The sequence below is a fragment of the Cherax quadricarinatus genome, chromosome 80 (genome assembly GCF_038502225.1).
Source record: "Cherax quadricarinatus isolate ZL_2023a chromosome 80, ASM3850222v1, whole genome shotgun sequence".
Classification (NCBI taxonomy): Eukaryota; Metazoa; Arthropoda; class Malacostraca; order Decapoda; family Parastacidae; genus Cherax; species Cherax quadricarinatus.
In genome coordinates this window covers 61,319-205,497 of record NC_091371.1, presented here as the reverse complement: position 1 = coordinate 205,497, position 144,179 = coordinate 61,319, and the positions used below count along the sequence as shown (strand labels likewise).

The 144,179-nt window shown below is 41.4% G+C and overlaps 1 protein-coding gene across 3 annotated transcripts; it reads left to right on the top strand.

The window, feature by feature from the left end:
- The first annotated feature begins 63,482 nt into the window (after positions 1-63,482).
- LOC128702406 (zinc finger protein 300-like) lies at positions 63,483-131,463 on the top strand. 3 transcript variants are annotated; one of them, XM_070102062.1, is made up of 4 exons: positions 63,483-63,568; positions 113,384-113,479; positions 127,599-127,772; positions 127,949-131,463. In XM_070102062.1, the coding sequence occupies exon 4, from the start codon at positions 129,592-129,594 to the stop codon at positions 130,510-130,512; it is 921 nt and encodes a 306-aa protein (XP_069958163.1). In that variant the 5' UTR covers positions 63,483-63,568; positions 113,384-113,479; positions 127,599-127,772; positions 127,949-129,591; the 3' UTR covers positions 130,513-131,463. The 3 variants fall into 3 exon arrangements, with proteins under 3 accessions (XP_069958163.1, XP_069958165.1, XP_069958164.1); XM_070102064.1 differs by having other exon boundaries at positions 127,599-127,813; XM_070102063.1 differs by lacking the exon at positions 113,384-113,479.
- The last annotated feature ends 12,716 nt before the right edge of the window (positions 131,464-144,179 follow it).

The following is a 144,179-nucleotide window of genomic DNA, read 5'->3' as shown; positions in this document are numbered from 1 at the left end:
CCCTCCTCAAGAACACCAAATGCAATGCTTACATTATTAAGGCAATAGCTTGCTTCATCAATATTGAAAAACCCATATCAATAGAGAATCATCATGCGAGGAGCTTCATGGCTCTCCTACCACACCTCAGACCATCGAAGGTACACATTCATATTTCAGGTGAGCCTGCTGATGCCGCTGGCCTGCTTGACCTTCTGGCTGCCCTCCCTCACTATCACCACCGCTGCACTCTCCTCGACCTGTCCTACACCACTACCATAAAAGAGTAACAGCCACTTCGGATGACATCCTACGATCTGTAGAACCTCGGTGAGTTGTTATGGATGTAAATGCTAATGATATTTTTACTACTGGTGATAGTATTACTAATAAAAATATATATTTCTGTAAGTACATGTACAAGGTATACAGGCCTAGCTGACATCAATGGCATACTACTATATAGAAAGCTTGTTATGCTGAGCATTTCAGGCAAATTAGATCAGTTTTGTCCCAGGATGCGACCCACACTAATCGACTAACACCCAGGTACCCATTTTATACTGATGGGTGAACACAGACAGCAGGTATCTTACGGAAACGTCTCCTAATGTTTTCCAGCCGTACCGGGGATTCGATCTCCGGACCCCAGTGTGTGAACTGAGTGCACTGTTATTACTCTAGGTATTGAAGTTATTGTTATTGATACTGTTGATAATGACGTTGTTGTTGCCGTTGATGGTTTTGACGTTGTTGTTTATGTTGATGTTGCTGGTGTTGACAGTGTTGGCGGGTTCAGTGTTGACATTGTTGGCGGGTTCAGTGTTGACAGTGTTGGCGGGTTCAGTGTTGACATTGTTGGCGGGTTCAGTGTTGACATTGTTGGTGTTGATATTGTTGGTGATGACGTTGTTGTCGATAATGTTGTTAGCGTTATTGGTGTTGCTGCTGAATAATTAGAAGGCACAATACCATGGCTGGAACAGCAAACAAATAACCCTCATATAGGGGACTGGGGTCTGGCTTCGTGGTAAAGTACTGTGTACTCTGAAGTAGAGTTTGCAGGTTGGAGTCCTGTTGTGGACGTAGAGATAATGTTCGTAAATAATTTCGCCTGTTTGCGAATTGTTAAGCATTTAAAATCTCTTTCGTTGTCCACTGAATTTGGCAGGATTTGATGAAATAACTTTCAAAACAAGCCTGGCGCCCCAGCGTATCGGGTAACATCGTCTAGCTCCGGTTAGGTACCCATATTTATCTGGTATCTGGCTCCGTGATAAAGTACTGTGCACTCTGATGCAGAGAATCGTAATAACACGATTGCAAACAAACCATACCACGTGGCGAGTGAATCGCAAAGCTCCAGGCCGGTGCGTAAGCCACTGGGCCAGCTGGCTACAATAAGATTCATCCAACTACGTATATTTGTACACCATAGAGAGGTTAGCACAGGTCCCACTATGACCACAGATGCAAGATTTTACAGAGGAATTTCCCACTAGCGTGGCAGTGACGAACTCCAGCTCTAGTCCTCTAGTTGGATGAATCTTATTGTAGCCAGCTGACCCAGTGGCTTACGCACTGGCCTGGAGTTTTACGACACACCACGACTTCAGTTCCCGCTCGTAGTATGTTTTTTTTATATTGGTTATGCTTCCTCTACTTATCTGTACAGACCAAAAGATCCTTAATTACGGTGACATTAAGAGTACTAGTCACTAGTTCATTGTCAGTGCAATATTATCTATTTTTTTTTATCTTTCATTCAATCCTTTTTTCCTGGAAACATTTGTCTTTCACTTAACTATTATGGGAACTGGTTCACATTAATATTAGTAAATCAGAATTAGATATTCACGTAAGGGACCATTGTAAAGGGGGTTTATAAACTGTACTATTATCCTGTATTATACAAAAGGCAATTTACCTGCTGAGCCTTAAACCTCGTTTATTACAGAACAACACTGAATGATTCCTTGGGTTTAGCGCAAGTTTATAGGAAAAGAATAATGCAATAAAAATCTTGATTGTTAAGTTGGTGCTACAGGTCAGTTCGTGACTCGTTCCATCTTCTCCCTATCAAAACTTTAATGAGTCCATGGACTGGGCCCCCAAAGTTTTGATAGCTGAGCAAATTACAAAGGTAATGAACTCCAGGTAGATCTGGTCACAATCATGACAAGTTACAAAGGTATTTACAGTAATGGGTCCAGGGACTGGGCCCCCACTGTAAATACCTTTGTAACTTGTCATGATTGTGACCAGATCTACCTGCAGTTCATTACCTTTGTAATTTGCTCAGCTATCAAAACTTTGGGGCCCAGTCCCTGGACCCATTATGTACCTCTGTAATCTTTTCTCTACCGCCCACAGAATAATAAACACATTAAACTAACTCCCTCAAACCAAGACTCTGCCATCTTATAGGCTCTGGGCACTGAGGCCTACCTAGACGATTTACTTGTGGTTTCTGATACCTAGGATGAACAGATTTCCCGACTAAATATTTTCGAAAGGTTTAGAAAATAAAAGTTAATGGTAAACCTACTCAAGTCGTCTCTTGCCAGTCTACGAAAACACTTATAGGTCATAAAGTCGGGAAGCACAAGATAGCACTTAATTCAGTCAATATTTTGGTCATACAAAACTATCCAGTTTCTCAAAATGGAAAATCCCTTCAAATGTTTCTTGGGATGACAGGATTTTATCATAGGTGTTGTTCCATTTTTTTTTTTTTTTTTTTTTATATTGTGACCCCCTTACCTGGAGTATACCTGGAGTGGGTTTCAGGGTCAATGCTCCCACGGCCCGGTCTGAGACCAGGTCTCGTGGTGGATAAGGGTCTGCTCAACCAGGCCATTACTGCTCGCCACACGCAAACTGACGTACGAACCACAGCCCGGCTGGTCAGGTACTGACTTTAGGTGCCTGTCCAGTTCCTTCTTGAAGACAGCCAGGAGTCTATTGGTAATCCCTCTTACTATGCTGGGAGGCAGTTTAACAGTCTTGGGCCCTTGACACTTGCGTTGTCTCTCAGTGTACTCGTGGTGGCCCTGCTTTTCATTAGGGGGGATGTTGCATCTCCTTCCAAGTATTTTGCTTTCACAGGGAGTGATTTTCGTATGCAAGTTTGGTACTAATCCCTCTAGGATTTTCCAAGTGTACATTATCATGTATCTCTCTCGCCTGCGTTCTCACGTTGAAATCTCCCTGTAACAAGATGTTTGGGAGATTTTCCAGACAGTGGTCAATTTTTAAAAGCTGTTCCTTGAATTGCTGGGAAATTGCATCCGGAAGCTGATATACAGTTACAATGACAAGGTTTTGGCTTTCAATCTATACTGCCAAAACTTCAACTACATCATTGGCGGTGTTTAGTAGTACTGAACAAATGAGCGACTCTGACGTACAGTACTTGCCACACATAGTCATAGATAGGGGTAGCATTGTTACGTTATACGTATGTTGGCCATTACATGTGGAACTACATATGTCAGCCTACACATGTAAATTCTACAATTTGCATAGAGCAGTACACAAATTAATGCAACCAGGGAAGTAAGTGGTTATAAAGGAAAGGGCAATACTGCGCCTGGCCGAGATTCGAACTCAAATTGTGGCCAGAGCTAGAGGAAGCTTGTCTAATATTCTAGACCGCTGCAGCGGTCTAGACTGTCGAGAGTTTAGATGCTTCCTGAATGCCTAACTGTCTCGAGTACAGAGCTCGGCCAGTATCAGTATTGTTCTTTGCTTTAAAACCACTTGTTTCCGTAGTTGCATTGATGTGGTGCAACATACAGCATCATTTTGTGGTTCCTCATCATCACTTGGTGTAATAAACGATATTACAGTGTAATTGGTCACCATTACTTAGTTTAGTGTTATAGTGTAAATGTTGAATGTGTTAAATCAAGAAGTCAGGTGTTCACAAGTTCTCTATTTCTGTACAGGAGTGACCTGTTGAGGTTCCAAGGTCGCCTGACTGCTCAAGGTGTGTCACTGCTGCCTCCCAGCCACAAGGAACTCTTCCTGACTCTGATGAGCGTTGATCATGCTCGCCACCTACTGCCACAAATACATGCTGGTGTAACCTCCACACTACCTCATCTTGTGCAACTCATTGAGTGTTCCATAGTATCACGTGTCTTATTGCGTATGATAGTGTTACTGGTGCATGTGGTGATGCCAGAGGTAGTATTAGTGGTGGACAGTGATATTTTACTGTTTGTGATTGTGTTACCAATGGTCTTAGTGGTGATATTACTGGCAGACAAAGTTCAGTGTTGTAACACCTGTGATTGTGATAATCTAATTGTGGTTCTACTGGTGATGGTAGTTGTTCCAGTCATGAATTGTTTCCTGTGTGTGATGGTCCGGCAGGTGGTAATAGTTGTACCAGTCATGATCTGATTTCTGTGTGTGATGGTCCTGGAGGTAGTGGCAGTTGTACCAGTCATGAACTGTTTCCTGTGTGTGATGGTCCTGCAGGTGGTGATAGTTGTCTACAATAAATATTACGAACACAGGTGGTAATGGCCTGTTGACCTGGTCATAATGGGTCTGGAGCGAAATAAACGCAGCAGTATATTCTTTAACTTGTATATTTTCCTGCACCAAATGTTTATATACAGATATGAACACTTATGTACACTATGTACAAGAATGGAATATAAGTGTACCACATGGTGGAAAAAGGCAAAGACAGAAGCCTGAGAGAGTGAGCACCATGCTTCAACCAGTTAGAGGCAAGTCTGGCTAATGAACCAAGGTACTGATTTAACAATGGGTACCCTTACCGTTAAACCCTTAGCACCTGGTTCGCTGGTTGGGAGGCAGCCTATGTGGGAGTGTGTACATACATCGAAGTGTAACATACTCTTTGCATACCACAACCTCACCCCAAAAGGGCTCTAATAGCCAGGACTAGGCTTCCACCTCCATGGGTAGTGTGCCACCATGGCACTGAACAATAATGAAACTGTTTTTCCTCTCAACCATCCAACTCATTAGATAGAGCTCAACTTTTCTCGAGACAAAGTCAAACTCTAAACTAGATCGAGACAGTGGTTCCCAGACTTGGACTTAGGTAATGGGCCTACACAATCAATGATTAACTTTGCAAAAAGTTCTCCATCTGCAGGTATGGGATGGAGTGGTGCAGGTTTAATGGGGAGTCCAGGTTTTCCTACTTGCTGACATTCCCTACAACAGCGTATGTATTTTTTCACATTTTGCCTTATCTTTGGCCAGTAAAACTCATTTAGTATTTTATACAAGGTTTAGGTAATTCCTAAGTGTCCTCCTAACGAAGAATTATGAACTATATTTAATATTTGTGATCTAAACTTTTTAAGAACTATCAATCTGTCTTTTGCCGTCCCACTACCTCCTTACCAGTCTCTGTGCAGATTAAGAAGCCATTTTTAATTTTATATTTGCCTGGGTGATCTGAGTAAGAGTTATCCCTGGATATTTGAAAAGCAAAGTTTAAAGAAGGATCTTTTCACTGTTCCTCCTGAAAGGAGTCTCTCAGGCAAGGAAACAGAGATATTTGGTAATCCTGTAGCCCTGGAATAGGAAGGCTTGATCTGGGTCTGTTCACTAAATTTATGAGGCCCTGGTCAGTTTTCCTCATAAAGCAAATTGTCTAGTCCTGAATCAGAGTCGTCCAAGGATGGGTCAACATTCTCAACAGACATCCCTTGGGATTTTGCCCGAGTTATGGCCAACATCAGAGAAGGATTAAACATTATAGGTTCTGGACACTTTATGGAATTAAGAATGTTGTTACCTAGTAATAACATGGCATCGTTCACAGGAAATCCGTCAGAAATGCTCAGTCAAATATCCAGTGTAATATTTACTCTGCATGTACATTCTATGTAAAGGGACAGAAAAAAACTGCTCCTGGAAATGCTTCTAAAGGAACTGATGAGTGCAATGAAGTTTGTTCAGAGAGGGGAAGTACTCCTTCTTTTATAAGAGAACAATAAGCCCCAGTATCCCTAAATGTTCTTACTTAAGTTTTCTTTGAATTCTCTTGAAGGGAGATATGGCAAGTACTGTAGTATGGGGCCATACCACACTCTACTTCTTTCTGATTCATCTCAATGGGGAGATTAGTAATTCTCCATAATGGCTAGGGTTTAATAGGGCAGCTGGATCTAAAATGGCTGGGTTTATGAAAAGAAAAAACGAGGTAACATGTTTATGAAACATGTTACCTCGTTTTTTTCCTTTAGCTCCCTGCTGATTTTGTGGTTGGTGCCAGTCTGTGTACTGACACTGTTTTTCACAGTGTTGAGCATGAGTTTGATGTCGCTCACCAGGTTGACCGTGAGTTTGATACTGTGGCTCACCAGGTGACTTGGTTGGCATCGTCATTCACCTTTATCCTGCCACTCCGTCCTCCAGTCAGGAACTCTTCTCTGACAATCTCTGTTCATGCCAGGCTGTTGGGAAGAAAGATAAAACCGCTCAGACAAGGAGCAGTTAGTCTCAAAAGTATCAGCCAACCTGGCTGCTTCCAAAGCAGTGGTCAATGAATGATCTTCAAGAAAGACTCTAACCTCTGGTCCAACAGATTCCACCAGGTTATCCACCAAAAATAACTGGACTAAGTCGGAAAAATTAGTGACACCATTTCCTTTATATCATTTGGTGAAAGCTTTTGACTGCTGCCTTACAAAGTCTACATAAGACTGACCCAGCTTTAAATTCCCTCCAGTATTTGGCAGGAATACAATGATAAGCCTCATGAACTGTGGTTTTTAACCACCCAATAGTTGACAAATTCCTCATTATTCAACCGTATAATGCAGTATGCACCAATGCTACTCAATGCTGGAGTTTGATTTTCAAATGCTTCAAAAAACTGTTCAGGCTTGGCTTCATCAAAATGAGGAACTAGCTGCACTGCCTTTTGCATGCTAAAGTAGTCATCCACAGGCTGCTTAAATTGCCTCTTCTCCTTCTGTCCTATCATACTCCTCTCTAGCAAATGCTCGCTGCTACCTAGTTATTTCAGGATTGAGTTTGGCTAAGTCAAACCCCAATGAAGCAGACTCACCCTGATACAAACTCGATGCACCTGCTTCACGAAACTGCTGGTGTGGTTGCTCTGGTGTTGTCCCTTCCACATTACAAAGGAATGTAAGTGGAGATCTGCGATTAACAGCTCTTGTAGCGGGAGATCCCTCAGTTTGGTGCATCATAGTTGCTTCAGCTCTCAACTTTGTGTGAATGATGTCACGAAGCTGCACAGCAGTGACAGTCCGTTGATACTCTATACCAATAGAACAAGCAATTCGCCATCAATGCTGTAAAGATAGTTTGGGCAGATTTACTAAACTCAGACACCAACTGCCTGACTCATGAAGGTGGCATTAACCCCAACATAACACGCTGCAATACATGCAACAAGCGCAATAGCATATTATTACTGTGGGATACACACACACGATAGCAATGTTGACAGACAATAAAGCGATGGCAAGGCTGACACGCAACGCCGAGCAATAGCAAAGCTATCTGAATGATACAAAAACCAGCTTCAGCTCCAGCTCCCAGACAGGCCCCCATATTACGAACACAGGTAGTAATGGCCTGTTGACCTAGTTGTAATGGGTTTGGAGTGAAATAAACACAGCAGTATATTCTCTAACTTGTATATTTTCCTTATGTACACTTATGTACACTATGTATAAGAATGGAATATAAGTATGTCACATGGTGGAAAAAGGCAGACAGATGCCTGAGAGCACTGTGATTCAACCAGCTAGAGGAAAGTCTGGCAAGTGCTGACCACGAGTGATACCACATCATCATTACTACCTGCATTCGTAATAATAAAGATACTCAGATGTTGCACATATGTCTAATTTTCAAGTTCTAAATTTTAGGTTCCTTTATATGTATGGAGTTCCTAGAAAGACTGAGGAGTACTCAAAGAGGTATTTGTTTCTCATACTGGGTTTGTGTTCAGGTACAGCTTTCCAGGTAGCTTTGAAGTATTTTGTTGATATTCCTACTAAGTGTCCTCTCTCTCTCTCTCTCTCTCTCTCTCTCACACACACACACACACACACACACACACACACACACACACACACACACACACACACACACACACACACACATACACACACACAAGACAAGGTTGTAGTCAAACTTGACTTTAGAAATGCCTTTAATATGGTGAAAAGAAATGTGATCCTGCCAGCCATTTGAGATCGGCTCCCACAGCCTTGCTCCCTTCATTTCAGCTGGCTACAGCAAACCCTCAATTCTTGTGTTCAGTGCACATGAAATTCCTCCATCAGAGGGTGTTCAGCAGGGTGATCCACTCACCCCACTTCTCTTCTGTTATGCAGTAAGAGCAATAGCAGCCAGCTCAACATATGGTACCTGGATGATGGCACTCTGGCAGGGACTGAAGAGTCCCTGCTAGAGGACCTACAACTGGTGAAGACACAGGGACTCATTCTCAATCCCTCCAAGTGTGAAATCATCACAGTGAACCAGGATATAATCAGAGCTGTGCGAACAATCCTCCCAGAAGTCTCTACTATTACTCCATCCAACAGCACCCTCTTGGGAGCACTGCTGGGTCATCAGGCCATCGACATGGTCCTCAAGGACAAACGGAATGATCTGAAAAGAATGGAGGGGAGAAAAAGCAATCTTGATGCCCATGATGCCCTGTATCTCCTTACAAGGTGTTTTACTCTGCCAAGACTCACTGCCTGAGGTGCGCACCCTCTTTCGACAACCCAAGACTTAGCGAATATGACTTACTCTTGAGATCTATCTTTTAAAAAGCACTGAATTTGTCACTGGAAGATCAGCAATAGGATCAACTCTCCCAGTGTGACTGGGAGGTACAGTGGTGCACAAAGCACCACAGGTAGCTTTACCTGCATTTCTGTCCTTGTGCATGCCTTCCAGTGGACTAGTCAAGGCGAACACTTGTGAGGTGCAGTAGGAGCTCAAGACCTCAGGTTCATTGAAGCAGCCTTGCTGTGGGACACCCTTGCAAACTCCTCTGGCAGACCAGCTCTGCCTAAAGAGCATGAACAGTCCCACTGGGACAAACCAATCATGGGAAAAATTGCCAACACAATGCTAAACAACTCTACAGGAAAGGACAAAGCTTATCTCCTAGCGGTGAAGGCACCACATTCAGGAGATCTCCATTTAGTCGTTCCCAACCCCTTACTGGGCACCCGACTCGGCCCACAGGCCATTCGGATTGGTGTTGCTCTTTGCCTAGCCACCCCCATACTCACTGAACATAGGTGTATTTGCAGCAGGGCGTTAGCTGATCAATTTGGACTGCATGATCTCATGTGTCATATATCAGAAGGGAGGTATGCTAGACATGAGGAGGTCAATGATATCATTAAGAGATAAACGGATCGCCTATCACAAAGCTCACAGATGGAAAATTCTTAGGAATCCACCTTGATAATAGACTCAAATTTCAAACACATATACAACAAATTTCCAAGAAAATTTCCAAGACCGTAGGTATACTATCGAAGATACGGTACTATGTTCCACAGTCAGCCTTCCTGGTCCTATATCACTCACTTATTTACCCCTATCTCATCTATGGAATTTGTGCATGGGGCTCAACAATAAACCATCTGAGACCACTAATTACCCAACAAAAGGCTGCAGTCAGAATGATAAATTCCCACTACAGGCAGCACACTCCACCAATATTCAAAACTCTAAACCTACTCACCATACAAAACATCCATACTTATTACTGCACCTATTACATACATAGAACACTTAATTCTGATATTAACCCTCCCCTCAAACATCTTGCCAACCTCAACAGAACACATGACCATAACACAAGGCACAGATCACTCTTTGATGTTCCTTGTGTCCATCTCACGCTATGCAAAAACTCAATGCACATAAAAGGCCCTAAAATCTGGAATTCATTACCTGTAAATATAAAAGAAACACTATCTGTTTATAAATTCAAGTCTCTTATCAAAAATCACTTACCCACAACCAAATAAATACTGAATAATTGTATCTTATAAATTGTATATCTTAAATATTTCTCATAATTGTATCACATAAATGTTAAACATGAGACCCAATCAAACTTTGTAATCTTTTAATTACACTACCTAACAGAATACTCCAACCTACTGAATGTACATCAATGCATGCTAAGCGTTCTAGTGGTACACTCTGTAATCTCAATTTTACTACATGTTAAACCAAACAATAACCAAATTTCTGTAAACTCAGCATTGTAATCCTTATAGAGAATAAACTTTGAATTTGAATTTGAATTTGAATATGACCTGTCTTTGTAATACTCATTTGTGCTTTATTGTTATCTGTTTACAATAATGTTTTATCACTGATTACATCATTGCTTAGTTAATCTTAAGTTAATTTTAAGCCTGCCCGTAATGCTATGCATACAAGTGGCTTTGGCATGCTGCACTTAATTGAAGTCTCGCCACAGCCCATTGCCCGGCTCAATGGGAACCTCAGGTATAGAGGTCCAACGGAAGTCAAAAGCATCCAGATGGAGCCACTATGCTACCCTGGAAGTATTGTAAGCAGATTGCCTAGGACTACACCTATGCTGCCATGTTGACAGATACCTACTTGCCATACTCTGAAGTTCAAGGGGTAGAGCCGCCAGTTACTGGGATTCCCAGATTCGCAAATTTTATCCCAGGATGCGACCGACACCAGTTGACTAACACACAGGTACCCATTTTTACTGATTACCTGGAGAGGGTTTCGGAGGTCAATGCCCCTGTGGTCCAGTCTGAGACCAGGCCTCATGGTGGATCAGGGTCTGATCAACCAGGCTGTTACTGCTGGCCACACACAAGCTGACGTACGGACCACAGCCTAGTTGGTTAGGTACTGATGGGTGAACATGGACAACCGGTGTAAGGAAACACATCCAATGTTTCAACACTTGCCAGGAATCGAACCTGGATCCTCAGCACATGAAGCAAGAGCTTTAGCCACCAGGCCATGGGCCACCATGGGGGCAAATGAACTTCCATAGCTGCAACTAAAACATTAGAAGGTAACCTGGAGTTTACCTGGAGAGAGTTCCAGGGTTCAACGCCCCCGTGACACGGTCTGTGACCAGGCCTCATGGTGGATCAGAGCCTGATCAACCAGGCTGTTACTGCTGGCTGCACGCAATCCAACGTACGAGCCACAGCACAACTGGTCAGGTACCAACTTTAGGTGTTTGTCCAGTGCCTGCTTGAAGACAGCCACGGGTCTATTGGTAATCCCCCTTATGTATGCTGGGAGGCAGTTGAACAGTCTCGGGCCCCTGACACTTATTGTATTGTCTATTAACGTGCTAGTGACACCCCTGCTTTTCATTGGGGGGATGTTGCATCGTCTGCCGAGACTTTTGCTTTTGTTGTGAGTGATTTTCGTGTGCAAGTTCGGTATTAGTTCCTCTAGGATTTTCCAGGTGTATATAATCATGTATCTCTCCCATCTGCATTCCAGGGAGTACAGGTTCAGGAACTTCAACCGTTCCCAGTAATTGAGGTGTTTTATCTCCGTTATGCGCGCCGTGAAGGTTCTCTGTACATTTTCTAGGTCAGCAATTTCACCTGCCTTGAAAGGTGCTGTTAGTGTTCAGCAATATTCCAGCCTAGATAGAACAAACTACCTGAAGAGTGTCATCATGGGCTTGGCATCCCTAGTTTTGAAGGTTATTATCCATCCTGTCATTTTTCTAGCACATGCGATTGATACAATGTTATGGTTCTTGAAGGTGAGATCCTCTGACATGATCACTCCCAGGTCTTTGACGTTGGTTTTTTGCTCTATTTTGTGGAAGGACTTTGTTTTGTACTCTGATGAAGTTTTAATTTCCTCATGTTTACCATATCGGAGTAATTGAAATTTCTCATCGTTGAACTTCATATTGTTTTCTGCAGCCCACTAAAAGATTTGGTTGATGTCCGCCTGGAGCCTTGCAGTGTCTGCAATGGAAGACACTGTCATGCAGATTCGGGTGCCATCTGCAAAGGAAGACACGGTGCTGTGGCTGACATCCTTGTCTATGTCAGATATGAGGATGAGAAACAAGATGGGAGCGAGTACTGTGCCTTGTGGAACAGAGCCGCCTTAGACTTTACTCTGTTGACTACTACTCTTTGTGTTCTGTTTGTGAGGAAATTATAGATCTATCTACCAACTTTTCCTGTTATTCCTTTATCATGCATTTTGTGCGCTATTATGCCATGGTCACACTTGTCAAAGGCTTTTGCAAAGTCTGTATATATTACATCTGCATTCATTCTTTTTGTCTTCTAGTGTATCTAGTACCTTGTTGTAGTGATCCAGTAGCTGAGACAGACAGGACGACCTGCCCTAAACCCATGTTGCCCTGGGTTGTGTAATTGATGGGTATCTAAATGGGTGGGGATCTTGCTTCTTAGGACTCTTTCAAAGACTTTTATGATATGGGATGTTAGTGCTATCGGTCTGTAGTTCTTTGCTGTTGCTTTACTGCCACCTTTGTGGAGTGGGGCTATGTCTGTTGTTTTAAGTAACTGTGGGACGACCCCTATGTCCATGCTCTCTCTCCATAGGATGGCAAAAGCTCGTGATAGGGGCTTCTTGCAGTTCTTGATGAACACGGAGTTCCATGAGTCTAGCCTTGGGGCAGAGTGCATGGGCATGTCATTTATAGCCTGTTCGAAGTCATTTGGTGTCAGGATAATATCAGATAGGCTTGTGTTAACCAAATTCTGTGGCTCTCTCATAAAAAATTCATTTTGATCTTCGACTCTCAGTCTGGTTAGTGGCTTGCTAAAAACTGAGTCATATTGGGACTTGAGTAGCTCCCTCATTTCCTTGCTGACAACAACAACCAAATTCTGTAAATTCAACATTGTAATCTTTATAGAGAATAAACTTTGAATTTGAATTTGAATCTGTGTAGGACCCATCTTGTTTAAGTAGGGGCCCAATACTGGATGTTGTTCTCGACTTTGATTTGGCATAAGAAAAGAAATACTTTGGGTTTCGATTTCATTTATGGCTTTTAGTTCTTCCCGCGATTCCTGACTCCTATAAGATTCCTTTAGCTTAAGTTCGATGTCTGCTACTTCTCTGACCAGTGACTCCCTACGCATTTCAGATATATTGGCCTCTTTTAGCCGCTCTGTTATTCTTTTCCGTCGCCTGTAAAGGGAGCACCTCTCTCTTTCTAGGACCCCAATGGAAATAAGTCACTCTGTCTGACTTTTTTGGGTTATCCTAGGTTCTCTACACATATGCTGCTATGTATGATAATTCTATGTAACTGTATTTGTGTATACCTGAATAAACTTACTTACTTACTTACTTACTTACTTACATCTACTCTTCCTTTTTCTTAAAGGATTAAGCCTTGAGCATACATCGAGTGCCACCGAGTCAATCTGTTCTAGGCATAAGTTAGGGTCTGTGCTGCTTAGTCTATCTTCCCAGCTTATATCGTTTAGGGCTTGATTTACTTGGTCCTACTTTATGTTCTTGTTATTGAAGTTGAATTTGGCGAAGGCTTCCTCGTGACTAATCTCATTATGTCGGTCTGGGGCTCCGCGCATACATGTCTGAACCTCAATTATGTTGTGATATGAGTATATTGTTTTTGATATGGTGACATTTCGTATCAGATCATCAGTGTTAGTGAAGATGAGGTCTATTGTATTCTCCAGTTTAGTAGGCTCTATTATTTGCTGGTTTAAGTTGAATTTTGTGCAGAGATTTACAAGCTCGTGTGTGTGTGAGTTCTCGTCTGAGCTGCCTCCTGGTGTTATCACTGCAACAACATTATTTGCTATATTCCCCCATTTTAGGTGCCTCAAGTTGAAATCCCCCAGGAGCAAGAAGTTTGTGGCAGGAGATGGCAGATTTTCCAGACAGTGGTCAATTTTTGACAGCTGTTCCTAGAATTGCTGGGATGTTGCATTTGGAGGCTTTTAGACTACCACAATGACTAGGTTTTGGTTCTCGATCTTTACTGCTAAAACTTCCACTACATCATTTGAGGCATTAAGCAGTTCTGTGCAAACAAATGCCTCTGCGATATACAGGCCAACCCCCCCCCCCTTTTGCCTGTTCACTCTGTCACTTCTGTATAGGTTGTAACCTGGAATCCATATTTTGTCGTCCAAGTGATCCTTTATATGAGTCTCAGTGAAAGCCGCAAATATTGCATTTGCCTCTGCAAACAGCCCACGGATGTAAGATATTTTGTTGTTCATTGCTGGCTTTAGACCCTGTATATTTGCAAAGAACAATGTCATCGGCCTGGTGGTATTGGTGGTACTGGGAGGGGACTTTTTTTCCGGAACTAGTATCTGTATCTGTTGGTTTGGAGTGGAGGCCATCGACTGTGGTTCCACTCCAGAAGTGATTGGATTTGGCGTACGATTTCCGCCATTTCCTGCCATTTTTTTTTCCTTCCTGGCACTAAAAAACCTCTCCCTCTTGAGTGGCTGTGGCTACCCAGGTTTTCCCATGGCCTGGATGTTTCGTATCTTTTTGTCCCCTTTAGATGGTGTGCCTGGCAATTTAAGTTATAGCACAGTCTTTCCTGTACTGAAGAGGGACACATTTCAGGGTGAAAAAGCTTACAGGAAGGGAGTTTGCATTTTCCTGTTGTCATAAGGGCATGGCATTTTCTAGGGTGGTCATAGTTGCACGTCCCGTCTGTTTTTCCAGATTTCCCATGTCTGCAGATACCAAGTGCATAGTATGTGCACAGGCTTGGTTTCCATTTGCCTTGGGTTTCTGTGACTGTATTCCCTGTTGGTGCATGTTTCCCTGTCTTATTCCTATCCTCCCTAGCACCAACAATGGAGCTCCCACCAGTTGTTTTTGGTAATATATCCTCACTATTGCTAGTGGAGTCCTCTTGTTTGCTATTTCCTGTGGTATTTCTAGTTTGCAATATTGGTTTTATCTTATCTTTGACTACACTTGTTTCCCCACTACGGCTCCTGTCCCCTATGAGGTCATTTATATGTATTCCTTCCTGCATATAATTCCCGACTACCTGGACAAAATCTCCAGCTTCACCATTACTGTCTCCCAGGACAGCACCTCCAGCTTCACCATTACAGTCTCCCAGGACAGCACCTCCAGCTTCACCATTACTGTCTCCCAGGACAGTACCTCCAGCTTCACCATTACTGTCTCCCAGGGCAGCACTATCAGCCCCACATTTACTGACTACCAGGACATCACCTCCAGCCTTACAGTTTCTGACTACATGGCCAGTATCAAGGGCAGTACCATTCAGCCCAGACTTTTTATGTTCCCATCTGTTGTAGAAAGCTTCCAGGTTGTCTATGAAAGCAGCTTTGATGTTATCCTCTTTTAATACCCTTGTGATTTTAGTCTACAGATTTATCTCATTTGGGCATACCCAAAAACACTTCCCTGTTTTAATACTGCTTGTAGCTAGTTCTTGGATATCTGCACAAGGGGAGTGACACCAATTTCCACAAAAATGACAATTTATCCATGTGGAAGCCCGTTTGTTCGATTGACTGCAGACTACACTGGGCTTCATAATGATTTGAATGGTTGATTTACTGTAATTCTACTAGCAACCTTTTGAATATTCTATTAATAACCTCCTTAAGTGAAGCTCTAGCTCTTTGTATTTCTATTTCTAACTTTACTTGTATATTGGACAGCTTACCGTGTACATTCCTGATTTATATTTATTGTTTGTGTTTGACAAGGGCGCCTACAACCCCATCTGTTTACAGTCTGCTTTATTGTCCAACGAATCCGTTTGAAACCAGTCAAGGGTTCGGACCAGTCGAGGGTTCGGACCAGTCGATCTGATTTGATCAGTGGGTCACTTATTTAAAACATACTGGTCGGTGATTTGGGCTAACACATGAAGGATCTACTTGAAATTATCTACCTGAGTAATATGTGATTTGATTGAAACAAAAGTATAACTTGCGTGTTGAAGAACCGGTGATTTCTGGCAGCTCCTACAATGATGAACGGTCGAGCCTCAACCTTTGTTTATCAATCGCTGTATCTAGCTTTTCTAGCTTTTTTTTTCGTCTCCACCACAGTAAATGCTATATTATCACTATAGTTGACTGGTGGAAATTTTGGAGGAAGGACGCTTTTTCTGTAGTAATAATTGCTTCTCGTTGTGTATATTGCGACCGCTGGTAACTACAGGTTATATGAAAATCACAGTATACGTCTGGTATTTCAAGAAAAAAGAAACTAATGAAAGTCACTCCACTCCACTAAGTACCATTATAATACTGGTTAGTTGCTACTACAACACTGTATTCTGCTATTCACTGGTATCACTAGATTATATGCGAGTACACTAGCAGGCCAGGAAGATTATTAAAACACTGACCACTGTGGTAAGTTTCTGGCGACTTCTGGCACCTGCCTCTATAGGCAGGTGCCAGAAGTGTTTTCAAATTTTCAAAAGTGTTTTCAAATGACACTTTAGCCTTTATCATCTATATACTAGGGAACCACTGTAGTATACACTATACACAATGTTATCAGGGAGACTTTCTTTCCTCTGACAAAGAAAAGTTCTATTATTATTATTTTGCACACGGAACACAGGCCTATGATTCCCCTCTGGCAGTAAACTCTGTTAGGTAGTGCACACTAATTCTCCTTTTTTGACTCAGGATATAATGTTTTCCGCCCAAGATTGGTTCCAGGCGCTAGAGGGATGTATCGTATAGGATTGATGGCACAAATTAAAGTTCTAGCACGTAAGAGCGACCGTGAAAACACGAGAAAACACGGAGCACAACGAGGCACGCTGACACGCTGACACGCTGAGACATCAGTGACATACTACTACACAGAAAGCCCCTTGGAAATATAAACACATATGCAGTATTGACAACGTTTCGCCCACACGGTGGGCTTTTCAAGTCACAAACAGATCTACCTGGGGTGTATGTAGAATGTATAATGTTCACCAAGACCGTAGTCCTGGCACGGGTCTCAATCTCGTGATGACCCATAATATACCTGGGATGTTGTTGTTGTTAAAGATTCGCCGGTATTCTCCCGGCCCGGGCCCTTCCAAGTGGTGGCCCGGCACTGGCTCCCTGTCTTGGGAGTGTCTGAGACCTAAGTCTCCCATGGGAGGAGGCACAAGTACCCCCCTTCATCTTGTGAGCTACAAACTCGGGCTCTGGCACCAACCATGCCCTAGAAGGGCAATGCATGGTGTCGATCATGCTAGCGCTGTGCTCTCCTGTGTGGAGTGTCGTGTGTTGGTGTTCATTTTCATTCATGTTGATTCACAGGTCCTTCTGGCCCAGGTCTTCTCCAGATGGTGACCCGGCAGTGGCCCCCCAGGTGGGGGGTGATGATAATCATCTTTCTTCTTTCTTGGCCCTCCGGTTGGAGGATGTCGTCTTCTTCTATCTTGCGCTGACTTCCCCAAAGAGAAGCACAGTCGGGCAGAGGCAGCAGTTACAGGGTTGATTGGAGCCACACCCCAGCTTTAGCGGACAGCAAAGTGCTGGGTGAATGGTCATGGATAGTCGTGCTAGACGAGGGTACCGTCTTCAAGGTCCCCATTCTGAAGCATCCTGAATTTCCTTTTTGAGGTGTACTCGACTTCCACAAGGTGTTGGGTGTTGGCAGTGAGTAGTCTGGTCATGTCTGCAGTGGTGTATGTAGCAGTTTGGTCGTAGGTATACTTGACTGTTCCGTCCTGGAGGTGATGATGGATTTCTGAAGACAGCATTGTGTTCTTATACTGCTTGGTTGTGTAGAAGTATACACCCTTCAGATATCGGACTTGTTGTGGTGCAGCAGTGTCAGTGGCAGTGGCACCGTGGGGTGCATCCGCAGTGTCTTGTGTTTTTGCTTTCTTGGCTGGTGGCTGAACTGGTGAAGGCGAGATTTCCGACTGGTCAGTTGCTCTAGCAGTGGATGAAAGCGGTAGTGGACTCTCATTGGTGGGGTTTGCCGACGTCTCAGTGGTCTCTGATTGGTCCATCTCTGTGTTTAGTGGAGGTTGTGACAGTGGTGGAGCAGCGGTGATGCTGGTAATATTTGCAGTAGATTTTAGGATCTCAGTGGAAGGTGGTGATGCAGGGAATGTGAGGCCAGGCATATTATTTAGTTTGAAAAGTTCATTGATGGTGGTGTTGAAGGAACCAGGCTCAGCTGCATTCTGTACATGAGCATACATAATGCAACAAAGAATCTTGGTGGAGTCGGCAGTAGGTGCTGGCAGGGAAGTGGTGGGAGCAGCTTGCGTGGCATGTAGTATCTTGGTAGTGTCTGCTTGAAGCTTGGCGATAGCAGAATATGTGGTTGCTTGTGGGTTGGGTTTCTTATGTTGTTGTTGTTGTTTCTTGAGTATGTCTCTTCTGGTAGGGCACCTGGCAGCAAGAGTATGGTGGTCATTCTTGCAGTTCAAGCATTTAGGTGGTGAAGCAGTAGTGCAATTCTTGAAGTCATGACCCTCACGGCCACAGGTGGAGCAGAACTTCTTGTCCTTGGTAGGACAATCATTTGTGGTGTGTAAGTATGAGTAACAATTATAGCACTGTGAGATATGTTGGAATTTCACTGCTTCGATGAAGGCTGGGTTGATGTGGAAGTAGTGAATAGCCAGGCCCTCAGCGAGAGCTCTGGCTGCCATGTTGACGTCACTGAAGGTGACCTTCAGCATGGATGAAGCATTGGGTATTTTAGTAATGAAGTCCACCTTGGCCCAAGGGTTCTTTGCTTCGATAGATGACTTGATTTCTTCAGTGGCCTGTACAGTGATAAGGTTGTCGAGTCGCTTGAGGAACACAGTTCTCCTGGCCCTCAGTGCTGGGGAAGTCAAGACAAGAAATCCCTGGTCTCGTAGAGTGGTAGTAGCAGTGGTGGTAAGTAGTTTCTCAGCCTCTGTGTCGTCTGTACAGACGACAACAAAGGCCTCTTTGAGCGATAAAATCGCATTACATTTGACTTGCAGCCTGCCACTAACGACAGCTGCAAGTGCTAGTTTGGACGACTCATTGGTTATACCACTCGCTGGTTTGATCTTTACTCTGTTAGAGTAATGCATCGTGAGTAAGCAGTGCTCTGGTGGAAGGTACACGAGTATTTATAGTCAGGTTCAGAATGTTGAGGTCAGGTGGAGAATGCTGCATCTGATGATGTACCGAGTGAAGTTATAGAGTCTAAAATCTTGGGTAGCTTGGAAGGGAGATTGGATAAGTTTGTGAGCAGACCTTCTGCAGTGTTCTTCCATTCCTATGGTCTTATGTGGGATAGCGATGAAGAAGTTTCTTGGCAAGTGGTTCAGCTATGTTGTAGAAGCCATTATTCTGGTTGAAGTTGCCAGATATAGAGATAAGCAATGATTCCAGGATTCTTCGGTATTGAGTGTTGTCTTCTGTGGTGATAAGTCTTGAGTTTCTGTAGTTTATCAAGTGGTTGTGTGAATTACGGTGTTGTACACAGGCATTCCTTGTATCGTCAGACCTGCTTGCGTATTGGTGTTCTGAAATACGTGTTTGGAGGTCCCTTGATGTTTCGCCCACGTATAATTTGCTGCAGTCATTACAAGTGATTATGTATACCCCTGCAGAAGACGGAATCTTGTCCTGTCTATTACTGGTAATGTCCTAGATGGTCATGGTTGTGGAGGTAGATACTTGGAATGAGGTATTGGAAAAGATGTTGGAAACATGTTTGGCAATGGAGTTGGTAGGGAGGACTATGTATCTCTTCTCGGCAGCGTCTTCTCTGGGTGTGTTGAAGATGTTTAATGCTTGTCGTCAGCAGTATCTGATGAAGTGACGAGGATAGTGGAGTTTAGAAAATACTTGTTCAATTATAGTGCATTCTTCCTCAAGAAACTCATTGCTGCAGATTCTGAGTGTGCGCAGGAAGAAGCTTATAATTACACCACGTTTAGTTTTAGTGTCATAGTGAGAGTAGAAGTGGAGAAGATCGTTTTGGTTGGTGGGTTGTCGATAGACTTTAAAACGAAGTTCATGGTCAGCTTTGCAGAGAAGAACATCAAGGAAAGGAAGAGTGTTGTCGACTTCTTCTTCCAGTGTGAACTGGATTGAGGGCTCGACCTGGTTGAGCTTGTCTTGGAGAGCTTGAACGTTGAAGCGTCTGGGAGTTATGAGGAGAATGTCGTCAACATAACGGAGCCAGGTGACAGACGAAGGAATAATGGTGGAGTAACGCTCGGCTTCTAGATGTTCCGTGTATAGGTTCGCCAGGACCGCACTGAGTGGCAAACCCATGGGTAGTCCAAAAGTCTGCTGAAAGAGGTGATTTTCGAAAGAGAAACACATAAAGCTAACACATAGTTCAACAAGGTCGATGAAATCGCTGGCTGGAATAGGAAGATCAAGTGAATCGTCAATTTTCCTGCATAAGAGGTCGATGGCTTGTGTAGTAGGTACTTTGGTGAATAGGGAAGTTACGTCAAGGCTGGAAAGTTTCTTGTTCCTGATGTTGATGTTGCAAATGCGATTGAGAAGATCACCGGAGTGTTTGAGATGTGCTGGACTGACAGTGCCCAAGCCTAGTGCTCTGGCTTGGAGAAAAGCTTCCTTTGTACCATTGTTTAAGTCATCTGCACACTCTTCACGGTAGGTCCGAGCTGTAGTGGAGAAAGGAAGTTTGATGTTGGCAATCTGAGGAGGAGAAGATCTTGGTAAGACCATTTCTTGGATGCAATCACGAAGAAAATTGCATCTGTTGCGAAGTGAGTAAGCCCACTGTGTGGGCGAAACGTTGTCAATAAAGGATCACGTTATAAGAACATAAGAACATAAGAACGAAGGAACACTGCAGAAGGCCTACTGGCCCATGCGAGGCAGGTCCAAGTCTCCTACCGGCTTAAGCCAATGCACCCAACCTAGTCAGGTCAGGTCACATTGACTTAAGGGAGGAACACGGCAACCGACCTGGTAGCACAAGCTATCAGGTCTAACTCACACCCACCCACATCCACTCATGAATTTATCCAACCTATTTTTAAAGCTACACAACGTTCTGGCCTCTATAACGGTACTTGGGAGTTTGTTCCACTCATCCACAACTCTATTACCAAACCAGTACTTTCCTATATCCTTCCTGAATCTGAATTTTTCCAACTTAAAACCATTGCTGCGAGTCCTGTCTAGGTTAGATATTTTCAGCACACTATTTACATCCCCTTTATTTATTCCTGTCTTCCATTTATACACCTCAATCATATCCCCCCTAATTCTACGTCTTTCTAGAGAGTGCAGATTCAGGGCCCTTAGTCTATCCTCATAGGGAAGGTTTCTGATACATGGGATCAACTTTGTCATCCTCCTTTGTACATTTTCCAGAGAATTTATATCCATTCTGTAATAAGGTGACCAAAACTGTGCAGCATAATCTAAATGAGGCCTAACCAAGGATGTATAGAGTTGAAGAACAACCTGAGGACTCCTATTATTTATGCTTCTTGATATGAAGCCAAGGATTCTATTAGCTTTATTGCGAACACTTATGCACTGTTGTCTTGGTTTCAGATTACTGCTAACCAGAACTCCTAAATCTTTTTCGCAATCCGTAATATTAAGATCTACATTATTTAGTTTATATGTGGCATGGTTATTGTCCTGTCCAACATTTAGAACTTTGCATTTGTCTATATTAAACTGCATCTGCCACTTCTCCGACCACTGCATCAGTCTATTCAAATCTTCCTGGAGTGCTCGAATGTCCTCGTCAGAATGAATTCGACGGCCTATTTTGGTGTCATCGGCAAACTTGCCGATGTCGCTCTTTATGCCCTCATCTATGTCGTTTATGTAGATTGTGAACAGCAGGGGGCCCAACACTGACCCCTGTGGAACACCGCTCGTGACACTTCCCCACTCTGATTTCTCCCCATTTATGCAAACTCTCTGCTGCCTATTTGTCAACCATGCCTCTATCCAGGAAAAAATTTCTCCTCCTATTCCATGTGCTTTAATTTTCCTCAATAGTCTCTGATGTGGGACCCTGTCAAAAGCCTTACTGAAGTCCATATACACAATATCATATTCATTACCATGATCTACCTCCTCAAATACCTTAGTGAAAAAAGTTAATAAATTCGTAAGGCAGGAACGCCCCTTTGTAAAACCATGCTGAGATTCGTTGATTAATTTATGCTTTTCAAGGTGGCTACGAACTGCCTCGGCAATTATTGATTCCATAAATTTTCCCACTATGGAGGTTAGGCTTATTGGTCTATAGTTCGAAGCTAAGGACCTGTCACCTGTTTTGAAAATAGGTATCACATTTGCCATTTTCCACTTATCTGGCACCATGCCAGTTTGTAGTGATATGTTGAAAAGATTAGCCAAAGGTGTGCTAAGCTCCTCTTTACATTCCTTTAGAACCCTTGCATACAGTTCATCAGGGCCTGGGGATTTGTTAGGTTTTAATTTATCTATTTGCCTAAGGACCATGTCACTTGTGACCCTAATAGTACACAGTTTATTATCGTCCTGTTCTACATAATTTATCATTACTGGAATATCGCTGGTATCCTCCTGTGTAAAAACTGAGAGGAAGTATGTGTTAAAAATTCTACACATTTCCTTATCACTGTCAGTGAGCTGACCCGAGGAACTTTTGAGTGGGCCTATCTTGTCCCTGATCTTACTTCTGTATACCTGAAAGAATCCTTTTGGGTTAGTCTTCGATTCTCTTGCAACTTTAACCTCATAATCTCTTTTTGCTTTTCTAATTCCCTTTTTTATTTCTCTCTTTAACTGAATATATCGATTTCTCAATTGCCCCTCTCCTCTTTTGATTTGCCTATATATGCCTCTCTTTTGACCAATCAGATATTTTAATCTATTGTTCATCCATTTAGGATCATTTTTGTTTGATCTGATTTCCCTATTTGGAACATAATTTGACTGAGCAGCTAGAACTATGCCCTGGAAAGCATCATATCGGCAACCATCACCACCTACCTGACCCTTAGTCAGGTCATTCCAGTTCAGCCCACCTAAGTAATTTTTCAGTCCTATGAAATCAGCCAAGCGAAAGTCAGGGACGGAGACTTGATTGCCATTATTAGGGGAATTCCATGATATATTAAAACTGAGTGATTTGTGATCACTTTCCCCAAGCTCATCGTTAACCTCAAGATTATTAATTAGTGTTTCCCTACTGGCAAGAACCAAGTCAAGGAGGTTATTTCCCCTAGTTGGCTCTGTCACAAACTGTTTTAAAAAACAATCCTGGATCGTATCAAGAAAGTCACCTGACTCTAAATTTCCTGTCAAATTGCTCCAGTCAATCTGTCTATAGTTGAAATCTCCCATTAGCACAACATTTTCGTATGTAGATGCCTTACGAATTTCGTCCCATAGAAGTTTACTGCACTCCCTATCAAGATTTGGGGCCCTGTAAATCACACCCAAAATTAGTTTTTCTCGGCCCTCGAGAAGCTGTAACCAAACAGATTCAGTGGCTGACGCTTCTAATTTAATATCTTGTCTAACACAACAATTTAAATTGTCTCTGACATACATCGCTACTCCACCACCTTTCCTGTTGACCCTGTCAGTGTGGAATAATTTATAGCCTTGTATGTGACATTCAGAGGGCATCTCTCTATCTTTCAGATTGAGCCAGGTCTCTGTTATAGCAATAATATCTATGTCTCCTGCACTTGCAATTAATCTTAGCTCATCTATCTTATTTCTTACACTCCTGCTATTAGTATAGTAAACCTTAAGGGAGCTAGTCCCTTGCTGCCCTCTGCTGTCCCCCTTTGTTTGCTGACCTGATCTATTGTCTTTATTTATAACTTCATGCTGAATGCCTTTTATACATTTACTGTTTCCAACCCAAGTGTTGCAACCTGCTTGTTTCCCACACACACCCATACCTCTATCTTCCATCAGTTTAAAATCATAGGCATTTCACCAATGGCCTTCTCAATCGAGTCTGCAAGTGCTACCACCCCAGCCCCAGAGAGATGTACCCCATCCCTTGCATACATATCATGTTTGCCATAAAAGTTGTTCCAGTTGTCAATGAATGGGATTGCAAGTTCCTTGCAGTATCTGTCTAGCCAGCAATTTACACCAATTGCCCTAGACAACCATTCATTTCCTACTCCCCTTCTAGGCAAGATGCTACATATGATTGGGATCCCTCCCTTAGACTTAATGAAATCTATAGCTGACCTGTACTTATCTAGCAGCTCTTCTCTCCTACCCTTCCCAATATCATTTCCACCAGCACTGAGACAGATAATGGGCTTGCTCCCATTACCTGACATGATATTATCCAGCCTGTTGACAATGTCCCCAACACCAGCTCCAGGGAAGCACACTCTATCTCTCATCTTCTTATTCCTATTACAAAAAGCACGGTCAATGTATCTTACCTGAGAGTCACCAACCACAAGAATGCGCTTACCTCCATTAGCAGGGGCAGTAGTACCCTTACCTTCACTGGCCACTGAAGTACATTCATCCTGAAGAACAGAGAAGCGATTTCCTACCTTCAGATCTTCACTCTTAACTTTCCTTACTCTGATGCGCCTTCCATTACTGTGAACTACTCGCCACTTGTAGCAGGTGCTGGGCTGCACCTCACTGCTGGTAGCCGTAGCTGCCTCCCCAACTACAGCCTCCTCACAGCGAGAGACAGACTGCACCTCGCTGCTAGAAGCCTCATTCCCCACAACTCCAGCCACCTCACACTCTCTCCCAGACCCATTGAGGTGGACCTTCAGCCTCCTAATCTCCTCCTGGAGAAGCAAGACCTCCTCCTTCAACTCTCCAACCTCAATTTTTAAAACACTGCAGAAGCAAGCCATGCTTTGTAACCGTCCACACTAATCCCCAAGGCAGCTCAGGGTCTGTGACCTCACGTGACGACTGACCACTGAGTACTGACGACTTATACTGCATATGTGTTTATACTGCATATGTGTTTATATTTCCATTGTGTCGATATTTTATACCATTTATTTCCATCGTGTCAAACCCTCAGTAGAAATGGATCCTTCACACAGAGAATACCTGGACCTTCTTCTAAAAGCTTACTCACTTCGCAACAGATACAATTTTGAAGATGTCTTGAAACAATATTGTTTCAGACTATGGAACAATACTCTTTTAATAAAGTTGGTAGAATTACCGACAATATGTAAAGTAAAAGGACACAAGTGCAACTTAATGTGACATTTTATTGTGGCAACGTTTCGCTCTCCAGGAGCTTTATCAAGCCATTACAAACAATACATGGACACAGAGGGTATATATAGGCTCAGAGTGAGGTGCAATACTAGTGAGGTACCATTTCGATGTTCACTAGTGGTGGTAGTAGTAGTAGTAGTAGTAGTAGTGACAAAAGTAATACAATATGAAAGTTAAGACACATGTGCAACATCTGGATATCTTTATTGTAGACGTTTCGCCATCCAGTGGCTTTATCAATACAGATTCTAGGACATAATAGGAAGACAGTAGAACTATATACAAAAGATGAGGTAATCAGTCCTTCGGCCTTGGAGTAGTGTTCACAGCATCGTGGTGGAGGAGACTGGCGGTTATATAGGCGTCAGTGGATAGGGATGGGCAGCAGACGAGGGCAAAGTCACTGGTAGGCGGGATTCCCCAGTGGAAGTAGGTCCTTCCCAATATGGTAGAGCAATTAATTCGTACATGAGAAAAAGGATATAAAAGCTATTACTTGGGTAACATAAAAATAGGTTGGACAAATATAGACTGGAAAGAGGCAGCTTGTTTCAGTGTTCACTCCTTGTATGTGCTTGTGTAGTATAACAGGAGAGACTATGTGATGGCAGGGTTTACTGTTTTGAGGAGGATTCTTGCTAAGACTTCGGAGATGGTGAAACTGCCGTTGTTTTGTTTAATTGTATTCGAAACAGCGATCAGTGCTGATTCGAGGCACTTGCGTCTACGGAAATTAGTTTCTTTGATCACTAATTGGGCGTCTCTGAATTTCATGAGATGATTGGTGGAATTTCGGTGTTGTACACAGGCGTTGTTCAAGTTATCGTTCCTACATGCGTAAATGTGTTCATTGAGGCGGGTGTCGAGGTTTCTTGCTGTTTCACCTACGTAAATCTTGTCACAGACTCCACAGGGTATAGTGTAAACTCCTGCATTGACTGGTTCGTGATGCTTGGATTTTGTCCTGGTTAGATCCTCTACTGAAGTGCTAGAAGCGATGGCGACTCTGGTGTTAGCTTGTGAAAGTACTTTTGAGACGTTCAGTGCAACCTGGCTGTTGGGAAGAATTATAACTTTGTTGGGAGTGGTGTTGGTGCGTGGAGAATTAATGATCTGAAGAGCTCTTTTCTTGCAGTCTTTGATGAAAAAAGAAGGAAAATGTAACTCAGTGAATGTTTGGTGAATCTATGTACATTCCTCGCCCCAAACGTTTTGATGTACGGGATCTTCAGGCAAGGCTCAACGCAGTTGAACCGGCGATCCAGTTTACACTAGAAGAAGAGTCCAATGACAAGCTACCTTTCCTCGACGTCCTCATTCACAAAGTAGACAACAACCTAAGATTTCAAGTTTATCGGAAACCTACCAATAAAAATGATCTCACACACTTCTATTCCAGTCAAGATACCAAGACCAAAAGAGGCATCATCATCGGGTTTTTCCTAAGAGCATACCGAATTTGTAGTCCTGAGTTTCTTGACGAGGAATGTACATACATTCACCAAACATTCACTGAGTTACATTTTCCTTCTTTTTTCATCAAAGACTGCAAGAAAAGAGCTCTTCAGATCATTAATTCTCCACGCACCAACACCACTCCCAACAAAGTTATAATTCTTCCCAACAGCCAGGTTGCACTGAACGTCTCAAAAGTACTTTCACAAGCTAACACCAGAGTCGCCATCGCTTCTAGCACTTCAATAGAGGATCTAACCAGGACAAAATCCAAGCATCACGAACCAGTCAATGCAGGAGTTTACACTATACCCTGTGGAGGCTGTGACAAGATTTACGTAGGTGAAACAGCAAGAAACCTCGACAGCCGCCTCAATGAACACATTTACGCATGTAGGAACGATAACTTGAACAACGCCTGTGTACAACACCGAAATTCCACCAATCATCTCATGAAATTCAGAGACGCCCAATTAGTGATCAAAGAAACTAATTTCCGTAGACGCAAGTGCCTCGAATCAGCACTGATCGCTGTTTCGAATACAATTAAACAAAACAACGGCAGTTTCACCATCTCCGAAGTCTTAGCAAGAATCCTCCTCAAAACAGTAAACCCTGCCATCACATAGTCTCTCCTGTTATACTACACAAGCACATACAAGGAGTGAACATTGAAACAAGCTGCCTCTTTCCAGTCTATATTTGTCCAACCTATTTTTATGTTACCCAAGTAATAGCTTTTATATCCTTTTTCTCATGTACGAATTAATTGCTCTACCATATTGTATTACTTTTGTCACTACTACTACTACTACTACTACTACTACCACCACTAGTGAACATCGAAATGGTACCTCACTAGTATTGCACCTCACTCTGAGCCTATATATACCCTCTGTGTCCATGTATTGTTTGTAATGGCTTGATAAAGCTCCTGGAGAGCGAAACGTTGCCACAATAAAATGTCACATTAAGTTGCACTTGTGTCCTTTTACTTTAAAAATACTCTTCTCCAGACTGAGGGACTGACCACCTCAAAACTTTAAGGGTGATGGACTGATTACATCGTCTTCAAGGATCTTCTGCTTCTATCAACTTTTCTGTACTCGACTGAAGAAGCCTACTGTGCAGGCGAAACGTTTCGAAACAAAGATACCTAACTGTTGCATATGTGTCTTGCCGGGTACAGAATAGTTGATAGAAGCAGAAGATACTTGAAGACGATGTAATCAGTCCATCACCCTTGAAGTTTTGAGGTGGTCAGTCCCTCAGTCTGACCACCTCAAAACTTCAAGGGTGATGGGCTGATTACATAGTCTTCAAGTATCTTCTGCTTCTATCAACTTTTCTGTACTCGACTGAAGAAGCCTACTGTGTAGGCGAAACGTTTCGAAATAAAGATACCTAACTGTTGCATATGTGTCTTACCTAACAACCTTTCGGCATTTTACACCATTTTAATGTTCATCCTTTGTATGGACTGATGAAGCCAATGTGTGTGGCGAAACGTTTCCTCAATAAAGATACCCAAGAGTTGCACATGTGTCTAATTTAACATGTCGGTTCTTTGAACCATTCATCTACAATGTTGCATATGTGTCTTACCTAACAACCTGTCGGTATTTTATACAATTTGAATGTTCACTCTGTCAGACACTGCAACATAAGGGTATCTTGGTACAGACCTGCAATCAACTTTGTCAACTTCTACTAGTGAGAATGGCTGGATTTGAGAGGGACCTGACCTTCCAACGACAACATTCTTACCTCTACTAGTGGCCTACATCTCACCTCCTGGCGGTATATAGGCTCCATCCTGTCACTTCAACTCCATATTGTTTCAGACTATGGAACAATGCTCTTCTCCAGACTGAGGGACTGACCACCTCAAAACTTCAAGGGTGATGGACTGATTACATCGTCTTCAAGTATCTTCTGCTTCTATCAATTTTTCTGTACTCGACTGAAGAAGCCTACTGTGTAGGCGAAACGTTTCGAAATAAAGATACCTAACTGTTGCATATGTGTCTTACCTAACAACCTGTCGGTATTTTATACCATTTTAATGTTAACTCCACCCGGTAGATCATCAGATGCAGCATTCTCCACCTGACCTCAACATTCTGAACCTGTGTGATGAATGGTTTTGAAAACCGACAAGTTGAAGAATTGAGACACTTATGCAACATATGGGAATCTTTGAACATTAAAATGGTATGAAATACCGACAGATTGTTAGGTAAGACACATATGCAACAGTAACTAACAATCTGTCGGTATTTCATACCATTTTAATGTTCATTCTGTCAGACACTGCAACACAAGGGTATCTTGGTACAGACCACTTCGACAACCTCTACTAGTGAGAACGGCTGGGTTTGAGAAGGACCTGCCCTCCCAAAGCAACCTACGTCTCACCTCCTGGCACTATATAAAGGCCCCATTCTGTCACTTCAACTTCATATTGTTTCAGACAACGGAACAATGCTCTTCTCCAGACTGAGGGACTGACCACCTCAAAACTTTAAGGGTGATGGACTGATTACATCGTCTTCAAGTATCTTCTGCTTCTATCAACCTTTCTGTACTCGACTGAAGAAGCCTACTGTGTAGGCGAAACATGGGAATCTTTATTGAAGAAACGTTTCGCCACACAGTGGCTTCATCAATCCAATACCCAATTCTACTTTGTATTGGACTGATGAAGCCACTGTGTGGCGAAACGTTTCTTCAATAAAAATTCCCATACGTTGCATAAGTGTCTCAATTCTTCATTCTGAACCTGACTATAAATACTCCCGTACCTTCCACCCCAGGTAGAGCTGTTTGTGACTTGAAAAAGCCCAGTGTGTGCGAAACGTTGTCAAGAAAGGATCACATTAAGCTGTATATGTGTTTATGTTTCCATTGTGTCGGTATTTTATACCATTTATTTTCACCTTGACTTCGGTTAGTAGCTGTAATGTCAACTCTAAAAACCCTCTATGTTATCCGATTACTTTCCACTGTTGTTAAATATTATCATTTACCTCTGTTGACGCTACTACGCTGCTGACGCTACTATGTTCTTGCTGCTTCCTAAATGTCAGCATCAGTTCCAGACTAATTTTCCACTTTTACATCCAGGATAATGAGGAGCCACGTCACTCACAACCACCACTAGTACATTCTACAAGATTGATGGACTGAACACATCGACTCCAGGCTGAGGGACTGATTACCTCAAACTCCTCCTCTCCTTACACCTGCTTTGTACTGGACTCATGAAGCCACTGTGTGGCGACACGTTTCCTGAATAAAGATTCCCATATGTTGCATAAGTGTCTCAATCTTCAACTTGTCGGTTTTTCAAACCATTCATCACCACTTGTTGACTCTGATGCTTCCAAGGATGAAGTATAATGTGCCAGTGTCACTCATGTCCAATATTAACCTAGTGTTGTGTTGTTGCTGTAGCGATCAGGACGCCATCAAGTATTCTCTGGTAATGTTAAGTATCCAACGTTTGTGTAAGTTAATGTCATGCTTGGAAAATATCTTATTATGTGTGACCACTAGTAATGGCACCATATTTTGTTCACTCTGGGCTAACATCCAGAAAAACATGAAACATAATATTAATAATAATAAATAATGCTGCTGCTGCTGCTGCTGCTGCTGCTGCTGCTGCTGCTGCTAAAGTAGCTAAGATTAAGATTACATACCAACTTTGGATTGTAAAGGACCTGCCTAGTATGGGCCAACAGGCCTGCTGCTGTGTTCCTCCTTTCATATGTTCTTTCTTATGTTCTTATCTATTTCTTTACATTATTAGTGAACAAATTGAATTTCCCCTTTTCTCAGTGCACACACTTCCACAAGTTTGGCAACATTTCATGATCTTCAGTCTGCATTTCACATTGCAAACGGACTGTTTTAATACACGAACGACCTAAAATAAATATTGGTGGTGACCTACATAGTTGGATAATAAGTTATCAGTCAAATGCTCTACCTTCCTCACCTAAACATATAACTATAAGCTATGATGACGACATCCTGATGTACACAACAGGACACAAGATGAGTACCATTCTTAACGAGGTTCATGTAATTGATAATCGACCAGGCCTCGTCATATCTTCGTCTATAATATACGCAAGCACATCCCCCACCCATCTGCTTGCAGACTGAGAACATCAGTTACGTTAAATCTTACAGATATCCTGGTGCTGACGTACCTGGAGTTTACCTGGAGAGAGTTCCAGGGGTTAACGCCCCCGCGGCCCGGTCTGTGACCAGGCCTCATGGTGGATCAGGGTCTGATCAACCAGGCTGTTACTGCTGGCCACACACAACCCAACATACGAACCACAGCCAGGCTGGTCAGGTACCCTTCAATAAAACCACAACTGAATATAAAATGCATCTAAAGATATGCTAAATACCTTCAAAGTTATTGCTGACTACAACCCCAACTCTGGTGCTCAAGTGAGAATAATATACAAAGCCTGCATTAAATCCTTAGTTGATTATGCTGCGCCATTGTTCACAGGCGATAAATGACATGCCCATGCACTCTGCCCCAGGGCCAGACTCATGGAACTCTGTGTTCATCAAGAACTGCAAGAAGCCCCTATCACGAGCCTTTTCCATCCTATGGAGAGGGAGCATGGACACGGGGGTCGTCCCACAGTTACTAAAAACAACAGACATAGCCCCACTCCACAAAGGGGGCAGTAAAGCAACAGCGAAGAACTACAGACCAATAGCACTAACATCCCATATCATAAAAATCTTTGAAAGGGTCCTAAGAAGCAAGATCACCACCCATCTAGAAACCCATCAGTTACACAACCCAGGGCAACATGGGTTTAGAACAGGTCGCTCTTGTCTGTCTCAACTATTGGATCACTACGACAAGGTCCTAAATGCACTAGAAGACAAAAAGAATGCAGATGTAATATATACAGACTTTGCAAAAGCCTTCGACAAGTGTGACCATGGCGTAATAGCGCACAAAATGCGTGCTAAAGGAATAACAGGAAAAGTCGGTCGATGGATCTATAATTTCCTCACTAACAGAACACAGAGAGTAGTCGTCAACAGAGTAAAGTCCGAGGCAGCTACGGTGAAAAGCTCTGTTCCACAAGGCACAGTACTCGCTCCCATCTTGTTCCTCATCCTCATATCCGACATAGACAAGGATGTCAGCCACAGCACCGTGTCTTCCTTTGCAGATGACACCCGAATCTGCATGACAGTGTCTTCCATTGCAGACACTGCAAAGCTCCAGGCGGACATCAACCAAATCTTTCAGTGGGCTGCAGAAAACAATATGAAGTTCAACGATGAGAAATTTCAATTACTCAGATATGGTAAACATGAGGAAATTAAATCTTCATCAGAGTACAAAACAAATTCTGGCCACAAAATAGAGCGAAACACCAACGTCAAAGACCTGGGAGTGATCATGTCGGAGGATCTCACCTTCAAGGACCATAACATTGTATCAATCGCATCTGCTAGAAAAATGACAGGATGGATAATGAGAACCTTCAAAACTAGGGAGGCCAAGCCAATGATGACACTCTTCAGGTCACTTGTTCTATCTAGGCTGGAATATTGCTGCACACTAACAGCACCTTTCAAGGCAGGTGAAATTGCCGACCTAGAAAATGTACAGAGAACTTTCACGGCGCGCATAACGGAGATAAAACACCTCAATTATTGGGAGCGCTTGAGGTTCCTAAACCTGTATTCCCTGGAACGCAGGAGGGAGAGATACATGATTATATACACCTGGAAAATCCTAGAGGGACTAGTACCGAACTTGCACACGAGAATCACTCACTACGAAAGCAAAAGACTTGGCAGACGATGCACCATCCCCCCAATGAAAAGCAGGGGTGTCACTAGCACGTTAAGAGACCATACAATAAGTGTCAGGGGCCCGAGACTGTTCAACTGCCTCCCAGCACACATAAGGGGGATTACCAACAGACCCCTGGCAGTCTTCAAGCTGGCACTGGACAAGCACCTAAAGTCAGTTCCGGATCAGCCGGGCTGTGGCTCGTACGTTGGTTTGCGTGCAGCCAGCAGCAACAGCCTGGTTGATCAGGCTCTGATCCACCAGGAGGCCTGGTCACAGACCGGGCCGCGGGGGCGTTGACCCCCGGAACTCTCTCCAGGTAAACTCCAGGTAAACATTAGTGAGGAAAATTCTCTCCGGCCCTTGGAGCTAATGCAAAATGAAGCCGTCAGTATTATTCTCGACTTTCCAAAATCTACCAAGGTTATTAAAGTAAGGAAGTAGCTTGGTGCCTCTAGTATCAGTGATAGGATTATAGAGATTAACTCTATAATTCGCCTGCTCATGGCAGCAAGCAGTCGAACTGTGCTGTGCAGTCAGCTGTACATCACCTTCACGTTTTATTTTGGGGTATTCCATTCTTAAATTATTTTGCTGCAAACAAACCATACCACGGGCGGGGACAGAACCCGCGATCAGAGAGTCTCAAAACTCCAGACTGTCGCGTTAGCCACTGGACCAGCTAGCCAAAATAAAATTCGTCCAACTAGGTATATTTCTACACCATAGGAAGGTTAGCATAGGCACCACTGTGACCAGTGGCTAGCTGGTCCAGTGGCTAACGCGACGGTCTGGAGTTTTGAGACTCTCTGATCGCGGGTTCTATCCCCGCCCGTGGTATGGTTTGTTTGCAATCGTGTCATTACGATTTCGTAAGTCATATCATCAACGTCGTGGTTGGGAGACTACGGTCTCTTGTCTTCGCATCAGCCACAAGTCTCACTCATGGACATCTCATGGAGAGGCACCCAGGCGAGTTCCAATTTCAATTTGCCGTATTATATTAGACTATCCTGTATGTCAGCATGCATACACAATTTACCTCCAACGTTGTCACCACTGTAATGTCCTTACTTTACCCCCCTTCCTCGCTGACACTCCCATCTTTGACACAGACTCGCTCTTTGACTTCCTGTCAGCAACATATTTATTACACAAACTTTGATGATACTTTCTTTAGCACTCCTCACTGCCCTTAGTAACTCTACCTCTGTTTTACTCTTTACCCTCGCTATGTGCTCTATGACACATTTTGCTTCACCACTGAATTATAATAATAATAATAATAATAATAATAATAATAATAATAATAATAATAATAACATTCACGTGCCTTAATAATAAGGGGCAGAGTGTAGGGCATGTCATTTATTGTTTTTTTTCAAAGTCCTTTGGTATTAGGATTATATCAGAAAATCTGGAATTTTGAGTCTTGGTCATAAAAGGTTCATTCAGATTGTCGACCCTTAGTCTGATTAATGGCTCATTCAATGCTAAGTCACAGTGGGGCTTCAAAATCTCTCTTTGCTATCATCTGTGTATGTCCCATCTCGTTTAAGTAAGGACCCTTTAAGCAGCTCTGTGATTCTTTGCCTGTTTACCTGGAGTTTACCTGGAGAGAGTTCCGGGGGTCAACGCCCCCGCGGCCCGGTCTGTGACCAGGCCTCCTGGTGGATCAGAGCCTGATCAACCAGGCTGTTGCTGCTGGCTGCACGCAAACCAACGTACGAGCCACAGCCAGGCTGGTCAGGAACCGACTTTAGGTGCTTGTCCAGTGCCAGCTTGAAGACTGCCAGGGATCTGTTGGTAATCCCCCTTATGTATGCTGGGAGGCAGTTGAACAGTCCCGGGCCCTTGACACTTACTGTATGGTCTCTTAACGTGCTAGTGACACCCCTGCTTTTCATTGGGGGGATGTTGCATCGTCTGCCAAGTCTTTTGCTTTCGTAGTGAGTGATTTTCGTGTGCAAGTTCGGTACTAATCCCTCTAGGATTTTCCAGGTGTATATAATCATGTATCTCTCCCGCATGCATTCCAGGGAATACAGTTTTAGGAACCTCAAGCGCTCCCAGTAATTGAGGTGTTTTATCTCCATTATGCGCGCCGTGAAGGTTCTCTGTACATTTTCTAGGTCAGCAATTTCACCTGCCTTAAAAGGTGCTGTTAGTGTGCAGCAATATTCCAGCCTAGATAGAACAAGTGACCTGAAGAGTGTCATCATGGGCTTGGCCTCCCTAGTTTTGAAGGTTCTCATTATCCATCCTGTCATTTTTCTAGCATATGCGATTGATACAATGTTATGGTCCTTGAAGGTGAGATCCTCCGACATGATCACTCCCAGGTCTTTGACGTTGGTGTTTCGCTCTATTTTGTGGCCAGAATTTGTTTTGTACTCTGATGAAGATTTAATTTTCTCGTGTTTACCATATCTGAGTAATTGAAATTTCTCATCGTTGAACTTCATATTGTTTTCTGCAGCCCACTGAAAGATTCGGTTGATGTCAGCCTGGAGCCTTGCAGTGTCTACAATGGAAGACACTGTCATGCAGATTCGGGTGTCATCTGCAAAGGAAGACACGGTGCTGTGGCTGACATCCTTGTCTATGTCGGATATGAGGATGAGGAACAAGATGGGAGCGAGTACTGTGCCTTGTGGAACAGAGCTTTTCACCGTAGTTGCCTCGGACTTTACTCTGTTGACGACTACTCTCTGTGTTCTGTTAGTGAGGAAATTATAGATCCATCGACCGACCTTTCCTGTTATTACTTTAGCACGCATTTTGTGCGCTATTACGCCATGGTCACACTTGTCGAAGGCTTTTGCAAAGTCTGTATATATTACATCTGCATTCTTTTTATCTTCTAGTGCATTTAGGACCTTGTCGTAGTGATCCAATAGTTGAGACAGACAGGAGCGACCTGTTCTAAACCCATGTTGCCCTGGGTTGTGTAACTGATGGGTTTCTAGATGGGTGGTGATCTTGCTTCTTAGGACCCTTTCAAAGATTTTTATGATATAAGATGTTAGTGCTATCGGTCTGTAGTTCTCTGCTGTTGCTTTACTGCCCCCTTTGTGGAGTGGGGCTATGTCTGTTGTTTTTAGTAACTGTGGGACGACCCCCGTGTCCATGCTCCCTCTCCATAGGATGGAAAAGGCTCGTGATAGGGGCTTCTTGCAGTTCTTGATGAACACGGAGTTCCATGAGTCTGGCCCTGGGGCAGAGTGCATGGGCATGTCATTTATCGCCTGTTCGAAGTCATTTGGCGTCAGGATAACATCGGATAGGCTTGTGTTAACCAAATTTTGTGGCTCTCTCATAAAAAATTCATTTTGATCTTCGACTCTCAGTCTGGTTAGCGGCTTGCTAAAAACTGAGTCATATTGGGACTTGAGTAGCTCACTCATTTCCTTGCTGTCATCTGTGTATGACCCATCTTGTTTAAGTAGGGGCCCAATACTGGACGTTGTTCTCGACTTTTATTTGGCATAGGAGAAGAAATACTTTGGGTTTCTTTCGATTTCATTTATGGCTTTTAGTTCTTCCCGCGATTCCTGACTCCTATAAGATTCCTTTAGCTTGAGTTCGATGCTTGCTATTTCTCTGACCAGTGTCTCCCTACGCATTTCAGATATATTGACCTCTTTTAGCCGCTGTTATTCTTTTCCGTCGCCTGTAAAGGGAGCGCCTGTCTCTTTCTATTTTACATCTACTCCTCCTTTTTCTTAGAGGAATAAGCCTTGTGCATACATCGAGTGCCACCAAGTTAATCTGTTCTAGGCATACGTTGGGGTCTGTGTTGCTTAGTATATCTTCCCAGCTTATATCGGTTAGGACTTGGTTTACTTGGTCCAACTTTATGTTTTTGTTATTGAAGTTGAATTTGGAGAATGCTCCCTCATGACTAATCTCATTATGTGGGTCTGGGGCTCCGCGCATACATGTCTGAACCTCAATTATGTTGTGATCTGAGTATATTGTTTTTGATATGGTGATACTTCTTATCAGATCATCATTGTTAGTGAAGATGAGGTCTAGTGTATTCTCCAGTCTAGTAGGCTCTATTATTTGCTGGTTTAAATTGAATTTTGTGCAGAGATTTGAAAGCTCGTGTGAGTGTGAGTTTTCATCAGAGCTGCCTCCTGGTGTTATTACTGCAACAATATTATTTGCTATATTCCTCCATTTTAGGTGCCTTAAGTTGAAATCCCCCAGTAGCAAGATGTTGGATGCAGGAGCTGGAAGATTTTCCAGACAGTGGTCAATTTTTAACAGCTGTTCCTGGAATTGCTGGGATGTTGCATCCGGAGGCTTGTAGACTCGACCTTTACTGCTAAAACTTCCACTACATCATTTGAGGCATTTAGCAGTTCTCAGCAAACAAGTGACTCTGCAATGTACAGGCCAACCCCCCCCCCCTTTTGCCTGTTCACTCTGTCACATCTGTATAGGTTGTAACCTGGGATCCATATTTCGTTGTCCAAGTGATCCTTTATGTGGGTCTCAGTGAAAGCTGCGAACATTGCCTTTGCCTCTGCAAGCAGTCCACGGATGAAAGGTATTTTGTTGTTTGTTGCTGGCTTTAGACCCTGTATATTTGCAAAGAAGAATGTCATCGGACTGGTGGTATTGTTGGTACTGGGGGATATTTTTTTTCCGGCATTAGTATCTGTATCTGTTGGTTTGGAGTGGAGGCCATCGACTGTGGTTCCACTCCAGGAATGACTGGATTTGGTGTACGATTTCTGCCATTTCCTGCCAGTTTTTTTTCCTTCCTGGCACTAAAAAACCTCTCCCTCTTGAGTGGCTGTGGCTACCCAGGTTTTCCCATGGCCTGGATGTTTTGTATCTTTTTGTCCCCTTTAGATGGTGTGCCTGGCAATTTAAGTTATAGCACAGTCTTTCCTGTACTGAAGAGGTACACATTTCAGGGTGAAAAAGCTTACAGGAAGGGAGTTTGCATATTCCTGTTGTCATATGGGCATGGCATTTTCTAGGGTGGTCATAGTTGCACGTCCCGTCCGTTTTTCCAGATTTCCCATGTCTGCAGATACCAAGTGCATAGTATGTGCACAGGCATGGTTTCCGTTTGCCTTGGGTTTCTGTGACTGTATTCCCTGTTGGTGCATGTTTCCCTGTCTTATTCCTATCCTCCCTAGCACCAACAATGGAGCTCCCACCAGTTGTTTTTGGTAATATATCCTCACTATTGCTAGTGGAGTCCTCTTGTTTGCTATTTCCTGTGGTATTTCAAGTTTGCAATATTGGTTTTATCTTATCTTTGACTACACTTGTTTCCCCACTACGGTTCCTGTCCCCTATGAGGTCATTTATATGTATTCCTTCCTGCATATAATTCTCGACTACCTGGACAAAATCTCCAGCTTCACCATTACTGTCTCCCAGGACAGCACCTCCAGCTTCACCATTACTGTCTCCCAGGACAGCACCTCCAGCTTCACCATTACTGTCTCCCAGGACAGCACCTCCAGCTTCACCATTACTGTCTCCCAGGACAGCACCTCCAGCTTCACCATTACTGTCTCCCAGGACAGCACCTCCAGCTTCACCATTACTGTCTCCCAGGACAGCACCTCCAGCTTCACCATTACTATCTCCCAGGACAGCACTATCAGCCCCACATTTACTGACTACCAGGACATCACCTCCAGCCTTACAGTTTCTGACTACATGGCCAGTATCAAGGGCAGTGCCATTCAGCCCAGACTTTTTATGTTCCCATCTGTTGTAGAAAGCTTCCAGGTTGTCTATGAAAGCAGCTTTGATGTTATCCTCTTTTAATACCCTTGTGATTTTAGTCCACAGATTTTCCTCATTTGGGCATACCCAAAAACACTTGCCTGTTTTAATACTGCTTGTAGCTAGTTCTTGGATATCTGCACAAGGGGCATGACACCAATTTCCACAAAAATGACAATTTATCCATGTGGAAGCCCGTTTGTTTGACTGCAGACTATACAGAGCATCATAATGATTTGAATGGTTGATTTACTGTAATTCTACTAGCAACCTCTTGAATACTCTATTAATAACCTCCTTAAATGAAGCTCTAGGTATTTGTATTTCTATTTCTAACTGTACTTGTATATTGGACAGCTTACCGTGTACGTTCCTGATTTATATTTGTTGTTTGTGTTTGATAAGGGCGCCTACAACCCCATCCGTTTACAGTCTGCTTTATTGTCCAACGAATCCGTTTGAAACCAGTCAAGGGTTCGGACCATCAATGGTTCGGACCAGTCGAGGGTTCGGAAAAGTCGATCTGATCTGATCAGTGGGTCTCTTATTTAAAACATACTAGTCGGTGATTTGGGCTAACACATGAAGGATCTACTTGAAATTATCTACCAGAGTAATATGTGATTTGATTGATACAAAAGCATAACTTGTGTGTTGAAGAGCCGGTGATTTCTATGGAAAATTTTCTAGGGTGCTTACCTGTATGTACCTCAACATTATATACATACCAGTAATCTCATTGGGAGACAATCATATTGTTTACCGTAGTCACCCCGTGTAGACATGTGAGAAAACTTACCCACCCCTGGTCACGCCAAGTGGTCCCCTCGACCTCACAATCTTATCCATATCTATCCGAGACTAGTATGGATTGGATAGCACCCACAAGTACGGTGCTACTAATTAATTGTGGACTGTATAGATTATATTAATTTAGCTGAATGAAGGGAAGGGGGGTAGGATACACCTGGATACATCCATCAAGGAAAACATTTGTACATAATCCCACCACTTACCAGATGTTCTCTGGTGGTCCCTTGATGTAGCTGGATCACTCATAACCTATCTAATCACAACATAACACAACTGGCCAGCCTAAGTTTGTTATAATTAGAAGGGTTACTTAACTGTGGGTGATTGATACTCCTTATTTCTTCCATTCACCATCTCAGTTTCGATGTCCTGCTACACCGACACGGTTCTCATTCCAGCAAGACGAGGTATCCGCTGGTTTGTCCCGCTTTAAACGTCGTGACTCAAGGAGCTTCGCTTTCCTCGTCTCGGGAGCAACGAGGTCTAACGTGTTCACTCGGAGCAAGACGACTTATTTCACTTCACGCATTCTCTTAACTTAGCGTTATTATCATTAATTACATTACAATTCACAAGACGATTTAATGGCTCATAATTATTATACACATTAGAGATCACTCCATTAAGATCTGAGACCGATGAGTGATGATTAAACCAAGGGTAATTTTCCTCGGGACACAGTGAATAGCAGAATACAGTGTTGTAGTAGCAACTAACCAGTATTATAATGGTACTTAGTGGAGTGGAGTGACTTTCATTTGTTTCTTTTCTTGAAATACGAGACGTTACTGTGAATTTCATATAACCTGTAGTTACCAGCGGTCGCAATATACACAACGAGAAGCAATTATTACTACAGAAAAAGCGTCCTTCCTCCAAAATTTGCACCAGTCAACTATAGTGATAATATAGCATTTATTGCGGTGGAGACGAAAAAAAAAAAAAAAAATAGAAAAGCCAGATACAGCGATTGATAAACAAGGAGGTGACCGTTCGTCATTGTAGGAGCTGCCAGATATCACCGGCTCTTCAACACGCAAGTTATACTTTTGTATCAGTCAAATCACATATTACTCGGGTAGATAATTTCCAGTAGATCCTTCATGTGTTAGCTCAAATCACCGACCAGTATGTTTTAAATAAGTGACCCACTGATCAGAGCAGATCGACTGGTCCAAACCCTTGACTGGTCCGAACCCTTGACTGGTCCGAACCCTTGACTGGTCCGAACCCTTGACTGGTCCGAACCCGGGACTGGTTTCAAACAGTTTCGTTGGACAATAAAGCAGACTGTAAACGGATGGGGTTGTAGGCGCCCTTATAAACACAAACATTAAAAATCAGGAACGTGACGGTAAGCTGTCCAATATACAAAAAGAGTTAGAAACAGAAATACAAATAGCTAGAGCTTCATTTAAGGTTATTAATATAATATTCAAGAGGTTGCTAGTAGAATTGCAGTAAATCAACCATTCAAATCATTATGAAGCTGTGTGTAGTCTGTGGTCAGTCAAACAAACGGGCCTCCACATGGATAAATTGTCATTTTTGTGGAAATTGGTGTCACGCCCCTTGTGCAGATATCCCAGAACTAGCTACAAGCAGTATTAAAACAGAGAAGTGTTTCTGGGTATGCCCAAATGAGGAAAATCTGTGGACTAAAATCACAAGGGTATTAAAAGAGGACAACATCAAAGCTGCTTTCATAGAAAACCTGGAAGCTTTCTACAACAGATGGGAACATAAAAAGTCTGGGCTGAATGGTACTGCCCTTGATACTGGCCATGTAGTCACAAACTGTAAGGCTGGAGGTGATGTCCTGGGAGACAGTAATAGTAAAGCTGGAGGTGCTGTCCTGGGAGACAGTAATGGTGAAGCTGGAGGTGCTGTCCTGGGAGACAGTAATGGTGAAGCTGGAGGTGCTGTCCTGGGAGACAGAAATGGTGAAGCTGAAGATACTGTCCTGGGAGACAGTAATGGTGAAGCTGGAGATTTTGTCCAGGTAGTCGGGAATTATACGCAGGAAGGAATACATATAAATGACCTCATAGGGGATAGGAGCCATAGTAGGGAAACAAGTGTAGTCAAAGATAAGATAAAACCAATATTGCAAACTAGAAATACCGCAGGAAATAGCAAACAAGAGGACTCCAATAGCAATAGTGAGGATAAATTACCAAAAACAACTGGTGGGAGCTCCATTGTTGGTGCTAGGGAGGATAGAAGTAAGACAGGGAAACATGCACCAACAGGGAATACAGTCACAGAAACCCAAGGCAAGCGGAAACAAAGCCTGTGCACATACTATGCACTTGGTATCTGCTGGCATGGGAAATCTGGAAAAACAGATGGGACGTGCAACTATGACCACCCTAGAAAATGCCATGCCCATATGACAACAGGAAAATGCAAACTCCCTTCCTGTAAGCTTTTTCACCCTGAAATGTGTACCTCTTCAGTACAGGAAAGACTGTGCTATAACTTAAATTGCCAGGCATACCATCTAAAGGGGACAAAAAGATACAAAACATCCAGGCCATGGGAAAACCTGGGTAGCCACAGCCACTCAAGAGGGAGAGGTTTTTAGTGCCAGGAAGGAAAAAAAACTGGCAGGAAATGGCAGAAATCGTACACCAAATCCAGTCATTCCTGGAGTGGAACCACAGTCGATGGCCTCCACTCCAAACCAACAGATACAGATACTAATGCCGGAAAAAAAATCCCCCCCCAGTACCAACAATACCACCAATCCGATAACATTCTTCTTTGCAAATATACAGGGTCTAAAGCCAGCAACAAACAACAAAATACCTTTCATCCGTGGACTGCTTGCAGAGGCAAAGGCAATGTTCGCGGCTTTCACTGAGACCCACATAAAGGATCACTTGGACAATGAAATATGGATCCCAGGTTACAACCTATACAGATGTGACAGAGTGAACAGGCAAAAGGGGGGGGTTGGCCTGTACATTGCAGAGTCACTTGTTTGCACAGAACTGCTTAATGCCTCAAATGACGTAGTGGAAGTTTTAGCAGTAAAGGTCGAGAACCAAAACCTAGTCATTGTGGTAGTCTACAAGCCTCCGGATGCAACATCCCAGCAATTCCAGGAACAGCTGTTAAAAATTGACCACTGTCTGGAAAATCTTCCAGCTCCTGCACCCAACATCTTGCTCCTGGGGGATTTCAACTTAAGGCACCTAAAATGGAGGAATATAGCAAATAATATTGTTGCAGTAATAACACCAGGAGGCAGCTCTGATGAAAACTCACACTCACACGAGCTTTTAAATCTCTGCACAAAATTCAATTTAAACCAGCAAATAATAGAGCCTACTAGACTGGAGAATACACTAGACCTCATATTCACTAACAATGATGATCTGATAAGAAATGTCACCATATCAAAAACAATATACTCAGATCACAACATAATTGAGGTTCAGACATGTATGCGAGGAGCCCCAGGCCGACAAAATGAGACTAGTCACGAGGGAGCATTCACCAAATTCAACTTCAATAACAAAAACATAAAGTGGGACCAAGTAAACCAAGTCCTAACCGATATAAGCTGGGAAGATATACTAAGCAACACAGACCCAAACTTATGCCTAGAACAGATTAACTCGGTGGCACTCGATGTATGCACAAGGCTTATTCCTCTAAGAAAAAGGAGGAGTAGATGTAAAATAGAAAGAGACAGGCGCTCCCTTTACAGGCAACGGAAAAGAATAACAGAGCTGCTAAAAGAGGTCAATATATCTGAAATGCGCAGGGAGACACTGGTCAGAGAAATAGCAAGCATCGAACTTAAGCTAAAAGAATCCTTTAGGAGTCAGGAATCGCGGGAAGAACTAAAAGCTATAAATGAAATCGAAAGAAACCCAAAGTATTTCTTCTCCTATGCCAAATCAAAATCGAGAACAACGCCCAGTATTGGGCCCCTACTTAAACAAGATGGGTCCTACACTGATGACAGCAAGGAAATGAGTGAGCTACTCAAGTCCCAATATGACTCAGTTTTTAGCAAGCCGCTAACCAGACTGAGAGTCGAAGATCAAAATGAATTTTTTATGAGAGAGCCACAAAATTTGATTAACACAAGCCTATCCGATGTTATCCTGACGCCAAATGACTTCGAACAGGCGATAAATGACATGCCCATGCACTCTGCCCCAGGGCCAGACTCATGGAACTCTGTGTTCATCAAGAACTGCAAGAAGCCCCTATCACGAGCCTTTTCCATCCTATGGAGAGGGAGCATGGACACGGGGGTCGTCCCTCAGTTACTAAAAACAACAGACATAGCCCCACTCCACAAAGGGGGCAGTAAAGCAACAGCAAAGAACTACAGACCAATAGCACTAACATCCCATATCATAAAAATCTTTGAAAGGGTCCTAAGAAGCAAGATCACCACCCATCTAGAAACCCATCAGTTACACAACCCAGGGCAACATGGGTTTAGAACAGGTCGCTCCTGTCTGTCTCAGCTACTGGATCACTACGACAAGGTCCTAAATGCACTAGAAGACAAAAAGAATGCAGATGTAATATATACAGACTTTGCAAAAGCCTTCGACAAGTGTGACCATGGCGTAATAGCGCACAAAATGCGCGCTAAAGGAATAACAGGAAAAGTCGGTCGATGGATCTATAATTTCCTCACTAACAGAACACAGAGAGTAGTCGTCAACAGAGTAAAGTCCGAGGCAGCTACGGTGAAAAGCTCTGTTCCACAAGGCACAGTACTAGCTCCCATCTTGTTCCTCATCCTCATATCCGACATAGACAAGGATGTCAGCCACAGCACCGTGTCTTCCTTTGCAGATGACACCCGAATCTGCATGACAGTGTCTTCCATTGCAGACACTGCAAGGCTCCAGGCGGACATCAACCAAATCTTTCAGTGGGCTTCAGAAAACAATATGAAGTTCAACGATGAGAAATTTCAATTACTCAGATATGGTAAACATGAGGAAATTAAATCTTCATCAGAGTACAAAACAAATTCTGGCCACGAAATAGAGCGAAACACCAACGTCAAAGACCTGGGAGTGATTATGTCGGAGGATCTCACCTTCAAGGACCATAACATTGTATCAATCGCATCTGCTAGAAAAATAACAGGATGGATAATGAGAACCTTCAAAACTAGGGAGGCCAAGCCCATGATGACACTCTTCAGGTCACTTGTTCTATCTAGGCTGGAATATTGCTGCACTCTAACAGCACCTTTCAAGGCAGGTGAAATTGCCGACCTAGAAAATGTACAGAGAACTTTCACGGCGCGCAAAACGGAGATAAAACACCTCAATTACTGGGAGCGCTTGAGGTTTCTAAACCTGTATTCCCTGGAACGCAGGAGGGAGAGATACATGATTATATACACCTGGAAAATCCTAGAGGGACTAGTACCAAACTTGCACACGAAAATCACTCACTACGAAAGCAAAAGACTTGGCAGACGATGCACCATCCCCCCAATGAAAACCAGGGGTGTCACTAGCACGTTAAGAGACCATACAATAAGTGTCAGGGGCCCGAGACTGTTCAACTGCCTCCCAGCACACATAAGGGGGATTACCAACAGACCCCTGGCAGTCTTCAAGCTGGCACTGGACAAGCACCTAAAGTCAGTTCCTGATCAGCCGGGCTGTGGCTCGTACGTTGGTTTGCGTGCAGCCAGCAGCAACAGCCTGGTTGATCAGGCGCTGATCCACCAGGAGGCCTGGTCACAGACCGGGCCGCGGGGGCGTTGACCCCCGAAACTCTCTCCAGGTAAACTCCAGGTAAACAGTCCAGGACGACGTGTCAGTCACCCATGGTCCTACCCTTATTCACTCAATTACCACTCTATTACCGTGGTCCCGTAAATCACTTTCCCTCACTCTCCACCAGGAACAGTTACGACACTTCCTATTACGAAATGAGGCCTATATTAATCCTTAGGCCGCCGTGAATGCCAATTTCGTGGTTCCATGCTTTTTCCCCGCTTCCTCTCCACCTTCAAAACAAACCCGCCACTGTCCCCCGCACATCCGCGCATGCGCCAAGGGAACTCTTGGTTCTACCCTATTTTCAAATACATTTTTGACTCATATCGGCACATAAAACACCTATTAGGCACTATAGTTTCGGAAAATTAAAAATTTTCCACACTGCGGCCGGGCGGAAGTCGTTGTTAGACGACTTAAATTGCGTCTTCCTCCAGGAGACGATTCCAGCCCTCTCTAGATTGCGCTGCTGTTTTCCTAGTGGGTCTTACTACAGTTTCTTCTTGCATTACCCGGTCAGTGTCTTCAATATCACTCGTGTCACTTTCCCTTAGGTTTCCATCTGCACTGGATTGAACACCATTTAATTCTAAGGGAATTAATTTATTAATGGTACGCAAACTTTCCTGACCACGACACAACACTTTGACGTTTCTGACAACACCTTGTGCATCTGGGTATAATGTAACTACCTTGCCCAGAGGCCACAATGTTCGATGTTGTTCAGTATCAATTAACACAATGTCACCTGGTTGAATGTTCTGTCGGTTTACTGCCTCTGGCGCACCATAAAAGTGTTCACGTAGTGTAAGAAGATATTCTTTACGCCACACATCAGACCAATGAATAATTACCTTATTTAACATCTTGAACTTGTCACTCAACACAGTCACGTTATTGTAATCCTCATCACTTCCCTCGGGATTATCTCTATAGATAGGTGCAGCTTCTAACCTTTGTCCACATATTAGGTGAGAGGGAGTCAGTATCTCCGCGTCAGGAGTGTCGCTCATGTATGACAGAGGGCGATTGTTCACTCGATTCTCTGCCTCCACCAACACTGCCCGGAACTCCTCCAAATCAATTCTCTTCCTGTGTAGCACCTTACGAAGACATCTTTTCACTGTACCTATCATTCTTTCGTACAGTCCTCCCTGCCAAGGGGCTCTGGGAGTAATAAATTTCCAGACACACCCTCGCTGGGTCAACAAAGACTGTACATCATCACTCTTATTTAATTTCATCAAGTGTTGAGCACCCACTACAAAATTGGTGGCATTATCTGAGATCATCAATCTTGGACAGGATCGTCTAGCTGCAAATTTCCGGAACAGCTGTATGAACTGTTCTGCAGACAAGTCCTGAGCCACTTCTAGATGAACAGCCCTAGTAGCTGTACAAGTAAATAGACATACATACACCTTCAAGGGGACACCATCTGAAGTACCTGTCAAAATGATTGGCCCACTACAGTCCACTCCGGTCACATCAAATGGTTTTACCAACTGCACGCGTTCCTTGGGCAATGGTGGAGGACCTGGGTACATGTAGGTTCTGGCATCCACCCGGCGACATATTACACACGACTTGATAACCCCTTTTACACTTTGCCGTCCTTGTGGAATCCAGAAGGTTTCCCGAATACAGTTTAAGGTATCCTGTACCCCACCGTGCATCACGTTATTATGGGCATTAAAGACAATCAAGGTTGTCAGGTGATGAGTTTTGGGCAGCAAGATAGGGTGCTTAGCATATTCCCCCAATTCAGCATTTTGTAACCTGCCTCTGCACCTAATTACATCATCCTCTAAATACAGCCCCAGCTTTTCTACTATTGAGCCTTTCACAATTTTTCCGTCCATCATGAATTTAATCTCATCCCTGTAGGTTTCTTCTTGTACCCTCTGTAGCCAGTATTTCAGGGGATGGGGAAAATTATGTGAGATATTCATCTTACTTATAAATTTAAACACTAACCTGGTCACACTAATCAGCTTAGGTAAGGAAGAATACCTGTTCATATCAATGGCTAAGGAGGGACTACTGACCGGAGCGGTGCTCACTGTAATTTCGACAGGAGCAATATGTGCCTTTTGCACCGGCCAGTTAATTTTGTCCACCAGCCAACTTGGCCCTTTAAACCACGATAAAGCCCTCACAAATTTTTCATAAGTCAAGCCTCGAGACAAGAAGTCAGCTGGGTTCTCGTCACCAGGAATGTGATTAAAGGTTAACATATGCTGACCCAAACTGTTATATTTCTCCTGCATTTGATTGATTTCAGCGACTCTGTTTTGTACATACACAATCTTACTGTTACCATTACGAATCCATTGTAAGGATACCTCGTTATCAGACCAAATTACGGTGTCGCTGATATTTATCTCTCGCAATTTATTTCTTATATAATTGGCTAATTTGACACCTACATAAATGGCCGTTAATTCCAACTGAGGTAAGGTGCGTGATTTGATTGGAGCCACCTTAGCCTTAGACATAACAAGAGAAATGGCACTATTACATTGAAGGTAAGCGACTGCTCCATATGCTAATTTCGAAGCATCGCAAAAAATGTGGAGTACATTTTCTCCATCTTGACTGGCCACATTACGGGGGAACTTCAACATTGGTAATTTTACATATTCCCCTATTAGTTCTTCCCACCTTTCAACAAATTCCTCAGGTAGGGTTTCATCCCAAGCACACTTAAGCTTCCATGCTTCTTGTATCAACAATTTTCCTCTTATGGTAAGTGGGGACACTAAGCCTAGTGGATCGAAGCATTTTGAAACTTCTGCAAGCAAGACTCTCTTGGTTAATTTATTGGGCATGCTGTAGTCATTAGACTTTAACGATAACAAGTCTCCCTCTGTGTCCCAAGTCAGTCCCAGCACATTACTATATTTGGACACTTCAACTCCAGGGTTGTCTTTATTTATTTGAACTCTTAAACTGGACGAATTACTGTTCCATTCCCTCAGGGGCATATTTGCACCTTGCATTATTTCATTAGCCCCTGCGTATATGCTCATTAGTTCCTCTTCAGTAGACGTCACCCCCAGGAAATTGTCCACATAAAATTGTTTACCCATTACTCCACTCAGTGGACCACCCGTACGCTTAAGGTGTGCATTTATCGTTGCCTGGAGTAGGAACGGACTGGAGGTAGCACCAAACAATACACTCCTGAAGCGAAAAGTCTTCAGGGGACTAAGTGGGTCACTAGGATTCTCGGGCCATAAGAACCTAGTGCAATCCCGGTCAGCCTCCTGCAGACCCACTCTCAGGAAAGCTTTACTTATGTCTGCCGTAAAGGCATAATTCTTAACCCTGAAGTTTAATAGTATGTCTCCCAGTTTTTCCGTCAACGACGGACCTGTCATCAAACAGTCATTCAAACTAGGTACACTTTTATTACTCCTGGCACTACAATTAAACACAATCCTCAGAGGAGTGGTCTTAGAATCCTTCTTCACTCCGTGGTGTGGCAAATAGTGACCATAAATCTGGGTTTGCTCGGGAGGTACCTCCTCTATGAATTTATTATTTAACTGCTCATTAATTATATCATCGTAAGCAGTCAACAGTTCTGGTGTCTTGCTCAATTCGTGGAGCTGAGCCTTTAATTGTCCATACGCCATCCGGTAATTAGTTGGTAGGTCTGGATGGTTCAGCTTCCACGGAAGTCTCACCCAGTATTGTCCAGATTCAAATTTAACATCCTTCTGGTATTGTTCTTGAGTAAAGGAATCATCTGGACTTTCTTCATTTACATTGATCCCTATGCTGTCCAATTCCCATAATTTATACACAGGTTCAACTTCATCCTCTATTGAAGTATATTTATACTGGGGTGATACTTCATGAGTAAGACACACCGTAACTGTATTTATGGATTCCTCCAGTCATTCATTATCGGTACGAGGAAGCCTGCCGTACATCACGTGACCTCCTGCGGTCCTTAGAAGGGTGACTCCGCATTTCTTTGTCATACCCTTTACAAAGGTGGCATAATGGTCACTACCTATCAAAATATCTATTGGCCCCACCGAATCATTATTTATACCAGAAGGTGCCAAATCTACCTTACTCGAAAGCCTTTCAGTAGCGTTACCAAGCCCTATTGTAGATATTTTCTCTGGGAGCCTATCCACAATTACGGCATTAATACGTTTTCTCTCATTGCCCAGCCGGACAGTTACATAAACAGTGTCGTATGACTGGGCCTTCTTATTCGAGAGAAAGCCAGATAGCTTGAGTATAGCAGGATCTCCCATTTGTACCTTCATCCCATTAAGGCAGTTACGTTTTATGAAGGTACGTTGTGATCCCTGATCCAGTAATGCTGTTACAGTTTTGGATTTACGCCGTTTATCATTAATCACCACATCCAACACAGGCAAAGCTACCTCAGCTAGGCCATCATTACCGACGTTAGCTGCAATCTTTACGTGGGCTACTGTTGTGTCCGGGTTATTATCACTATCAGTACTATTGTTACCATCATTACGATTAGGTCTGCCCTTACACATAGCTATGTGGTGTCTTCCCTTGTTACACTGATAACAATAGTGCAAGTTAGCACGGCAATCCCTTACATTATGATTTCCTAGACACCTGATACATCTAGCAAGCTCTTCCAATCTTTCCACTTTAACATCCCATGAATTATAGGCATTACAGTTCTTAGAGAAATGAGTACCGTTGCAGAAGATACAATCTCTCCTTTCTTTGCCTGACCTCTTATCAACTGGGCTACCCTTATTGTGGTACTTCCTCCTCTTGCTTGGAGGTGGAGAACCACTATAACTGGCACCTGTCACTTGATACGTGCCTACGTAACCCCGTGTAGTAGGTGGCTTAGGATTATTGATATTAGGATAAGGTTTCCCTTTGTGAAACTTGGCAGGTGCACTGGGGTCTGTAGACGTGGTATTCCTAGAGGTAATGGGTTGGCTGGTCTGCAGTTGGACAATTAGCTCTTGCAGTCCCACTCTTATTTCTTCCAACCTGAAGTAACCCTTGTGATATCTGTTAGATAACCACTCTATGGTCTTGTGGTTCAATTTATTCTGAATCAAGGCACTCAACAACCACTCTGCTCCCTCCAGATCATATTTATTACTCAAGGTCTTAAGAGTGCTTTCTAGTTTGACCCTAAACTGCTGTAAGCTGTTGCGGTTGTGATCTGGAGTCTTCAAATTAGTCAAATTAGCTACTAGGTCCAGCCTACTTTGCTCCAAGTTACCGTAAGTGACCTCCAACAAGTCAACTGCCTCACTATAGGAGTCATCTACATTTGGGAATGCTTGTATGAGAACATGCGCATCTCCCCTTACTTGTCCCTTTAAATAGCATAATTTGGTAACACTTGCAAGATCACTCCTATCATGTACGACTGCTTTAAAGATAGACCAAAACTCCTCCCAGTGTTCTCCCGGATTAAACACAGGCATACATAATTCTGGGAGTTTTGGTAGACGCCTCTGACTTTCCTTACTAGGTTGACCAACAACATTGTTTACACTCTTTACCTTCTCCAAAGCCTTAGTTTTGCAGGACACAATGTTGTCCTCCACTTCATAATGTTCATCCAGCAGTCGCTCCCTTTCAGCATCATCTGCACAATTCTCTAGCAGCTCTTTTTCATAGTCTTTAAACCACAATCTATATGACTCATGTCTATTTCCTAAGGCATCTAGGTGTAGCTTTAATTCATCAGGGTTTACCGTTTCTTGTTTCATTAACTCCATACACTTCTTGTATGATTTAGTAACATGACCCTTCCGAGCTTGTAGTGACGCTTTCTTTGCTTTGGCATCCATGGACTTGCCAGTCGCACTAACTTCCTCAGACCCAGCCATGGTTAGGGAATTAATAATCACCCATTATACTACTTAAGTAGACGCCTTATAAGAGTAATTCTTGCACTTTACTCTTGTATAAACCCTAGCCACCCATGTGCTAGCAATTTATTGGGCTAATTATCATCCATCACACGATCGATTAAACTCGTCCACCCTACACCCACTTCCTTCAATCAGTCACTTAATTATTAAGTAATTAATTCAATTAATTTTTTCACTGATTGCATCCAGTTCACGAAGGACCAACGGGCAGATATGGAAAATTTTCTAGGGTGCTTACCTGTATGTACCTCATCATTATATACATACCAGTAATCTCATTGGGAGACAATCATATTGTTTACCGTAGTCACCCCGTGTAGACATGTGAGAAAACTTAACCACCCCTGGTCACGCCAAGTGGTCCCCTCGACCTCACAATCTTATCCATATCTATCCGAGACCAGTATGGATTGGATAGCACCCACAAGTACGGTGCTACTAATTAATTGTGGACTGTATAGATTATATTAATTTAGCTGAATGAAGGGAAGGGGGGTAGGATACACCTGGATACATCCATCAAGGAAAACATTTGTACATAATCCCACCACTTACCAGATGTTCTCTGGTGGTCCCTTGATGTAGCTGGATCACTCATAACCTATCTAATCACAACATAACACAACTGGCCAGCCTAAGTTTGTTATAATTAGAAGGGTTACTTAACTGTGGGTGATTGATACTCCTTATTTCTTCCATTCACCATCTCAGTTTCGATGTCCTGCTACACAGACACGGTTCTCATTCCAGCAAGACGAGGTATCCGCTGGTTTGTCCCGCTTTAAACGTCGTGACTCAAGGAGCTTCGCTTTCCTCGTCTCGGGAGCAACGAGGTCTAACGTGTTCACTCGGAGCAAGACGACTGATTTCACTTCACGCATTCTCTTAACTTAGCGTTATTATCATTAATTACATTACAATTCACAAGACGATTTAATGGCTCATAATTATTATACACATTAGAGATCACTCCATTAAGATCTGAGACCGATGAGTGATGATTAAACCAAGGGTAATTTTCCTCGGGACACAGTCCAGGACGACGCGTCAGTCACCCACGGTCCTACCCTTATTCACTCAATTACCACTCTATTACCGTGGTCCCGTAAATCACGTTCCCTCACTCTCCACCAGGAACAGTTACGACACTTCCTATTACGAAATGAGGCCTATATTAATCCTTAGGCCGCCGTGAATGCCAATTTCGTGGTTCCATGCTTTTTCCCCGCTTCCTCTCCACCTTCAAAACAAACCCGCCACTGTCCCCCGCACATCCGCGCATGCGCCAAGGGAACTCTTGGTTCTACCCTATTTTCAAATACATTTTTGACTCATATCGGCACATAAAACACCTATTAGGCGCTATAGTTTCGGAAAATTAAAAATTTTCCACAATTTCTGGCAGCTCCTACAATGACGAACGGTCGAGCCTCAACCCTTGTTTATCAATCGCTGTATCTAGCTTTTCTAGTTTTTTTTCGTCTCCACCACAATAAATGCTATATTATCACTATAGTTGACTGGTGGAAATTTTGGAGGAAGGACGCTTTTTCTGTAGTAATAATTGCTTCTCGTTGTGTATATTGCGACCGCTGGTAACTACAGGTTATATGAAATTCACAGTATACGTCTGGTATTTCAAGAAAAAAGAAACTAATGAAAGTCACTCCACTCCACTAAGTACCATTATAATACTGGTTAGTTGCTACTACAACACTGTATTCTGCTATTCACTGGTATCACTAGATTATATGCGAGTACACTAGCAGGCCAGGAAGATTATTAAAACACTGACCACTGTGGTAAGTTTCTGTGGAAAATTTTCTAGGGTGCTTACCTGTATGTACCTCAACATTATATACATACCAGTAATCTCATTGGGAGACAATCATATTGTTTACCGTAGTCACCCCGTGTAGACATGTGAGAAAACTTAACCACCCCTGGTCGCGCCAAGTGGTCCCCTCGACCTCACAATCTTATCCATATCTATCCGAGACCAGTATGGATTGGATAGCACCCACAAGTACGGTGCTACTAATTAATTGTGGACTGTATAGATTATATTAGTTTAGCTGAATGAAGGGGAGGGGGGTAGGATACACCTGGATACATCCATCAAGGAAAACATTTGTACATAATCCCACCACTTACCAGGTGTTCTCTGGTGGTCACTTGATGTAGCTGGATCACTCATAACCTATCTAATTACAACATAACACAACTGGCCAGCATAAGTTTGTTATAACTAGAAGGGTTACTTAACTGTGGGTGATTGATACTCCTTATTTCTTCCATTCACCATCTCAGTTTCGATGTCCTGCTACACCGACACGGTTCTCATTCCAGCAGGACGAGGTATCCGCTGGTTTGTCCCGCTTTAAACGTCGTGACTCAAGGAGCTTCACTTTCCTCGTCTCGGGAACAACGAGGTCTAACGTGTTCACTCGGAGCAAAACGACTTATTTCACTTCACGCATTCTCTTAACTTAGCGTTATTATCATTAATTACATTACAATTCACAAGACGATTTAATGGCTCATAATTATTATACACATTAGAGATCACTCCATTAAGATCTGAGACCGATGAGTGATGATTAAACCAAGGGTAATTTTCCCCGGGACACAGTCCAGGACGACGCGCTAGTCACCCGGTCCTACCCTTACTCACTCATTTTTCCACTTTATTACGGTGGTCCCGTAAATCACGTTCCCTCACTCTTCACTAGGGACAGTCACGACACTTCCTATTATGAATTGAGGCCTATATCGATCCTTAGGCCCCCGTGAACGCCAGTTTCCTCCTTCCCGGTTTCCTCCGCCTCCTCACCACATTCAAAACAATCCGCCTCTCCCCCCCGCACATCCGCGCATGCGCAAAGGGAACTCTTGGTTCTACTCTATTTTCAAATACATTTTTGACTCATATCGGCACATTAAACACCTATTAGGCGCTATAGTTTCGGAAAATTAAAAATTTTCCACACTGCGGCCGGGCGGAGGTCGTTGCTAGACGACTTACATAATGTGGAGTACAATTTTCCCATCTTCACTGGCCACCTGGCTTGGGAACTCCAACATTGGTATTTACATAATCACCCATTAATTCCTTCCACCTGTTAACTCCTCAGGTAGGGCTCCATCCAAAGCACACTCAAGCCTCCATGCTTCTGGTATTAACAATTTCCCTCTTATTGTAAGGTATGACACTAAGTCTATGCTCTTGGGGCTAATTTGTTGGGCATACTGGAATTATGAGACTTTACAATAACAAGTCTCTCAGTATCCCAAGTCAGCCCCAGCACATTACTGCATATAGGCACCAACTCCATGGCCATCCATATTTATTGAACCCTCAAAATGGACTAATTAGTGTTCCATTCTCTCAGGGGCATAAGCCTATGCTCCCTGGATTAATTTATTGGGCATACTGGAATTATGAGACTTTAACAATAACAAGTCTCTCTCAGTATCCCAAGTCAGCCCCAGCACATTACTGCATATAGGTACCAACTCCATGGCCATCCATATTTATTGAATCCACAAAATGGACTAATTAGTGTTCCATTCTCTCAGGGGCATAAGCCTATGCTCCCTGGATTAATTTATTGGGCATACTGGAATTATGAGACTTTAACAATAACAAGTCTCTCTCAGTATCCCAAGTCAGCCCCAGCACATTACTGCATATAGGCACCAACTCCATGGCCATCTATATTTATTGATCCCTCAAAATGGACTAATTAGTGTTCCATTCTCTCAGGGGCATAAGCCTATGCTCCCTGGATTAATTTATTGGGCATACTGGAATTATGAGACTTTAACAATAACAAGTCTCTCTCAGTATCCCAAGTCAGCCCCAGCACATTACTGCATATAGGTACCAACTCCATGGCCATCCATATTTATTGAACCCACAAAATGGACTAATTAGTGTTCCATTCTCTCAGGGGCATAAGCCTATGCTCCCTGGATTAATTTATTGGGCATACTGGAATTATGAGACTTTAACAATAACAAGTCTCTCTCAGTATCCCAAGTCAGCCCCAGCACATTACTGCATATAGGCACCAACTCCATGGCCATCTATATTTATTGATCCCTCAAAATGGACTAATTAGTGTTCCATTCTCTCAGGGGCATAAGCCTATGCTCCCTGGATTAAGTTATTGGGCATACTGGAATTTTGAGACTTTAACAATAACAAGTCTCTCTCAGTATCCCAAGTCAGTCCCAGCACCTTACTGCATTATTTCGTTAACCCCTTCACATATCCTCATTAGTTCCTCTTCAGTTGACGTCACACCCGGAAATTGTCCACATAAGATTATTTACCCAATTACTTCGCTCAGTGGACCACCTGTGCACTTAAGGTGTGCATTTATCGTCGCCTGAAGTAAGAACAATTTATTATTTAACTGTTTATTAATTATATCATTATAAGCAGTCAACAATTTTGGTGTCTTGCTCAGTTCGCAGAGCTGGGCCCTTTAACTGTCCATACGCCATCCTATAATTAGTAGGTAATTCTGGACGGTCAAGCTTCCACGGAAGTCGCACCCAGTAATGTCCAGATTCACATTTAACATCCTTCAGGTATTGTTCCTGAGTAAAGGAATCATTTGGACTTTCCTCATTTATATTAATCCCTATGCTGTCCAGCTCCCACAAATTAGACTGGTTCAACATCATTCTCGATAGAAGAATACTTGTACTGGGTTGACCTTTTATGAGTAAGACACCATGACTGTATTCACTACTTCCTCTAGTCATTATTACTAGGCGGTAGTTTGCCATATATTACATGGCCCTTACCAGTGTTGAGGAGAGTGACGCCGCATGGTTTTGGATTTATGCCCTTTATCCTGAATTTTTACATCCAACGCCGGCAAGGCTACCTCAGCTAGGCCATCATTATTGCCATTAGCTGCAACCTTTACATCAGTCACTGTAGTGTCAGGGTTATTAACATTATCATTATTGTCACCATTATTATAAGAATCACATACAACCCTGCACATAACTGTATGGTGCTTTCCCTTGTTGCATTGATAGCAACTGTTCAATTTGGTATGACAATCCTTTACATTATGATTGTCTAGACATCTGATAAATCTGTCAAGTTCTTTCATTCTTTCCACTTTAATATCCCATGAATTACAGGCATTACAATTTTTAGTGAAATGAGTACCCTGGCAGAAGAGACAGTCTCTCTTTTCCTTGCCTGACCTCTTATTAACTGGGTTACCTTTACTGAGGTACTTATTCCTCTTACCTTGATGTGAGGAACCACTATTACTGATTCCTGTCACTTGATATGTGCCTATTTAACTCTTAACTATGATTATTACCACTGGGATTATTTTTCCCTTTTGAGACTTGACAGATACTTCAGAGTCATTATGTGTTATATCCTTAGAACTGTTTGGCTGACTGGTCTGCAATTGAACAATTAATTCCTGCTGACCTAGTCTGATTTCCTCCAGACCGTACTATGGAGGTTTTGGCAAACCCACCCTTTGCATTAATAGGTTGATCAACTGCCTGGCTTACACCCTTTAATTTATTCAAAGCCTTACTTTTACAAGACAGTTTTTCTTCCAATTCGTAATGTTGATTAATTAAAACATTCATTTCCATTCCATCTGCACAATTCTCTAGCAGATCTCTTTCACAGTCTTTAAACCACAATTTGTACAATCAAATCTACTCTCTAAAGCATCTAAATATAACTTTAATTCATTAGGGTTCACGGTTCTTTGATTCACTAAATCAAATGCCTTCGTCACATGGCTTTTAATAGCCTGTAATGATGCTTTCATTACTCTAAAATTCACGGACTTGTCAGCCACATTAACTCCATTAGATCCAGTCATGGTTAGAGAATTATTAATCACTGATTATACAACTTAAGTAGGCGCCTTATAAGAGTAATTCTTGCACTTTACTCTTGTATAAATCCTAGCCACCCATGTGCTAGCAATTAATTGGGCTAATTGTCATCCATCACACGATCGATTAAACTTGTGCACCCTACACCCACTTCCTTCAATCAGTCACTTAATTATTAAGTAATTAATTCAATTAATTTTTTCACTGATTGCATCCGGTTCTCGAAGGACCAACGGGCAGATATGGAAAATTTTCTAGGGTGCTTACCTGTATGTACCTCAACATTATATACATACCAGTAATCTCATTGGGAGACAATCATATTGTTTACCGTAGTCACCCCGTGTAGACATGTGAGAAAACTTAACCACCCCTGGTCGCGCCAAGTGGTCCCCTCGACCTCACAATCTTATCCATATCTATCCGAGACCAGTATGGATTGGATAGCACCCACAAGTACGGTGCTACTAATTAATTGTGGACTGTATAGATTATATTAGTTTAGCTGAATGAAGGGGAGGGGGGTAGGATACACCTGGATACATCCATCAAGGAAAACATTTGTACATAATCCCACCACTTACCAGATGTTCTCTGGTGGTCACTTGATGTAGCTGGATCACTCATAACCTATCTAATTACAACATAACACAACTGGCCAGCATAAGTTTGTTATAACTAGAAGGGTTACTTAACTGTGGGTGATTGATACTCCTTATTTCTTCCATTCACCATCTCAGTTTCGATGTCCTGCTACACCGACACGGTTCTCATTCCAGCAGGACGAGGTATCCGCTGGTTTGTCCCGCTGTAAACGTCGTGACTCAAGGAGCTTCACTTTCCTCGTCTCGGGAGCAACGAGGTCTAACGTGTTCACTCGGAGCAAAACGACTTATTTCACTTCACACATTCTCTTAACTTAGCGTTATTATCATTAATTACATTACAATTCACAAGACGATTTAATGGCTCATAATTATTATACACATTAGAGATCACTCCATTAAGATCCGAGACCGATGAGTGATGATTAAACCAAGGGTAATTTTCCCCGGGACACAGCCCAGGACGACGCGCTAGTCACCCGGTCCTACCCTTACTCACTCATTTTTCCACTTTATTACGGTGGTCCCGTAAATCACGTTCCCTCACTCTTCACTAGGGACAGTCACGACACTTCCTATTATGAATTGAGGCCTGTATCGATCCTTAGGCCCCCATGAACGCCAGTTTCCTCCTTCCCGGTTTCCTCCGCCTCCTCACCACATTCAAAACAATCCGCCTCTCCCCCCGCACATCCGCGCATGCGCAAAGGGAACTCTTGGTTCTACTCTATTTTCAAATACATTTTTGACTCATATCGGCACATTAAACACCTATTAGGCGCTATAGTTTCGGAAAATTAAAAATTTTCCACAATACACTATGTATACACAATGTTATCAGGGAGACTTTCTTTCCTCTGACAAAGAAAAGTTCTATTATTATTATTTTGCACACGGAACACAGGCCTATGATTCCCCTCTGGCAGTAAACTCAGCTAGGTAGTGCACACTAATTCTCCTTTTTTGACTCAGTATATAATGTTTTCCGCCCAAGATTGGTTCCAGGCGCTAGAGGGATGTATCGTATAGGATTGATGGCACAAATTAAAGTTCTAGCACGTAAGAGCGACCGTGTAAACACGAGAAAACCCGGAGCACAACGAGGCACGCTGACACGCTGAACGACATGGTTAGTAGAAGGAGCGTCACTCTCTTGTTTACATCATCTCTTCTTTGTCTTAGGGTAATGTGCCTTGAGTATATCTCACTGTTTCTAAGCAAAGCTTCGGATCCGTGTTGTTTAGGTTATCTTCTCAGTTTGTTTCCTTTAGCACAGGATTAACTTGATCCCACTGGATGTTTCTGTTACTGAAGTTCAATTTGGTGTAGCACCCTCATTAGTAGTAGTATTATTAGTAGAGGCAGTAGTAGTAGTAGCAATAGTAGTAACAGTAATGCTAGTAAGTATAGTAGTAATAGTAATAGCAGTAGTTGAAAAGCAGTTCAAGCATTTGTCATTGTAGATGAATTGTTCAGAGAACCGACAAGTTGATAAATTAGACACATGTGCAACACTTGGGTATCTTTAATGAGGAAACGTTTCGCCACACAGTGGCTTGATCAGTCCATACAAAGGAGAATGGTGAAGAACATGAGGAGTTTGAGGTAATCAGTACCTCAGCTGTATTCTTTTCAAGATTGATGGACTGACCACATCGTCTCAAAGCTGAGGGACTGATTACCTCAAACTCCTGTTCTTCACCATTCTCCTTTGTATGGACTGATGAATCCACTGTGTGGCGAAACGTTTCCTCATTAAAGATACCCAAGTGTTGCACATGTGTCTAATTTATCGATTTGTCATTGTATTATTAGTAGCAAATGGTAATAGTAATAATAGTAGTTGTGGTGATAGTAGTAGTTATTGTAGTAGCAGTGGTAAGTAGTAGTAGTTGTGGTCGTGGTATTATTAGTTGAAACTGGTAGTAGCAGTTGTTGTTATTGTAATAGAACTAACAGTAGTATTAGTAGTACTAGTTATTGAAGGACACTAGAAGCAGAGAAGGGTTTATCTTATGCTGTGTCAAGCGGAAGATGGTTTCAGACGTGGCAATTAGTGAGGCTTCAAGTCATCTTCGCCATTTGGTTCCTTGTAGAGCAGCTTGGCTTCTTAACAGCACATTAGATGGGTGCTTCTGTGAAGGACACAAACGTTGTTAGTGTCTTCAGTGATGCAGGCGCTTTTATGTTCGTCCCATGTAAACCTTGTCGCACTACCCACAGGGAATGGTATATACTTCCATTACCATAGAGAAAAAATTTAAATGGAGACTTTCACGGTAAGGTCAGTAATTGTTGCAGTGATAATATTGGCAACTTATATTTTAGTTTTGGCAAGAGCTCGTGTGGAATGTAACTACATCACAATGAGGTATTACCAGACATTTTTGCTTTGGCGGTAGGCGAATTAATTTGAATGGTTTGAGCATTCGGTCTACAGTATTGGATACAGTGAAAGTGGAGACAAATGACTTTAAATGTAGGTGCATTCGTCCTCCAGGTCTCAAGGTTATACCTGGAGGAAAGGGGGGGAGGGAGTTAGAGATACACAGAGTCCTCAGGGAGATTCCTAATTTAGATATTCATGAGGTAACTTGAGAAAGCCTTTTTTCATCAGCTTGAAGAATTTAACATCAGTTCACTAGTGTATCTTACAAGATGGTTCTAACTCTTATTGCCGGGAGTAGTTGCCAATTTTCCTATTGTTTAACGATATGGTATTTTTCCTATAAAATAGCTTAATATGATCTGTTTAAATTTTCAAGGCTAATGCTAGTAGGAAATCCCCCAGAGGAAGGAGTGAGGAAAGTTTACCCAGAGCTGCGCATTTTTTCATAGAGATGTTTACCAGAGCTGCGCATTTTTTCATAGAGATGTTTTCCAGAGCTGCGCATTTTTTCATAGAGATGTTTTCCAGAGCTGCACATCTTTTCATAGAGATGTTTTCCAGAGCTGCGCATTTTTTCATAGAGATGTTTTCCAGAGCTGCGCATTTTTTCATAGAGATGTTTTCCAGAGCTGCACATCTTTTCATAGAGATGTTTTCCAGAGCTGCGCATTTTTTCATAGAGATGTTTTCCAGAGCTGCACATCTTTTCATAGAGATGTTTTCCAGAGCTGCGCATTTTTTCATAGAGATGTTTTCCAGAGCTGCGCATTTTTTCATAGAGATGTTTTCCAGAGCTGCGCATTTTTTCATAGAGATGTTTTCCAGAGCTGCACATCTTTTCATAGAGATGTTTTCCAGAGCTGCGCATTTTTTCATAGAGATGTTTTCCAGAGCTGCGCATTTTTTCATAGAGATGTTTTCCAGAGCTGCGGATTTTTTCATAGAGATGTTTTCCAGAGCTGTGCATTTTTTCATAGAGATGTTTTCCAGAGCTGTGCATTTTTTCATAGAGATGTTTTCCAGAGCTGCGGGTTTTTTCATAGGGATGTTTTCCAGAGCTGCGCATTTTGTCTGGAGGCATTTACTGGTTATGGTGTTTGGTGTTTTCCCTGCTCCAACTCCTCGGATCGAGAGTACCCATGGTCTGCCTCCTGGGTCTTATTCACCCATGCTCCAATTCCTTGGATCAAGATCCCCACACTTCCCTACCACCTAAGACCATCCACAACCTCACTCACTGTGTCATATACCACCCCACACTAACCATTCACCTCCTTCCTTTCCCCGTCTTCCATTACTGCTCCAACTCCTTGGATCAACAATACTGTCATCTCCATATAACGTCTAATCAACACTTATACCCACACCCCAAACTAACCATATACCCTATCTATCCCTTGTACTCTCACGCCATGCCCCTACCCATGCTTCATTTCCTAGGATCAGGAGCATCTTCGTCTGTATCCCCTGCTCCAGCACACTGGATCAAGATCACTCTCTCCCCCACCTACTCCATCTAATATTACCAACACAGGTGATCTCTGACGGGTCTGTACTACCTGTACCACCTGTAGCAACTGTACCACCTGTACCACCTGTAGCAACTGTACCACCTGTACCACCTGTACCACCTGTACCACCTGTACCACCTGTAGCAACTGTACCACCTGTAGCAACTGTACCACCTGTAGCAACTGTACCACCTGTAGCAACTGTACCACCTACAGCAGCTGTACCACCTGTAGCAACTGTACCACCTGTAGCAACTGTACCACCTGTAGCAACTGTACCACCTGTACCACCTGTAGCAACTGTACCACTTGTAGCAACTGTACCACCTGTACCACCTGTACTACCTGTAGCAACTGTACCACCTGCAGCAACTGTACCACCTGTAGCAACTGTACCACCTGTAGCAACTGTACCACCTGTAGCAACTGTACCACCTGTACTACCTGTAGCAACTGTACCACTTGTAGCAACTGTACCACCTGTAGCAACTGTACCACCTGTAGCAACTGTACCACCTGTAGCAACTGTACCACCTGTACTACCTGTAGCAACTGTACCACTTGTAGCAACTGTATCACCTGTAGCAACTGTACCACCTGTACCACCTGTACTACCTGTAGCAACTGTACCACCTGTAGCAACTGTACCACCTGTAGCAACTCTACCACTTGTAGCAACTGTACCACCTGTAGCAACTGTACCACCTGTACCACCTGTACCACTTGTAGCAACTGTACCACCTGTAGCAACTGTACCACCTGTAGCAACTGTACCACCTGTAGCAACTGTACCACCTGTAGCAACTGTACCACCTGTAGCAACTGTACCACCTGTAGCAACTGTACCACCTGTACCACTTGTAGCAACTGTACCACTTGTAGGAACTGTACCACCTGTAACAACTGTACCACCTGTACCACCTGTACCACTTGTAGCAACTGTACCACCTGTAGCAACTGTACCACTTGTAGCAACTGTACCACCTGTAGCAACTGTACCACCTGTAGCAACTGTACCACTTGTAGCAACTGTACCACCTGTAGCAACTGTACCACCTGTACCACCTGTACCACCTGTACTACCTGTAGCAACTGTACCACCTGTAGCAACTGTACCACCTGTAGCAACTCTACCACTTGTAGCAACTGTACCACCTGTAGCAACTGTACCACCTGTACCACCTGTACCACTTGTAGCAACTGTACCACCTGTAGCAACTGTACCACCTGTAGCAACTGTACCACCTGTAGCAACTGTACCACCTGTAGCAACTGTACCACCTGTAGCAACTGTACCACCTGTAGCAACTGTACCACCTGTAGCAACTGTACCACCTGTACCACTTGTAGCAACTGTACCACTTGTAGGAACTGTACCACCTGTAACAACTGTACCACCTGTAGCAACTGTACCACATGTACCACCTGTAGCAACTGTACCATCTTTAGCAACTGTACCACCTGTAGCAACTGTACCACCTGTAGCAACTGTACCACCTGTACTACCTGTACCACCTGTACTACCTGTACCACCTGTAGCAACTGTACCACCTGTAGCAACTGTACCACCTGTAGCAACTGTACCACCTGTAGCAACTGTACCACCTGTAGCAACTGTACCACCTGTACTACCTGTACCACCTGTAGCAACTGTACCACCTGTAGCAACTGTACCACCTGTAGCAACTGTACCACCTGTAGCAACTGTACCACCTGTAGCAACTGTACCACCTGTACTACCTGTACCACCTGTAGCAACTGTACCACCTGTTCATAAATAAGTCAACAAACTCTCAACTAGGCAGCGAGAGGACAAAGCAAAACAACAAGGATAAATTGTTAATCCATTTATTCTTTTTACAAAACTCGGTAAAAATATTTACACTATGTACTGTGAATATTTACAGGATGATATATACGAGCAAGAGCCCGTTGCCTGTTGGCTATAACTCTCGCTTCGCACGGTGATTCTGGGTTCGATTCTCGAGGAGGGTAGAAACATTGGGCGTGTTTCTTCACACTGGTTGTCTACGTTCATTCATCAGTAAAATAGGTACCTGGGTGTTAGTGGACTGGTGTGGGTCGCATCCTGGGACAAAACTGACCTAATTTGCGGGAAATGATCAGCATAACAAGTGACTTTCTATATGGTAGTATGTCAATGACGTTAGCTATGGTCTGTATACCTTGTACATGTACTGGTAGTAAATAAAAATATTATTATTATTTATTAAGTTATGCTTAAAGTAACTGTGGAGGTGGTGATGCGCAAGACGCTCGTCTTGTGTCACAGCTGCAACATGTAAACAATAACAACAGCAGCAGCGGAGGTCGCTGACACATATTACACCTGCCACCGTTGTCACTGCCCACAGTAGGTTGGCACGTGTCACATCTCAGTGTCATAAGTGTCAGGCACACTTCTCAGTGTCATAAGTGTCAGGCACACTTCTCAGTGTCATAAGTGTCAGGCACACTTCTCAGTGTCATATGTGTCAGGCACACTTCTCAGTGTCATATGTGTCAGGCACACTTCTCAGTGTCATAAGTGTCAGGCACACTTCTCAGTGTCATAAGTGTCAGGCACACTTCTCAGTGTCATAAGTGTCAGGCACACTTCCCAGTGTCATATGTGTCAGGCACACTTCTCAGTGTCATAAGTGTCAGGCACACTTCTCAGTGTCATAAGTGTCAGGCACACTTCTCAGTGTCATAAGTACAGGTCAGCCATCACAAATCCATCAATCAGTTATTCGGTTCCTTCAGTTATTCGGCACTAATTTTGGCTAGCATAATTTAAAATTTCCAGGGTCGCCACACCAACCTGCTGGTACTGTTGGTGGCGCTACTTGCTGCATAAGTCATTCCAATTTCTTTTTCTCCATTTATAATATAACGAAAGGATTATTTGGTGTTCTGGTAGCGGGTGGTTAATGATACGTCTTTGGAGGCTTCTTTGTTTATTGTTAATGTAGTGGTGGGTACACAGGCTTGTGTGTTTGTGCCCATGGCCCGGGCAGGGCCATCCCACGAGAGAGAACTGGGAGGCCTTGTTTCTTGCTGCTAGGCCGCTGTGTGAGTGCGGCGGAGGCATGGGCAGACAGGCTGGCATGCCTACCGAGAGGCCTGGCTACAGAGGGCAGCACCTTAGTGCGCGAAATGTGAACTAAGCTGGCAGACAGCATGGGCTGTCTGTGCAGACAGTACAGGCTGTCTACATACGCTCGGCCACCTACCTCGCGTCGTCCTGACGCGACGATACTGGTGGTAAAAGGAACTCGGTCTCTCTCTCATAGGAACAGGGCACAGAACACAAAATAAAAACATATATATACATATGAACATGGAAAAAACTTCCTACAGGGAGGGAAGAAAAAAACATGTGGGGTGTGCTAAACATCGTGGTCATAGGCAGTGAGCGTCGAAGGGCATCACTGCACGCCTTCCTGCGTCTGGACAGATACTGCAACACAGGAGACATCGCTGCGGCTGAGCTGTGACGTAACAGGTTACGGTCCCCTCTGGAACGGTGAAGCAGTCATTGTAGTAGTCGCTGCAGGTTTCACTCAACCTGGGGCACGACATGCTGGTGCCCTCGAGTGAGGCGTCGACAAAACTCGGCAACTGGGCAGGACTTCTGGCAAGCAACTCAGGAGGACACTTCTCGACTGGTACTGTCGCTGGGCTGTCACTGCCGGCGAGCGTGGAGTGAGTTGTGGAACGAGTCGTGGCAGAGACGACTGGGCGAAACATCTGGGAGTCGTAACATCATACACCAGACTGCAGTGAGAGAGCTAGCAGTCAAAGTGACATCTTCTTTGTGCAGGCTTCTCACTGAAGCTTGTGACACGAGGCTGACACAGCGTATCATTCTCTCGACAGTTGGAGTTATAGCAGAGGTTAGTCTAAGCGTCCCCAGACTTGTTTCTCTACATATAACTGCATTCTGAAGGTCTGGAGGTGAAGTGAAACAAATCTCGATGGGAATTGTAGCAGGTACGATTCTGCAGAACATCACGAGCGACGAGCATAAAAGCTTTCTGTACAAGGGAGCTCGGGCTCAGGGCTGTCTGATAGCTGTCAAACACACTGGTCACACGGGTGACTTAACACAGTGGTGCTACTCAGGTCTGGCTCAGACCTCACTGGACACACGGAAACTTTAAACACCCGTGGTACATGTGGTACAACATGCCTTAAACTAGCTAATAATGCTTTTCTGTGCATAAAACTGACTAAGACATACTAAAATGTGAGAACACTGACTGAGAGGAATTAATTAACACGACATATATCTTCTCTCAGTCTTCTCGACAATACTAAAATAATTACTGAACACTCGATGGCGACATCATGTGATGTCAGGCGTGATGACGTCAGCAGCACTGTGACGTCAGCAGACATCTCGAGGTGACGTCAGACAGACATCGTGACGTCATGAAGTCGGGCAGCATCGTGGGTGACGTCGATGTGATGCGGGCAGCAGACCACAGCATGTGGCCTGGGACATCTGGTAACTCACGTGGCTTCGTAGGTCTACGTGACATCGCCCACACCCACGTGGCGTCATGATCCACGTGGCGTCGTGATCTACGTGGCATGCTGATCTACGTGGCTTGCTGATCTACGTGGCATGCTGATCTACATGGCTTGCTGATCTATGTGGCATGCTGATCCACGTAGCTTCGAGTGACCTCGGGCACTCGGATACACAGCTCTGGCAATGAATCATACGAAAAACAGCAGAAAACACAGCAGGGGGAGTGGGGCAGTGGTGAGTGTATGGTAGACGGGTGAGCGTGAGTAGGGTGAGCATGGGCAAGGTGAGGAACAGCCACTTCCTCTTCTCCTTCCCCACCCACAAACACATGGAGAAGCTCACACTGGACGCAGAAATCACCACAAAACTCACCTCTGTCTTGCTGAAACAGCTGTGCTGAGCTGAACAACAACAGCAGCAACATACAAGTGACGCTGAACACGTGACTTGAAAAACAGCGTGGGGTCACTTACAATTCTCTGAGAAATTCGGCAAATTTCGGCCTGGATCCTGCTTGTACCTGTGTCTGGATGCTCAAACATGCAGACACCACATCAGGATAACTCGTTGAGAGACGGATGCTTCTTGTATAGAGTGATGAAGTGAAGATGACTTCATACCTCTTCCTTCCTCTCTCTGGGCAAACAACTGCTGTGACCACCGCTTTCCACCATTTATAACGGGATTTGTTTGGTAGATGCAAGCGGGTGGTTAATGATAAACTTCTTCTTCGGAGGCTTCTTACTTTATTAAGTCATGGTGGGTACACAGGCTTGTGTGTTTGTGCCCATGGCCCGGGCAGGGCCATCCCACGAAAGAGAGCTGGGAGTACTTGTGTCTTGCTGCTAGGCCGCTGTGTGAGTGCGGCGGAGGCATGGGCAGACAGGCTGGTGTGCCTACCGAGAGGCCTGGCTACAGAGGGCAGCACCTTAGTGCGCGAAATGTAAACTAAGCTGGCAGACAGCATGGGCTGTCTGTGCAGACAGTACAGGCTGTCTACATTTATTGTTATAACCTGCTTACTTTTAGCCCTAGCCATGGTTCCAATGAATAAAAGAAATGCTTCACATTATGTAAAGCACCAACACAGTACATTATCCATTAAAGATAAGGTGACCTTGAAGCCACTGTTGGTTACTATGAGCTCAGTCTCATGAAGCAGGAGAATGTGCTTTATTATTACGCTAATGTCAACAATACAGCTTATTGCCTATCACAATTGATCTAATATGACATAATAAACAATATAAATAACATAAAACATGTTAAATACTCCAGAATAAATAATATTTGGCATAACACCATGCATTATTATTATTATTATTATAATCAAGGGGAAGCGCTAAACCCGTAGGATTATACTGCGCCTGTGGGGGGATGTGGAAAGCATTCAGGCTTAATTCGGGGAACTGGAGCACAGATCCAATTCCCCAAATATAACACTGAGCAGTTTGACGGAGGTATGAAGAGGATATGGTATACAAATACCATTCTCCTATCCCTGTCTTGGGGGTTTATATTCGAGAAAATATGATATAGCACAGGGCTAACTGTGATATACACTCGTACTGCACCATAAACCTGAAACAAAAAAGTTATTTTCTCTATATAGATTGTCACACATAGCAGCATATGTGTAGAGAACCTAGGATAACCCAAAAAAGTCAATGTGGCTTATTTCTAGTAACTGGCTTGGGTTAGCCATATATGATTTTTGGTAAATATTCGATTCCCGGCCAGGGTAGAAACATTAGGTGTGTTTCTTATCAACTGTTGTCTATGTTTACTCATCAGTAAATGGGTACCTGGGTGTTAGTCGACTAGTGTGGGTGTTATCCTGGGACACTGACCTAATTTTCTTGAAATACTCTGCATAACAAGCAGTTTTCTATATAGTAGTGTGTCACTGATGTCAGCTAGGCCTGTATACCGTGTACATGTACTTGTAGTAAATAAAGATATTATTATTATTATTATTATTATTATTATTATTATTATTATTATTATTATTATTATTATTATTATTATTTTCTCAGTAGTTTGTTGGGTTATCTTATTGAAACTTTGGCAATGTATGATGGAAAGATACTTCTTAACGTACACCAAAAAATGAAAGAAATCAGACCATAAATAGCGGAGTTCACTTCTCAGCCATTAGCGGCCGTTTAGCAGTATACAGTGGACCCTCGACTAACGATCAGCTCCCAACTCGACCCGTTATGTAAGTGTATTTTTGCAAGTGCTTTTGTACGTGAATTTTTGGGGGTCTGAAACGGACTAATCTATTTTACAATATTCCTTATGGAAACAAATTCGGTCGGTAACAGCACCCGAACAGATGTCTGAAATGAAATAATATCGTTAGTTGAGGGTTACCTGGAGGTTACCTGGAGGTTATTCCGGGGATCAACGCCCCCGCGGCCCGGTCCATGACCATGCCTCCTGATGGATCAGGCCCTGATCAACTAGGCTGTTACTGCTGGCCGCACGTAGTCCAACGTACGAGCCACAGCCCGGCTGATCTGGCACTGACTTTAGGTATCTGTCCAGCTCTCTCTTGAAGGCAGCCAGGGGTTTATTGGCAATTCCCCTAATGCTTGATGGGAGGCTGTTAAACAGTTTTGGGCCCCGGACACTTATGGTGGGTCCACTGTATTTTTGTATGGTTTTTATGGTTATATTCTCATTTTTTCGGTCTCATTTGATAGAATGGAAGATAAATTACAGAAATAGATATGATTTTGATTGCTTTCATGACGAAAAGCACCTTGAAATTGCGCTCACAGTAGCGAAAATGTTCTATTCTTTAGGGAAGCTCAGTTAACAAATGACGTCACCGTCCAATACCTGTCCGCCTGCCAGTCTAAATTCCAGTACGGAGTCAAGAATGGCTTGACATTATTTATATAATTATTACAATAATGCAGCAGTCTGCATAACAGTAAATCTTCAATTTTTTTTGTGAATAAAAATTCCAAATGGTAAACGAGTAATATAAGAGCGGCCTGTTGCCATGACTAATGAACAGAGAAAATGTTATTTTAGTGCCAGGAATGTCTGCTTTGTTTATTCTGAACCCTATTTTGAAATTGGCATCTGTTGAAATTTGTGTGAAATTGGCCAAATTGCCAATTTCTGACCACTTTATTGGGTAGTTGAAATAAGTGAATGGGCGGTTTCTTGTACTCGGTTGACAGACTAGAAGTAAATAAGTTTATTCAGGTATACACAAATACAGTTACATAGATTATCATACATAGCAGTGTATGTATAGGGAACCTAGGATAACCCAGAAAAGTCAGACAAAGTGACTTATTTCCAGTACCTGGCTTGGGCTTGCCATATATGATTTTTGGTGAATATTTTTTTTTTTTGTTTGTTGGGCTATCTCATTGAAACTTGGGCAATGTATGATGGAAAGATGCTTCTTAATGTACAACAAAAATAAAAAAGATGGATGATAAATAAGGGAGTTCACTTCTCAGCCATTAGCCGCCTCTGCAGTATATTTTTGTATGGTTTTTATGATTGTATTCTCATTTTTTTAGGACTCATTTGATAGAATGGAAGATATATTACAGAAATAGACATGATTTTGATTGCTTTCATGATGAAAAGTACCTTGAAATTGAGCTCAAAGTAGCGGAAATGTTCGATTTTTTGCCGATGTTCAATGAACTTTGTGTAAGTCAAGTTGGTTAATTTTATTAAGTGTATTCTAACCTAACCACTCTGTAATCCGGCAAACTCAGTAATCCGGCACACTACAGGTCTCAATGATGCCAGATTTGTGATGGAGGACCTGTACACACAGCTCAGTGTCATAAGTGTCAGGCACACACGGCTCCACTTGCTGGTGAGCTTCAGCTTCTAAACTCACCTTAATGTCTCTTCCCATCATGAAGGATCTTCATTCATGTAACTGGAGCATCACTTCTCTTCCTTGGATCAAACCTGATGAAATACAATTCCCTAGGCACTGTTTGGCTCTTAAATGTAATATCCAAGATAATGTACACAACACTCATCTTGTTTATCTTTGTTGAGTTATCATGGCTTATCTTTCATTACTGTGGGTTATCTTTGGCTACTCTGGGTTATCCTGGGTTATCTTTGGGTACTGTGGGTTGTCCTAGGTTGTCTTGTAGGCTATCCTGGGTTTTATTTGGTTACTGTTGGTTATTTTTGGTTAGTATTGGTGAGCTGAGTTCATGGTGACTGACAGTGGCTTCAAAGACACATTATCTTTTATGGACAATGTATGGTATATGTGCTTTACACAACGAGAAGCAATTCTTTTATTCGTTGGAACCATGGCTAGGGCTAAAAGTGAGCAGGTTATAACAATGAATAAAGAAAAACAAATTGGGATGACATATGCAGCAAGTAGCGCCACCAAAGAGTAGTGGCAGGTTGTTGTGCTGACCCTGGAAATTTAAAAGTATGCTAGCTGAAATTAGTACCCGATTACTGATTGCCGGATTAGTGATGGAACTGTATAAACAATTTATCAGCTGTTTTAAATGCATTTGTTAATAAAAAAAAGCACTTGTTTCCACCTTCCGATGATTTTTACTTACCATCCAGGGTCACGAACCTAAGAGCTATACAAATGGGGCCTTCCTGTTCTTATAACTTACTTATAACTTACTATATAGTCACATTTATTAAAATACTCCATGTGCTATTGACTACCTCAGGTCCTACTGATTTTGCTTTTAATACATTCTTTTATTATTATATTCATTAGCTCCTTTATTTTAGCTATAAATATCTACTGTAGTTCATAAATTCACTTGTTAAAATAATTAAGGTGCTATTAGATACTTAAGTGTATAACTGAATTTTCTATTCTGTAATAATCCCTTTTTCTTTCAAATTTTTACAAGTTTTAGATTAATCATGGAGTCTTAGTCATAAGTCTAGTTGTAGAAAATCTAGTTTGTAAAATTACTCTCATCCTATGATTACAAGCATAGATCCTGATGTAAACTTTTTACAAAATGAATTACACAAATCAGCCAGTAACTGTAATTACTACACAGCAGACCAAGCAAAGACATTACTCAGTGCAAACAATAACATAACCATCTTTAACTACAATGTCAGATCCTTGAGCAAACATTATGATGACCTCACAGCATTACTCAATTTCCTTCATTCCAATATATCAATCATCACACTCACAGAAACCTGGCTTAAGCCTGATATTACAGATTTCTATACCATTCCTGGCTACATGGCCATACATAACTGTAGAACAGACCAGCAAGGGGGAGGAACAGCTATGTACTACTCAAATCAACTCGAATGTATCACTAAATCTTGCACAAGGGACGAACATGAAGAATATATCATAGCCAAATTTCAATCAAAAGACCTGCAAAACCCCTCACAGTTATAAACATCTACAGAGTACCACAGTCAAACATTTATCACTTTAGTGAAAAACTAGGAAACATGATTACTGATGCACACATGAATAAACACCACCTACTACTAACAGGAGATTTCAACATAAACATACTACATGACCAGGACCCACAAGTAACTGAATTCACAAACACAATGAGTAACTGCCTGTTGCTACCAGCAATCTCTGAACCTACAAGAATCTCCGAGACAAGCATCTCCTTAATAGACCACGTCTGGACAAACACCATATCCCCTTTAAAATCAGGCATAATCACAGACAACATTACAGACCACTACCCAACCTTTCTCATAACTAATCTGGGCAAACTGCAGCTAGACATTACTAAAGCAACCTTCAGACTACATAACGAGACAGCAGTTAACAACTTTATAGCAGCTATGAATATTATCGATTGGCAAAATGAGCTCGAAACATATACAGATATGAATGAATGTATAAATAATTTTCTAAAAACAGCCCAATGCCTCTATAACAGACATTGCCCCAGAAAAACTAAACAGATTACAGCAAAGAGACTGAATAATCCCTGGCTAACACCAAGCATCCTCAAATCCATTAACACAAAGCACAAATATGAAAAACAGAATGGGTCAAGTAACTAGAGAACAGTCGAAAAGTTACTCGTCAGCACTTACCAGCCTGATAAGAAGGTCAAAAAAATTGTATTATGAAAATAGATTACATAACATCAAAGGTGATATGAAAGAAACCTGGAAAACTCTATCTGAAATTCTTGGAACTAAAAAGTTATCCAAAAACAGAACAATCAAACTAACAAAATCAGATGAACCCCTACTCACTCCAACTGAAACAGCAAACAGACTTAATGTTTTCTTCTCCACCATAGGAAAAAATCTAGCAAACAAAATACCAAGCACAAACACCCATCCATCAGACTACCTCATAAGTACCTACCCAAATACATACACTATTCCTAGTCCAACTAACCCCATTGAAGTTACACTCATCATAAACACCCTTAAAAACAAGGCAGGAGACATAAACAACTTGCCTGCTTTTATGTACAATAAACTTTTCAAGTATTGTCACCAATTATTGCAACGCTCTTTAACAATTCCATTGAATCATCTACCTTCCCAACAATCCTCAAAATAGCGAGGGTCACTCTGATCCATAAAGGAGGTGACCAAGCTGACTTGAATAACTATAGACCAATATCAAACTTACCACTGCTCTCTAAAATATTTAAAAAATTAATTCATAGACGGATCTATTCCTAACTCGTTTCAGGAATAATAAAAGCACAAATGATGCTATCATACACATGCTAGAACTAATATATACCGCATTTGAAAAGAAAGAAGTCCCGCTGGGCATTTTCATTGATTTACATAAAGCTTTTGATACAGTCGACCATGAACTGCTGTACTCCAAATTAATGCACTATGGTATCAGAGGCCACTCCCTCAACTACCTAAAATCATACCTTAGTAACAGAACTCAATATGTGTATGCAAATGATGCAAACTCTTCCACCCAACCAATCACAGTAGGAGCCCCACAAGGAAGCATCCTTGGACCACTCCTCTTTCTCATCTACATCAATGATCTACCGAATGCATCACTGCTACTCAAACCCATATTATTTGCAGATGATACTACATATGTCTTTTCCCACCCAAACACAGTCATACTAGCAAACACAGTCAGTGCTGAATTACAGAAAATATGTGCCTGGATGATGACTAACAAACTTACCCTGAACACTGATAAAACCTATTTCATTCAGTTTGGAAACAAAGCTGCAAATGATCCAATTAACATAACGCTAAATAGATCATCAGTCACAAGTCTCACAGAGGAAAAATTCCTAGGTATCCACTCTGACAGTAGCTTTAAGTTCCGGACACACATACAACAAATCACCAAGAAAATCTCCAAGACTGTAGGCATACTATCAAAGATAAGGTACTACATTCCACAATCAGCTCTCCTGGCACTGTACCATTCACTCATATACCCTTATCTTACATATGGAATTTGTGCATGGGGATCAACAACATCCAATCACCTAAAACCCCTAATAACCCAGCAAAAGGCAACAGTAAGAATGATAACAAATTCCCACTCTCGCCAGCATACTCCACCAATTTTCAAAAGTCTGAATCTGCTCACCATTAAGAACATCCATACTTATTCATGTGCCTACTGCATACACAGAACAATACACACAAATATAAACCCTCCACTCAAACTTCTCCTCACCAACCTAAACAGGACACATGACCACAACACAAGACACAGATCTCTTTTTGATATTCTTCGTGTCCATATCACTCTGTGTAAAAACTCTATGCACATAAAGGGCCCCAAAATATGGAATTCATTACCAGAAGATATTAAAGTAACCCAGTCTGAAAATCAATTTAAGACTCTTCTCAAAAGCCACTTAATCACCCTAGACTAAATGCTAAATACTCAGTACACACTTACTCACCTATTCACCTATGTACTCCCACATCATAACTGAAACAATCACTTTGAACCTTTTATCCATTGTTGACAGGAATATAAGTGAATCATGGTTTTCACAAAAAGCATTTTCGAATATAAATATATCTTTGTATTATACAAATTTTGATTCATTTATAATTAATATTCTACTGTACAACTATGAAATAATTACTATCCTACTGTATAACTAAGATATACTCCTTAGTGTTAAGTAGACTGTAAGCCAATAATGTTAAGTTGGCCCATAATGCCTAGGCATATTAGAGGCTCTCTTTGCATTGCAACCCACTATTGTAAATACAAAATCTTAATGTACTGTTTGCAAAGACATAAAATAAATAAATAAATATGATACATTCACTTGTGAGTCCTAGATTAAGCTGGTAATATGTAATTTCACCTTTCTATGTAATACAGTGGACCCCTGGTTTACGAAATTATTTCATTCCAGAAGTATGTTCAGGTGCCATTACTGAACGAATTTGTTCCCATAAGGAATATTGTGAATTAGATTAGTCCATTTCAGACCCCCAAACATACACGTACAAATGCACTTACATAAATACACTTACATAATTGGTCACATTGGGAGCTGATTGTAAACCGGGGGTCCACTGTATAGAATACTTGTAGTACAGTAGTACCTTGAGTTTCAAACAGCTCCCAACTCGAACGATTATGTAAGTTTATTTTTGGGGGTCTGAAACGGACTAATCTAACTTACATTATTCCTTATGGGAACTAATTCATTTGGTATTGGTACCTGAACAGCCTTCTGGTACAAATTCGTAACTCGAGGTACCACTGTACTTTTGTTAAGCAGGTAATGTGCTGTTACAGCTTACTGTATGATACAGTGCATGTGTAATCCCATGGTTAAACTAGTATATGATACAGCTTAATGTACGATGCAGTAACCTTGTGAATCCTAGGTTAAGCTGGTCAGAATCAGAATCAGGATCTACATATTTTCATAACATCATGCAGAAATACCATAAATTATATACAGTATATACAATGATTGAAAAACCCATAGTATGCACAGCATTTTCAGCAGACTTAAACTAGGTTTAGATGTGGTGTCACACTTTACTGTATAACACATTACACTTGTGAACCCTAGGTTTAGCAGATGAAGTGCACCTACAATGAGCAGTTCTGTATTTTTGGACATACTATTCAAACACTTGGAAAAACATGCTTTTAATAGTAATACATTTATTTAACCCTTAAACTGTCCAAACATAGATCTACGTTCACATGCGTAGTGCTCCAAGTGTAAATCTACATTTTTACATGTTTCAAATGGAGAAAATAGAGGTTGGAGCTCTATGCACATGAATGTAGATCTACGTTTGGACAGTTTAATGGTTAATGGACTAATATGGGGGAGATTGTGTCAGACACAGAGCAGATGATAAATGATAAACTTTATTTCACTAAAGAATGGTTTACAGTTGGTATGGAAAAGGTGATATTACTGAAATACTTCATAGAATGCTCTTGGTTATGCAGAGCATTTTAGGCAGTTGTAACTTATAGTTACTAGTGGAATTTTTGCAAGAACAGTTTGTTGGAAGATTTAGTAAGATAATTCTCTGTAAATATATGGAGGTTATTACAAATGTCAAAAAGAAATGCAGGTTTATATCAAAATTTCAGTATTATTGCAAGGGATATACAGTAAACTGAAGGCCCAAAGAATGCATATCATTTTGGGCAAAATTTAGTGTATACTCTACTTGAAATTTACGCAGTTATTTCATAATAAAAATCACAAAAAGATATAATTGTTAAGTTTAGCAGAGTGATTGGTACTAGTTACTTAAAATACAATTATGATGTGACAGTACAGTGGACCCCCGGTTAACGATATTTTTTCATTCCAGAAGTATGTTCAGGTGCCAGTACTGACCGAATTTGTTCCCATAAGGAATATTGTGAAGTAGATTAGTCCATTTCAGACCCCCAAACATACACATACAAACGCACTTACATAATTTTTTTTTTTTTTTATTATCACACTGGCCGATTCCCACCAAGGCAGGGTGGCCCGAAAAAGAAAAACTTTCACCATCATTCACTCCATCACTGTCTTGCCAGAAGGGTGCTTTACACTACAGTTTTTAAACTGCAACATTAACACCCCTCCTTCAGAGTGCAGGCACTGTACTTCCCATCTCCAGGACTCAAGTCCGGCCTGCCGGTTTCCCTGAAACCCTTCATAAATGTTACTTTGCTCACACTCCAACAGCACATCAAGTATTAAAAACCATTCGTCTCCATTCACTCCTATCAAACACGCTCGCGCATGCCTGCTGGAAGTCCAAGCCCCTCGCACACAAAACCTCCTTTACCCCCTCCCTCCAACCTTTTCTAGGCCGACCCCTACCCCGCCTTCCTTCCACTACAGACTGATACACTCTTGAAGTTATTCTGTTTCGCTCCATTCTCTCCACATGTCCGAACCACCTCAACAACCCTTCCTCAGCCCTCTGGACAACAGTTTTGGTAATCCCGCACCTCCTCCTAACTTCCAAACTGCGAATTCTCTGCATTATATTCACACTACACATTGCCCTCAGACATGACATCTCCACTGCCTCCAGCCTTCTCCTCGCTGCAACATTCATCACCCATGCTTCACACCCATATAAGAGCGTTGGTAAAACTATACTCTCATACATTCCCCTCTTTGCCTCCAAGGACAAAGTTCTTTGTCTCCACAGACTCCTAAGTGCACCACTCACCCTTTTCCCCTCATCAATTCTATGACTCACCTCATCTTTCATAGACCCATCCGCTGACACGTCCACTCCCAAATATCTGAATACATTCACCTCCTCCATACTCTCTCACTCCAATCTGATATCCAATCTTTCATCACCTAATCTTTTTGTTATCCTCATAACCTTACTCTTTCCTGTATTCACTTTCAATTTTCTTCTTTTGCACACCCTACCAAATTCATCCACCAATCTCTGCAACTTCTCTTCAGAATCTCCCAAGAGCACAGTGTCATCAGCAAAGAGCAACTGTGACAACTCCCACTTTATGTGTGATTCTTTATCTTTTAACTCCACGCCTCTTGCCAAGACCCTCGCATTTACTTCTCTTACAACCCCATCTATAAATATATTAAACAACCACGGTGACATCACACATCCTTGTCTAAGGCCTACTTTTACTGGGAAATAGTTTCCCTCTTTCCTACATACTCTAACTTGAGCCTCACTATCCTCGTAAAAACTCTTCACTGCTTTCAGTAACCTACCTCCTACACCATTCACCTGCAACATCTGCCACATTGCCCCCCTATCCACCCTGTCATACGCCTTTTCCAAATCCATAAATGCCACAATGACCTCTTTAGCCTTATCTAAATACTGTTCACTTATATGTTTCACTGTAAACACCTGGTCCACACACCCCCTACCTTTCCTAAAGCCTCTATTCTATCTGCTATCCTATTCTCAGTCTTACTCTTAATTCTTTCAATAATAACTCTACCATACACTTTACCAGGTATACTCAGCAGACTTATCCCCCTATAATTTTTGCACTCTCTTTTATCCCCTTTGCCTTTATACAAAGGAACTATGCATGCTCTCTGCCAATCCCTAGGTACCTTACCCTCTTCCATACATTTATTAAATAATTGCACCAACCACTCCAAAACTATATCCCCACCTGTTTTTAACATTTCTATCTTTATCCCATCAATCCCGGCTGCCTTACCCCCTTTCATTTTACCTACTGCCTCACGAACTTCCCCCACACTCACAACTGGCTCTTCCTCACTCCTACAAGATGTTGTTCCTCCTTGCCCTATACACGAAATCACAGCTTCCCTATCTTCATCAACATTTACATAAATACACTTACATAATTGGTCGCATTGGGAGGTGATCGTTAAGTAGGGGTCCACTGTATATTCCTCTAATAATATATGGGAGTTGAAGGAAAGCTGGAAGTAGGACAGGGACAGAATTGGCTGAAAACAGCAAGGTTCAGGTTTTGTTTTACATAGTACAGTGGACCCCCGGTTAACGAACTTTTTTCATTCCAGTAGTATGTTCAGGTGCCAGTACTGACCGAATTTTTTCCCATAAGGAATATTGTAAAGTAGATTAGTCCATTTCAGACCCCCAAACATACACGTACAAACGCACTTACATAAATACACTTACATAATTGGTCGCATTTGGAGGTGATCGTTAAGCGGGGGTCCACTGTATAGTGCTGTCAAGATCACATTAAGGTAATGAGGTTCTTTTTAACAATAGCTTGGAAGTGGTAGGCAGATAGGAAACCTTTGGAATCTTCAGACAGGGAGCTCCAGATTTTAGGGCCTTTTATGTGCAGTGAGATTTTACACAGATTCATTTGGACATTTGGGATATCAAAGAGATTTTTGTGTCTTGTGTTATGCCTATGAGTCCTGTTGCATTTATCAAGGAAGAGTTTCAGAGCACGGTTAATATTAGAATTCATTGTCTTGTATATACAATAGTCCCCCATATTTGCAGGTATACACTCCAAGACCCACCGTGGATACCTGAAACTGTGGATAGTAGCAAACCCTATATATGTCATTTTTTGTTTACATGCATATCTGTTTGGTTTTGAAGAATTGCCTCCATCTCTAATTTTGTGCTTTGGTGCCATTATTAAGCAAAATTAAGGCTTATTTTTGGCCATGGCAAGCCATGAAAACAAACTGTGGATATGGGGGTTCTGCTGTATAGTATGCACAATAGTATGAGTGAATATTATGTATAGTAAGTAGGGGAGTGGGGAAATGTGTTGTCTGGCACTGGATGGTTTGTACAGCTGTTTTTTGTTGTTATTATTGATTTTAGGTGATTTGCTGCAGTAGATCCCCTGGCACAAATGCTGTAGGTGATGTAAGGATAGATTAGAGTAGTGCTGTTTGAGTAACGTATCTGAAAGGGGATTACTGGTTTGGAAGACTTCTTTGTTATGCTGGATGTGCATATTGAACTTCAAGTTGCAGTTAAGGTACAGAGCTATTAATTTCTTCTCAGTTTGTCTTTCAATTGGAGAACCATTAATTATTATATATATAGTTGGACATATGAAGCTCTGTTGACTCACGAAATCGTAATGACACAATTGCAAACAAACCATACCCCGGCCGGGATTGAACCCGCGGTCAGAGAGTCTCAAAACTCCAGCCCGTCGCGTTAGCCACTAGACCAGCTAGCCACAATAAGATTCGTCCAACTAGGTATATTTCTACACCATAGGAAGGCTGACGGCAGTGAAGGGACTTGAGCCAGAGTTCGTCATGGCCACGCTAGCTGGAGATTCGTCTGTGAAAACTTGCATTTGTGGTCACAGTGGTGCCTGTGCTAACCTTCCTATGGTGTAGAAATATACCTAGTTGAACGAATCTTATTGTGGCTAGCTGGTCTAGTGGCTAACGCGACGGGCTGGAGTTTTGAGACTCTCTGACCGTGGGTTCAATCCCGGCCGGGGTATGGTTTGTTTGCAATCGTGTCATTACGATTTCGTGAGTCATGTTGACGGCAGTGAGGGGACTTGAGCTAGAGTTCGTCACGCCCACGCTAGCTGGAGATTCGTCTGTAAAAACTTGCATTTGTGGTCACAGTGGTGCCTATGCTAACCTTCCTATGGTGTAGAAATATACCTAGTTGGACGAATCTTATTGTGGCTAGCTGGTCCAGTGGCTAATGCGACGGGCTGGAGTTTTGAGACTCTCTGACCGCGGGTTCAATCCCGGCCGGGGTATGGTTTGAAGCTCTGTTCCCAAATATCATGTAAAAGGTCTTGTCAGAATTAAGAGTGAGTTTATTGCTAGTCAGCCAGGTAGATAGCTTTATGAGCTCTTCATTAACATTGTTATTGAGAGAATTTAGAGTTGTGTGGCATGACTGCATATTGGAATGGCTGTTAGGAAAGGTATTAGATGGTGACATGTGTTTACTCTTGAACACAGCAAAGAATCGAACATTTCTGCTATTGCTAATAATAACAATAGTAATAATAATAATAATAATAATAATAATAATAATAATAATAATAATAATAATAATAATAAATATGATATACATAATTGAAGAAGGAAATTGTACAAAAATACGAGGGAGTGGTTGACACATCGTCAGTGTGACTTTGTTTATGCTGGAGTGAACATTAGTCTCCCTGCTCTTCCAAACATTTCACAATAATTCAGCGGTTGAGGCAGTGGTATTTAATAACATATATGTTATTAAATAGGTAGTAGGTTGGTAGACAGCAACCACCCAGGGAAGTACTACCGTCCTGCCAGATGACTGTGAAACAGAAACCTGTAACTGTTTTGCATGATGGTAGGATTGCTGGTTTCTTTTTCTGTCTCATAAACACGCTAGATAACAGGGATATCTTGCTACTCCTACTTACACTTTGGTCACACTTCACAGACACGCACATGCATATATATATACATACATCTAGGTTTTTCTCCTTTTTCTAAATAGCTCTTGTTCTTCTTTATTTCTTCTATTGTCCATGGGGAAGTGGAAAAGAATCTTTCCTCTGTAAGCCATGCGTGTCGTATGAGGCGACTAAAATGCCGGGAGCAATGGGCTAGTAACCCCTTCTCCTGTAGACATTTACTAAAAAAGAGAAGAAGAAAAACTTTATAAAACTGGGATGCTTAAATGTGCGTGGATGTAGTGCGGATGACAAGAAACAGATGATTGCTGATGTTATGAATGAAAAGAAGTTGGATGTCCTGGCCCTAAGTGAAACAAAGCTGAAGGGGGTAGGGGAGTTTCAGTGGGGGGAAATAAATGGGATTAAATCTGGAGTATCTTAGAGAGTTAGAGCAAAGGAAGGGGTAGCAGTAATGTTAAATGATCAGTTATGGATTTAGAAAAGAGAATATGAATGTGTAAATTCAAGAATTATGTGGATTAAAGTAAAGGTTGGATGCGAAAAGTGGGCCATAATAAACGTGTATGCACCTGGAGAAGAGAGGAATGTAGAGGAGAGAGAGATTTTGGGAGATGTTAAGTGAATGTATAGGAGCCTTTGAACCAAGTCAGAGAGTAATTGTGGTAGGGGACCTGAATGCTAAAGTAGGAGAAACTTTTAGAGAGGGTGTGGTAGGTAAGTTTGGGGTGCCAGGTGTAAATGATAATGGGAGCCCTTTGATTGAACTTTGTATAGAAAGGGGTTTAGTTATAGGTAATACATATTTTAAGAAAAAGAGGATAAATAAGTATACAAGATATGATGTAGGGCAAAATGACAGTAGTTTGTTGGATTATGTATTGGTAGATAAAAGACTGTTGAGTAGACTTCAGGATGTACATGTTTATAGAGGGGCCACAGATATATCAGATCACTTTCTAGTTGTAGCTACACTGAGAGTAAAAGGTAGATGGGATACAAGGAGAATAGAAGCATCAGGGAAGAGAGAGGTGAAGGTTTATAAACTAAAAGAGGAGGCAGTTAGGGTAAGATATAAACAGCTATTGGAGGATAGATGGGCTAATGAGAGCATAGGCAATGGGGTCGAAGAGGTATGGGGTAGGTTTAAAAATGTAGTGTTAGAGTGTTCAGCAGAAGTTTGTGGTTACAGGAAAGTGGGTTGCGGGAGGGAAGAGGAGCGATTGGTGGAATGATGATGTAAAGAGAGTAGTAAGGGAGAAAAAGTTAGCATATGAGAAGTTTTTACAAAGTAGAAGTGATGCAAGGAGGGAAGAGTATATGGAGAAAAAGAGAGAGGTTAAGAGAGTGGTGAAGCAATGTAAAAAGAGAGCAAGTGAGAGAGTGGGTGAGATGTTATCAACAAATTTTGTTGAAAATAAGAAAAAGTTTTGGAGTGAGATTAACAAGTTAAGAAAGCCTAGAGAACAAATGGATTTGTCAGTTAAAAATAGGAGAGGAGAGTTATTAAATGGAGAGTTAGAGGTATTGGGAAGATGGAGGGAATATTTTGAGGAATTGTTAAATGTTGATGAAGATAGGGAAGCTGTGATTTCGTGTATAGGACAAGGAGGAATAACATCTTGTAGGAGTGAGGAAGAGCCAGTTGTGAGTGTGGGGGAAGTTCGTGAGGCAGTAGGTAAAATGAAAGGGGGTAAGGCAGCCGGGATTGATGGGATAAAGATAGAAATGTTAAAAGCAGGTGGGGATATAGTTTTGGAGTGGTTGGTGCAATTATTTAATAAATGTATGGAAGAGGGTAAGGTACCTAGGGATTGGCAGAGAGCATGCATAGTTCCTTTGTATAAAGGCAAAGGGGATAAAAGAGAGTGCAAAAATTATAGGGGGATAAGTCTGCTGAGTATACCTGGTAAAGTGTATGGTAGAGTTATTATTGAAAGAATTAAGAGTAAGACTGAGAATAGGATAGCAGATGAACGAGGAGGCTTTAGGAAAGGTAGGGGGTGTGTGGACCAGGTGTTTACAGTGAAACATATAAGTGAACAGTATTTAGATAAGGCTAAAGAGGTCTTTGTGGCATTTATGGATTTGGAAAAGGCGTATGACAGGGTGGATAGGGGGGCAATGTGGCAGATGTTGCAAGTGTATGGTGTAGGAGGTAGGTTACTGAAAGAAGTGAAGAGTTTTTATGAGGATAGTGAGGCTCAAGTTAGAGTATGTAGGAAAGAGGGAAATTATTTCCCAGTAAAAGTAGGCCTTAGACAAGGATGAGTGATGTCACCGTGGTTGTTTAATATATTTATAGATGGGGTTGTAAGAGAAGTAAATGCGAGGGTCTTGGCAAGAGGCGTGGAGTTAAAAGATGAAGAATCACACACAAAGTGGGAGTTGTCACAGCTGCTCTTTGCTGATGACACTGTGCTCTTGGGAGATTCTGAAGAGAAGTTGCAGAGATTGGTGGATGAATTTGGTAGGGTGTGCAAAAGAAGAAAATTAAAGGTGAATACAGGAAAGAGTAAGGTTATGAGGATAACAAAAAGATTAGGTGATGAAAGATTGAATATCAGATTGGAGGGAGAGAGTATGGAGGAGGTGAATGTATTCAGATATTTGGGAGTGGACGTGTCAGCGGATGGGTCTATGAAAGATGAGGTGAATCATAGAATTGATGAGGGGAAAAGAGTGAGTGGTGCACTTAGGAGTCTGTGGAGACAAAGAACTTTGTCCTTGTTGGCAAAGAGGGGAATGTATGAGAGTATAGTTTTACCAACGCTCTTATATGGGTGTGAAGCATGGGTGATGAATGTTGCAGCGAGGAGAAGGCTGGAGGCAGTGGAGATGTCATGTCTGAGGGCAATGTGTGGTGTGAATATAATGCAGAGAATTCGTAGTTTGGAAGTTAGGAGGAGGTGCGGGATTACCAAAACTGTTGTCCAGAGGGCTGAGGAAGGGTTGTTGAGGTGGTTCGGACATGTAGAGAGAATGGAGCGAAACAGAATGACTTCAAGAGTGTATCAGTCTGTAGTGGAAGGAAGGCGGGGTAGGGGTCGGCCTAGGAAAGGTTGGAGGGAGGGGGTAAAGGAGGTTTTGTGTGCGAGGGGCTTGGACTTCCAGCAGGCATGCGTGAGCGTGTTTGATAGGAGTGAATGGAGACAAATGGTTTTTAATACTTGACGTGCTGTTGGAGTGTGAGCAAAGTAACATTTATGAAGGGGTTCAGGGAAACCGGCAGGCCGGAGTTGAGTCCTGGAGATGGGAAGTACAGTGCCTGCACTCTGAAGGAGGGGTGTTAATGTTGCAGTTTAAAAACTGTAGTGTAAAGCACCCTTCTGGCAAGACAGTGATGGAGTGAATGATGGTGAAAGTTTTTCTTTTTCGGGCCACCCTGCCTTGGTGGGAATCGGCCAGTGTGATAATAATAATAATAATATGTTATAAATAATAATAGTACATGTTATTATTAATAACATGTATTATTATTAACATGTATGTATTTAATAGCATATATGTTATAAATAATAATAGTACATATTATTAATAACATGTATTATTATTAACATTTATGTTATTAAATACCATTGCCTCAATCACTGCCTCTACCACTCCAGTCACACTCGATCTACAAGTACCAAACACAATGAATTATTGTGGAATGTTTGGAAGAGCAGGGAGACTAATGTTCACTCCAGCATAAACAAAGTCACACTGACGATGTGTCAACCACTCCTTCGTATTTTTGTACAATTTCCTTCTTCAATTATATCATATTTTTTATTATTATTATTATTATTATTATTATTATTATTATTATTATTATTATTATTATTATTATTATTATTATTGTTGTTGTTATTACTATTGTTATTATTACCTGTAGCAGAAATGTTTAATTCTTTGCAGTGTTCAAGAGTAAACACATGATGTCACCGTCTAATACCTGTCCGAATAGCCATTCCAATATGCAGTCATGAATGGGTTTACATTATTTATACTGTAGTTTAATAGCAAATAATGAACAAACAAAACACTCACCACACTGAGTGGTGGGAGGGCTGGCTGCCAGTTGCGGGGGTCGGAGGGAGTGTAGTAGGGACTTGCAGTTAGCGGGAAACTTAAATATGATTTGGCGGCTGGGAATTTGGTGGCTGGGAATTTGGCGGTTGGGAATTCGCGAATGTGTGAAGCCCGTGAAAGTTGAAAACGTGAATGTTGAGGGAGACCTGTATATATATATATATATATATATATACGTATATATCATCCAGAAGACAAGGCCATAGTCAAACTTGATTTTAGATTATTATTATTATTATAATCAAGGGGGAAGCACTAAACCCATAGGATTATACAGTGCTTGGGGGAGGGATGGAAGGTATTCAGGTTTAACTCAGGGAACTGGAGCACAGATCCAGTTCCCTAGATCAAGAGCCCCTCACCAGCATCAAGGAACCTCAATTCTTTTGTTTGGAGAACATGAAATTCAATCATCAGAGGGTGTTCAGCAGGGTGACCCACTCGCTCCACTTCTCTTCTGCTTGGCAGTAAGAGAACTAACTTCCAGCCTACGCAGTGAGCTCAATATCTGGTACCTGGATGACGGCACTCTGGCAGGTACTGAAGAATCCCTCGTGGGGGACCTACAACTGGTGAAAACACAGGGAGAAGACTTGGGACTCATCCTCAATCCCTCCAAGTGTGAAATCATCACAGCGAACCAGGAAATAATCATTGCTGTGCGAAGAATCCTCCCGGAAGTCTCAACTACAACTCCGTCCAACAGTACCCTCTTGGGGGCACCGCTGGGTCACCAGGCCATCAATATTGTCCTCAGGGACAAACTGAATGACCTGATGAGAATGGAGGAGAGAATAAGCGATCTTGATGCCCATGATGCTCTGTATCTCCTCACAAGGTGTCTTACTATGCCAAGACTCACTTACTTCTTGAGGTGTGCACCCTCTTTTGACAACCCAACACTCGATGAATATGACGCACACCTGAGATCAACTTTTAAGAAGGCACTGAACCTGTCACTAGAGGATGAGCAATGGGATCAGGCAACCCTCCCAGTGCGACTGGGAGGCATAGGAGTGCGTAAAGCAACGCATGTTGCTTTACCTGCTTTTCTGTCTTCGTGTTTGGCTTCCAGTGCATTAGTCAAGAAGATAGTGCCCAAACGCTTGAGAGACTTGGTAGGAGCTCAAGACCCCAGGTTTACTGAAGCAGTGATTCGGTGGGACACCCTTACAGACTCCTCCATTAGACCAGCTCCTCCCAAACAGCACAAACAGTCCCACTGGGACAAACCGATCATGGAAAAAATCGCTAACACAGTGCTCTCCAATGCTTCAGGAAAGAACAAAGCTCGTCTCCTGGCAGTGAAGGCACCACACTCAGGAGATTTCCTGTTAGCTGTTCCCAATTCCTCCCTGGGCACCCGTCTCGACCCACAGGCCATTCGGATTGGTGTTGCTCTTCGCCTAGCCACCCCCATCCTCACCGAACATAGGTGTATTTGCGGCAGGGCGACAGCTGATCAATTCGGACTTCATGGTCTCGTGTGCCACACAGCAGAAGGGAAGTATGCCAGACATGAGGAGATCAATGACATAATAAAGAGAAGCCTCGCCACAGCCCATTGCCCAGCTCAACGGGAACCCCAAGTACAGAGGTCTGATGGAAGTCAAAAGCGTCCTGATGGAGCCACTATGCTACCCTGGAAGGATGGAAAGCAGATTGCCTGGGATTACACCTGTGCTGCCACATTGGCAGACACCTACGAAAATATGAAGACCTTCCCCCTTGCTATAACTTCATTCTAATAGGGTCGGAGACCCTTGGAGAATGGGGCAAGTGTGCTCTAAAGTTCCTCAAAGAGCTGGGTGAAAAGCTCATCATAGAAACCAAGGACCACAAGGCGACCAGCTTCCTCTTTCAGAGACTCAGTGTTGCGATCCAGAGAGGAAATGCCTGCAGCATTCTGGGCACGCAGCCCACCGCAGGGGAGCTGGACGAAGTATTCGAGATGTAGCTCTGAGTTACCTATGTTGTTTTACTTTCTGATGTATTTTTGTGAATGTTTGGCCAATGTATTTTGTCTTTAAATAAAACATACCTGAAATATAGGGGGTGGTAGGAGAAAATTCTCAAACAGCTTCAGGGAGAACCTTGAGTTTTCCCTGAAGCAAGTTTATTCTTTTCTCTGAGGATGAGGGTCCCTATGACAGTTCTAGAGGTGGTACCTCCCTATATTTTATTAAAAAAAAAAAAGATATATATATATATATATATATATATATATATATATATATATATATATATATATATATATATATATATATATATATATATATATATATATATATATACAGTGGACCCCCGCATAGCGACCTTAATCCGTGCAAGAGGGCTGGCTGTTATGCGAAATGTTTGGTATGCGAATGAATTTTCCCCATAAGAAATAATGGAAATCAAATTAATCCGTGCAAGACACCCAAAAGTATGAAAAAAAAAATTTTTACCACATGAAATATACATTTTCCTACACACAAAGAGAAGGATACATGCACAATAGTAGAGTAGTACATGCACAATATATATTGTGCATGTACTACTCTACTAAATGAAGAATAAATGACACTTACCTTTATTGAAGATGCAGCAATGACTGATGAGACACTGTGTCCTGGGAGTGCCTTTTCCTCCTGAGTACTGTAGGTCCTGTTTGGTATTTTCTTCCAGAACAGACCTTATCACACTGTGTATGCCACTACGATTCTTAAATCTCTCAATCCAACCTTTGCTGGCTCTATATTCACCAATATAAGCACTAGTTCCAGGCATTTTCCCTGTTCACCTGGGTGTTAGTCGACTGGTGTGGGTTGCATCCTGGGAGACAAGATTAAGGACCCCAATGGAAATAAGTTAAGACAGTCTTCGATGACACTGACTTTTTTGGGCTATCCTGGGTGGCAAATCCTCTGGGGTTAATTGTTTCTTGGTATTCTCAATAAGCCACACCAACAACGGTGCTACAGCAGCAGCAGCAGCAGCTGACGGTGGTACAGCAGCAACAGACGATGCTACAGCAGCAGCAGACGATGCTACAGCAGCAGCAGACGATGCTACAGCAGCAACTGACGATGTTACAGCAGCAGCAGACGATGCTACAGCAGCAGCAGCAGCTGACGGTGGTACAGCAGCAACAGACGATGCTACAGCAGCAACAGACGATGCTACAGCAGCAGCAGACGATGCTACAGCAGCAACTGACGATGTTACAGCAGCAGCAGATGATGCTACAGCAGCAGCAGCAGCAGACGATGCTACAGCAGCAGCAGCAGCTGATGGTGGTACAGCAGCAACAGACGATGCTACAGCAGCAACAGACAATGCTACAGCAGCAGCAGACGATGCTACAGCAGCAGCAGACGATGCTACAGCAGCAGCAGACGATGCTACAGCAGCAGCAGATGGTACTACAGCAGCAGGAGCAGCTGACGGTGGTACAGCAGCAGCAGCTGACAGTGCAGCAGCAGCTGACGGTGGTACAGCAGTAGCAGCAGCTATACCACCAATAGTAGCGATGGTTGATTGGGGTTTATTATACAACCTGGCCAGCTCGGAGACACGCACTCCACTTTCATACTTATCAATGATCTTTTTCTTCATCTCCATAGTAATTCTCACCCTTATTCCTGTAGGGTTGGCACTGGAAGCTTTCTTGGGGCCCATGGTCACTTATTTTCCAGAAAAAAATCACCAAAAACACTGTAATAATACGAAATGTTCCGATTGTATGCTTGGATGTTACCGCGGAGGCTGGCTGGTAAACAATGCCACCGGCGGAACATGTGAGCGTGGCTCAGGCCGCACATTGGACGCGTCTCGGACGAAGGGCGCTGAGCGGGTTTTTGGGTGGTATGCGAGGCAAAATTTTAGCGATCAAAGCGTCCGGTATGCGGATTGTCCGTTATGCAAGGCGTCCGGTATGCGGGGGTCCACTGTATATATATGTATGCAGTGGACCCCGTTTAACGATATTTTTTCATTCCAGAAGTATGTTCAGGTGCCAGTACTGACCGAATTTTTTCCCATAAGCAATATTGTGAAGTAGATTAGTCCATTTCAGACCCCCAAACATACACGTACAAACGCACTTACATAAATACACTTACATAATTGGTCGCATTGGGAGGTGATCGTTAAGCGGGGGTCCACTGTATATATATATATATACAGTGGACCCCCGCATAACGATGGCATCACATAGCGATTATTTCGCATACCGCTTACTTTAATCGCAAAATTTTTGCCGCGCATACCGATTAAAAACCCGCTCACCGATTTTCGTCCGAGACGCGTCCAATGTGCGCCCTCACATGTGCCGCCCGTGCCATTTTTTACCAGCCAGCCTCCGCGGTAACATCCAAGCATACACTCGGAATATTTCGTATTATTACAGTGTTTTCGGTGCTGTTTCTGGAAAATAAGTGACCATGGGCCCCAAGAAAGCTTCTAGTGCCAACCCTGTGGTAAAAAGGGTGAGAATTAGTATGGAAATTAAGAAAGATTTTGAAGGGTTTGGGGCTAACCCTGAGAAGCCTATGCCAGTTGTGGAATCCATTGTGCCTACTTCAAAAATTAAGGAAATGTGTGCACAGTGGGTTGAACTGCAAACCTTTATGGATGAAAATCACCCTGACACAGCTGTTGCAAGCCGTGCTGGTGACTATTTCAATGACAATGTTGTGGCCCATTTTAGACAAATCGTAAAGGAACGGGAGGTACAGAGCTCTATGGACAGATTTGTTGTGCGACAGAGGTCCAGTGACTCTCAAGCTGGTCCTAGTGGCATTAAAAGAAGAAGGGAAGTAACCCCGGAAAAGGACTTGCTACCTCAAGTCCTAATGGAAGGGGATTCCCCTTCTAAACAATAAGTTCGACACTCTCCCCTCCTCCCATCCCATCAATCATCACCAGATCTTCAATAAAAGTAAGTGTCATGTAAGTGTGCATGCCTTTTTCAGTTTGTGTGTATTAAAATTAACATTTCATGTGGTAAAAAAAATTTTTTTTCATACTTTTGGGTGTCTTGCACGGATTAATTTTATTTCCATTATTTCTTATGGGGAAAATTCATTCACATAACGATTATTTCGCATAACAATTACCCCTCTTGCACGGATTAAAATCGTTAACCGGGGGTCCACTATATATATATATATATATATATATATATATATATATATATATGTATACAGTGGCCCCCCGCATAGCGACCTTAATTCGTGCAAGAGGGCTGGCTGTTATGCGAAATGTTCGGTATGCGAATGAATTTTCCCCATTAGAAATAATGGAAATCAAATTAATCCATGCAAGACACCCAAAAGTATGAAAAAAAAAAATTTTACCACAGGAAATGTTAATTTTAATACACACAAACTGAAAAAGGCATGCACAATTACATGACACTTACTTTTATTGAATATCTGGTGATGATTGATGGAATGGGAGGAGGGGAGAGAGAGTGTTAGTGTTTAGAAGGGGAATCCCCTTCCATTAAGACTTGAGGTGTCGAGTCCTTTTCTGGGGTTACTTCCCTTCTTCTTTTAATGCCACTAGGACCAGCTTCAGAGTCACTGGACTTCTTTCGCACAACATATCTGTCCATAGTGGCCTGTACCTCTCGTTCCTTTATGACTTCCCTAAAGTGTTTCACAACATTGTCAGTGTACAGGTTGCCAACACGGCTTGCAATAGCTGTGTGAGGGTGATTTTCATCAAAAAAGGTTTGCACTTCAAGCCATTTTGCACACATTTCCTTAATCTTTGTAGTAGGCAATTCCTTCAATTTCTCTCTCCCCTCCTTTGAACCAGTTTCCCCAGGTCTGGCCTCTTGCTCTTGAAGTTGATCTATCAGCTCATCAGTGGTTAGTTCTTCATTGTCGTCTTCCACCAACTCTTCCACATCCTTCCCACTAACCTCCAACCCCAAGGACTTCCCCAATGCCACAATTGATTCCTCAACTGGTATACTCCTCTCAGGGTTAGCCTCAAACCCTTCAAAATCCCTTTTGTCTACACATTCTGGCCACAGTTTCTTCCAAGCAGAGTTCAAGGTCTTCTTAGTCACTCCCTCCCAAGCCTTACCTATAAGGTTTATACAATTGAGGATATTAAAGTGATCTCTCCAAAACTCTCTTAGAGTCAGTTGAGTTTCTGAGGTCACTACAAAGCACCTTTCAAACAGAGCTTTTGTGTACAGTTTTTTGAAGTTTGCAATAACCTGCTGGTCCATGGGCTGCAGGAGAGGAGTGGTATTAGGAGGCAAAAACTTCACCTTAATGAAGCTCATGTCCCCATAAAGTCACTCTGCCACGTCTGTAGGATGACCAGGGGCATTGTCTAACACCAGGAGGCACTTAAGTTCTAATTTCTTTTCAGTTAGGTAATGTTTGACATTGGGGGCAAATGCATGGTGTAACCAGTTATAGAAAAAGTCCCTAGTGACCCATGCCTTACTGTTTGATCTCCACAGCACACACAAATTATCCTTGAGGACATTCTTTTGCCTGAACGCTCTGGGAGTTTCAGAGTGATACACTAATAAAGGCTTAACTTTGCAATCACCACTAGCATTGGAACACATCAACAAAGTAAGCCTGTCTTTCATAGGCTTATGTCCTGGGAGTGCCTTTTCTTCCTGAGTAATGTAGGTCCTGCTTGGCATTTTCTTCCAAAACAGGCCTGTTTCATCACAATTAAACACTTGTTCAGGTTTCAGTCCTTCAGTTTCTATGTACTCCTTGAATTCCTGCACATATTTTTCAGCCGCTTTGTGGTCCGAACTGGCAGCCTCACCATGCCTTATCACACTATGTATGCCACTACGCTTCTTAAATCTCTCAAACCAACCTTTGCTGGCCTTAAATTCACTCACATCAGCACTAGTTGCAGGCATTTTTTTAATTAAATCCTCATGCAACTTCCTAGCCTTTTCGCTTATGATAGCTTGAGAAACGCTATCTCCTGCTAGCTGTTTTTCATTTATCCACACCAATAAGAGTCTCTCAACATCTTCCATCACTTGCGATCTCTGTTTCGAAAACACAGTTAAACCTTTGGCAAGAACAGCTTCCTTGATTGCCTTTCTGTTGCCCACAATAGTAGAGATGGTTGATTTGGGTTTCTTGTACAACCTGACCAGGTCGGTGATACGCACTCCACTTTCATACTTATCAATGATCTCTTTCTTCATCTCTATTGGAATTCTAAACCTTATTGCTGTAGGGTTGGAACTAGAAGCTTTCTTGGGGCCCATGGTCACTTATTTTCCAGAAACAGCACCGAAAACACTGTAATAATACAAAATATTCCGATTGTATGCTTGAATGTTACCACGGAGGCTGGCTGGTAAACAATGCCACCGGCGGAACATATGAGGCTGGCTCAGGCCGCACATTGGACGCATCTCGGACGAAGGGCGCTGAGCGGGTTTTTGGGCGGTATGCGAGGCAAAATTTTAGCGATCAAAGCGTCCGGTATGCGGATTGTCCGTTATGCAAGGCGTCCGGTATGCGGGGGTCCACTGTATATATATATATATATATATATATATATATATATATATATATATAATTATATATATATATATATATATATATATATATATATATATATATATATATATATATATATATATATATATATATACAGTGGACCCCCGGTTAACGATATTTTTTCATTCCAGAAGTACAGTGGACCCCCGCATAACGTTGGCATCGCATAGTGTTAAATCCGCATAGCAATACATTTCATTGATAAAATTTTGCCTCGCATAGTGCTAAAAAATTCCCTCAACGCGATTCGTCCGAGACACGTCCATGTGGCCTGAGCCAGCCTCACTTGTTTTGCCAGTGGCATTGTTTACAAGCCAGCCTCCGCGGTAACATTCAAGCATACAATCGGAACATTTCGTATTATTACAGCCTTTGTATAGTGATTTCACTTGAAAAATAAGTGTCCATGGGCCCCAAGAAAGCTAGTGCCAACCCTACAGGAATAAGGGTGAGAATTACATTGGAGATGAAGAAAGAGATCATTGCTAAGTATGAAAGTGGAGTGCATGTCTCCGAGCTGGCCAGGTTGTATAGTAAACCCCAATTAGCCATCGCTTCTATTGTGTTCAAGAGAACGGCAATCAAGGAAGCTGTTCTTGCCAAAGGTTTAACTGTGCTTTCGAAACAGAGATCGCAAGTGATAGAAGATGTTGAGAGACTGTTATTGGTGTGGATAAACGAAGAACAGATAGCAGGCGATAGCATCTCTCAAGCGATCATAAGTGAAAAGGCTAGGAAGTTGCACGAGGATTTAATTAGAAAAATGCCTGCAACTAGTGGTGATGCGAGTGAATTTAAGGCCAGCAAAGGTTGGTTTGAGAGATTTAAGAGGTGTAGTGGCATACATAGTGTGATAAGGCATGGTGAGGCTGCCAGTTCGGACCAAAAAGCAGCTGAAAAATATGTGCATGAATTCAAGGGGTATTCAGGAGGAAAAGGCACTCCCAGGACATAAGCCTATGAAAGACAGGCTTACTTTTCTCATGTGAGCCAATGCTAGTGGTGATTGCAAAGTGAAGCCTTTATTAGTGTATCACTCTGAAACTTCCAGAGCATTCAGGCAAAAGAATATCCTCAAGGCTAATTTGTGTGTGCTGTGGAGGGCAAACAATAAGGCATGGGTCACTAGGGACTTTTTCTATGACTGGTTACACCAAACATTTGCCCCCACTGTGAAAAATTACCTAACTGAAAAGAAATTAGACCTTAAGTGCCTCCTGTTAGACAATGCCCCTGGTCATCCTACAGACTTGGCAGAGCGACCTTGTGGGGACATGAGCTTCATTAAGGTGAAGTTTTTGCCTCCTAATACCACTCCTCTTCTGCAGCCCATGGACCAGCAGGTCATTTCCAACTTCAAGAAACTGTACACAAAAGCTATTTTTGAAAGGTGCTTTGTAGTGACCTCATAACCTCAGAAACTCAATTGACTCTAAGAGAGTTTTGGACAGAGCACTTTAATATCCTCAGCTCTGTAAACCTTATAGGTAAGGCTTGGGAGGGAGTGACTAAGAGGACCTTGAACTCTGCTTTGAAGAAACTGTGGCCAGAATGTGTAGACCAAAGGGATTCTGAAGGATTTGAGGCTAACCCTGAGAATCCTATGCCAATTGAGGAATCAATTGTGGCATTGGGGTTGGAGGTTAGTGGGGAGGATGTGGAAGAGTTGGTGGAGGAGGACAATGAAGAACTAACCACTGATGAGCTGCTAGATCAACTTCAACAGCAAGAGGCCACACCTGAGGAAATTGCTTCGGAGGAGGGGAGAGAGAAATTGAAGAAGTTGCCTACTTCAAAGATTAAGGAAATCTGTGCAAAGTGGCTTGAAGTGCAAACTTTCATGGATGAAAATCATCCTCAGACAGCTATTGCAAGCCGTGCTGGTGACTATTACACTGACACTGTTGTGAAGCACTTTAGGAAAGTCATAAAGGAACTAGAGGTACAGGCCACTATGGACAGATATGTTGTGCGACAGAAGTCCAGTGACTCTGAAGCTGGTCCTAGTGGCATTAAAAGAAGGGAAGAAACCCCGGAAAAGGACTTGACACCTCAAGTCCTAATGGAAGGGGATTCCCCTTCTAAACACTAAAACCATCCAGTCTCCCCTACTCCCATCCCATCAATCAACACCACATCTTCAATAAAGGTGTCATGTAACTGTGCATGTTTTCTTAAGTTTGTGTGTATTAAAATTAATATTTCATGTGGTAAAAAAAAATTTTGTTCATACTTTTGGGTGTCTTGCATGGATTAATTTGATTTCCATTATTTCTTATTGGGAAAATTAATTCGCATAACGATAATTTCGCATAACATTGAGCTCTCAGGAACGGATTAATAGCGTTATGCGGGGGTTCACTGTATGTTCAGGTGCCAGTACTGACCGAATTTGTTCCCATAAGGAATATTGTGAAGTAGATTAGTCCATTTCAGACCCCCAAACATACACGTACAAATGCACTTACATAAATACACTTACATAATTGGTCACATTGGGAGGTGATCGTTAAGCGGGGGTCCACTGTATGTATATATATATATATATATATATATATAGCTGGAGTTTACCTGGAGAGAGTTCCGGGGGTCAACGCCCCCACGGCCCGGTCTGTGACCAGGCCTCCTGGTGGATCAGAGCCTGATCAACCAGGCTGTTGCTGCTGGCTGCACGCAAACCAACGTATGAGCCACAGCCCGGCTGGTCAGGAACCGACTTTAGGTGCTTGTCCAGTGCCAGCTTGAAGACTGCCAGGGGTCTGTTGGTAATCCCCCTTATGTATGCTGGGAGGCAGTTGAACAGTCTCGGGCCCCTGACACTTATTGTATGGTCTCTTAACGTGCTAGTGACACCCCTGCTTTTCATTGGGGGGATGGTGCATCGTCTGCCAAGTCTTTTGCTTTCGTAGTGAGTGATTTTCGTGTGCAAGTTCGGTACTAGTCCCTCTAGGATATATATATATATATATATATATATATATATATATACATATATATATATATATACATATATATATATATATACATATATATATATATATACATATATATATATATACATATATATATATATATACATATATATATATATACACATATATATATATATATATATATATTATATATATATATATATATATATATATATATATATATATATATATATATATATATATATATATATATATGAAAGAATAGAGAAATTCCAAGCGCTTTCGTGACTACTCACATTATCAAGGAACAATGAAAGTAGAGCATCAAAGGTAGGTATATAAAGGGTCTAGCCCACACCTCACAATCAGATCCCACAACAAAGGAACACCTGACACATGACTCATAAGAAAGGGAACACTGCAGCAGGCCCGCCTGCCCAACTAGACGGGTCCTTCACACAACCCACCAAAAAACTATTCTACCCAAGAAATAAGAATTTAAAAAAATTATTATTTGTCCAATGTATTATTAAATTCTTCCCAAATTCTATTAATTATAAATGGATCTAATTTATATAAACCAAAGAAAATATTCATATTATTGTCAAAACTGCTTTTTATGAAACAAGATTCAATTATATTCCTGTCAACCATGGACTTGCTTGATACAACTTTCTCAAGTATTTGAAAGTCAATTGGATGGTTAAAATCTCTTACATGAATAAGTAGAGCATTGGAATCTTGTCCAGTTCTAATGCTATATTTATGTTGTTTTAATCTTAGTTCGAGATTTTTACCAGTTTGACCGTAATAAACTTTATCACAAATTTTACAAGGAATCTTATACACACATCCATCAGCATTTCGGGGGGAATTCTTTATCAAAAGTTTTTTTACTGTATCAAGATTTTTTAATACAACTTTAATATTAAAAGTCTTAAGAGAAGGCATATCAACGATGTTTTCATGGTAAGGGAGAACCAACATATTTTTAGTTGAATATGGCTGGTTGTCCCTTTTTGGATTGTAAAAAGTATTTCTAGCAACTTTAAAAGATTTATCAATTACGTTTCTTGGGTATTTCAAATCATTACTTATTTCATAAATTTTGGATGTTTCCTCATCTATGAACTCTGGACTACAAATTCATAAAGCTCTCAAAAACATTGATGAGAAAACAGACAGTTTAACTTGATGTGAAGAATAATAGTTGACATAGGAACAGTTATTTGTAGGTTTTCTGTACATTTTAAGTTTGAATTCATTATTACCCTTAATAATTAAACATCTAGAAAAGGCAATGAGTTATTTTCTTCGAACTCAACAGTAAACATAATAATTTAACCCGTAAGCGGTCCAAACGTATATATACGTTTTTTCAACATTTGAAAGTATGTAAAAAAAGTAGATCTTCTTTTTGTTTTTTTACATTTGAAAATGTGTAAAAAACTTTGATCTACTTTTTTTTTGTTATATTTGAAAATATGTAAAAAAACGTAGATCTACTTTTGTAGCACTACACATGTGAACGTAGATCTGCTTGGACCGTTTACGGGTTAAAGAGCCCTAGAGAGATAAAATGTATAATGTACACTCATTACTTACCTTAAAATATTTGTAGTCTTAATGTAGGGTGAGAGGTAAGTAAATGAGATTAAATGAATAAACGAGAGAGAGGGAGAGAGAGAGTGAATGAATGAATGAATGAGTGCGAGTTACGTAAACAAACCTGCTGGGCACACATGGTTTAGTTCACTCAGCAAGCCGACTAGAAAAACATCTCATATTTATGTTAATTGATTCTACTGTGGGAATATTTATCATTTTTATATGTTATGTAGCATGTTTATTATATAATTTTGAAAAAAATATTGTAGATAGATTAAGCAAAATGTCTATATTAATGATTTATACAACATTTAATGTGCCTCACTCTGACTTTTTTGGGTTATCCTGTGTTCCCTACACATATGCTGCTATGTATGATAATCTATGTAACTGTATTTGTGTATACCTGAATAAACTTACTCAGAATGATTATTATTATTATTATAATTACAAATTAGCACTAAACCCACAAGGGTCATGAATAGCTGTAGACAGAAGGCATATGAAAGGAATATTTTAATACAGTTAAGTAACTGGTGTTTGACTAGAGAAAACTTAATTCTTCTGACACCTACCAACCATTTGGTAAACAAATCTCATATTTATGTCAATTTTTATACTGTGGGTGTGGAAACTTATTCGGTCCTAAGTTCCACAGGGCAGATACGTCGTACAAAAATCCCAACAGGTTGTGGATGGAACAACTGGGTTGGGTGGCCCTTACACCCACCCAAAACACACACACACACCCGGGTTGGCGAAGGTGGTTAGAGGGTACATCTTAATTGACAGATTTACCCTTCGAGGAAGAAGTAGGTAGTTTATACTCTTAGTACACTAATATTAGGATTATTGAGGCAACTGTAGATAATAATAATGTAGCCCTAAGACCTTAACGTAGGTAGTAATAGGCCGATAATGTAGGCAAACACTAGGTTATGTTAGCCAGGGAGAACTGGCAGCCCAAGTTTGAAATACTGGGGCACGGGTTTTGAGACCGCAGTGTCTTTCTTCTAAGATCAGACACCAACCGAGTAACAAGTGCCGTGAATATCAGGGCGGCGCCCCACGTGTCTACACATACTAGGCCCTGGGGAAATCTGGTGGAGGCACCTGAAAGTACTGTAGATGGTCTCCTCCATCAGGCCTATACAGTAAGACAAGACCTCCCTTACTTTCTCAGTATTCTGGCCAGTTTCTGGGGGAATTTGCGAGTGAGTTGAACTCTGGGTCTTTTTGCAGCTGGATGGCCAAATGATCGTTACGTGCCAGCGTCACCTCGTGGTTAGCCTTAGAAGCTAGTGGCACTTTCTGTATAATTAAACTAGGGGATACACACCCCCTTGGAAACAGGGATTTCTGAGGTGCAGGCAGGTCACTAATACCGACTGAATATTGCAGGAATTAAGGCTCCCGGTTGCATGTGGTTCTGAGGGGAAGTCCAGAGGGGCTAAAGCTTAGGGAGGTTGAAGATGGGATTATATTCTCCAACACCAAGTAAGTTAGCCCTTTATTTGTGCATGCAGGCGAGATTTTCTTGCAACATCAGTCATTTATGGAAATCTGTCCTATAAGCCACTTGTGAGGCTGAGATACTGACCTCAGAGCTCGGTGTCAACAGAGCTTGCTAGGGTAGGCAACTCACATGGAGGCAGTCCAGACAAATTTTCACAAAGTGGTTCTTTGAACCGTGATGTGGGATAGCTAGGTTTAGGTAACACAGCTAGCCCACAGTTAGCCCTTTGACTGTAAGGCCATATATATACGTCTTACGAGGTTCCGTGTTTGACGTTTATATACTCATGGTTTAGAAAGACACGTAAGCAAACACTATGACACATTTATTAGAAAACGTTTCGGTCCCAGGACCGAAACATTTTCTAATAAATATGTCAGGGTGGATAGGGGGACAATGTGGCAGATGTTGCAGGTGTATGGTGTAGGAGGTAGGTTACTGAAGGCAGTGAAGAGTTTTTACGAGGATAGTGAGGCTCAAGTTAGAGTATGTAGGAAAGAGGGAAATTATTTCCCAGTAAAAGTAGGCCTTAGACAAGGATGTGTGATGTCACCGTGGTTGTTTAATATATTTATAGATGGGGTTGTAAGAGAAGTAAATGCGAGGGTCTTGACAAGAGGCGTGGAGTTAAAAGATAAAGAATCACACATAAAGTGGGAGTTGTCACAGTTGCTCTTTGCTGATGACACTGTGCTCTTGGGAGATTCTGAAGAGAAGTTGCAGAGATTGGTGGATGAATTTGGTAGGGTGTGCAAAAGAAGAAAATTAAAAGTGAATACAGGAAAGAGTAAGGTTATGAGGATAACAAAAAGATTAGGCGATGAAAGATTGGATATCAGATTGGAGGGAGAGAGTATCGAGGAGGTGAATGTATTCAGATATTTGGGAGTGGACGTGTCAGCGGATGGGTCTATGAAGGATGAGGTGAATCATAGAATTGATGAGGGGAAAAGGGTGAGTGGTGCACTTAGGAGTCTGTGGAGACAAAGAACTTTGTCCTTGGAGGCAAAGAGGGGAATGTATGAGAGTATAGTTTTACCAACGCTCTTATATGGGTGTGAAGCATGGGTGATGAATGTTGCAGTGAGGAGAAGGCTGGAGGCAGTGGAGATGTCATGTCTGAGGGCAATGTGTGGTGTGAATATAATGCAGAGAATTCGTAGTTTGGAAGTTAGGAGGAGGTGTGGGATTACCAAAACTGTTGTCCAGAGGGCTGAGGAAGGGTTGTTGAGGTGGTTCAGACATGTAGAGAGAACGGAGCGAAACAGAGTGACTTCAAGAGTGTATCAGTCTGTAGTGGAAGGAAGGCAGGGTAAGGGTTGGCCTAGGAAAGGTTGGAGGGAGGGGGTAAAGGAGGTTTTGTGTGCGAGGGGCTTGGACTTCCAGCAGGCATGCGTGAGCGTGTTTGATAGGAGTGAATGGAGACGAATGGTTTTTAATACTTGACGTCCTGTTGGAGTGTGAGCAAAGTAACATTTATGAAGGGGTTCAGGGAAACCGGCAGGCCGGACTTGAGTCCTGGAGATGGGAAGTACAGTGCCTGCACTCTGAAGGAGGGGTGTTAATGTTGCAGTTTAAAAACTGTAGCGTAAAGCACCCTTCTGGCAAGACAGTGATGGAGTGAATGATGGTGAAAGTTTTTCTTTTTCGGGCCACCCTGCCTTGGTGGGAATCGGCCAGTGTGATAATAAAAAATAATAATGTTGTTGAGAAATGGCATTACCAGCTAAGTTTAAAGAGTTTGTACTTAACTTAGAAAGACAACTCATCGCCTGCACAGCCGCCCCTGCAGACGAGGTCTTGAGAAGCTGTTGAAGTCATCTCTCAACGTGCTGTAAAGATTTATAATTTGTAAGATTATAAATTACCCCTAGGGGGTGTAATGTCAGCATATTTCATTCACTGATGGCTGACAAATTACGTACTTGTTTGGACTCAAAAGTCCGCACCTAACTGCCGACTATAGGTTGATTACAAACTCCTTGCGACTCAAGAACTGCGCAGTCCCCCGTACTACAAGAAATTCGTAACCTACCTTGCTCTTGTAGCGTGAGCTATGGTGTTCTTCACACCTTCGACAGGTATCGGTGACTTGATAGAAGCTGAAGTGTCCTTGGATGTCCACGTCTTCCATAGTCTAGGAATACGCACACTGGTACACTATGTTCCACAAGATTTGTCTTTATTGTTCACAATCTTATCACGAAAGAAGCTGATCACACTTCTCTTAAGTGTTTATTGTGTTTTGTGAGACACTTTGTTCACACTAACGCACAGATCGTTCTTTGTTGGTTATCCTGGCGTCAGTGTCACTCTCAGTAGAGTCAAAAGTAATCTGAAGACGCCACAGCGCCCCATGCCGTCACTGCCCCTTACACAAAAAAAAAGCTGACATAGTACTTTTGCTTCCTTGCCACTTCCTCGATGAAGCAAAGCAGAATGTTTGATTCTTGCTGTCTTAAGCATAGACAACAATGTCCACTATCTTTACTATGGTAACAAAGTGGGAGCAGGATTTTCCTTAATTGTCCTGCTAAAGTAAGAGATGTACTGTCTCTTATTAAAATACACTCTGCAACACTGGACTACAAGGAGCAACGGTCGCTTGACCACGTCGCATACTCGTACGGCATCTGTGATCAATTACTCACTGTAGCAGTAAACAAGACGCTTGCCCCTTCTGAGAGGGCTGGGCCCCTCAGAGCTGAAAGGGGCTGAAGGGCTGAAGGGGGCTGATAACCCCCCTCCTGGAGAAAATTTCTCCACACTGGGAGGCGGCGGAGGTTCGCTGCAGGTGAACTATTCATCACTTAACATTAATTTGATTTTCTCACTCGCCACCACTGCTGCTTGTCTTTTCTGAACAGCTTTAGTCTGTGTGGTTTCTGGAGAATCACTAATTTTGTTTTCAACACTGTGTAATTCTGACGGCACTAGTTTATTTATTGTCCGCTTATTCACTACACCTTTGCTTAAAACATCAACTGTCCTGATGATTCCATTTGCATCAGGATATATGGTCACAATTTTTCCAAGTGGCCATTGGGACCTCGGACCATCATTGTCGATAATCGCTATGTCACCAGGTCTTAAGGACTTATGATTTTCAGGAACACCAGCTCCATAGAAGTGTTCTCTCAATGAGGTGAGATAGTCTTCTCGCCAAATTTTGTCCCAACGTTCAGTCACTTTATTAAGGTGTTTGAATTTACGTCTGAGTTGCTCAGGTTCGAAATAAGTAGGATCCTCTATGATTTATTTATCATTCATGGAAGGAACAGGTTCGAGCCTTCTGCCATGGAGTAAATGAGATGGACTTAACACTTCTAAATTGTCCAGATCATCGGTAACATAAGTTAGAGGTCTGTTGTTGACTCTATTTTCTATTTCAGTCACAACTGTACGGAATTCTTCTAAGTCGATTCTTTGACGATGAAGAGTCTTCCTCAAACAACGTTTTACAATGCCGATCATTCTTTCATAAAATCCACCGTGCCATGGAGATTTAGGAGGAATGTATCTCCAACGACAACTGCATTGATTCAGCATCTGTTGTACTTCTGGTTGATCAAAGATCTTGCTTATATAAGCAGCACCAGCAACAAAGTTCGTTGCATTATCTGAAATCATCAGTCTGGGACATGCCCCTCTGGCTGCAAACCTTCTGAATAATTTGATAAAGGTTTCAGCAGACATGTCAGTGGCTACTTCTAGATGTACTGCTCTAGTTGTAGCACAAGTGAACAAACAGATGTACACCTTGATTGGAACTTTGTCAACTGTTTTGGTTAAAATTATTGGTCCAGTGTAATCTACACCTGTCACCTCAAATGGAGTGATATGACAAACTCTTTCAGAGGGATATGGAGGTGGACCTGGATACTGACATACTCGCATATCATAGTGACGACAAGTAATACAATCCTTTATTTGTTTTTTCACACTGTCGACCTTGAGATATCCAGTAGGATTGTCGTATATGACAAAATGTGTCAGCTACGTTACTGTGGGCGTTTTGAACAATCAGTTTTGTTAGCCAATGATTCTTGGGGATCACTATTGGATGTATGGCTTCTTTAGGTAGTGAAGAATTATGAATTCTTCCTCGACATCTTACAATCTTTTCTGAGTCGAGATAAAGTCCTAAAGAATTAATCATGACAGGTTTCTTTGGGGATTTATCTTTTGTTTCCAGAAATTTATATTCTGTAGAGAAAACATCTTTCTGTATTAGTTTCACCCAGTATTTAATGGGTTCAAGACATTCATAATCAGATTTTATTCCTTTAATGAATTTAAAGACAAGAGCTGTAACTCTTAAGAGTTTACCCAAAGATGAGTATTTAGATCCATCAATGACTCTTTCTGTTGTGTCTGCAGTATTTACACAACTTATTTCTGCTGTGTTCAAGCAGACTGTTTCTTCTGGCATAATGTGAGCTTTTTGCTGAGGCCAGTTATTTTCATTAGAGAGCCAGTTCGGTCTGTGGAGCCATAATTTATTATCCACAAATTTCTTGAGTGGGACACCACATGACAACATGTCAGCTGGATTCTCTTGGGTAGAGACATGGAGAAAGAGATAATCTCTCTGCATCTCTTTTATTTCTGCTACTCTGTTCTGTACATAGACCAACTTTCTCTTATTATTTCTTAACCACTGGAGAACTGCTTCATTATCACTCCAGATCACGGTTTTTTCAATAGTGAGATGATCAAGTACTTTGTTGAGATAGACAGCTAATTTTGTACCTACATAGAGTGCTGTTAGTTCCAATTGTCGTACTGTTCTGACCTTCAAGGGTGCTACCCTGGCCTTTGAAGTAATTAGTGTACTTCCTTCAGCATTACTCATGTAAGCTACAGCGCCATAACCTCTGCTTGACGCATCACAGAACACATGTAATGTGTACTTGTTTCCCTCTTGACCTATTTCTCTGGGAAATTGAATTTGATGAAGTTGTTTAAACTCCCTGGATATTTCATCCCATGCTTGACTCATTTCTAGAGGCAATTTCTCATCCCATCCAATTTTGAGCTTCCATGCATCTTGTATAAGCATTTTACCCTTTATGGTAATTGGTGAGACGAGTCCTAGAGGATCAAAACATTGTGATACCTCTGACAGTAAACTACGTTTAGTGAGTATACTGCATGATTTATTGTTTATCCTTTTGAGACTCAAAGTATCTTGCTGTGTGTTTCAATTTAGTCCCAGCATATTGTTGCAATCAGGAATTTCAGTTTCAGGGAAATCTTCTTTGATAAGTTCCCTTAATTGCTTTGAATTAGTATTCCACATCCTTAGAGGCATATTTGCTTCCTTCATCTCCTTGTTAGCTTCTCTGTATAAGGATTTCAAATCCTTCTCTTTATTCACAGTACCTTGAAGATTGTCCACATAGAAACTTTTCTTTAAGATTTCTTTGAAGGGACTTTCAGATTTCTTCAAATGTGTATTTAGAGTAGCTTCTAGTAAGAATGGAGAGGATGTTGCACCAAATAATACTGATTTGAAACGATAAGTTTTCACAGGACTTTGAGGATCATGTGAATTTTCAGGCCACAAGACTCGAGTATAATCTCTATCTATTTCTTGTAGTCCTACTCTTAAGAAAGCTTTGGAAATATCAGCCATGTAGGCATATGGGTTTGTGTGAAATTTCATAAGCACGTCTCCAAGCTTCTCAGTAAGTGAGGGTCCGGTCATCAGACAATCATTAAGACTTGCTACATCTTTATTTGCACGTGCGCTGCAATTATATACAACACGTAGTGGAGTGGTTTCAGAATCTTTTCTGACTCCATGGTGCGGGAGATAATGAGCGTCTGTCTTCAACTTGTCTTCGACTATTTCCTCAATGAATTTATTGTCCAACTGTTCTTGTATGATATTATCATAGACAGTCAATAGCTCTGGATTCTTCCTTAGCTCATGTATTTGTGCTTTCATCTGTCCGAAAGCCATGCGATAATTGCTAGGCAGATGTGGTGGATTTAATTTCCATGGTAACCTAACCCAATACTGTCCATCTTTATATTTGTCAGTGTCCAAATATTGGTTATAAGTCTGAGACTCTTGTGGGCTTGGTTTATTTACATCAATACCTATCGCATCTAAATCCCACAACTTATCAACTGGTTCATTCATTTCTTCCAGTAATGATAATTTTTGCTGTGGTACATGATCAGCGGTTATTCTCGTAACTAGTACATTTTCCACTGAATCAATATCAGTTTTTTTCCCACTTTGAGAGGGAATGGGACCACATATCATGTGGCCTCCTGCTGTTTTCAGCAAGTGAACATCATGTTTACTTACTATATTTTGCACAAAACAGTGATAATAATCACTTCCAATGATTAAATCAATTGGACTAATAGTGCCCGTCTGTATGTCAGGACAGGCTAACTTGACCTTAGCTGCTTTCGGTGCTGCAACTGTTTCTTTTAATCCCTGGATCTGCACAGACTTAGGCAAATCATCTACTACCACAGCTTCTGTCTTTTTCCTGTTTACCAGAATTGTGGAAAAAAACAGCTATATCTAACTGTATTTTGGCATAGGGTTGTTTATTCAGTTTCTGCAACACTGTTCTTCTTATGAAGGACCTTTGTGAGCCTTGATCAAATAGTGTTAGCACATTGGTTTTGTGTGATTTATTAGATAACTCAACTCGAGCTATCGGGAGAGCTGTTGCTTTAAACTTATCTCTCACATTTAATGCTGTTGCTTGTTGACTTCCTGATTCTGTGGAAGTCTGCTGCTGTTCAGCAAAAGTATTTGGGCATAATGCTGTATGATGCATACCCTTGCATTTAAAACACTTCTTCAGTGAGCATTTTCCTCCCTTGTGTTCACCTAAATACTTAATACATCTTTTCAGCTGATGAACACGTTGTTTATGTGCCTCCATTGATGTGTATTGAATACAATACTGTGCCCAATGTGTTCCATCACAAAGTACACATTTTGGAGTACGTTTATGTATGACAGTCTGTTTACTGTCTGTTGTATTCACAGCTTGATAAATGCCTATATGGAATTTCCCATTCTGTGGTTTAGTGGGAGTAGGTATACTCTTTTTATACTGAGTTGAAGGTTTGTTATCCACTGGATTTGTGGATTCTTCATCTTGTCTCGTTGCTTGCATGCATGAAACTATTGTTTGTAAACCATTGCTAATTTCCTCACAAGTGAAATAGCGTTTATTGAACATAATACTTAATCGTTCAATAGTTTGTGGTGACAACTTATCTTGTACAATACCACTGATAAACCAGTCACATTGTCTTAGGTCACATTTAGCACCTAGAGATCTGAGACTATTGTCTAATGTGATTCTAAATGCCTGTAAGTCTGAAAAACAATGTATGGGTGGCTTCAAGCTTGATATTAAGACTGCATGTCTAACTCTGGCCTTGTCAGCATCAAAGTAATTGTCTGCTAAGACACATAAGGCTATTTGATAATTGCCTTTAACCACCGGAAATGACTTAATCAGTTCCTAGGGTTCTCCCTTCACAAGACATTTAAGATAATTGAACTTAGCAATCTCATCTATATCAGTTCGTGAATTTACTATGGATTGAAAACCACTAATGAATTCTTCATAATTATGACCTTGGAAAATAGGTAATGACAATGTAGGTAAGCTTGGTAATGGGACACTTGTTGTTGTAGGTGTAACAGGTGTTTGACCACTAGTTACAGTAGGTCTCTGTGACAGAGTTTTATGGCAGATAGTCTGTACTCCTGTCCACCTTAATTGTTGATTACTAAATGTATCCAAAACATTTTGAATTTCATCCTCAGATGGGTCTGATTCAAGAAAATTATTTTCATAATGTGTATAGTCTGAATTAATTATTTCCAGACGTTGTGTAAGTAATTCAAATTTGACCTCAAGATCATCAAAATCTATGGTTGTATCTTGAGTTAATCCTATACAGACTGAAATTAGATTTTCTAATTGTGTAATCTTAGTCTGTAAAGACTGAAACTGAGTTTTCAAACAAGCCATTTTAATGGTATACTGAAAATTCTAGCACCACACTTAGAGTGTTTAAAAAACACTGTACTGCTATAAACAGCTGAGTTTTTGTTATGCTTAAGTCAGCAATAATCGAGTCAGACACTACTGACCTACTAAGCTTAACCTCAGGGTCAATGACCATGAAGGGTACACAGTACATGTGGCTGGTGTTTATGGCTTGAGTTTGCTATGTCAGCCTGACCACGATGATTAATCGTAAATAACGATGTTATACACTTCATTCACTATACACTATAAATGTCACTGTATAACTGTAAATCACATGTGAATATTACTTACACATATAAATGTCACTGTTAATATGTATTTGAAAGCTTACACTTTATATATAAGTTCCTTTAATATAACAGGTATATCTATAAGAAACAAACTTTAACACAATCTTGTCTCTTAATTTCTGTCTATAAACATTATAAACACTATGTGTATATACACTCAGACAAACCGAACATCACTCTCAGTAGAGTCAAAAGTAATCTGAAGACGCCACAGCGCCCCATGCCATCACTGCCCCTTGCACAAAAAAAAAGCTGACATAGTACTTTTGCTTCCTTGCCACTTCCTCGATGAAGCAAAGCAGAATGTTTGATTCTTGCTGTCTTAAGCATAGACAACAATGTCCACTATCTTTACTATGGTAACAAAGTGGGAGCAGGATTTTCCTTAATTGTCCTGCTAAAGTAAGAGATGTACTGTCTCTTATTAAAATACACTCTGCAACACTGGACTGCAAGGAGCAATGGTCGCTTGACCACGTCGCATACTCGTACGGCATCTGTGATCAATTACTCACTGTAGCAGTAAACAAGATGCTTGCCCCTTCTGAGAGGGCTTGGCCCCTCAGAGCTGAAAGGGGCTGAAGGGCTGAAGGGGGCTGATACCCCCCTCCTGGAGAAAATTTCTCCACATATGTCATAGTGTTTGCTTACGTGTCTTTCTAAACCAACTTGTCGGTATTTATTACCAAGGTTTATACCATATATACTCATAAATTCTAGCGGCTTCAAATCAAGCAGGAGAAAGCTGGTAGGCCCACATGTGAGAGAATGGGTCTGTGTGGTCAGTGTGCACCATATAAAAAAAATCCTGGAGCACGCAGTGCATAATGAGAAAAAAAAACTCCGACCGTTTTTTTTAATTAAAATGCCGACTTTGTGGTCTGTTTTCGTATAGTATTTATGGTTGTACAGTGGATCCCCGGTTAACGATATTTTTTCACTCCAGAAGTATGTTCAGGTGCCAGTACTGACTGAATTTGTTCCCATAAGGAATATTGTGAAGTAGATTAGTCCATTTCAGACCCCCAAACATACACGTACAAACGCACTTACATAAATACACTTACATAATTGGTCACATTCGGAGGTGATCGTTATGCGGGGGTCCACTGTATTCTCGTTTTCTTGGTCTCATTTGATAGAATGGAAAATATATTATAGAAATAGAGGTGATTTTGATTGATTTTACTATAAAAAGAACCTGGAAATGGAGCACAAAGTACGGGAAATATTTGATTTTTGCCGATGTTCAAAAGTAAACAAATGATGTCATTGTCTGATAAATGACCAAATAGCCATTCAAATATGCCGTCATGAATGGGTTGATGTAATTTGTACAATTATTACAGTATTGCAGTAGTCTGCATAACAGTAAATCTTCTATTTTTTGTTTGAATAAAAATTCAAAATAGAAAGCAAGAGTAATATCAGAGGGGCCTGGAGATGTGACTGCTGAACAAAGAAAATGTTATTTTAGAGCCAGGAATGTCTGCATTGTTCATTCTGGTCCTTATTTTGAAATTGTCATATTTTTTAATTTTTGTGAAATTGGCCAAATTGCAAATTTCTGACCATGTTATTGGGTAGTTGTAATTGGTAAATGGGCAGTTTCTTGTACTCAATCGATAGAAAAAATGGAGTTCTGAAGAAATAGCTATGAGTATGGTTGACTGGAATAATGAAATTAGCCGAAAATAGGGCTCAAAGTGGGCGAAATCGCCGATTTGTAAATATCGCCGAGGTCGCTAACTTTGCGAGAGCGTAATTCCGTCAGTTTTCCATCAAATTTCGTTTTTTTGGTGTCTTTACAATCGGGAAAAGATTCTCTTATCATTTCATAAGATTTTTTTTTTTTTTTTTTTTTTTTTGAAATTTTGCGACACCAGGAGACACCTCAGGATTGGGGGTTGCGACAGTCAAGGGGTTAGGAACCAGTTTAACAGAGACTTACACAGAGGCTAGGCCAAGCTGACTATACACAGCAGTATTATTTACAGTAATTTACAGGCAGTCCAGGTAGGCTAGAGAAGCTTGTGAATTTAATTTTTTACAGTGATTGCAAGTAAACCAGAATAGGAGACTTGTGTGTTAATTACTTACAGTGGATTTGCAAGGTAGCCACAGTAGGGCTAGGCTTGTGCAATATTTACAACAGTTATAGTAGCTAGGACAGATTTAACCTAGTTATTATTTACAGTGAGTTCTGAAGCCAGGTTTAGGCTATGTTGCAACCCCTGAATAGATCACAATGTATATAATGTATATTACCTTTTCATATAATTTTATATTGCTTATAATTGAAATAATAGCTAAATCATAAATATATTGCTTTATATTATTATTTGACTTAGTTATATTGTTAGGTAGGATGTAACATTCATATATTATTATGTGCTCATAGTTCAAGTCTTGATTGTCTAAATACTGTAATTATCGCTTGTGGCTCGTTACTCTGCTGGCTTCTCGGTTTTGCTGGGCAGCATCTGTCCACGGAGCTATCACGTGATAGAGGGGGGGGGGGTGATCACACCTCACCTGAAGTAGTCAGTCTGGTCTAGACTCGCTTGGTGGTTGGACGTATTCCAGACAAGATGTGCCTAAATCTCCCTTATTGGCCCTTGTTGGAAGATCATCTCTGTCTCATTTTTGTTGTAGGTTCTGTGAGACTGTTCACAGAACATTGTATAGACTTAGTGATTTTCGACATTGTACTGAGGTTGTGTGTCGCATAGAGACACTGAACAACTCAGGTCCTGAGCTGTAGCTTCTGACTTAATTTGTACTGGTATCTGTGTACTGTCACAGTCGGGGATTTTCTTATGCTGAACTTAGATTCAGTAGTATGGGAGTTTTGTGACTTTTGTGGAGGATCTGCAGATGGTCTCTACTTAGTGCCGTTATATTATCTCCTTGATCCTGATTCTGTGTCGCAGTTGCTTGTTATATTGCTATTGGGCTTAGCGGTTGTTTATTGTTCAAGCAAGCTGTTCTGATTGCCAGGTGGTCAAGAAGTTAGTTGATGTGAGGACTTTGTCAGTCACTGGTTTAAGTCTGGTCGAGTCTTGAGACATAGCGAACTACTTAGAGCACTTACACACACATACACAAACTTATTTGTATATATATATATATATATATATATATATATATATTTATATATATATATATATATATATAATATATATATATATATATATATATATATATATATATATATATATATATATATATATATATATATATATATATATATATATATATATATATATATATGTATTATTAAATGTTAATGTACCAGACAGTACTTAAGATATAAAAATGTGATATGTGCCTTCAGCACAATAATACTGTACACGAGAGAAGTGATTATTCTTATTTTGTTTACATTAATTTAATTTGATAATATACCTCTAGACTGTTATTAATAAATTTATTAAATTTTAATTTCTCTAGTTAGTAGCCTACCAGTTGTAATCCTGAAGCACTATTAATTCTTATTGAATTCTAATGGATAATTGGACCAGGATACTGACTACTTGTTACGAAAACCCAGTAACAGGCTGAATGCTAGAAGGGCAGTCCTTTCTAGTATTCACTGGAGATCTCTAAGCTTATTAGAAATCACGTTTTTTGTAAAAGGCTATAGCACACTAGTTAGGTTAGGATTCACCTTATCCAACCATCCATGCTAGACTGAGTAAGCTAGGCACAGTAGGCCAAGTTGTTTACACACATTATTTATTTACTGTTTCACAAGTTGAATTGTTGAATTTATTTGTGCTAACCAAATGATTTTTAATTTGTATGCTGCATTTTTATTGTGTGATTTTCATTGTCTTTGACTCATTTTAATGTGAGATTTGTGATTTGTACCAGAGACTAGCTTAAGTCCTGTAATTATTTGCTGACATTGTGCAGGAAATTGCTAGGTTAAGCTTTCACATTGATATTCATTTCAGTTGGATTTGAGAGCTAACAGTGTACATTTTAATTCAGAGTATAGTCAATATAATAAAGGGAGTCATTAAGCTTGTTGAGGAGTCTTGAGACTCGTTCATTCTTGCCTAATACTATTCGTGCTGTGGGGTGGGGTAATTGAAGTACAAATTAGTACCATGCTCTTAACTAAACCTCGACTATGGCGGGTGAAGATGAAGTACCAGCTGTCTCAGCTGTAAGTCAATTAAAGCGGTCTATAGGTGCCTATAAGGGACACCTAAACAAAGCACGTGAGGAGTGTCGTATGGCCAGGCAACATCAGGATGTAGACTGTGAGGAACTAGAGAGTTGCCTGAAACCTTTGGAGGAAAGGCTGGCAGCCTTTGAGAAATCATTTATCCTCTATGAGACAGAGGCCTATGCTGCAGGTGAGTCTGACGATACAGTCGAGGTAGCTCAGAAGGACTATGACGAACGAAGGGCAGAGTCTAAAGCAGAGATGAAACTCTGCAGGCAGTTAATAAAGACTTTGAAGGCTGGTATGGCAGGGGCAGCAAATATTTCAGGGAGCACGAACAGCCGCACGCCTGTTAATGTGTTGCCCAGATTGCCCCAATTGAATTTACCAACGTTCACCGGGAACCTTAACAGAGTACATTGCTTTCTGGGATCAGTTTAAAGCCCAGATAGATGACAGATGATTTGTCAGATGCCGTCAAATTACAATATATTTACGTTCACAGCCATAGACTTGGTCCGGCATTACCAAACCACTGACACTAATTACCAACATGCCAAAGACCAATTGAAGGACATGTTTGGCAACACTGAGGAGATAAAGGTAGCTATACTTTATCGGTTGTTGGATCTAGAGGCTTGTCACCATGACCGTCAGAGCCTAGAGAAGTTCTGAATCGAAGTTATGAGTTTGACAAATAGTCTTAAAGATTTACATGATTGGGGTAAGTCAGAATGGTTCATCAGTCAGGTGATTCAGAGGAAACTTGCTAGCACTACAGTACACGAGTTGCATTTGAAATATCGAGCAAACCGTTTCACGATACAACAAATTGTTGAGGGGTTGGGAGATCTCGTTTCTCATTTGAGTATAGGTGTGAGAGAAGTCACCACCATCACCACATAAAAACACAGACAGTTACTCAAAGATCTCGAGAGATCAGTCTAAAGTTCATACGACTAACGTTGGAGTGTACTATGGTAATGAGGTGTCTAAGGCAAGAACCTCTAAGCAGAACCTCAGAGGCACTCATGCCAGAAAATGCTTGTTCTGCAAAGGCGAACACGCTAGCACAAGTTGCTCTGAGTATACAACACTGAGCAGTAGGCAACAGAGACTAAAGGAGTTGAGACTCTGCTTCAAATGTTGTGGGGAACACTTTGCCAGAGACTGTGACACCCAGCTCAGTGAGTGTCGAGTCTGTGGCAGAAGTAAGCACCATACTGCACTATGTCCCAATAATTTAAGGGAACCCCAGGCTTTTAAGGATATCTCTCAGGTAGAGATAGAAAGTGAGCCCGAGCCTGGAATGGTAGCCAGCATGATTAGTGGGAGTGAAGTCTCTAATCTGAGTGAGAATTACAGAGGTGCTGCCCTACCTACAGTCATGGCAAAGGTTCGAAACAACCCAATTATTCTTTGACAAGGAAGCACAAGTATCCTTGATAAAGAAGTTGGTGGCTAAATTAAAGTTGAAGGCCACCAGGAAAGTCAGTATGACATTGGGAGGGGCTATAAGTCAGGTCCCACCCAAATCTTATGACGTGGTGGATGTCACAGCCAAATTAGGTGGACATCACAGAGACATTACAGCCTTGGTGGTAGAGACGTTACCCACAGCAATTACAGCGAGAGGTCTTGCTGCAGCAGCCAAGCGATTGAAAGACCTTGGCGTGAAGCTGGCAGACCAGTGAATTACTATTGACACAGTCAGAAATGTAGGTATCCTGGTGGGAGCCAATCAGATAGATGACTTCCTGTCTACATGATGGACCTTTAGGGAAGGAATTGGTTTATACAGATCCCCAGTAGGATACATCATAGGCAGCAGGATTCCACCTGAATTCCCTGCCACACTAGAGAGGGAAGAAGCTGTCCCCATGATAGCTAAGGGAATAGTGATAATGAGTACCAGTATACATGATGAACTGCCAAGGAAGCTGAATCAGGTAGGGAGTGACGAACACTCAGCCACCTTGGGAAAACACTTTTATGGGGTATGTAAAGAAGGAGATAGATTGCCATTAAATCCAGGGAACCTTGTATCAGTGGGAGGAAAGGCTACCAGGGCATGTGGGCCACTGGGTGGGAAAGTACGGAGCCGCTCAGTCAAGGCTAGACATACGAAAGATGTTAAAGTTAAAGGAAAGAGTGCTAAGACCACCGGAACCAACAAGTTTACACCCCCAGAGGTTCACACGACAAAAACTGGACGGTTGAAATTAGACCAGCGTCTGCTCGAGGAGAGTAGCCGGACGGCACTCGTGTCCAGGGTCCGCTGTGGGGGCTTGCAGAAGGTGAACTTGATGTAGACTTAGCGCCTACCTTCGCCGATGGGAGGATGTGGAAACTTATTCGTTCCTAAGTTCCACAGGGCAGATACGTCGTGCAAAGATCCCAACAGGTCGTGGATGGAATAGCTGGGTTGGGTGGCCCTTACACCCACCCAAAACACACACACACACACACACACCCGGGTTGGTGAAGGTGGTTGGAGGGTACATCTTAACTGATAGATTTACCCTTCGAGGAAGAAGTAGGTAGTTTATACTGTTAGTACACTATTAGGATTATTGAGGCAACTGTAGATAATAATAATGTAGACCTAAGACCTTAACGTAGGTAGTAATAGGCTGATAATGTAGGCAAACACTAGGTTATGTTAGCCAGGGAGAACTGGCAGCCCAAGTTTGAAATACTGGCACAGGGGGTTTTGAGACCGCAGTGCCTTTTTTCTAAGATCAGACACCAACCGAGTAACAAGTGCCATGAACATCAGGACGGCGCCCCACGTGTCTACACATACTAGGCCCTGGGGAAATCTGGTGGAGGCACCTCGAAGTACTGTAGATGTCCTCCTCCATCAGGCCCATACAGTAAGACAAGACTTCCCTTTCTTTCTCAGTATTCTGGCCAGTTTCTTGGGGGAATTTGCGAGTGAGTTGAACTGTGGGTCTTTGTGCAGCCGGATGGCCAAATGATTGGCACGTGCCGGTGTCACCTCGTGGTTAGCCTTAGAAGCTAGTGTCACTTTCTGCATAGTTATACTAGGGGATACACACCCCCTTGGAAACAGGGATTTCTGAGGTGCAGGCAGGTCACTAATACCGACTGAATATTGCAGGAATTAAGGCTCCCGGTTGCATGTGGTTCTGAGGGGAAGTCCAGAGGGGCTAAAGCTTAAGGAGGTTGAAGATCGGATTATATTCTCCAACATCAAGTAAGTTAGCCCTTTATTTGTGCATGCAGGCGAGATTTTCTTGCAACATCAGTCATTTATGGAAACCTGTACTATAAGCCACTTGTGAGGGTGAGATACCAACCTCAAAGCTCGGTGTCAACATAGCTTGCTAGGGTAGGCAACTCACATGGAGGCAGTCCAAACAAATTTTCACAGTGGGTGTATCATGTTTATATGTTACGTAGCATGTTTATTATATAATTTTGAAAAAAAATATCATAGATGGATTAATGTAAATGTCTATATTAATGTAATATATAACATTTAAAGCTCCCAAGAGATTATTATATGGTGTTGAGTAGAGAGACTCTTAGTGATTTTAATGTGTACCTGCACGCCAGCACAGTGTGTAAGTACAGTGGACCCCCGCATAGCGACCTTAATCCGTGCAAGAGGGCTGGCTGTTATGCGAAATGTTCGCTATGCGAATGAATTTTCCCCATAAGAAATAATGGAAATCAAATTAATCCGTGCAAGACACCCAAAAGTATGAAAAAAAAATTTTTACCACATGAAATATACATTTTCCTACACACAAAGAGAAGGATACATGCACAATAATAGAGTAGTACATGCTCAATATATATTGTGCATGTACTACTCTACTAAATGAAGAATAAATGACACTTACCTTTATTGAAGATGCAGCAATGACTGATGAGACACTGTGTCCTGGGAGTGCCTTTTCCTCCTGAGTACTGTAGGTCCTGTTTGGTATTTTCTTCCAGAACAGGCCTTATCACACTGTGTATGCCACTACGATTCTTAAATCTCTCAAACCAACCTTTGCTGGCTCTAAATTCACCAATATGAGCACTAGTTCCAGGCATTTTCCCTGTTCACCTGGGTGTTAGTCAACTGGTGTGGGTTGCATCCTGGGAGACAAGATTAAGGACTCCAATGGAAATAAGTTAGACAGTCTTCGATGACACTGACTTTCTTGGGTTATCCTGGGTAGCTAACCCTCTGGGGTTAATTGTTTCTTGGTATTCTCAATAAGCCACACCAACAACGGTGGTACAGCAGCAGCAGCAGCTGACGGTGGTACAGCAGCAACAGACGATGCTACAGCAGCAACAGACGATGCTACAGCAGCAGCAGACGATGCTACAGCAGCAACTGACGATGTTACAGCAGCAGCAGACGATGCTACAGCAGCAGCAGCAGCAGACGATGCTACAGCAGCAGCAGACGATGCTACAGCAGCAGCAGACGATGCTACAGCAGCAGCAGACGGTACTACAGCAGCAGCAGCAGCTGACGGTGGTACAGCAGCAGCAGCTGACAGTGCAGCAGCAGCTGACGGTGGTACAGCAGCAGCAGCAGCTGTACCACCAATAGTAGCAATGGTTGATTGGGGTTTATTATACAACCTGGCCAGCTCGGAGACACGCACTCCACTTTCATACTTATCAATGATCTTTTTCTTCATCTCCATAGTAATTCTCACCCTTATTGCTGTAGGGTTGGCACTAGAAGCTTTCTTGGGGCCCATGGTCACTTATTTTCCAGAAAAAAATCACCAAAAACACTGTAATAATACAAAATGTTCCGATTGTATGCTTGGATGTTACCGCGGAGGCTGGCTGGTAAACAATGCCACCCGCGGAACATGTGAGCGTGGCTCAGGCCGCACATTGGACGCGTCTCGGACGAAGGCCGCTGAGCGGGTTTTTGTCCACTATGCGGGGCAAAATTTTAGCGAACAAAGCGTCCGCTATGCGGATTGTCCGCTATGCGGATTGTCCGCTATGCAAGGCGTCCGTTATGCGGGGGTCCACTGTATATTTAGGTACAGGTACACATAACTATAATTATCAGAGTACATATAAAATATGCAGTAACTTTAAAACACTTGAAATTTTGGAAAATTTCCAGATATAATAGAGATGTGCTCATGGAGTACGTAAACAAACCAGGTGGGGCATGCCATATTTGAAAGACCACTTGCCGTATAGCAAATTTTGGTCATAATTTGAAATTGCCGTATTATATATAGACAGTGGAAAATTGACATACGAGTTTAATCCATTCCAGGAGCTAGCTCGTAACTCAGTTTACTCGTATATCAAATTAATTTTCCTCATTTAAATTAATTGAAAAGCCATTAATTCGTTCCTGCACGCTGGAGAGATGAGAAAAAATACTTGAATATGACGCTATTATCAACTGTAGGGCTTACTTATCTATCACAATTCATATACAGTAGGGCCCCGCTTTACGGCGTTTCGCTTTATAGCGTTCCACTAATACAGTCATTTTAAATTATGACCAAAACTCGCTATACGGCTCCCCCCACCTGGCTTTCTAATACGGTCACTGCGCCCCACCCGGTTTGTTTACATTCTCTGTGAGATCCGTAAGCTCTAAGTCTCTCCATTATGTCTGGAAACTCCAAAATTTTAAGTGTTTTTAAAAGTTATTTCATATTTTATATATACTCTGATAATTATACTTATGTATACCTGTACCTAAATAAACTTACATACTGGGCTGGCGTGCAGGTACACATTAAAATCAGTAAGAGTGTCTTATGTCTCCAGACGTCATATTAGTAATGATAATAATAATCATCGAGTCTCATTAAATGTCGTATATTACGTTGATATACATATTTTCATTAATCCATCTACGATATTTTTTCAAAATTATGTAATAAACACGATGCATAACATATAAAGATGATAAATACACCCCACAGTAGAATAAATAAACATAAATATGAGATGTGGTAGCAGACGACTTGCACGAGTGACACTATATTAGAAATAATAATAATAATACTAATAATCACCAAGTCTCATTAAATGTCGTATATTACGTTAATATACACATTTTCATTAATCCATCCATGATATTTTTTCAAAATTATATAATAAACATGATACATAACATATAAAGGTGATAAATGCACCCCACAATAGAATAAATAAACATCCACCAACAGAAACAGCAAACAGACTCAATGATTTCTTCTCCACTATAGGACAAAACCTTGCCAATAAAATCCCAAGCTCAGATACCCCACCAAATGACTACCTCACCGGCAACTACCCGAACACACTGTTCCTAGCTCCGACTAACCCATATGAAGTCTCCCTTATTATCAACGCACTAAAAAACAAGGCAGGAGATTTAAATACCTTACCACCCTTTATATACAAAAAAGTGTCACAAGTGCTATCACCAATCATTGCAACACTCTTTAACAAATCCATTGAATCCTCCACCTTCCCTACAGTACTCAAAATAGCAAGGGTCACCCCGATCCACAAAGGAGGAGACCAAACAGAGTTGAATAACTATAGGCCAATATCCAACTTACACCCTCTCTCAAAAATCTTTGAAAAATTAATTCATAAACGAATCTACTCCTACCTTATCTCCCAAAACATACTCAACCCCTGCCAATTTGGATTCAGGCCTAATAAAAATACTAATGATGCTATTATACACATGCTAGAACATATATACACTGCAATAGAGAAAAAAAGAAGTCCCACTGGGGATCTTCATTGACTTACGTAAAGCTTTTGATACAGTTGACCATGACTTGCTCCACGTAAAATTGTCACACTATGGTATAAGAGGGCACTCCCTCAACTACCTCAAGTCATACCTCAGCAACAGAAGCCAATATGTGTATGCAAATGGGGCAAACTCTTCTGCACAACCAATTACAGTTGGTGTCCCACAGGGAAGTGTCCTTGGCCCTCTTCTCTTTCTCCTATACATAAATGACCTACCAAATGCTTCGCAATTACTCAAACCCACACTATTTGCAGATGACACTACATACGTCTTCTCCCACCCGAGCTCAGTCACGCTAGCCAATACTGTAAATACCGAATTACAGAAAATATCTACCTGGATGAGGACTAACAAACTTACACTTAACATTGACAAAACCTACTTCATTCAGTTTGGTAACAGAGCTACAGATGTCCCTCTTAACATAATGATAAACGGATCACCTATCACAAAGCTAACAGAGGGAAAATTCTTAGGAATCCACCTTGATAATAGACTCAAATTTCATACACATATACAACAAATTTCTAAAAAAATTTCCAAGACTGTAGGCATACTATCGAAGATACGGTACTATGCTCCACAGTCAGCCCTCCTGGCCCTATATCACTCTCTTATTTACCCCTATCTCACCTATGGAATTTGTGCATGGGGCTCAACAACAATTAACCATCTCAGACCACTAATTACCCAACAAAAGGCTGCAGTTAGAATGATAACAAATTCTCACTACAGGCAGCACACTCCACCAATATTCAATAGACTAAACCTACTCACCATACAAAACATCCATACTTATTACTGCACCTATTACATACATAGAACACTTAAATTTGATATTAACCCTCCCCTCAAACATCTCCTTGCCAACCTCAACAGAATACATGACCATAACACAAGGCACAGATCACTCTTTGATGTTCCTCGTGTCCATCTCACACTATGCAAAAACTCAATGCACATAAAAGGCCCTAAAATCTGGAATTCATTACCTGTAAATATAAAAAAAACACTACCTGTTTATAAATTCAAGTCTCTTCTCAAAGATCACTTACTCACCCAAAACCAAATAAATACTGAATAACTGAACCTTATAAATTGTATATCTTAAATGTTTCTCATAATTATATCACATAAATGTTAAACCTAAAACCCAATCTAACTTTACTATTTTTTTAAATACACTACCTAACAGAATTCTCCATACGACTGAATGTACAACAATGCATGCAACCATATGACCTGTCTTTGTAATACTCACTTGTGCTTTATAGTAATCTGTTTACATTAATGTTTTATCACTGATTTCATCATTGCTTAGTTAATCTTAAGTTAATTTTAAGCCAGCCCGTAATGCTATGCATAGTATAAGTGGCTTTGGCATGCTGCTCTTATCTGTATTTTTTTTGTACCTCTGGATGTGTGCTCAAATTGTAAATAAATAAATAAATAAATAAATAAATAAATATGAGATGTGGTAACCAGATAACTTTTACAAGAGACGCCAAGAATAACATTTTCTCTAATCTAACATAAGAGAAAATGTGTTACTGGGGGTAACTGTAGAAAATTATTCCTTTCATATGTATGTAAGTTTATTCAGGTATACACAAATACAGTTACATAGATTATCATACATAACAGCATATGTGTAGAGAACCTAGGATAACCGAAAAAAGTCAGACAGAGTGACTTATTTCCATTGCCTTCACTCAGAGCTTCATTTCTTCTCAAAATGATATTACATGAGAATGGCAGTGTTCTTCTTTATTTATTCTACCGTATCAATGTAGAGACAACCTGTACACAATGTAACTTGTACACAAACCAGACGTGTACACTTTGTTTACAAAACTTACCTTCGCCTGGTTTGTTTACATAACTCTGCGCCTGTCCTCTCTCATGCACTCATTCTTTCTCTCTCTCATTTATTCGTTTTATCTCATTTACTTACTCCTGATCCTACATTAAGACTACAAATATCTTAAGGTAAGTAATGAGTGAACTGTATATACATTTTATCGCTCTGAGATGCTTAAATATCATAGAATATGTGTGGGTGGGTTGGCCTGGTACGGTAGCCCGGCTGACTATCATAAATACCACACTTAATTTTTTACAATAAATGCTACTCATCTCACCCTAGATTAAGACTACAAATATTTTAAGGTAAGTAATGAGTAAACTGTATATGCATTTTATCGGTCTGGGATTCTTAAATGTAATAGAATATTATGTGTAGATGGGGTGGCCTGGTATGGTAGCCTGGCTGACTACCACACATACCACACTTGATTTCTTACAATAAATACGACTTGTCTCATCCTAGATTAACCTTTGACTGTCACGGCCATATATATATACGTTTACGAGGTACCGTGTTTGACGTATATATACGTGTACTCATAAATTCTAGCGGCTTCAAATCAGGCAGGAGAAAGCTGGTAGGCCCACATGTGAGAGAATGGGTCTGTGTGGTCAGTGTGCACCATATAAAAAAAATCCTGGAGCATGCAGTGCATAATGAGAAAAAAAACTCCGGCCGTTTTTTTTAATTAAAATGCCGACTTTGTGGTCTATTTTCGTATAGTGTTTGTGGTTGTATTCTCGTTTTCTTGGTCTCATTTGATAGAATGGAAACTATATTATAGAAATAGAGGTGATTTTGATTAATTTTACTATAAAAAGAACCTGGAAATTGAGCACAAAGTACGGGAAATGTTTGATTTTTGCCGATGTTCAAAAGTAAACAAATGATGTCATTGTCCAATAAATGTCCAAATAGCCATTCTAATATGCAATCATGAATGGGTTGATGTAATTTTTACAATTATTACAGTATTGCAGTAGTCTGCATAACAGTAAATCTTCTATTTTTTGTTTGAATAAAATTTCAAAATAAAAAGCAAGAGTAATATCACAGGGGCCTGGAGACATGACTGATGAACAAAGAAAATGTTATTTTAGAGCCAGGAATGTCTGCATTGTTCATTCTGGTCCTTATTTTGAAATTGTCATATTTTTTAATTTTTGTGAAATTGGCCAAATTGCAAATTTCTGACCATGTTATTGGGTAGTTGAAATCGGTAAATGGGCAGTTTCTTGTACTCAATCGATGGAAAAAATGGAGTTCTGAAGAAATAGCTATGAGTTTGGTTGACTGGAATAATGGAATTAGCTGAAAATAGGGCTCAAAGTGGGTGAAATCGCCGATTTGTAAATATCGCCGAGGTCGCTAACTTCGCGAGAGTGTAATTCCGTCAGTTTTCCATCAAATATCGTTTTTTTGGTGTCTTTACAATCGGGAAAAGATTCTCTATCATTTCATAAGAAAAAATTTTTTTTTTTTTTTTTTTTAAATTTTGCGACACCAGGAGACACCTCAGGATTGGGGGTTGCGACAGTCAAAGGGTTAAGACTATAAATATTTTAAGGTAAGTAATGAGTGCACTATGTGTGTATTGTACTTTTTTATTGTTTTTTGATGCCTAGTTGTAATGCTAACTTAATATATGTTAGTGTAAACTTGTATCTAGTATTTGTATGTATTTACAAGTGGAAAAAAAGGGTGTTCCACTTTACGGCGATTTCCGCTTTATGGCGGTAGCCTGGAACCTAACCTGCTGTATAAGTGGGGCCCTACTGTAATATGTCATAATAAACAATATAATTAGCACAGAAACATGATATGTACTCTAGAATGAATAAAATAGGCCAGAATGTGGTGGCAGAGGAAGTGGCAGCGGCAGAAGCTGCAGTCATTTCTGTCACAATTTGACCATAGTATCTTCCCATGTTCTTACTGTAAGAGAAAACTGAGTATTTTTGAAGCTAACTGCAGTAGATCACTAGGACCCATGGTTAGAAAACAGAAATTTGGCCAAATGACTAAGAAAATGCAAATAAGCATGAGAGAACTGCCACCACAGGGATGTAAACATGTTTACTGCTTACCAGCTGTGCCAACTAGCAGAAGCAATCTGAATTATTACATATGTATTATGCATTATTATTATTATTATTGTTATTAATTTAGGGAACTGAAGCTCTATCGTTATAATAATAATACAGTAAGATAAGATAAGATTTCGTTCGGATTTTTAACCCCGGAGGGTTAGCCACCCAGGATAACCCAAGAAAGTCAGTGCGTCATCGAGGACTGTCTAACTTATTTCCATTGGGGTCCTTAATCTTGTCCCCCAGGATACGACCCACACCAGTCGACTAACACCCAGGTACCTATTTGCTGCTAGGTGAACAGGACAACAGGTGTAAGGAAACGTGTCGAAATGTTTCCACCCGCCGGGAATCGAACCCGGGCCCTCCGTGTGTGAAGCGGGAGCTTTAGCCACCAGGCCACCGGGCCATTGAAGAATTGCTGCACAATTTTATGTAACACATTGCATAATTAATTTAACATTATTCAGTTTGTGGGAAGGAAAAAAAATTCTCTTTTGCTCAAGCTGCCACCTTGTTGTGTAGCAGCCGGGGAGCCCCCCCACCATCCCCTACTACTCCCCAACACCCCCACCCACTATCCCAGCATTCATATTCATACGTGTCCAGTCTTTCTCTGCTACAGGCAGCTGTGTTTGTCAATTGTGTAATGATATTTTAATTACTATATCTTGTATCTGCCAAGCAATCATGACACCCAGTAGCCATACTAGTGTTGCTGAAAAAGCACGAAGAGGTTTAAGCACTTAAGTCTTAGAATTAACAAAGATATTAGACAAGAGATAACTTATAGTCGTAACTGAAGTGTTACTTTGTACACAGAAAAAGACGTTAACATGAGTTTGTGACTGACTGAATGACTGACTTACTGAGTGACTTGACTGACTTACTGAATGACTTAACTGACTTACTGAGTGACTTGACTGACTTTCTGAATGACTTGAATGACTTACTAAATGACTAGACTGACTTACTGAATGACTTGACTGACTTACTGAGTGACATGACTGACTTACTGAGCGACTTGACTGACTGAATGACTTGACTGGCTTAATGACAACTGACTTACTGAATGACTTGACTGACATACTGAGTGACCTGACTGACTTACTGAATGACTTGACTGACTTATTGAGTGACTTGACTGACTTACTGAGTGACTTGACTGACTGAATGACTTGACTGACTGACTTGACTGACTTACTGAATGACTTGACTGACTTACTGAGTGACTTGACTGACTGACTGAGTGACTTGACTGTAATGATATTATATTATTATTATTGCTGAGAAGAAAAAGATAATGATTTCCATGGAATTAAAGCATGAAATCATAGATAAACAAGCGAGATGACCAGGTTTTGGGTTGAGGGGGAAGAGGGAGGGGGGAGCTGGCTCGTAGCTCAGAGCAAAAAACTCGTAAGTTGGGACACTCGTAAGTCAAGGTTCCACTGTGTATGTATATATATATATAGAAGTTTTTACAAAGTAGAAGTGATGCAAGGAGGGAAGAGTATATGGAGAAAAAGAGAGAAGTTAAGAGAGTGGTGAAGCAATGTAAAAAGAGAGCAAATGAGAGAGTGGGTGAGATGTTATCAACAAATTTTGTTGAAAATAAGAAAAAGTTTTGGAGTGAGATTAACAAGTTAAGAAAGCCTAGAGAACAAATGGATTTGTCAGTTAAAAATAGGAGAGGAGAGTTATTAAATGGAGAGGTAGAGGTATTGGGAAGATGGAAGGAATATTTTGAGGAATTGTTAAATGTTGATGAAGATAGGGAAGCTGTGATTTCGTGTATAGGGCAAGGAGGAATAACATCTTGTAGGAGTGAGGAAGAGCCAGTTGTGAGTGTGGGGGAAGTTCGTGAGGCAGTAGGTAAAATGAAAGGGGGTAAGGCAGCCGGGATTGATGGGATAAAGATAGAAATGTTAAAAGCAGGTGGGGATATAGTTTTGGAGTGGTTGGTGCAATTATTTAATAAATGTATGGAAGAGGGTAAGGTACCTAGGGATTGGCAGAGAGCATGCATAGTTCCTTTGTATAAAGGCAAAGGGGATAAAAGAGAGTGCAAAAATTATAGGGGGATAAGTCTGTTGAGTGTACCTGGTAAAGTGTATGGTAGAGTTATAATTGAAAGAATTAAGAGTAAGACGGAGAATAGGATAGCAGATGAACAAGGAGGCTTTAGGAAAGGTAGGGGGTGTGTGGACCAGGTGTTTACAGTGAAACATATAAGTGAACAGTATTTAGATAAGGCTAAAGAGGTCTTTGTGGCATTTATGGATTTGGAAAAGGCGTATGACAGGGTGGATAGGGGGGCAATGTGGCAGATGTTGCAAGTGTATGGTGTAGGAGGTAGGTTACTGAAAGCAGTGAAGAGTTTTTACGAGGATAGTGAGGCTCAAGTTAGAGTATGTAGGAAAGAGGGAAATTTTTTCCCAGTAAAAGTAGGCCTTAGACAAGGATGTGTGATGTCACCGTGGTTGTTTAATATATTTATAGATGGGGTTGTAAGAGAAGTAAATGCGAGGGTCTTGGCAAGAGGCGTGGAGTTAAAAGATAAAGAATCACACACAAAGTGGGAGTTGTCACAGCTGCTCTTTGCCGATGACACTGTGCTCTTGGGAGATTCTGAAGAGAAGTTGCAGAGATTGGTGGATGAATTTGGTAGGGTGTGCAAAAGAAGAAAATTAAAGGTGAATACAGGAAAGAGTAAGGTTATGAGGATAACAAAAAGATTAGGTGATGAAAGATTGAATATCAGATTGGAGGGAGAGAGTATGGAGGAGGTGAACGTATTCAGATATTTGGGAGTGGACGTGTCAGCGGATGGGTCTATGAAAGATGAGGTGAATCATAGAATTGATGAGGGAAAAAGAGTGAGTGGTGCACTTAGGAGTCTGTGGAGACAAAGAACTTTGTCCTTGGAGGCAAAGAGGGGAATGTATGAGAGTATAGTTTTACCAACGCTCTTATATGGGTGTGAAGCGTGGGTGATGAATGTTGCAGCGAGGAGAAGGCTGGAGGCAGTGGAGATGTCATGTCTGAGGGCAATGTGTGGTGTGAATATAATGCAGAGAATTCGTAGTTTGGAAGTTAGGAGGAGGTGCGGGATTACCAAAACTGTTGTCCAGAGGGCTGAGGAAGGGTTGTTGAGGTGGTTCGGACATGTAGAGAGAATGGAGCGAAACAGAATGACTTCAAGAGTGTATCAGTCTGTAGTGGAAGGAAGGCGGGGTAGGGGTCGGCCTAGGAAGGGTTGGAGGGAGGGGGTAAAGGAGGTTTTGTGTGCGAGGGGCTTGGACTTCCAGCAGGCATGCGTGAGCGTGTTTGATAGGAGTGAATGGAGACAAATGGTTTTTAATACTTGACGTGCTGTTGGAGTGTGAGCAAAGTAACATTTATGAAGGGATTCAGGGAAACCGGCAGGCCGGACTTGAGTCCTGGAGATGGGAAGTACAGTGCCTGCACTCTGAAGGAGGGGTGTTAATGTTGCAGTTTAAAAACTGTAGTGTAAAGCACCCTTCTGGCAAGACAGTGATGGAGTGAATGATGGTGAAAGTTTTTCTTTTTCGGGCCACCCTGCCTTGGTGGGAATCGGCCGGTGTGATAAAAAAAAAAAAAAAAAAAAAAAATATATATATATAATATATATATATATATATAATATATATATATATATATATATATATATATATATATATATATATATACATGTATATATATATATATATATATATATATATATATATACATATATATATATATATATATATACAGTAGTAGGTTGGTAGACAGCAACCACCCAGGGAGGTACTACCGTCCTGCCAAGTGAGTGTAAAACGAAAGCCTGTGATTGTTTTACATGATGGTAGGATTGCTGATGTCTTTTGTCTGTCTCATAAATATGCAAGATTACAGGCATGTCTTGCTACTTCTACTTACACTTAGGTCACACTACACATACATATACACATACATATACTCATCTGAGTTTTCTTTGATTTTATCTTAATAGTTCTTGGTCTTATTAATTTTCCTTTTATATCCATGGGGAAGTGGAATAAGAATCTTTCCTCCGTAAGCCATGCGTGTTGTAAAAGTCAACTAAAATGCCGGGAACAATGGGCTAGTAACCCCTTTTCCTGTAAAGATTACTAAAAAGAATAAGAAGAAGAAAATTGTCAAAGTGGGAAGTCTGAGTGTGCGTGGATGTTGTGCAGATGATAAGAAAGAGATGATTGTGGTAGTTATGAATGAGAAGAAGCTGGATGTCCTGGCTTTAAGTGAAACAAAGCTGAAGGGGGTGGGAGAGTTTCAGTGGAGAGGAATAAATGGGATTAGGTCAGGGGTTTCAAATAGAGTTAGAGCTAAAGAAGGAGTAGCAATAATGTTGAAGGATAAGCTATGGCAGGAAAAGAGGGACTATAAATGTATTAATTCAAGGATTATGTGGAGTAAAATAAAGATTGGATGTGAAAAGTGGGTTATAATAAGCGTGTATGCACCTGGAGAAGAGAGAAGTGTAGAGGAGAGAGAGAGATTTTGGGAAATGTTGAGTGAATGTGTGGGGAGTTTTGAATCAAGTGTGAGAGTAATGGTGATTGGGGATTTCAATGCTAAAGTGAGTAAAAATGTTATGGAGGGAGTAGTAGGTAAATTTGGGGTGCAATTTTCTTCTTCTTATTCTTTTTAGTAATCTTTACAGGAAAAGGGGTTAATAGCCCATTGTTCCCGGCATTTTAGTTGACTTTTACAACACGCATGGCTTACGGAGGAAAGATTCTTATTCCACTTCCCCATGGATATAAAAGGAAAAGTAATAAGACCAAGAACTATTAAGATAAAATCAAAGAATACTCAGATGAGTGTGTATAAATAAACGTGTACATGTATGTGTAGTGTGACCTAAGTGTAAGTAGAAGTAGCAAGACGTACCTGTAATCTTGCATATTTATGAGACAGACAAAAGACACCAACAATCCTACCATCATGTAAAACAATTACAGGCTTTCGTTTTACACTCACTTGGCAGGACGGTAGTACCTCCCTGGGTGGTTGCTGTCTACCAACCTACTACCTACATATATATATATATATATATATATATATATATATATATATATATATATATATATATATATATATATATATATATATATATATATATATATATACAGTGGAACCTTGAATATCAAGCTTTCTTCGGTCCAGAAGGCTGTTCGAGTGCCACTACTGAACGAATTTATTCCCATCAGGAATAATGGAAATTAGATTAGACCATTTAAGACCCTCAAAAATACACTTATAAAAGCACTTACAAAAATACACTTACATAATTGGTTGAGTGTTGGTAGCAGTTCGATTTTTGAGGTTCCACTGTATTTATATATATATATATATATATATATATATATATATATATATATATATATATATGAAAGATTGGATATCAGATTGGAGGGAGAGTATGGAGGAGGTGAATGTATTCAGATATTTGGGAGTGAACGTGTCAGCGGATGGGTCTATGAAGGATGAGGTGAATCATAGAATTGATGAGGGGAAAAGGGTGAGTGGTGCACTTAGGAGTCTGTGGAGACAAAGAACTTTGTCCTTGGAGGCAAAGAGGGGAATGTATGAGAGTATAGTTTTACCAACGCTCTTATATGGGTGTGAAGCATGGGTGATGAATGTTGCAGCGAGGAGAAGGCTGGAGGCAGTGGAGATGTCATGTCTGAGGGCAATGTGTGGTGTGAATATAATGCAGAGAATTCGTAGTTTGGAAGTTAGGAGGAGGTGCGGGATTACCAAAACTGTTGTCCAGAGGACTGAGGAAGGGTTGTTGAGGTGGTTCGGACATGTAGAGAGAATGGAGCGAAACAGAATGACTTCAAGAGTGTATCAGTCTGTAGTGGAAGGAAGGCGGGGTAGGGGTCGGCCTAGGAAAGATTGGAGGGAGGGGGTAAAGGAGGTTTTGTGTGCGAGGGGCTTGGACTTCCAGCAGGCGTGCGTGAGCGTGTTTGATAGGAGTGAATGGAGACGAATGGTTTTTAATACTTGACGTGCTGTTGGAGCGTGAGCAAAGTAACATTTATGAAGGGGTTCAGGGAAACCGGCAGGCCGGACTTGAGTCCTGGAGATGGGAAGTACAGTGCCTGCACTCTGAAGGAGGGGTGTTAATGTTGCAGTTTAAAAACTGTAGTGTAAAGCACCCTTCTGGCAAGACAGTGATGGAGTGAATGATGGTGAAAGTTTTTCTTTTTCGGGCCACCCTGCCTTGGTGGGAATCAGCCAGTGTGATAATAATAAAAAAAAATACATATAAAATATGCAGTAACTTTAAAACACTTGAAATTTTGGAAAGTTTCCTGACATAATAAATGTGGTCACAGGAAATGTAAACAAACCGGGTGGGGGGGCGCCGTATTTGAAAGACCACTTGCCGTATAGCAAATTTTGGTCATAATTTGACATTGCCGTATTAGCAGAACGCCGTAAGGCGAAACGCCGTAAAGTGGGGCCTTACTGTATATATTACACACACATACAAATAAATACATATATACATTCATATACACCTTTACTAATATTGCATTATTTTCTTTTGCAGTTCATCATCTCACAGATGAATATACTTACAGTACCAGAAACCTGTACCATCCGTGGCAGCACTCAGTACAATGCATTAATGCTAGTTGCATATATACTGGGGAAATAGTATCAGTACTTAGTATCATAAGTGGGAACACCTAATACCATAAGTGCCAGCACCCAGCACTTTGATGTAAGTGGCAGCTATACATCAGATATTGTGTCGACAACATGGTAATGTTATCCATATTATCGTAAATACATCATGAATGTCTAGTTGTTTACATTTGTATCATAAATCTTGCCACATTTTTCTGTAAATTACATAAGTTCATTTATTGAACTACTGTACTTATGTTCTTCTTTTAGCACATCGGCTGTATCCCACCGAGATAGTGCAGAACTAAGAAGAAGAAGCACTTTTACCATCACTCATGTCATCACTGTCTTGCCAGAGGTGCACTGACATTACAGCCCCTAGATACCTCTCCAAACTACAGTATCTCCACCCCTTCTTTAGAGTACAAGCACTGTACTTCCTACCTCCACCCATCCTTGAGAGTACAGGCACTGTACTTTCCACCTTATATTAATATAGTAATTCACATGCATTATCAACATCTATTACATAAATGTTGATTTTAATTTTGAAGTTACAACTATTATTGTATAAACACTTGCTTATTTTCTTTTAATGATATTTTTATTGACTCCTAACAGTCTGTGTATATTTATTCTGTAATAATATTTAATGGTATATCTTTTAATGATTATGCAAAAGAAATAAATATAAATGAATGATTATGCAAAAGAAATAAATGTAAGTGATTTTGTTATGTAATGTTTCCAGTTTTCCAGATTGTAATATTCAAAATTTAATGCATCGTCTGTATTACCTTCTTTATTTCAAATATTGTCAGTAAGTGACGTAATGTTATCTCTAAGCTGTAATTACTTCAGATATTGAGTGTTGGCAGAATATTTTAATGAGCCATTTGTATTATTTTCCTTATTGCAGATATTACCTGTGAGCAAGTTGTATCATTTATTTCTTTCTTTACTTAAGTAATTTTATCATCATACAGTCCTTCTATCTTCTTCATGATCGGGTAAGGTGTCTTTGTTATCTTAGTGTACAGTACTTCTATCTTCTTCATGATTGGGTAAGGTGTCTTTGTTACCTAGTGAACACAGATAAAAATATTTATTACAGTGGACCCTCTAATTTCGTGATTAATCTGTATCGACCGAATTCAGAGGGAAATCACAAAAGTAGAGGCTATATAGAGGCTACATTTTGATGAAAAAAGTTGCCGATAATCGAGATTCATGAAAATAGAGACTCACAGAATTAGAGGTATTACTGTAATTATATTTTTCTCTTGAACATATTTTAGTATTGTTTTTTAATCATGATTATCTTACAGTATGTTTAGCTGTCTTTATAATATTCTGCTTTTAAATGTATTTACCTATCTTTATGATGTGTGATGCTTTTAATATATATTCATCTTGATGGTGTGTGATGTTGTTAATGAATACACTCATGTTGATGCTGTGTCGTAATGTATATATTCATTTAAATGCTGTGTACTGTTGCTAATCATAATGTTAATTACTTGTTGCTTACATTTTTACTATAAGAATATTGAAAAATTAAGATTACTTGAGTGAATTATTTATGAACATGTATCACTACATTGCCCATTACTAAATAAAATTTGATTATACATTGCACACTCACTGCAAAAAGGACATTATATGTGGCCATTCCAATGAAAGTTAGAAAATAAATTTTCTTTTCAGGAATAATAAATTTTATACCTTTAAAAGATTTGAAAATTATTTATTTCAAAACAAAAGATAGTTTTTATGCTAAGTAAGAGACAATATTCATGTTGTCAGTGTCTAGTTGACCTTTCTCACAAATATTCTCCATTTAAAAATTTTGGAATACATGTAATATATATGAGTTCATTAAACTGAAAAAAATATCAGTATTCACTATCTAAATGACTTTCCAGATGAATAATATGATGAATATTGTAAAACTTCCGTCAGGGAGAAACTCATACCAGTGTTCAGAGTGTCTAAAATTTTTTTCACGGAAATCAATTCTGATACAACATGTGAGAGTTCATACACAAGAAAGACCATATCAGTGTTCAGATTGTGTAAAGAAATTTAAACAGAAATCAGCTTTATTACAACATGAGAGAGTTCATACACAAGAAAAACCTTATCAGTGCTCACAGTGTCTAAAATCTTTTTCACATAAATCGTATCTAGTACAACACACTAGAGTTCATACACAGGAAAAACCATATCAGTGTTTGGAGTGTTCCAAAGGTTTTTCACAGAAATCAATTCTAATACAACACACAAGAGTTCATACACGAGAGAAACCATATCAGTGTTCAGAGTGCCTAAAAGGCTTTTCACGAAAAACATCTCTAATACAACACACTAGAGTTCATACACAGGAAAAACCATATCAGTGTTCAGAGTGCTTAAAAGACTTTTCACGAAAATCTCATCTAATACGACACATGAGAGTTCATACACAAGAAAAACCATACAAGTGTTCAGAGTGTCTAAAAGACTTTTCAGATAAATCAAATCTTATACAACACATTCGAGTTCACACGCAAGAAAAACCATACCAGTGTTCAGAGTGTTTAAAAGATTTTGCACATAATTCGCATTTAGTTCAGCACATGAGAATTCATACACAAGAAAAGCCATACAAGTGTTCAGAGTGTCTTAAAGACTTCTCAAGAAAGTCACATATTGTACAACACATGAAAGTACATACACAAGTAAAATCATATCAATGTTCTGGGTATTTTAAAGGCTTTACCAAAATTATGTCTAGTACAATGCCTGGGAATTCATTTAGCAGAAAATTCCCTTCAAAAGGGGTTGCTTTATGATGGTAATGGGCTCTAGATCCAAGGAATTGGAACTACCCTCTAATTTCTTAGAATGAACCTGATTGTCTCCATCCTTCCCATTCTCCAAGTGGTGTATAATTTCTAAAGGTTTAGTGCTGCCCCAAAAGAGTAATAATATGATTACAGAATGTTTACAGAAGGTATTTTGAAGTGCTTCTGAGGATTACTTCTTTCAAGGGAAGTGTTTTAGCACCTCTTGGATAAAACCTAAATGCCTCCTATTTCCCAAATACTGTAGGACCACTACAGGACTAGTGCTTCTTTTTTCCTTTTTCAACAACGGCCGTATCCCACCGAGACAGGGTGACCAAAAAAAAGAAAAGAATGAAAGTTTTTCTTTTTAAATTTAGTAATGTTACTATCCCCTTGCTCCTGACATTAGTGCTTCTTATAAATAAAATTATAATATTTGAATCATCAGTCCTAACTGGACTAAATACAGTGGAACCTTGTCTTACAAGTTTAATTTGTTCGTGACCTAGCTTGTAACTCAGTTTACTCGTATATCAAATCAGTTTTCCTCATTTAAATTACAATTGAAAAGCCATTAATCCATTCCTGCACTCTGGAGAAAAGACAAAATACTTGAATATGACACTAATGTCAACTGTACAGCTTATTTATCTATCACAGTTCATCTAATATGACATAATAAACAATATAATTAACACAGAAACATGATATATACTCTTGAATAAATAAAATAGGCCATAATATAGTAGCAGAGGCAATGGCAGAAGTGTCTGCCATTTCCTGTATAACTTTGACTATAGTAGCTTCCCATGCTCTTATTGTAAGAGAAAATGGAGTGTTTGTGAGGCTAATTGCACAAATATCATATATAAAAACATAATAAATTATAATACACTACAGAATGTAAAGAAATTTTAAACTGTTTATATAAAGTGTATATGTACTTACACACTTGGAGCAGAGATGGTGGGGGAGGTTGAGGGTGGGGGAGGTTGAGGGTTGGGGATGTTGAGGGTGGGGGATGTTGAGGGTGGGGGATGTTGAGGGTGGGGGATGCAGTGTATGATGTCAGTGGCCCTGTAAACCTCCAACAACAACATTGTTTTGTTTAATCACTGACCTTAACTTATACAATTTGTTTTTTAATCACTGAACTTAGCTGATACAATTTGTTTTGTTTAATCACTGAACATAACTGAGACATCTTCAGTATCTACATATCGTAGATGTACTAAGCTGGTATGGCCTGGCTGAGTCCATGGAAATCATCATCTTTTTCTTCTCAGCACTGTCCTTTGCACTTATTTTTGTAGGACCCATGGTTAGAAAAAAGAAATTTGGCCAAATGACTGCAAAAAAAAAAAATGCAAGCAAGCACGAGAGAGCTGCTCCTACAGTGATGTAAACGTCTACTTCTTACTGGATGTTTTGGCATCAGCTGTGCCAACTAGCGGCAGCTTTCTGAATTATTATTACGTACATAAGCCATGCGTGTTGTAAAAGTCAACTAAAATGCCGGTGTAAAAGTCAACTAAAATGCCGGGAACAATGGGCTAGTAACCCCTTTTCCTGTAAAGATTACTAAAAAGAATAAGAAGAAAATTGTCAAAGTGGGAAGTCTGAATGTGCGTGGATGTTGTGCAAATGATAAGAAAGAGATGATTGTGGATGTTATGAATGAGAAGAAACTGGATGTCCTGGCTTTAAGTGAAACAAAGCTGAATGGGGTGGGAGAGTTTCAATGGAGAGGAATACACTGTAAATGGGATTAGGTCAGGGGTTTCAAATAGAGTTAGAGCTAAAGAAGGAGTAGCAATAATGTTGATGGATAAAGCTATGGCAGGAAAAGAGGGACTACAAATGTATAAATTCAAGGATTATGTGGAGTAAAATAAAGATTGGATGTGAAAAGTGGGTTATAGTAAGCGTGTATGCACTTCGAGAAGAGAAAAGTGTAGAGGAGAGAGAGATTCTGAGAAATGTTAAGTGAATGCGTGGGGAGCTTTGAATCAAGTGTGAGAGTAATGGTGGTTGGGGATTTCAATGCTAAAGTGGGTAAAAATGTTATGGAGGGAGTAGTAGGTAAATTTGGGGTGCCAGGGGTAAATGTAAATGGGGAGCCTTTAATTGAGCTATGTGTAGAAAGAAATTTGGTAATAAGTAATACATACTTTATGAAAAAGAGGATAAATAAATATACAAGGTATGATGTAGCACGTAATGAAAGTAGTTTGTTAGATTATGTATTGGTGGATAAAAGGTTGATGGGTAGGCTCCAGGATGTACATGTTTATAGAGGGGCAACTGATATATCGGATCATTATTTAGTTGTAGCTACAGTTAGAGTAAGAGGTAGATGGGAAAAGAGGAAGGTGGCAACAACAAGTAAGAGGGAGGTGAAAGTGTATAAACTAAGGGAGGAGGAAGTTCGGGCGAAATATAAGCGACTATTGGCAGAAAGGTGGGCTAGTGCAAAGATGAGTAGGGGGGGGGTTGAAGAGGGTTGGAATAGTTTTAAAAATGCAGTATTAGGATGTGCGGCAGAAGTTTGTGGTTATAGGAGGGTGGGGGCAGGAGGAAAGAGGAGTGATTGGTGGAATAATGAAGTAAAGGGTGTGATAAAAGAGAAAAAGGTAGCTTACGAGAGGTTTTTACAAAGCAGAAGTGTTATAAGAAGAGCAGAGTATATGGAGAGTAATAGAAAGGTGAAGAGAGTGGTGAGAGAGTGCAAAAGGAGAGCAGATGAAAGAGTGGGAGAGCCACTGTCAAGAAATTTTAATGAAAATAAGAAAAAATTTTGGAGTGAGTTAAACAAGTTAAGAAAGCCTAGGGAAAGTATGGATTTGTCAGTTAAAAACAGAGTAGGGGAGTTAGTAGATGGGGGGAGGGAGGTATTAGGTAGATGGCGAGAATATTATGAGGAACTTTTAAATGTTGAGGAAGAAAGGGAGGCGGTAATTTCATGCACTGGCCAGGGAGGTATACCATCTTTTAGGAGTGAAGAAGAGCAGAATGTAAGTGTGGTGGAGGTACGTGAGGCATTACGTAGAATGAAAGGGGGTAAAGCAGCTGGAACTGATGGGATCATGAAAGAAATGTTAAAAGCAGGGGGGGATATAGTATTGGAGTGGTTGGTACTTTTGTTTAATAAATGTATGAAAGAGGGGAAGGTACCTAGGGATTGGCGGAGAGCATGTATAGTCCCTTTATATAAAGGGAAAGGGGACAAAAGAGATTGTAAAAATTATAGAGGAATAAGTTTACTGAGTGTACCAGGAAAAGTATACGGTAGGGTTATAATTGAAAGAATTAGAGGTAAGACACAATGTAGGATTGCGGATGAGCAGGGAGGCTTCAGAGTGGGTAGGGGATGTGTAGATCAAGTGTTTACATTGAAGCATATATGTGAACAGTATTTAGATAAAGGTAGGGAAGTTTTTATTGCATTTATGGATTTAGAAAAGGCATATGATAGAGTGGATAGAGGAGCAATGTGGCAGATGTTGCAAGTATGTGGAATAGGTGGTAAGTTACTAAATGCTGTAAAGAGCTTTTATGAGGATAGTGAGGCTCAGGTTAGGGTATGTAGAAGAGAGGGAGAATACTTCCCGGTAAAAGTAGGTCTTAGACAGGGATGTGTAATGTCACCATGGTTGTTTAATATATTTATAGATGGGGTTGTAAATGCTAGGGTGTTCGGGAGAGGGGTGGGATTAAATTATGGGGAATCAAATTCAAAATGGGAACTGACACAGTTACTTTTTGCTGATGATACTGTGTTTATGGGAGATTCTAAAGAAAAATTGCAAAGGTTAGTGGATGAGTTTGGGAATGTGTGTAAAGGTAGAAAGTTGAAAGTGAACATAGAAAAGAGTAAGGTGATGAGGGTATCAAATGATTTAGATAAAGAAAAATTGGATATCAAATTGGGGAGGAGGAGTATGGAAGAAGTGAATGTTTTCGGATACTTGGGAGTTGACGTGTCGGCGGATGGGTTTATGAAGGATGAGGTTAATCATAGAATGGATGAGGGAAAAAAGGTGAGTGGTGCATTGAGGTATATGTGGAGTCAAAAAACTTTATCTATGGAGGCAAAGGGAATGTATGAAAGTATAGTAGTATGAACACTCTTATATGGATGTGAAGCTTGGGTGGTAAATGCAGCAGCGAGGAGACGGTTGGAGGCAGTGGAGATGTCCTGTCTAAGGGCAATGTGTGGTGTAAATATTATGCAGAAAATTCGGAGTGTGGAAATTAGGAAAAGGTGTGGAGTTAACAAAAGCATTAGTCAGAGGGCAGAAGAGGGGTTGTTGAGGTGGTTTGGTCATTTAGAGAGAATGGATCAAAGTAGAATGACATGGAAAGCATATAAATCTATAGGGGAAGGAAGGAGGGGTAGGGGTCGTCCTCGAAAGGGTTGGAAAGGGGGGGTAAAAGGAGGTTTTGTGGGCAAGGGGCTTGGACTTCCAGCAAGCGTGCATGAGCGTGTTAGATAGGAGTGAATGGAGACGAATGATACTTGGGACCTGACGATCTGTTGGAGTGTGAGCAGGGTAATATTTAGTGAAGGGATTCAGGGAAACCGGTTATTTTCATATAGTCGGACTTGAGTCCTGGAAATGGGAAGTACTGTACAATGCCTGCACTTTAAAGGAGGGGTTTGGGATATTGGCAGTTTGGAGGGATATGTTGTGTATCTTTATACGTATATGCTTCTAAACTGTTGTATTCTGAGCACCTCTGCAAAAGCAGTGATAATGTGTGAGTGTGGTGAAAGTGTTGAATGATGATGAAAGTATTTTCTTTTCGGGGATTTTCTTTCTTTTTTGGATCACCCTGCCTCGGTGGGAGACAGCCGACTTGTTGAAAAAAAAAAAATGTATTGTGTATTATTATTATTATTAAGTTAGGGAACTGAAGCTCTATCTGGTGAGGGGCTCTTGATCTAGGGAATTGGGACTGTGCTCTAGTTACCTAAATTAATAATAATAATAATAATAGTAATGATAATAATTATTATTACAGTATTATAATAGTGAATGCTGCTAACTCAGTGCACTGTTTACCTTGCTGTGGGAGCAGTTCTTTCATGCTTTGCTTACATTTTTGACAGTCATTTGGCAAAATTTAATTTTTCTAAGCACAATGCTGAGAAGAAAATGAGGATGAGTTCCATGGAATTAAAGCATGAAATTATAGATAAACATGCAAGGTGTCCAGGTTTTGCGTTGATGGGGAAGCAGGGGGAGCTGGCTTGTAACTCAAATGTTGGCTCGTAACTCAGAGCAAAAAATTGACCCAGGGATGGATTGTATCTCAAAAAACTCGTACGTTGGGACATTTGTAAGTCAAGGTTCCACTGTACTTGATCAGATAGGCTGTTGTTGCTTTCAGGTGGCAGTTAGTGTATTCACCATAGCTCACTTGATCAGTGATGTGATGAATGGTTTTGAAAACTGACAAGTTGAAGATTGAGACATGCAACATATGGGAATCTTTATTTAGGAAACGTTTTGCCACACAGTGGCTTCTTCAGTCCAATACAAAGCAGAAAGGTGTAAGGAGAGGAGTTTGAGGTAATAAGTCCCTCAACCTAGAGTCGATGTGTTCATTCCATCAGTCTTGTAGAATATACAGCATAGGGCCGTAGACGTGGCTTATATACTGTAGTCAGGTGAGGTGAAGCAGGAGGAGGCGGGGTCATAGTGGTACCATCCACTAGTCAAATAGGTCTTTGTCCAATGGTTGGACAAATTTGAAGAATTCTCTGTATCAAGATCCCATGATGATGCAGTGTCTGACAGTTCTGATGAATGGTTTTGAAAACTGAGATGTTGAAGATTGAGACACTTATGCAACATATGGGTGGTGTGTGTGGGGAAGTACCCTGGCTGGTGTGTGTGGGGAAGTACCCTGGCTGGTGTGTGTGTGGGGAAGTACCTTGGCTGGTGTGTGTGTGGGGAAGTACCCTGGCTGGTGTGTGGGGAAGTTCCTTGGCTGGTGTACATAAGAAAGCAGGAACACTGCAGCAGACCTGTTGGCCCATACTACCACCCTTCACCACCATCGCTACCACCCTCTACCGTCACCACTTTCGTATCTTTCCATAAACTTATCCCCTCATGGAAGGTTCCTTGATGTTGGTGAGGGGCTCTTGATTTAGGGAATTGGAACTGTGCTCCAGTTCCCCGAATTAAGCCTGAATGCCTTCCACATCCCCCCCCCCCCCGGGCGCTGTATAATCCTACGGGTTTAGCGCTTCCCCTTTGATTATAATAATAATAATCCATAAACTTATGAATTCTATAGTGTTTCACCCTCTTTACCAAAGGGCTGGCACTAGAAGCTGCCTTTGGGCCCATGTTGGCTTATTTAGTATTTTTTTTTTTTCTCAACAAGTCGGCCGTCTCCCACTGAGGCAGGGTGACCCTAAAAGAAAGAAAATCCCCAAAAAGAAAATACTTTCATCATCATTTAACACTTTCACCTCACTCACACATAATCACTGTTTTTGCAGAGGTGCTCAGAACACAACAGTTTAGAAGCATATACATATAAAGATACACAACACATCCCTCCAAACTGCCAATATCCCGAAACCCCTCCTTTAGAGTGCAGGCATTGTACTTCCCATTTCCAGGACTCAAGTCTGGCTATATAAAAATACATAACTGGTTTCCCTGAATCCCTTCACTAAATATTACCCTGCTCACACTCCAACAGATCGTCAGGTCCCAAATACCATTCATCTCCATTCACTCCTATCGAACACGCTCATGTCCGCCTGTGGAAGTCCAAGCCCCTCGCCCATAAAACCTCCTTTACCCCTTCCTTCCAACCTTTTCGAGGATGACCCCTACCCCGCCTTCCTTCTCCTACAGATTTAAATGCTCTCCATGTCATTCTGCTTTGATCCATTCTCTCTAAATGACCAAACCACCTCAACAACCCCTCTTCAGCCCTCTGGCTAATACTTTTATTAACTCCACACCTTCTCCTAATTTCCACACTTTGAATTTTCTGCATAATATTACACCACACATTACCCTTAGACAGGACATCTCTACTGCCTCCAGCCACCTCCTTGCTGCTGCATTCACAACTCAAGCTTCACACCCATATAAGAGTGTTGGTACTACTATACTTTCATACATTCCCTTCTTTGCCTCCATAGATAACGTTTTTTGACTCCACATATATCTCAACGCACCACTCACCTTTTTTCCCTCATCCATTCTAAGATTAACCTCATCCTTCATAAATCCATCTGCCGACACGTCAAATCCTAAGTATCTGAAAACATTCACTTCTTCCATACTCCTCCTCCCCAATTTGATATCCAATTTTTCTTTATCTAAATCATTTGATACCCTCATCACCTTACTCTTTTCTATGTTCACTTTCAGCTTTCTACCTTTACATGCATTCCCAAACTCATCCACTAACCTTTGCAATTTTTCTTTAGAATCTCCCATAAGCACAGTATCATCAGCAAAAAGTAACTGTGTCAATTCCCATTTTGTATTCGATTCCCCATAATTTAATCCCACCCCTCTCCCGAACACCCTAGCATTTACTTCTTTTACAACCCCATCTATAAATATATTAAACAACCATGGTGACATTACACATCCCTGTCTAAGACCTACTTTTACCGGGAAGTAGTCTCCCTCTCTTCTACATACCCTAACCTGAGCCTCATTATCCTCATAAAAACTCTTTACAGCATTTAATAACTTACCACCTATTCCATATACTTGCAACATCTGCCACATTGCTCCCCTATCCACTCTATCATATGCCTTTTCTAAATCCATAAATGCAATAAAAACTTCTCTACCTTTATCTAAATACTGTTCACATATATGCTTCAATGTAAACACTTGATCTACACATCCCCTACCCACTCTGAAGCCTCCCTGCTCATCCACAATCCTACATTCTGTCTTACCTCTAATTTTTTCAATTATAACCCTACCGTGCACTTTTCCTGGTATACTCAGTAAACTTGTTCCTCTATAATTTTTACAATCCCTTCCCTTTGCTCTCTGCCAATCCCTAGGTACCTTCCCCTCTTTCATACATTTATTAAACAAAAGTACCAACCACTCCAACACTATATCCCCCCTGCTTTTAACATTTCTGTCTTGATCCCATCAGTTCCAGCTGCTTTACCCCCTTTCATTCTACGTAATGCCTCACGTACCTCCCCCACACTTACATTCTGCTCTTCTTCACTCCTAAGAGATGGTATACCTCCCTGGCCAGTGCCTGAAATTACCGCCTCCCTTTCTTCCTCAACATTTAAAAGTTCCTCAAAATATTCTCACCATCTACCTAATACCTCCATCTCCCCATCTACTAACTCCCCTACTCTGATTTAGTAGTTACAAGCACTAAAAACAAAGAAATAATACAAAATGCATCGCATGTATGCGTGGAATCATCCTCATTGGCTGGTAAACAATGGCACACTGGTTGTACATGGAGTGTCTGGGCCGCTCATGGCACGCGAACACATTCAGGACAAATGTTCAGTGTCACTAACTGAGCCAATATTTTGATGCAAAAATGTTACTTAACCTGTGACTTTGTAAATGGTCCAAGTCGGACCGAAACGTCGTCGTAAGCTTCTCTCTTTTGTGTGCCGGTTATTTGTGTATCGTTCCAGTCACGGTATTGTGCCTTTTTAGTTATTTAGTTACTTAATCTGATTATTACTTAATCCAATGGCGTCTTAATCTGGGGGTTCACTGTATTTATCACTGTTACTGTTCTTAACCCCTGAACGGTCCAAACATATATATACGTTCTTATGCGTAGTGCCCCAAATGTATATACAGTGGACCCTCGACCAGCGATATTAATCCGTTCCTGAGAGCTCATCGTTAATCAAAATTATCGTTAGTCGAGTTAATTTTTCCCATAAGAAATAATGGAAATCAAATTAATCCGTTCCTGACACCCAAAAGTATTGAAAAAAAAAATTTACCACATGAAATATTAATTTTAATACACACAAACTGAAGAAGACATGCACAGTTACATGACACTTATCTTTATTGAAGATCTGGTGATGATTGATGGGGTGGGAGGAGGGGAGAGTGTTGATCTTCTTAGTGTTTAGAAGGGAAATCCCCTTCCATTAGGAGGTAGCAAGTCTTTTTCCGGGGTTACTTCCCTTGTTCTTTTAATGCCACTAGGACCAGCTTCAGAGTCACTGGACTTCTGTCGCACAACATATCTGTCCATAGAGGCCTGTACCTCCCGTTCCTTTATGACATTTCTAAAGTGTTTCACAACAGTGTCAGTGTACAGGTTGCCAACACGGCTTGCAGTAGCTGTGTGAGGGTGATTTTCATCCATGAAGGTTTGCACTTTAAGCCACGTTGCACAGATTTCCTTAATCTTAGAAGTAGGCAACTTCTTCAATTTCTCTATCCCCTCCTCCGAAGCAGTTTCCTCAGGTGTGGCCTCATGCTAATGAAGATGATCTAGCAGCTCATCAGTGGTTAGTTCTTCATTGTCCTCCTCCACCAACTCTTCCACATCCTCCCTACTAACCTCCAACCCCAAGGACTTCCCCAATGCCACAATGGATTCCTCAACTGGCATAGGATTCTCAGGGTTAGCCTCAAACCCTTCAAAATCCCTTTTGTCTGCACATTCTGGCCACAGCTTTTTCCAAGCAGAGTTCAAGGTCCTCTTAGTCACTTCCTCCCAAGCCTTACATATAATGTTTACACAATTGAGGATGGTAAAGTGATCTTTCCAAAACTCTCTTAGAGTCAGTTGAGTTTCTGAGGTCACTACAAAGCACCTTTCAAACATAGCTTTTGTGTACAGTTTCTTGAAGTTGGAAATGACCTGCTGGTCCATGGGCTGCAGGAGAGGAGTGGAATTAGGAGGCAAAAACTTCACCTTAATGAAGCTCATTCCCTAGAAAGTCGCTCTGCCAAGTCTGAAGGATGACCAGGAGCATTGTCTAATACCAGGAGGCACTTATTTATTTATTTATTTATTTATTTATTTATTTATTTATTTAGCTGTATAGTCCTTGTGGCTTAGTGCTTCTTTTTTATTAATAATAATAATTTATTTATTTAATAATTTGAATATACATAGAGGTACAAAAAATACAGGTAGGAGCAGCATGCCAAAGCCGCTTGTATGCATAACATTGCGGGCAGGCTTAAAATTAACTTAAGATTAACTAAGCAATGATGTAAACAGATAACAATTAATGTAAACAGATAACAATAAAGCACAAATGAGTCTAATTTCTTTTCAATTAGGTAATTTTTCACAGTGGGGGCAAATGCGTGGTGTAACCAGTCATAGAAAAAGTCCCTAGTGACCCATGCCTTACTGTTTGCCCTCCACAGCACACACAAATTAGCCTTGAGGACATTGTTTTTCCTGAACACTCTGGGAGTTTCAGAGTGATACACCAATAAAGGCTTCACTTTGCAGTCACCACTAGCATTGGCACACATCAACAGAGTAAGCCTGTCTTTCATAGGCTTATGTCCTGGGAGTGCCTTTTCCTCCTGAGTAATGTACGTCCTGCTTGGCATTTTCTTCCAAAACAGACCTGTTTCGTCACAATTAAACACTTGTTTAGGTTTGAGTCCTTCACTGTCTATGTACTACTTGAATTCATGCACATATTTTTCAGCCGCTTTGTGGTCTGCACTGGCAGCCTCACCATGCCTTATCACACTATGAATGCCCCTACGCTTCTTAAATCTCTCAAACCAGCCTTTGCTGGCCTTAAATTCACTCACATCACTAGTTGCTGGCATTTTTTAATTAAATCGTCATGCAACTTCCTAGCCTTTTCACATATGATCGCTTGAGAGATGCTATCTCCTGCTATCTGTTTTTCGTTTATCCACACCAATAAGAGTCTCTCAACATCTATCACTTGTGATCTCAGTTTCAAAAACATAGTTGCACCTTTGGCAAGAACAGCTTCCTTGATTGCCGTTTTCTTGCCCACAATATTAGCGATGCTTGATTGGGGTTTACTATACAACCTGACCAGCTCGGAGACACACACTCCACTTTCATACTTAGCAATGATCTCTTTCTTCACCTCCATAGTAATTCTCACCCTTTTTGCTGTAGGGTTGGCACTAGAAGCTTTCTTGGGGCCCATGGTGACTTATTTTGCAGGTGCAATCACTACAAAGGCTGTGATAATATGAAATGTTCCAATTGTATGTTTGGAAGCGACCGCAGCGGCTGGCTGGCTTGTAAACACTGGCACCCATGGGACAAGTGAGGTGCGCTTTGGCCAAAGTGGAACGAATAGCATTGGTCGGGTTTTTTAGCGCTAGTTGAGGCAAAATTTTTGCGTTAAAATGTATCGCTAGTCGGATTTATCGTTAATCGATGCCATCGTTGGTCGAGGGTCCACTGTATATACATTTTAATTTTCCTGCCTCCAAATTTGGCACGATTGGCCTGAGATGCCTGGTCAGCATAGAATGGGTCTTAACACTCGGTGTGCGCAGTATTAAAAAAATCTGGGACCACTTAGTACCTTGTGGGAGGGCCAGTTAAATTGAACCCCAGCTAGAGCAAGCATTGCGGCAAACACCAAGGATTCACTGATCTTTCTTTCTTTCAACACACCAGCCGTATCCCACTGAGGCGGGGTGGCCCAAAAGGAAAAACAAAAGTAGGATTCACTGATGTAATATCATATTAACACTCCTCTTTTAAGAGGAAAGTGATGTTAATCTCAAGTTTAGGGTCTGTCGATCTCTATCTCTGTCTTTCTCTGTCTCTGTCTATCTGTCTCTGTCTATCTCTGTCTATCTGTCTCTATCTGTCTCTGTCTGTGTCTGTCTCTGCCTTTGTCTGTCTTTTTATCTCTTTCAATCTGTCTCTGTCTATCTCTGTCTCACAGGTACACAGAAATACAAGTATATGTTGTATAAATTACCTTGGATAACCCCAAAAATCCAGACAAAGTGCTATACTTTGCTTGAAGATGTGCATAAACATGATGACGCAGTCCAGTCTTGTGGCTCTCTCTGAGACAGAGCTAGACAGATAGACAGATAGACAGGGAGCTTGACAGACAGACATGTTTGTGTACCAGCGGAAACAAAGCCGGGTGATGCTCGTCAAATTATTTTTTTTTTTATTATCACACCGGCCGATTCCCACCAAGGCAGGGTGGCCCGAAAAAGAAAAACTTTCACCATCATTCACTCCATCACTGTCTTGCCAGAAGGGTGCTTTACACTACAGTTTTTAAACTGCAACATTAACACCCCTCCTTCAGAGTGCAGGCACTGTACTTCCCATCTCCAGGACTCAAGTCCGGCCTGCCGGTTTCCCTGAATCCCTTCATAAATGTTACTTTGCTCACACTCCAACAGCACGTCAAGTATTAAAAACCATTTGTCTCCATTCACTCCTATCAAACACGCTCACGCATGCCTGCTGGAAGTCCAAGCCCCTCGCACACAAAACCTCCTTTACCCCCTCCCTCCAACCCTTCCTAGGCCGACCCCTACCCCGCCTTCCTTCCACTACAGACTGATACACTCTTGAAGTCATTCTGTTTCGCTCCATTCTCTCTTACCTGCTGCACCCTCCCCCACCCTCATATATGCTCATCAAACGTCAGCTCTTATCAGTTGTTATCTCATCTTATCAACTCACTGTCAGGGGTGGACTTTGTTTTTCATGCTTCAAGGGAACTTATTTTTTTTTTTATTAACACACTGGCCGATTCCCACCAAGGCAGGGTGGCCCGAAAAAGAAAAACTTTCACCATCATTCACTCCATCACTGTCTTGCCAGAAGGGTGCTTTACACTACAGTTTTTAAACTGCAACATTAACACCCCTCCTTCAGAGTGCAGACACTGTACTTCCCATCTCCAGGACTCAAGTCCAGCCTGCCGGTTTCCCTGAATCCCTTCATAAATGTTACTTTGCTCACACTCCAACAGCACGTCAAGTATTAAAAACCGTTTGTCTCCATTCACTCCTATCAAACATGCTCATGCATGTCTGCTGGAAGTCCAAGCCCCTCGCATGCAAAACCTCCTTTACCCCCTCCCTCCAACCTTTCCTAGGCCGACCCCTACCCCGCCTTCCTTCCACTACAGACTGATACACTCTTGAAGTCATTCTGTATCGCTCCATTCTCTCTACATGTCCGAAACACCTCAACAACCCTTCCTCAGCCCTCTGGACAACAGTTTTGGTAATCCTGCACTTCCTCCTAACTTCCAAACTACGAATTCTATACATTATATTCACACCACACATTGCCCTCAGACATGACATCTCCACTGCCTCCAGCCTTCTCCTCGCTGCAACATTCATCACCCATGCTTCACACCCATATAAGAGCGTTGGTAAAACTATACTCTCATACATTCCCCTCTTTGCCTCCAAGGACAAAGTTCTTTGTCTCCACAGACTCCTAAGTGCACCGCTCACCCTTTTCCCCTCATCAATTCTATGATTCACCTCATCTTTCGTAGACCCATCCACTGACACGTCCACTCCCAAATATCTGAATACATTCACCTCCTTGATACTCTCTCCCTCCAATCTGATATCCAATCTTTCATCACTTAATCTTTTTGTTATCCTCATAACCTTACTCTTTCCTGTGTTCACTTTTAATTTTCTTCTTTTGCA

Excerpts from the sequence above, each read along its gene's own strand:
- LOC128702406 (XM_070102063.1), top strand. The coding sequence starts at position 129,592 with ATGACTTTCCAGATGAATAATATGATGAATATTGTAAAACTTCCGTCA.